This window comes from Myxine glutinosa, chromosome 3 (genome assembly GCF_964187855.1).
Source record: "Myxine glutinosa chromosome 3, kmMyxGlut1.1, whole genome shotgun sequence".
Taxonomy (NCBI): Eukaryota; Metazoa; Chordata; class Myxini; order Myxiniformes; family Myxinidae; genus Myxine; species Myxine glutinosa.
Genome location: NC_136263.1, coordinates 53660566 through 53804744, shown reverse-complemented (window position 1 = coordinate 53804744; position 144179 = coordinate 53660566).

Below are 144179 nucleotides of genomic sequence, written 5' to 3'. Positions count from 1 at the left end.
TCCAAAATCCCCAACAGACCACCCCCAACCCTCCCCCCAAATCCCCAACAGACCACTCCCAACCCTCCTCCCAAATCCCCAACAGACCACTTCCAACCCCCTCCCCCAAATCCCCAACAGATCACTCCCAACCCTCCCCCCAAATGCCCAACAGACCACTCCCAACCCTCCTCCCAAATCCCCAACAGACCACTCCCAACCCTCCTCCCAAATCCCCAACAGACCACCCCCAACCCTCCCCCCAAATCCCCTAGAGACCACTCCCAACCCTCCCCCCAAATCCCCAACAGACCACCCCCAACCCTCCTCCCAAATCCCCAACAGACCACTCCCAACCCTCCCCCAAAATCCCCAACAGACCACTCCCAACCCTCCCCCCAAATCCCCAACAGACTACCCCCAACCCTCCCCCAAATCCCCAACAGACCACCCCCAACCCTCCCCCCAAATCCCCAACAGACTACCCCCAACCCTCCCCCAAATCCCCAACAGACCACCCCCAACCCTCCCCCCAAATCCCCAACAGACCACTCCCAACCCTATCCCCAAATCCCCACCAGACCACTCCCAACCCTCCCCCCAAATCCCCACCAGGCCACTCCCAACCCTCCCCCCAAATCCCCAACAGACCACTCCCAACCCTCCCCCCCAAATCCCCACCAGGCCATCCTCAACCCTCCCCCCAAATCCCCAACAGACCACTCCCAACCCTCCCCCAAATCCCCAACAGACCACTCCCAACCCTCCCCCCAAATCCCCAACAGACCACTCCCAACCCTCCCCCCCAAATCCCCACCAGACCACTCCCAACCCTCCCCCCAAATCCCCACCAGACCACTCCCAACCCTCCCCCCAAATCCCCAACAGACCACTCCCAACCCTCCCCCCAAATCCCCACCAGGCCATCCTCAACCCTCCCCCCAAATCCCCAACAGACCACTCCCAAACCTCCCCCAAATCCCCAACAGACCACTCCCAACCCTCCCCCCAAATCCCCAACAGACCACCCCCAACCCTCCCCCAAATCCCCAACAGACCACTCCCAACCCTCCCCCCAAATCCCCAACAGACCACCCCCAACCTTCCCCCAAATCCCCAACAGACCACTCCCAACCCTCCCCCAAATCCCCAACAGACCACTCCCAACCCTCCTCCCAAATCCCCAACAGACCACCCCCAACCCTCCCCCAAATCCCCAACAGACCACTCCCAACCCTCCTCCCAAATCCCCAACAGACCACCCCCAAATCCCCAACAGACCACCCCCAAATCCCCAACAGACCACCCCCAACCCTCCCCCAGATCCCCAACAGACCACTCCCAACCCTCCCCCCAAATCCCCAACAGACCACTCCCAACCCTCCCCCCAAATCCCCAACAGACCACTCCCAACCCTCCCCCAGATCCCCAACAGACCACTCTCAACCCTCCCCCAGATGCCCAACAGACCACTCCCAACCCTCCCCCCAAATCCCCAACAGACCACTCCCAACCCTCCCCCCAAATCCCCACCAGGCGACTCCCAACCCTCCCCCCAAATCCCCACCAGGCCACTCCCAACCCTCCCCCCAAATCCCCAACAGACCACTCCCAACCCTCCCCCCAAATCCCCACCAGGCCATCCTCAACCCTCCCCCCAAATCCCCAACAGACCACTCCCAACCCTCCCCCAAATCCCCAACAGACCACTCCCAACCCTCCCCCCAAATCCCCAACAGACCACTCCCAACCCTCCCCCCCAAATCCCCACCAGACCACTCCCAACCCTCCCCCCAAATCCCCACCAGACCACTCCCAACCCTCCCCCCAAATCCCCAACAGACCACTCCCAACCCTCCCCCCAAATCCCCACCAGGCCATCCTCAACCCTCCCCCCAAATCCCCAACAGACCACTCCCAAACCTCCCCCAAATCCCCAACAGACCACTCCCAACCCTCCCCCCAAATCCCCAACAGACCACCCCCAACCCTCCCCCAAATCCCCAACAGACCACTCCCAACCCTCCCCCCAAATCCCCAACAGACCACCCCCAACCTTCCCCCAAATCCCCAACAGACCACTCCCAACCCTCCCCCAAATCCCCAACAGACCACCCCCAACCCTCCCCCAAATCCCCAACAGACCACTCCCAACCCTCCTCCCAAATCCCCAACAGACCACCCCCAAATCCCCAACAGACCACCCCCAACCCTCCCCCAAATCCCCAACAGACCACTCCCAACCCTCCTCCCAAATCCCCAACAGACCACCCCCAACCCTCCCCCAAATCCCCAACAGACCACTCCCAACCCTCCCCCCAAATCCCCAACAGACCACCCCCAACCCTCCCCCCAAATCCCCAACAGACCACTCCAACCCTCCTCCCAAATCCCCAACAGACCACCCCCAACCCTCCCCCCAAATCTCCACCAGGCCATCCTCAACCCTCCCCCCAAATCCCCAACAGACCACTCCCAACCCTCCCCCCAAATCCCCAACAGACCACTCCCAACCCTCCCCCCAAATCCCCAACAGACCACCCCCAACCCTCCCCCCAAATCTCCACCAGGCCATCCTCAACCCTCCTCCCAAATCCCCAACAGACCACTCCCAACCCTCCTCCCAAATCCCCAACAGACCACCCCCAACCCTCCCCCCAAATCCCCAACAGACCACTCCCAACCCTCCCCCCAAATCCCCAACAGACCACTCCCAACCCTCCTCCCAAATCCCCAACAGACCACTCCCAACCCTCCTCCCAAATCCCCAACAGACCACCCCCAACCCTCCCCCCAAATCCCCAACAGACCACTCCCAACCCTCCCCCCAAATCCCCAACAGACCACTCCCAACCCTCCTCCCAAATCCCCAACAGACCACTCCCAACCCTCCTCCCAAATCCCCAACAGACCACCCCCAACCCTCCCCCCAAATCCCCAACAGACCTCTCCCATCCTCCCCCCAAATCCCCAACAGACCACTCCCAAATCCCCAACAGACCACTCCCAACCCTCCCCCCAAATTCCCAACAGACCACTCCCAACCCTCCTCCCAAATCCCCAACAGACCACTCCCAACCCTCCCCCCAAATCCCCAACAGACCACCCCCAACCCTCCCCCCAAATCCCCAACAGACCACCCCCAACCCTCCCCCCAAATCCCCAACAGACCACTCCCAACCCTCCCCCCAAATCCCCACCAGGCCATCCTCAACCTTCCCCCCCAAATCCCCACCAGGCCATCCTCAACCCTCCTCCCAAATCCTCAACAGACCACTCCCAACCCTCCTCCCAAATCCCAAACAGACCACCCCCAACCCTCCCCCCAAATCCCCAACAGACCACTCCCAACCCTTCCCCCAAATCCCCAACAGACCACTCCCAACCCTCCTACCAAATCCCCAACAGACCACTCCCAACCCTCCTCCCAAATCCCCAACAGACCACCCCCAACCCTCCTCCCAAATCCCCAACAGACCACTCCCAACCCTCCCCCCAAATCCCCAACAGACCACTCCCAACCCTCCTCCCAAATCCCCAACAGACCACTCCCAACCCTCCTCCCAAATCCCCAACAGACCACCCCCAACCCTCCCCCCAAATCCCCTAGAGACCACTCCCAACCCTCCCCCCAAATCCCCAACAGACCACCCCCAACCCTCCTCCCAAATCCCCAACAGACCACTCCTAACCCTCCCTCCAAATCCCCAACAGACCACCCCCAACCCTCCCCCAAATCCCCAACAGACCACCCCCAACCCTCCCCCCAAATCCCCAACAGACCACTCCCAACCCTCCCCCAAATCCCCAACAGACCACTCCCAACCCTCCCCCCAAATCCCCAACAGACCACCCCCAACCCTTCCCCAAATCCCCAACAGACCACTCCCAACCATCCCCCCAAATCCCCAACAGACCACCCCCAACCCTCCTCCCAAATCACCAACAGACCACCCCCAACCCTCCTCCCAAATCCCCAACAGACCACCCCCAACCCTCCCCCCAAATCCCCAACAGACCACTCCCAACCCTCCCCCCAAATCCCCAACAGACCACTCCCAACCCTCCTCCCAAATCCCCAACAGACCACTCCCAACCCTCCCCCAAATCCCCAACAGACCACTCCCAACCCTCCCCCAGATCCCCAACAGACCACTCCCAACCCTCCCCCCAAATCCCCAACAGACCACTCCCAACCCTCCCCCCAAATCCCCAACAGACCACTCCCAACCCTCCCCCAGATCCCCAACAGACCACTCTCAACCCTCCCCCAGATGCCCAACAGACCACTCCCAACCCTCCCCCCAAATCCCCAACAGACCACCCCCAACCCTCCCCCAAATCCCCAACAGACCACTCCCAACCCTCCCCCCAAATCCCCAACAGACCACTCCCAACCCTCCCCCCAAATCCCCAACAGACCACCCCCAACCCTCCCCCCAAATCCCCAACAGACCACTCCCAACCCTCCCCCCAAATCCCCAACAGACCACCCCCAACCCTCCCCCCAAATCCCCAACAGACCACCCCCAACCCTCCCCCAAAATCCCCAACAGACCACTCCCAACCATCCCCCCAAATCCCCAACAGACCACCCCCAACCCTCCCCCAAATCCCCAACAGACCACCCCCAACCCTCCCCCCAAATCCCCAACAGACCACTCCCAACCCTCCCCCCAAATCCCCAACAGACCACCCCCAACCCTCCCCCAAAATCCCCAACAGACCACTCCCATCCCTCCCCCCAAATCCCCAACAGACTACCCCCAACCCTCCCCCAAATCCCCAACAGACCACCCCCAACCCTCCCCCCAAATCCCCAACAGACCACTCCCAACCCTCCCCCCAAATCCCCAACAGACCACCCCCAACCCTCCCCCCAAATCTCCAACAGACTACCCCCAACCCTCCCCCAAATCCCCAACAGACCACCCCCAACCCTCCCCCCAAATCCCCAACAGACCACTCCCAACCCTCCCCCCAAATCCCCACCAGACCACCCTCAACCCTCCCCCAAATCCCCACCAGCCCACCCTGAACCCTCCCCCAAAGTCCCCACCAGACCATCCTCAATCCTCCCCCAAAGTCCCCCACCAGACCATCCTCAATCCTCCCCCAAAGTCCCCACCAGACCACCCTCAACCCTCCCCCAAAGTCCCCACCAGACCACCCTCAACCCTCCCCCAAATCTCCACCAGACCACTCCCAACCCTCCCCCAAATCCCCAACAGACTACTCCCAACCCTCCCCCCAAATCCCCAACAGACCACTCCCAACCCTCCCCCCCAAATCCCCACCAGACCACTCCCAACCCTCCCCCCAAATCCCCAACAGACCACTCCCAACCCTTCCCCCAAATCCCCACCAGGCCATCCTCAACCCTCCCCCCAAATCCCCAACAGACCACTCCCAAACCTCCCCCAAATCCCCAACAGACCACTCCCAACCCTCCCCCCAAATCCCCAACAGACCACCCCCAACCCTCCCCCAAATCCCCAACAGACCACTCCCAACCCTCCCCCCAAATCCCCAACAGACCACCCCCATCCTTCCCCCAAATCCCCAACAGACCACTCCCAACCCTTCACCAAATCCCCAACAGACCACCCCCAACCCTCCCCCAAATCCCCAACAGACCACTCCCAACCCTCCTCCCAAATCCCCAACAGACCACCCCCAAATCCCCAACAGACCACCCCCAACCCTCCCCCAAATCCCCAACAGACCACTCCCAACCCTCCTCCCAAATCCCCAACAGACCACCCCCAACCCTCCCCCAAATCCCCAACAGACCACTCCCAACCCTCCCCCCAAATCCCCAACAGACCACCCCCAACCCTCCCCCCAAATCCCCAACAGACCACTCCAACCCTCCTCCCAAATCCCCAACAGACCACCCCCAACCCTCCCCCCAAATCTCCACCAGGCCATCCTCAACCCTCCCCCCAAATCCCCAACAGACCACTCCCAACCCTCCCCCCAAATCCCCAACAGACCACTCCCAACCCTCCCCCCAAATCCCCAACAGACCACCCCCAACCCTCCCCCCAAATCTCCACCAGACCATCCTCAATCCTCCCCCAAAGTCCCCACCAGACCACCTTCAACCCTCCCCCAAATCCCCACCAGACCACCCTCAACCCTTCCCCAAATCTCCACCAGACCACCCTCAATCCTCCCCCAAAGTCCCCACCAGACCACCCTCAATCCTCCCCCAAAGTCCCCACCAGACCATCCTCAATCCTCCCCCAAATGCCCCACCAGACCATCCTCAACCCTCCCCCAAAGTCCCCACCAGACCACCCTCAACCCTCCCCCAAATCTCCACCAGACCACCCTCAATTCTCCCCCAAAGTCCCCACCAGACCACCCTCAACCCTCCCCCAAATCCCCACCAGACCACCCTCAACCCTCCCCCAAATCCCCACCAGACCACCCTCAACCCTCCCCCAAATCTCCACCAGACCACACTCCATCCTCCCCCAAAGTCCCCACCAGACCACCCTCAACCCTCCCCCAAATCCACACCAGACCACCCTCAACCCTCACCCAAAGTCCCCACCAGACCATCCTCAATCCTCCACCAAATCCCCACCAGACCACCCCCAACCCGCCCCCCAAATCCCCACAAGACCACTCCCAACCCTCCCCCCAAATCCCCTAAAGACCATCCTCAACCCTCCCCCCAAATCCCCACCAGACCACCCCCAACCCTCCCCCCACCCACCAGACCACCCCCAACCCTCCCCCCACCCACCAGACCACCCCCAACCCTCCCCCCAAATCCCCACCAAACCAACCCCAATCCTCCCCCCAAATCCCCAACAGACCACCCTCAACCCTCCCCCCAAATCCCTCACAGACCACCCCCAAATCGCCACCAGGCCACCCCCAAAACCCCACCAGACCACCCCCCAAATCCCCAACAGACCATCGTCAACCCTCCCCCCAAATCCCCACCAGGCCACTCCCAACCCTCCCCCCAAATCCCCAACAGACCACCCCTAACCCTCCCCCCAAATCCCCAACAGACCACTCCCAACCCTCCCCCCAAATCCCCAACAGACCACTCCCAACCCTCCCCCCAAATCCCCAACAGACCACCCCCAACCCTCCCCCCAAATCCCCAACAGACCACCCCCAACTCTCCCCCCAAATCCCCAACAGACCACTCCCAACCCTCCCCCCAAAGTCCCCACCAGACCACCCCCAACCCTCCCCCCAAATCCCCACCAGACCACCCCCAACCCTCCCCCCAAATCCCCACCAGACCACTCCCAACCCTCCCCCCAAATCCCCAACAGACCATCCTCAACCCTCCCCCCAAATCCCCACCAGACCACCCCCAACCCTCCCGCCACCCACCAGACCACCCCCAACCCTCCCCCCAAATCCCCACCAGACCAACCCCAATCCTCCCCCCAAATCCCCAACAGACCACCCTCAACCCTCCCCCCAAATCCCTCGCAGACCACCCCCAAATCGCCACCAGGCCACCCCCAAAACCCCACCAGACCACCCCCCAAATCCCCAACAGACCATCATCAACCCTCCCCCCAAATCCCCACCAGGCCACTCCCAACCCTCCCCCCAAATCCCCAACAGACCACCCCCAACCCTCCCCCCAAATCCCCAACAGACCACTCCCAACCCTCCCCCCAAATCCCCAACAGACCACTCCCAACCCTCCCCCCAAATCCCCAACAGTCCACCCCCAACCCTCCCCCCCAAATCCCCAACAGACCACCCCCAACCCTCCCCCCAAATCCCCAACAGACCACTCCCAACCCTCCCCCCAAAGTCCCCACCAGACCACCCCTAACCCTCCCCCCAAATCCCCACCAGGCCATCCTCAACCCTCCCCCCCAAATCCCCAACAGACCACTCCCAACCCTCCCCCCAAATCCCCACCAGACCACTCCCAACCCTCCCCCCAAATCCCCAACAGACCACTCCCAACCCTCCCCCCAAATCCCCAACAGACCACTCCCAACCCTCCCCCCAAATCCCCAACAGACCACACCCAACCCTCCCCCCAACTCCCCACCAGGCCATCCTCAACCCTCCCCCCAAATCCCCAACAGACCACTCCCAACCCTCCCCCCAAATCCCCAACAGACCACTCCCAACCCTCCTCCCAAATCCCCAACAGACCACTCCCAACCCTCCTCCCAAATCCCCAACAGACCACCCCCAACCCTCCCCCCAAATCCCCAACAGACCACTCCCAACCCTCCCCCCAAATCCCCAACAGACCACTCCCAACCCTCCTCCCAAATCCCCAACAGACCACTTCCAACCCCCTCCCCCAAATCCCCAACAGATCACTCCCAACCCTCCCCCCAAATCCCCAACAGACCACTCCCAACCCTCCTCCCAAATCCCCAACAGACCACTCCCAACCCTCCTCCCAAATCCCCAACAGACCACCCCCAACCCTCCCCCCAAATCCCCAACAGACCACCCCCAAATCCCCAACAGACCACCCCCAACCCTCCCCCAAATCCCCAACAGACCACTCCCAACCCTCCTCCCAAATCCCCAACAGACCACCCCCAACCCTCCCCCAAATCCCCAACAGACCACTCCCAACCCTCCCCCCAAATCCCCAACAGACCACCCCAACCCTCCCCCAAATCCCCAACAGACCACTCCAACCCTCCTCCCAAATCCCCAACAGACCACCCACAACCCTCCCCCCAAATCTCCACCAGGCCATCCTCAACCCTCCCCCCAAATCCCCAACAGACCACTCCCAACCCTCCCCCCAAATCCCCAACAGACCACTCCCAACCCTCCCCCCAAATCCCCAACAGACCACCCCCAACCCTCCCCCCAAATCTCCACCAGGCCATCCTCAACCCTCCTCCCAAATCCCCAACAGACCCCTCCCAACCCTCCTCCCAAATCCCCAACAGACCACCCCAACCATCCCCCCAAATCCCCAACAGACCACTCCCACCCTCCCCCCAAATCCCCAACAGACCACTCCCAACCCTCCTCCCAAATCCCCAACAGACCGCTCCCAACCCTCCTCCAAAATCCCCAACAGACCACCCCCAACCCTCCCCCCAAATCCCCAACAGACCACTCCCATCCTCCCCCCAAATCCCCAACAGACCACTCCCAACCCTCCTCCCAAATCCCCAACAGACCCACTCCCAACCCTCCCCCCAAATTCCCAACAGACCACTCCCAACCCTCCTCCCAAATCCCCAACAGACCACTCCCAACCCTCCCCCAAATCCCCAACAGACCACTCCCAACCCTCCTCCCAAATCCCCCAACAGACCACCCCCAACCCTCCCCCCAAATCCCCAACAGACCATTCCCAACCCTCCCCCCAAATCCCCAACAGACCACTCCCAACCCTCCTCCCAAATCCCCAACAGACCGCTCCAACCCTCCTCCCAAATCCCCAACAGACCACCCCCAACCCTCCCCCCAAATCCCCAACAGACCACTCCCATCCTCCCCCCAAATCCCCAACAGACCACTCCCAACCCTCCTCCCAAATCCCCAACAGACCACTCCCAACCCTCCCCCCCAAATTCCCAACAGACCACTCCCAACCCTCCTCCCAAATCCCCAACAGACCACTCCCAACCCTCCCCCCCAAATCCCCAACAGACCACCCCCAACCCTCCCCCCAAATCCCCAACAGACCACCCCCAACCCTCCCCCCAAATCCCCAACAGACCACTCCCAACCCTCCCCCCAAATCCCCACCAGGCCATCCTCAACCCTCCCCCCCCAAATCCCCACCAGGCCATCCTCAATCCTCCTCCCAAATCCTCAACAGACCACTCCCAACCCTCCTCCCAAATCCCAAACAGACCACCCCCAACCCTCCCCCCAAATCCCAACAGACCACTCCCAACCCTTCCCCCAAATCCCCAACAGACCACTCCCAACCCTCCTCCCAAATCCCCAACAGACCACTCCCAACCCTCCTCCAAAATCCCCAACAGACCACCCCCAACCCTCCCCCCAAATCCCCAACAGACCACTCCAACCCTCCTCCCAAATCCCCAACAGACCACTTCCAACCCCCTCCCCCAAATCCCCAACAGATCACTCCCAACCCTCCCCCCAAATGCCCAACAGACCACTCCCAACCCTCCTCCCAAATCCCCAACAGACCACTCCCAACCCTCCTCCCAAATCCCCAACAGACCACCCCCAACCCTCCCCCCAAATCCCCTAGAGACCACTCCCAACCCTCCCCCCAAATCCCCAACAGACCACCCCCAACCCTCCTCCCAAATCCCCAACAGACCACTCCCAACCCTCCCCCAAAATCCCCAACAGACCACTCCCAACCCTCCCCCCAAATCCCCAACAGACTACCCCCAACCCTCCCCCAAATCCCCAACAGACCACCCCCAACCCTCCCCCCAAATCCCCAACAGACTACCCCCCAACCCTCCCCCAAATCCCCAACAGACCACCCCCAACCCTCCCCCCAAATCCCCAACAGACCACTCCCAACCCTATCCCCAAATCCCCACCAGACCACTCCCAACCCTCCCCCCAAATCCCCACCAGGCCACTCCCAACCCTCCCCCCAAATCCCCAACAGACCACTCCCAACCCTCCCCCCCAAATCCCCACCAGGCCATCCTCAACCCTCCCCCCAAATCCCCAACAGACCACTCCAACCCTCCCCCAAATCCCCAACAGACCACTCCCAACCCTCCCCCCAAATCCCCAACAGACCACTCCCAACCCTCCCCCCCAAATCCCCACCAGACCACTCCCAACCCTCCCCCCAAATCCCCACCAGACCACTCCCAACCCTCCCCCCAAATCCCCAACAGACCACTCCCAACCCTCCCCCCAAATCCCCACCAGGCCATCCTCAACCCTCCCCCCCAAATCCCCAACAGACCACTCCCAAACCTCCCCCAAATCCCCAACAGACCACTCCCAACCCTCCCCCCCAAATCCCCAACAGACCACCCCCAACCCTCCCCATCCCCAACAGACCACTCCCAACCCTCCCCCCAAATCCCCAACAGACCACCCCCAACCTTCCCCCAAATCCCCAACAGACCACTCCCAACCCTCCCCCAAATCCCCAACAGACCACTCCCAACCCTCCTCCCAAATCCCCAACAGACCACCCCCAACCCTCCCCCAAATCCCCAACAGACCACTCCCAACCCTCCTCCCAAATCCCCAACAGACCACCCCCAAATCCCCAACAGACCACCCCCAAATCCCCAACAGACCACCCCCAACCCTCCCCCAAATCCCCAACAGACCACTCCCAACCCTCCCCCAAATCCCCAACAGACCACCCCCAACCCTCCCCCAAATCCCCAACAGACCACTCCCAACCCTCCCCCCAAATCCCCAACAGACCACCCCCAACCCTCCCCCCAAATCCCCAACAGACCACTCCAACCCTCCTCCCAAATCCCCAACAGACCACCCCCAACCCTCCCCCCAAATCTCCACCAGGCCATCCTCAACCCTCCCCCCAAATCCCCAACAGACCACTCCCAACCCTCCCCCCAAATCCCCAACAGACCACTCCCAACCCTCCCCCCAAATCCCCAACAGACCACCCCCAACCCTCCCCCCAAATCTCCACCAGGCCATCCTCAACCCTCCTCCCAAATCCCCAACAGACCACTCCCAACCCTCCTCCCAAATCCCCAACAGACCACCCCCAACCCTCCCCCCAAATCCCCAACAGACCACTCCCAACCCTCCCCCCAAATCCCCAACAGACCACTCCCAACCCTCCTCCCAAATCCCCAACAGACCGCTCCCAACCCTCCTCCCAAATCCCCAACAGACCACCCCCAACCCTCCCCCCAAATCCCCAACAGACCACTCCCATCCTCCCCCCAAATCCCCAACAGACCACTCCCAACCCTCCTCCCAAATCCCCAACAGACCACTCCCAACTCTCCCCCCAAATTCCCAACAGACCACTCCCAACCCTCCTCCCAAATCCCCAACAGACCACTCCCAACCCTCCCCCCAAATCCCCAACAGACCACTCCCAACCCTCCTCCCAAATCCCCAACAGACCACCCCCAACCCTCCCCCCAAATCCCCAACAGACCACTCCCAACCCTCCCCCCAAATCCCCAACAGACCACTCCCAACCCTCCTCCCAAATCCCCAACAGACCGCTCCCAACCCTCCTCCCAAATCCCCAACAGACCGCCCCCAACCCTCCCCCCAAATCCCCAACAGACCACTCCCATCCTCCCCCCAAATCCCCAACAGACCACTCCCAACCCTCCTCCCAAATCCCCAACAGACCACTCCCAACCCTCCCCCCAAATTCCCAACAGACCACTCCCAACCCTCCTCCCAAATCCCCAACAGACCACTCCCAACCCTCCCCCCAAATCCCCAACAGACCACTCCCAACCCTCCTCCCAAATCCCCAACAGACCACTCCCAACCCTCCCCCCAAATTCCCAACAGACCACTCCCAACCCTCCTCCCAAATCCCCAACAGACCACTCCCAACCCTCCCCCCAAATCCCCAACAGACCACTCCCAACCCTCCTCCCAAATCCCCAACAGACCACCCCCAACCCTCCTCCCAAATCCCCAACAGACCACTCCCAACCCTCCTCCCAAATCCCCAACAGACCACCCCCAACCCTCCCCCCAAATCCCCAACAGACCACTCCCAACCCTCCCCCCAAATCCCCAACAGACCACTCCCAACCCTCCTCCCAAATCCCCAACAGACCGCTCCCAACCCTCCTCCCAAATCCCCAACAGACCACCCCCAACCCTCCCCCCAAATCCCCAACAGACCACTCCCATCCTCCCCCCAAATCCCCAACAGACCACTCCCAACCCTCCTCCCAAATCCCCAACAGACCACTCCCAACTCTCCCCCCAAATTCCCAACAGACCACTCCCAACCCTCCTCCCAAATCCCCAACAGACCACTCCCAACCCTCCCCCCAAATCCCCAACAGACCACTCCCAACCCTCCTCCCAAATCCCCAACAGACCACCCCCAACCCTCCCCCCAAATCCCCAACAGACCACTCCCAACCCTCCCCCCAAATCCCCAACAGACCACTCCCAACCCTCCTCCCAAATCCCCAACAGACCGCTCCCAACCCTCCTCCCAAATCCCCAACAGACCGCCCCCAACCCTCCCCCCAAATCCCCAACAGACCACTCCCATCCTCCCCCCAAATCCCCAACAGACCACTCCCAACCCTCCTCCCAAATCCCCAACAGACCACTCCCAACCCTCCCCCCAAATTCCCAACAGACCACTCCCAACCCTCCTCCCAAATCCCCAACAGACCACTCCCAACCCTCCCCCCAAATCCCCAACAGACCACCCCCAACCCTCCCCCCAAATCCCCAACAGACCACCCCCAACCCTCCCCCCAAATCCCCATCAGACCACTCCCAACCCTCCCCCCAAATCCCCACCAGGCCATCCTCAACCCTCCCCCCCAAATCCCCAACAGACCACCCCCAACCCTCCCCCCAAATCCCCAACAGACCACTCCCAACCCTCCCCCCAAATCCCCAACAGACCACTCCCAACCCTCCTCCCAAATCCCCAACAGACCGCTCCCAACCCTCCTCCCAAATCCCCAACAGACCACCCCCAACCCTCCCCCCAAATCCCCAACAGACCACTCCCATCCTCCCCCCAAATCCCCAACAGACCACTCCCAACCCTCCTCCCAAATCCCCAACAGACCACTCCCAACCCTCCCCCCAAATTCCCAACAGACCACTCCCAACCCTCCTCCCAAATCCCCAACAGACCACTCCCAACCCTCCCCCCAAATCCCCAACAGACCACTCCCAACCCTCCTCCCAAATCCCCAACAGACCACCCCCAACCCTCCCCCCAAATCCCCAACAGACCACTCCCAACCCTCCCCCCAAATCCCCAACAGACCACTCCCAACCCTCCTCCCAAATCCCCAACAGACCGCTCCCAACCCTCCTCCCAAATCCCCAACAGACCGCCCCCAACCCTCCCCCCAAATCCCCAACAGACCACTCCCATCCTCCCCCCAAATCCCCAACAGACCACTCCCAACCCTCCTCCCAAATCCCCAACAGACCACTCCCAACCCTCCCCCCAAATTCCCAACAGACCACTCCCAACCCTCCTCCCAAATCCCCAACAGACCACTCCCAACCCTCCCCCCAAATCCCCAACAGACCACCCCCAACCCTCCCCCCAAATCCCCAACAGACCACCCCCAACCCTCCCCCCAAATCCCCATCAGACCACTCCCAACCCTCCCCCCAAATCCCCACCAGGCCATCCTCAACCCTCCCCCCCAAATCCCCACCAGGCCATCCTCAACCCTCCTCCCAAATCCTCAACAGACCACTCCCAACCCTCCTCCCAAATCCCAAACAGACCACCCCCAACCCTCCCCCCAAATCCCCAACAGACCACTCCCAACCCTCCTCCCAAATCCCCAACAGACCACTCCCAACCCTCCTCCAAAATCCCCAACAGACCACCCCCAACCCTCCCCCCAAATCCCCAACAGACCACTCCCAACCCTCCCCCCAAATCCCCAACAGACCACTCCCAACCCTCCTCCCAAATCCCCAACAGACCACTTCCAACCCCCTCCCCCAAATCCCCAACAGATCACTCCCAACCCTCCCCCCAAATCCCCAACAGACCACTCCCAACCCTCCTCCCAAATCCCCAACAGACCACTCCCAACCCTCCTCCCAAATCCCCAACAGACCACCCCCAACCCTCCCCCCAAATCCCCTAGAGACCACTCCCAACCCTCCCCCCAAATCCCCAACAGACCACCCCCAACCCTCCCCCCAAATCCCCAACAGACCACCCCCAACCCTCCCCCCAAATCCCCATCAGACCACCCCCAACCCTCCTCCCAAATCCCCAACAGACCACTCCCAACCCTCCCTCCAAATCCCCAACAGACCACCCCCAACCCTCCCCCAAATCCCCAACAGACCACCCCCAACCCTCCCCCCAAATCCCCAACAGACCACTCCCAACCCTCCCCCAAATCCCCAACAGACCACTCCCAACCCTCCCCCAAATCCCCAACAGACCACCCCCAACCCTTCCCCAAATCCCCAACAGACCACTCCCAACCATCCCCCCAAATCCCCAACAGACCACCCCCAACCCTCCTCCCAAATCACCAACAGACCACTCCCAACCCTCCTCCCAAATCCCCAACAGACCACCCCCAACCCTCCCCCCAAATCCCCAACAGACCACTCCCAACCCTCCCCCCAAATCCCCAACAGACCACTCCCAACCCTCCTCCCAAATCCCCAACAGACCACTCCCAACCCTCCTCCCAAATCCCCAACAGACCACTCCCAACCCTCCCCCAGATCCCCAACAGACCACTCCCAACCCTCCCCCCAAATCCCCAACAGACCACTCCCAACCCTCCCCCCAAATCCCCAACAGACCACTCCCAACCCTCCCCCCAAATCCCCAACAGACCACTCCCAACCCTCCCCCAGATCCCCAACAGACCACTCTCAACCCTCCACCCAAATCCCCAACAGACCACCCCCAACCCTCCCCCAAATCCCCAACAGACCACTCCCAACCCTCCCCCCAAATCCCCAACAGACCACCCCCAACCCTCCCCCCAAATCCCCAACAGACCACTCCCAACCCTCCCCCCAAATCCCCAACAGACCACCCCCAACCCTCCCCCCAAATCCCCAACAGACCACCCCCAACCCTCCCCCCAAATCCCCAACAGACCACTCCCAACCCTCCCCCCAAATCCCCAACAGACCACTCCCAACCCTCCCCCCAAATCCCCAACAGACCACTCCCAACCCTCCTCCCAAATCCCCAACAGACCGCTCCCAACCCTCCTCCCAAATCCCCAACAGACCACCCCCAACCCTCCCCCCAAATCCCCAACAGACCACTCCCATCCTCCCCCCAAATCCCCAACAGGCCACTCCCAACCCTCCTCCCAAATCCCCAACAGACCACTCCCAACCCTCCCCCCAAATTCCCAACAGACCACTCCCAACCCTCCTCCCAAATCCCCAACAGACCACTCCCAACCCTCCCCCCAAATCCCCAACAGACCACTCCCAACCCTCCTCCCAAATCCCCAACAGACCATCCCCAACCCTCCCCCCAAATCCCCAACAGACCACTCCCAACCCTCCCCCCAAATCCCCAACAGACCACTCCCAACCCTCCTCCCAAATCCCCAACAGACCACTCCCAACCCTCCTCCCAAATCCCCAACAGACCACTCCCAACCCTCCCCCCAAATCCCCAACAGACCACCCCCAACCCTCCCCCAAATCCCCAACAGACCACTCCCAACCCTCCCCCCAAATCCCCAACAGACCACCCCCAACCCTCCCCCCAAATCCCCAACAGACCACTCCCAACCCTCCCCCCAAATCCCCAACAGACCACCCCCAACCCTCCCCCCAAATCCCCAACAGACCACCCCCAACCCTCCCCCCAAATCCCCAACAGACCACTCCCAACCCTCCCCCCAAATCCCCAACAGACCACTCCCAACCCTCCTCCCAAATCCCCAACAGACCGCTCCCAACCCTCCTCCCAAATCCCCAACAGACCACCCCCAACCCTCCCCCCAAATCCCCAACAGACCACTCCCATCCTCCCCCCAAATCCCCAACAGACCACTCCCAACCCTCCTCCCAAATCCCCAACAGACCACTCCCAACCCTCCCCCCAAATTCCCAACAGACCACTCCCAACCCTCCTCCCAAATCCCCAACAGACCACTCCCAACCCTCCCCCCAAATCCCCAACAGACCACTCCCAACCCTCCTCCCAAATCCCCAACAGACCACCCCCAACCCTCCCCCCAAATCCCCAACAGACCACTCCCAACCCTCCCCCCAAATCCCCAACAGACCACTCCCAACCCTCCTCCCAAATCCCCAACAGACCGCTCCCAACCCTCCTCCCAAATCCCCAACAGACCACCCCCAACCCTCCCCCCAAATCCCCAACAGACCACTCCCATCCTCCCCCCAAATCCCCAACAGACCACTCCCAACCCTCCTCCCAAATCCCCAACAGACCACTCCCAACCCTCCCCCCAAATTCCCAACAGACCACTCCCAACCCTCCTCCCAAATCCCCAACAGACCACTCCCAACCCTCCCCCCAAATCCCCAACAGACCACCCCCAACCCTCCCCCCAAATTCCCAACAGACCACCCCCAACCCTCCCCCCAAATCCCCAACAGACCACTCCCAACCCTCCCCCCAAATCCCCACCAGGCCATCCTCAACCCTCCCCCCCAAATCCCCACAAGGCCATCCTCAACCCTCCTCCCAAATCCTCAACAGACCACTCCCAACCCTCCTCCCAAATCCCAAACAGACCACCCCCAACCCTCCCCCCAAATCCCCAACAGACCACTCCCAACCCTTCCCCCAAATCCCCAACAGACCACTCCCAACCCTCCTCCCAAATCCCCAACAGACCACTTCCAACCCCCTCCCCCAAATCCCCAACAGATCACTCCCAACCCTCCCCCCAAATCCCCAACAGACCACTCCCAACCCTCCTCCCAAATCCCCAACAGACCACTCCCAACCCTCCTCCCAAATCCCCAACAGACCACCCCCAACCCTCCCCCCAAATCCCCTAGAGACCACTCCCAACCCTCCCCCCAAATCCCCAACAGACCACCCCCAACCCTCCTCCCAAATCCCCAACAGACCACTCCCAACCCTCCCTCCAAATCCCCAACAGACCACCCCCAACCCTCCCCCAAATCCCCAACAGACCACCCCCAACCCTCCCCCCAAATCCCCAACAGACCACTCCCAACCCTCCCCCAAATCCCCAACAGACCACTCCCAACCCTCCCCCCAAATCCCCAACAGACCACCCCCAACCCTTCCCCAAATCCCCAACAGACCACCCCCAACCCTCCCCCCAAATCCCCAACAGACCACTCCCAACCCTCCCCCCAAATCCCCAACAGACCACTCCCAACCCTCCTCCCAAATCCCCAACAGACCGCTCCCAACCCTCCTCCCAAATCCCCAACAGACCACCCCCAACCCTCCCCCCAAATCCCCAACAGACCACTCCCATCCTCCCCCCAAATCCCCAACAGACCACTCCCAACCCTCCTCCCAAATCCCCAACAGACCACTCCCAACCCTCCCCCCAAATTCCCAACAGACCACTCCCAACCCTCCTCCCAAATCCCCAACAGACCACTCCCAACCCTCCCCCCAAATCCCCAACAGACCACTCCCAACCCTCCTCCCAAATCCCCAACAGACCACCCCCAGCCCTCCCCCCAAATCCCCAACAGACCACTCCCAACCCTCCCCCCAAATCCCCAACAGACCACTCCCAACCCTCCTCCCAAATCCCCAACAGACCGCTCCCAACCCTCCTCCCAAATCCCCAACAGACCACCCCCAACCCTCCCCCCAAATCCCCAACAGACCACTCCCATCCTCCCCCCAAATCCCCAACAGACCACTCCCAACCCTCCTCCCAAATCCCCAACAGACCACTCCCAACCCTCCCCCCAAATTCCCAACAGACCACTCCCAACCCTCCTCCCAAATCCCCAACAGACCACTCCCAACCCTCCCCCCAAATCCCCAACAGACCACCCCCAACCCTCCCCCCAAATCCCCAACAGACCACCCCCAACCCTCCCCCCAAATCCCCAACAGACCACTCCCAACCCTCCCCCCAAATCCCCACCAGGCCATCCTCAACCCTCCCCCCCAAATCCCCACCAGGCCATCCTCAACCCTCCTCCCAAATCCTCAACAGACCACTCCCAACCCTCCTCCCAAATCCCAAACAGACCACCCCCAACCCTCCCCCCAAATCCCCAACAGACCACTCCCAACCCTTCCCCCAAATCCCCAACAGACCACTCCCAACCCTCCTCCCAAATCCCCAACAGACCACTCCCAACCCTCCTCCAAAATCCCCAACAGACCACCCCCAACCCTCCCCCCAAATCCCCAACAGACCACCCCCAACCCTCCCCCCAAATCCCCAACAGACCACTCCCAACCCTCCTCCCAAATCCCCAACAGACCACTTCCAACCCCCTCCCCCAAATCCCCAACAGATCACTCCCAACCCTCCCCCCAAATTCCCAACAGACCACTCCCAACCCTCCTCCCAAATCCCCAACAGACCACTCCCAACCCTCCCCCCAAATCCCCAACAGACCACCCCCAACCCTCCCCCCAAATCCCCAACAGACCACCCCCAACCCTCCCCCCAAATCCCCAACAGACCACTCCCAACCCTCCCCCCAAATCCCCACCAGGCCATCCTCAACCCTCCCCCCCAAATCCCCACCAGGCCATCCTCAACCCTCCTCCCAAATCCTCAACAGACCACTCCCAACCCTCCTCCCAAATCCCAAACAGACCACCCCCAACCCTCCCCCCAAATCCCCAACAGACCACTCCCAACCCTTCCCCCAAATCCCCAACAGACCACTCCCAACCCTCCTCCCAAATCCCCAACAGACCACTCCCAACCCTCCTCCAAAATCCCCAACAGACCACCCCCAACCCTCCCCCCAAATCCCCAACAGACCACCCCCAACCCTCCCCCCAAATCCCCAACAGACCACTCCCAACCCTCCTCCCAAATCCCCAACAGACCACTTCCAACCCCCTCCCCCAAATCCCCAACAGATCACTCCCAACCCTCCCCCCAAATCCCCTAGAGACCACTCCCAACCCTCCCCCCAAATCCCCAACAGACCACCCCCAACCCTCCTCCCAAATCCCCAACAGACCACTCCCAACCCTCCCTCCAAATCCCCAACAGACCACCCCCAACCCTCCCCCAAATCCCCAACAGACCACCCCCAACCCTCCCCCCAAATCCCCAACAGACCACTCCCAACCCTCCCCCAAATCCCCAACAGACCACTCCCAAACCTCCCCCCAAATCCCCAACAGACCACCCCCAACCCTCCCCCCAAATCCCCAACAGACCACTCCCAACCCTCCCCCCAAATCCCCAACAGACCACTCCCAACCCTCCTCCCAAATCCCCAACAGACCACTTCCAACCCCCTCCCCCAAATCCCCAACAGATCACTCCCAACCCTCCCCCCAAATCCCCAACAGACCATTCCCAACCCTCCTCCCAAATCCCCAACAGACCACTCCCAACCCTCCTCCCAAATCCCCAACAGACCACCCCCAACCCTCCCCCCAAATCCCCTAGAGACCACTCCCAACCCTCCCCCCAAATCCCCAACAGACCACCCCCAACCCTCCTCCCAAATCCCCAACAGACCACTCCCAACCCTCCCTCCAAATCCCCAACAGACCACCCCCAACCCTCCCCCAAATCCCCAACAGACCACCCCCAACCCTCCCCCCAAATCCCCAACAGACCACTCCCAACCCTCCCCCAAATCCCCAACAGACCACTCCCAACCCTCCCCCCAAATCCCCAACAGACCACCCCCAACCCTTCCCCAAATCCCCAACAGACCACTCCCAACCATCCCCCCAAATCCCCAACAGACCACCCCCAACCCTCCTCCCAAATCACCAACAGACCACTCCCAACCCTCCTCCCAAATCCCCAACAGACCACCCCCAACCCTCCCCCCAAATCCCCAACAGACCACTCCCAACCCTCCCCCCAAATCCCCAACAGACCACTCCCAACCCTCCTCCCAAATCCCCAACAGACCACTCCCAACCCTCCCCCAAATCCCCAACAGACCACTCCCAACCCTCCCCCAGATCCCCAACAGACCACTCCCAACCCTCCCCCCAAATCCCCAACAGACCACTCCCAACCCTCCCCCCAAATCCCCAACAGACCACTCCCAACCCTCCCCCAGATCCCCAACAGACCACTCTCAACCCTCCCCCAGATGCCCAACAGACCACCCCCAACCCTCCCCCCAAATCCCCAACAGACCACCCCCATCCCTCCCCCAAATCCCCAACAGACCACTCCCAACCCTCCCCCCAAATCCCCAACAGACCACCCCCAACCCTCCCCCCAAATCCCCAACAGACCACTCCCAACCCTCCCCCCAAATCCCCAACAGACCACCCCCAACCCTCCCCCCAAATCCCCAACAGACCACCCCCAACCCTCCCCCCAAATCCCCAACAGACCACTCCCAACCCTCCCCCCAAATCCCCAACAGACCACTCCCAACCCTCCTCCCAAATCCCCAACAGACCGCTCCCAACCCTCCTCCCAAATCCCCAACAGACCACCCCCAACCCTCCCCCCAAATCCCCAACAGACCACTCCCATCCTCCCCCCAAATCCCCAACAGACCACTCCCAACCCTCCTCCCAAATCCCCAACAGACCACTCCCAACCCTCCCCCCAAATTCCCAACAGACCACTCCCAACCCTCCTCCCAAATCCCCAACAGACCACTCCCAACCCTCCCCCCAAATCCCCAACAGACCACTCCCAACCCTCCTCCCAAATCCCCAACAGACCACCCCCAACCCTCCCCCCAAATCCCCAACAGACCACTCCCAACCCTCCCCCCAAATCCCCAACAGACCACTCCCAACCCTCCTCCCAAATCCCCAACAGACCACTCCCAACCCTCCTCCCAAATCCCCAACAGACCACTCCCAACCCTCCCCCCAAATCCCCAACAGACCACCCCCAACCCTCCCCCAAATCCCCAACAGACCACTCCCAACCCTCCCCCCAAATCCCCAACAGACCACCCCCAACCCTCCCCCCAAATCCCCAACAGACCCCTCCCAACCCTCCCCCCAAATCCCCAACAGACCACCCCCAACCCTCCCCCCAAATCCCCAACAGACCACCCCCAACCCTCCCCCCAAATCCCCAACAGACCACTCCCAACCCTCCCCCCAAATCCCCAACAGACCACTCCCAACCCTCCTCCCAAATCCCCAACAGACCGCTCCCAACCCTCCTCCCAAATCCCCAACAGACCACCCCCAACCCTCCCCCCAAATCCCCAACAGACCACTCCCATCCTCCCCCCAAATCCCCAACAGACCACTCCCAACCCTCCTCCCAAATCCCCAACAGACCACTCCTAACCCTCCCCCAAAATTCCCAACAGACCACTCCCAACCCTCCTCCCAAATCCCCAACAGACCACTCCCAACCCTCCCCCCAAATCCCCAACAGACCACTCCCAACCCTCCTCCCAAATCCCCAACAGACCACCCCCAACCCTCCCCCCAAATCCCCAACAGACCACTCCCAACCCTCCCCCCAAATCCCCAACAGACCACTCCCAACCCTCCTCCCAAATCCCCAACAGACCGCTCCCAACCCTCCTCCCAAATCCCCAACAGACCACCCCCAACCCTCCCCCCAAATCCCCAACAGACCACTCCCATCCACCCCCCAAATCCCCAACAGACCACTCCCAACCCTCCTCCCAAATCCCCAACAGACCACTCCCAACCCTCCCCCCAAATTCCCAACAGACCACTCCCAACCCTCCTCCCAAATCCCCAACAGACCACTCCCAACCCTCCCCCCAAATCCCCAACAGACCACCCCCAACCCTCCCCCCAAATCCCCAACAGACCACCCCCAACCCTCCCCCAAATCCCCAACAGACCACTCCCAACCCTCCCCCCAAATCCCCACCAGGCCATCCTCAACCCTCCCCCCCAAATCCCCACCAGGCCATCCTCAACCCTCCTCCCAAATCCTCAACAGACCACTCCCAACCGAGTTGGCATCACCTCAACTCACCACTTTAAATAAACAAAAACCGGCATCACTCCAACTCACCATTTTAAATAAACACAAACCGGCATCACCTCAACTCACCATTTTAAATAAACACAAACCAGCATCACGTCAACTCACCATTTTTAATAAACACAAACCGGCATCACCTCAACTCACCATTTTAAATAAACACAAACCGGCATCACCTCAACTCACCACTTTAAATAAACAAAAACCGGCATCACTCCAACTCACCATTTTAAATAAACACAAACCGGCATCACCTCAACTCACCATTTTAAGTAAACACAAACCGGCATCACCTCAACTCACCATTTTAAATTAACACAAACTGGCATCACCTCAACTCACCACTTTAAATAAACACAAACCGGCATCACTCCAACTCACCATTTTAAATAAACACAAACCGGCATCACCTCAACTCACCATTTTAAATAAACACAAACCGGCATCACCTCAACTCACCATTTTAAATAAACACAAACCGGCATCACGTCAACTCACCATTTTTAATAAACACAAACCGGCATCACCTCAACTCACCATTTTAAATAAACACAAACCGGCATCACCTCAACTCACCACTTTAAATAAACAAAAACCGGCATCACTCCAACTCACCATTTTAAATAAACACAAACCGGCATCACCTCAACTCACCATTTTAAATAAACACAAACCGGCATCACCTCAACTCACCATTTTAAATAAACACAAACCGGCATCACGTCAACTCACCATTTTTAATAAACACAAACCGGCATCACCTCAACTCACCATTTTAAATAAACACAAACCGGCATCACCTCAACTCACCATTTTAAATAAACACAAACCGGCATCACCTCAACTCACCATTTTAAATTAACACAAACTGGCATCACCTCAACTCACCACTTTAAATAAACACAAACCGGCATCAACTAAACTCACCATTTTAAATAAACACAAACCGGCATCACCACAACTCACCATTTTAAATAAACACAAACCGGCATCACGTCAACTCACCATTTTAAGTAAACACAAACCGGCATCACCTCAACTCACCATTTTAAATTAACACAAACTGGCATCACCTCAACTCACCACTTTAAATAAACAAAAACCGGCATCACTCCAACTCACCATTTTAAATAAACACAAACCGGCATCACCTCAACTCACCATTTTAAGTAAACACAAACCGGCATCACCTCAACTCACCATTTTAAATTAACACAAACTGGCATCACCTCAACTCACCACTTTAAATAAACACAAACCGGCATCACCTCAACTCACCATTTTAAATTAACACAAACAGGCATCAACTAAACTCACCATTTTAAATTAACACAAACCGGCATCACCACAACTCACCATTTTAAATAAACACAAACCGGCATCAACTAAACTCACCATTTTAAATAAACACAAACCGGCATCACCACAACTCACCATTTTAAATAAACACAAACCGGCATCACCTCAACTCACCATTTTAAATTAACACAAACTGGCATCACCTCAACTCACCACTTTAAATAAACACAAACCGGCATCAACTAAACTCACCATTTTAAATAAACACAAACCGGCATCACGTCAACTCACCATTTTAAGTAAACACAAACCGGCATCACCTCAACTCACCATTTTAAATTAACACAAACTGGCATCACCTCAACTCACCACTTTAAATAAACAAAAACCGGCATCACTCCAACTCACCATTTTAAATAAACACAAACCGGCATCACCTCAACTCACCATTTTAAGTAAACACAAACCGGCATCACCTCAACTCACCATTTTAAATTAACACAAACTGGCATCACCTCAACTCACCACTTTAAATAAACACAAACCGGCATCACTCCAACTCACCATTTTAAATAAACACAAACAGGCATCAACTAAACTCACCATTTTAAATTAACACAAACCGGCATCACCACAACTCACCATTTTAAATAAACACAAACCGGCATCAACTAAACTCACCATTTTAAATAAACACAAACCGGCATCACCACAACTCACCATTTTAAATAAACACAAACCGGCATCACGTCAACTCACCATTTTTAATAAACACAAACCGGCATCACCTCAACTCACCATTTTAAATAAACACAAACCGGCATCACCTCAACTCACCACTTTAAATAAACAAAAACCGGCATCACTCCAACTCACCATTTTAAATAAACACAAACCGGCATCACCTCAACTCACCATTTTAAGTAAACACAAACCGGCATCACCTCAACTCACCATTTTAAATTAACACAAACTGGCATCACCTCAACTCACCACTTTAAATAAACACAAACCGGCATCACTCCAACTCACCATTTTAAATAAACACAAACCGGCATCACCTCAACTCACCATTTTAAATAAACACAAACCGGCATCACCTCAACTCACCATTTTAAATAAACACAAACCGGCATCACGTCAACTCACCATTTTTAATAAACACAAACCGGCATCACCTCAACTCACCATTTTAAATAAACACAAACCGGCATCACCTCAACTCACCACTTTAAATAAACAAAAACCGGCATCACTCCAACTCACCATTTTAAATAAACACAAACCGGCATCACCTCAACTCACCATTTTAAATAAACACAAACCGGCATCACCTCAACTCACCATTTTAAATAAACACAAACCGGCATCACGTCAACTCACCATTTTTAATAAACACAAACCGGCATCACCTCAACTCACCATTTTAAATAAACACAAACCGGCATCACCTCAACTCACCATTTTAAATAAACACAAACCGGCATCACCTCAACTCACCATTTTAAATTAACACAAACTGGCATCACCTCAACTCACCACTTTAAATAAACACAAACCGGCATCAACTAAACTCACCATTTTAAATAAACACAAACCGGCATCACCACAACTCACCATTTTAAATAAACACAAACCGGCATCACGTCAACTCACCATTTTAAGTAAACACAAACCGGCATCACCTCAACTCACCATTTTAAATTAACACAAACTGGCATCACCTCAACTCACCACTTTAAATAAACACAAACCGGCATCACTCCAACTCACCATTTTAAATAAACACAAACCGGCATCACCTCAACTCACCATTTTAAATAAACACAAACCGGCATCACCTCAACTCACCATTTTAAATAAACACAAACCGGCATCACGTCAACTCACCATTTTTAATAAACACAAACCGGCATCACCTCAACTCACCATTTTAAATAAACACAAACCGGCATCACCTCAACTCACCATTTTAAATAAACACAAACCGGCATCACCTCAACTCACCATTTTAAATTAACACAAACTGGCATCACCTCAACTCACCACTTTAAATAAACACAAACCGGCATCAACTAAACTCACCATTTTAAATAAACACAAACCGGCATCACCACAACTCACCATTTTAAACAAACACAAACCGGCATCACCTCAACTCACCATTTTAAATAAACACAAACCGGCATCACCTCAACTCACCATTTTAAATAAACACAAACCGGCATCACCTCAACTCACCATTTTAAATAAACACAAACCGGCATCACCTCAACTCACCATTTTAAATTAACACAAACTGGCATCACTCCAACTCACCATTTTAAATAAACACAAACCGGCGTCACCTCAAGACACCACTTTAAATAAACACAAACCGGCATCACTCCAACTCACCATTTTAAATAAACACAAACCGGCATCACCTCAACTCACCATTTTCAATTAACACAAACTGGCATCACTCCAACTCACCATTTTAAATAAACACAAACCGGCATCACCTCAACTCACCACTTTAAATAAACACAAACCGGCATCACTCCAACTCACCATTTTAAATAAACACAAAGCGGCATCACCTCAACTCACCATTTTAAATTAACACAAACTGGCATCACCTCAACTCACCACTTTAAATAAACACAAACCGGCATCACTCCAACTCACCATTTTAAATAAACACAAACCAGCATCACCTCAACTCACCATTTTAAATAAACACAAACCGGCATCACCTCAACTCACCACTTTAAATAAACAAAAACCGGCATCACCTCAACTCACCATTTTAAATAAACACAAACCGGCATCACCTCAACTCACCACTTTAAATAAACAAAAACCGGCATCACCTCAACTCACCATTTTAAATAAACACAAACCGGCATCACCTCAACTCACCACTTTAAATAAACAAAAACCGGCATCACTCCAACTCACCATTTTAAATAAACACAAACCGGCATCACCTCATCTCACCATTTTAAATTAACACAAACTGGCATCACCTCAACTCACCACTTTAAATAAACACAAACCGGCATCACTCCAACTCACCATTTTAAATAAACACAAACCGGCATCACCTCAACTCACCATTTTAAATAAACACAAAGCGGCATCACGTCAACTCACCACTTTAAATAAACAAAAACCGGCATCACCTAAACTCACCACTTTAAATAAACACAAACCGGCATCACCTCAACTCACCATTTTAAATGAACACAAACCGGCATCACCTCAACTCACCACTTTAAATAAACACAAACCGGCATCATCTCAACTCACCATTTTAAATAAACACAAACTGGCATCACCTCAACTCACCACTTTAAATAAACAAAAACCGGCATCACCTAAACTCACCATTTTAAATAAACACAAACCGGCATCACCTCAACTCACCATTTTAAATAAACACAAACCGGCATCACCTCAACTCACCACTTTAAATAAACAAAAACCGGCATCACATCAACTCACCACTTTAAATAAACAAAAACCGGCATCATCAAAACTCACCATTTTAAATAAACAAAAACCGGCATCACTCCAACTCACCATTTTAAATAAACACAAACCGGCATCACCTCAACTCACCATTTTAAATAAACACAAACCGGCTTCACCTCAACTCACCATTTTAAATAAACACAAACCGGCATCAACTAAACTCACCATTTTAAATTAACACAAACCGGCATCACCACAACTCACCATTTTAAATAAACACAAACTGGCATCACCTCAACTCACCATTTTAAATAAACACAAACCGGCATCACCCCAACTCACCATTTTAAATAAACACAAACCGGCATCACCACAACTCACCATTTTAAATAAACACAAACCGGCATCACATCAACTCACCATTTTAAATAAACACAAACCGGCATCACCCAAACTCACCATTTTAAATAAACACAAACCGGCATCACGTCAACTCACCATTTTAAATAAACACAAACCGGCATCACCTCAACTCACCATTTTAAATAAACACAAACCGGCATCACCTCAACTCACCATTTTAAATAAACACAAACCGGCATCACGTCAACTCACCATTTTAAATAAACACAAACCGGCATCACCTAAACTCACCATTTTAAATAAACACAAACCGGCATCACTCCAACTCACCATTTTAAATAAACACAAACCGGCATCACTCCAACTCACCATTTTAAATAAACACAAACCGGCATCACCTCAACTCACCATTTTAAATAAACACAAACCGGCATCACTCCAACTCACCATTTTAAATAAACACAAACCGGCATCACCTCAACTCATCATTTTAAACAAACACAAAGCGGCATCACGTCAACTCACCATTTTAAATAAACACAAACCGGCATCACCTCAACTCACCATTTTAAATAAACACAAACCGGCATCACCTCAACTCACCACTTTAAATAAACAAAAACCGGCATCACCTCAACTCACCACTTTAAATAAACAAAAACCGGCATCACCAAAACTCACCATTTTAAATAAACAAAAACCGGCATCACTCCAACTCACCATTTTAAATAAACACAAACCGGCATCACCTCAACTCACCATTTTAAATACACACAAACCGGCTTCACCTCAACTCACCATTTTAAATAAACACAAACCGGCATCACTCCAACTCACCATTTTAAATAAACACAAACCGGCATCAACTAAACTCACCATTTTAAATTAACACAAACCGGCATCACCACAACTCACCATTTTAAATAAACACAAACCGGCATCACCTCAACTCACCATTTTAAATAAACACAAACCGGCATCACCCCAACTCACCATTTTAAATAAACACAAACCGGCATCACCACAACTCACCATTTTAAATAAACACAAACCGGCATCACCTCAACTCACCATTTTAAATAAACACAAACCGGCATCACCTAAACTCACCATTTTAAATAAACACAAACCGGCATCACGTCAACTCACCATTTTAAATAAACACAAACCGGCATCACCTCAACTCACCATTTTAAATAAACACAAACCGGCATCACGTCAACTCACCATTTTAAATAAACACAAACCGGCATCACCTAAACTCACCATTTAAAATAAACACAAACCGGCATCACTCCAACTCACCATTTTAAATAAACACAAACCGGCATCTCTCCAACTCACCATTTTAAATAAACACAAACCGGCATCACCTCAACTCACCATTTTAAATAAACACAAACCGGCATCACTCCAACTCACCATTTTAAATAAACACAAACCGGCATCACCTCAACTCATCATTTTACACAAACACAAAGCGGCATCACGTCAACTCACCATTTTAAATAAACACAAAGCGGCATCACGTCAACTCACCATTTTAAATAAACACAAACCGGCATCACTCCAACTCACCATTTTAAATAAACACAAACCGGCATCACCTCAACTCACCATTTTAAATAAACACAAACCGGCATCACTCCAACTCACCATTTTAAATTAACACAAACCGGCATCACCTCAACTCACCATTTTAAATAAACACAAACCGGCATCATCTAAACTCACCATTTGAAATAAACACAAACCGGCATCACCCCAACTCACCATTTTAAATTAACACAAACTGGCATCACTCCAACTCACCATTTTAAATAAACACAAACCGGCATCACCTCAATACACCACTTTAAATAAACACAAACCGGCATCACTCCAACTCACCATTTTAAATAAACACAAACCGGCATCACCTCAACTCACCATTTTAAATTAACACAAACTGGCCTCACTCCAACTCACCATTTTAAATAAACACAAACCGGCATCACCTCAACTCACCACTTTAAATAAACACAAACCGGCATCACTCCAACTCACCATTTTAAATAAACACAAACCGGCATCACCTCAACTCACCATTTTAAATAAACACAAACCGGCATCACTCCAACTCACCATTTTAAATAAACACAAACCGGCATCACCTCAACTCACCATTTTAAATAAACACAAAGCGGCATCACGTCAACTCACCATTTTAAATAAACACAAACCGGCATCACTCCAACTCACCATTTTAAATAAACACAAACCGGCATCACTCCAACTCACCATTTTAAATAAACACAAACCGGCATCACCTCAACTCACCATTTTAAATAAACACAAACCGGCATCACTCCAACTCACCATTTTAAATTAACACAAACCGGCATCACCTCAACTCACCATTTTAAATAAACACAAAGCGGCATCACCTCAACTCACCATTTTAAATAAACACAAACCGGCATCACCTCAACTCATTTTAAATAAACACAAACCGGCATCACCTCAACTCACCCTTTTTAAATAAACACAAACCGGCATCACTCCAACTCACCATTTTAAATAAACACAAACCGGCATCACCTAAACTCACCATTTTAAATAAACACAAACCGGCATCACCTCAACTCACCATTTTAAATAAACACAAAGCGACATCACCTCAACTCACCATTTTAAATAAACACAAACCGGCATCACGTCAACTCACCATTTTAAATAAACACAAACCGGCATCACTCCAACTCACCATTTTAAATAAACACAAACTGGCATCACCTCAACTCACCATTTTAAATAAACACAAAGCGGCATCACCTCAACTCACCATTTTAAATAAACACAAACCGGCATCATGTCAACTCATCATTTTAAATAAACACAAACCGGCATCACTCCAACTCACCATTTTAAATAAACACAAACCGGCATCACCTCAACTCACCACTTTAAATAAACACAAACCGGCATCACTCCAACTCACCATTTTAAATAAACACAAACCGGCATCACCTCAACTCACCACTTTAAATAAACACAAAGCGGCATCACTCCAACTCACCATTTTAAATAAACACAAACCGGCATCACTCCAACTCATCATTTTAAATAAACACAAACCGGCATCACCTCAACTCACCACTTTAAATAAACACAAAGCGGCATCACTCCAACTCACCATTTTAAATAAACACAAACCGGCATCACGTCAACTCACCATTTTAAATAAACACAAACCGGCATCACTCCAACTCATCATTTTAAATAAACACAAACCGGCATCACTCCAACTCACCATTTTAAATAAACACAAACCAGCATCACCTCAACTCACCATTTTAAATAAACACAAACCGGCATCACCTCAACTCATCATTTTAAATAAACACAAACCAGCATCACCTCAACTCACTATTTTAAATAAACACAAACCGGCATCACCTCAACTCACCACTTTAAATAAACACAAACCGGCATCACCTCAACTCACCATTTTAAATTAACACAAACCGGCATCACCTCAACTCACCATTTTAAATTAACACAACCGGCATCACCTCAACTCACCATTTTAAATTAACACAAACCGGCATCACCTCAACTCACCATTTTAAATTAACACAAACCGGCATCACCTCAACTCACTATTTTAAATTAACACAACCGGCATCACCTCAACTCACCATTTTAAATAAACACAAACCGGCATCACCTCAACTCACCATTTTAAATTAACACAAACCGGCATCACCTCAACTCACTATTTTAAATTAACACAAACCGGCATCACCTCAACTCACCATTTTAAATAAACACAAAGCGGCATCACCTCAACTCACCATTTTAAATAAACACAAACCGGCATCACCTCAACTCACTATTTTAAATTAACACAAACCGGCATCACCTCAACTCACCATTTTAAATAAACACAAAGCGGCATCACCTCAACTCACCATTTTAAATTAACACAAACCGGCATCACCTCAACTCACTATTTTAAATTAACACAAACCGGCATCACCTCAACTCACCACTTTAAATAAACGCAAAGCGGCATCACTCCAACTCACCATTTTAAATAAACACAAACCGGCATCACCTCAACTCACCACTTTAAATAAACACAAAGCGGCATCACTCCAACTCACCATTTTAAATAAACACAAACCGGCATCACTCCAACTCATCATTTTAAATAAACACAAACCGGCATCACCTCAACTCACCATTTTAAATTAACACAACCGGCATCACCTCAACTCACCATTTTAAATTAACACAAACCGGCATCACCTCAACTCACCATTTTAAATTAACACAAACCGGCATCACCTCAACTCACTATTTTAAATTAACACAACCGGCATCACCTCAACTCACCATTTTAAATAAACACAAACCGGCATCACCTCAACTCACCATTTTAAATTAACACAAACCGGCATCACCTCAACTCACTATTTTAAATTAACACAAACCGGCATCACCTCAACTCACCATTTTAAATAAACACAAAGCGGCATCACCTCAACTCACCATTTTAAATAAACACAAACCGGCATCACCTCAACTCACTATTTTAAATTAACACAAACCGGCATCACCTCAACTCACCATTTTAAATAAACACAAAGCGGCATCACCTCAACTCACCATTTTAAATTAACACAAACCGGCATCACCTCAACTCACTATTTTAAATTAACACAAACCGGCATCACCTCAACTCACCACTTTAAATAAACGCAAAGCGGCATCACTCCAACTCACCATTTTAAATAAACACAAACCGGCATCACCTCAACTCACCACTTTAAATAAACACAAAGCGGCATCACTCCAACTCACCATTTTAAATAAACACAAACCGGCATCACTCCAACTCATCATTTTAAATTAACACAAACCGGCATCACCTCAACTCACCATTTTAAATAAACACAAACCGGCATCACGTCAACTCATCATTTTAAATAAACACAAACCGGCATCACTCCAACTCACCATTTTAAATTAACACAAACCGGCATCACCTCAACTCACCATTTTAAATTAACACAAACTGGCATCACCTCAACTCACCACTTTAAATAAACACAAACCGGCATCACTCCAACTCACCATTTTAAATAAACACAAACCAGCATCACCTCAACTCACTATTTTAAATAAACACAAACCGGCATCACCTCAACTCACCATTTTAAATAAACACAAACCGGCATCACTCCAACTCACCACTTTAAATAAACACAAACCAGCATCACCTCAACTCACTATTTTAAATAAACACAAACCGGCATCACCTCAACTCACCACTTTAAATAAACACAAACCGGCATCACCTCAACTCACCATTTTAAATTAACACAAACTGGCATCACCTCAACTCACCACTTTAAATAAACACAAACCGGCATCACTCCAACTCACCATTTTAAATAAACACAAACCGGCATCACCTCAACTCACCATTTTAAATTAACACAAACCGGCATCACCTCAACTCACCATTTTAAATTAACACAAACCGGCATCACCTCAACTCACCATTTTAAATTAACACAAACCGGCATCACCTCAACTCACCATTTTAAATTAACACAAACCGGCATCACCTCAACTCACCATTTTAAATTAACACAAACCGGCATCACCTCAACTCACCATTTTAAATTAACACAAACCGGCATCACCTCAACTCACTATTTTAAATTAACACAAACCGGCATCACCTCAACTCATCATTTTAAATAAACACAAACCGGCATCACCTCAACTCACCATTTTAAATAAACACAAACCGGCATCACTCCAACTCACCATTTAAATAAACACAAACCGGCAGCACCGAAACTCACCATTTAAATAAACACAAACCGGCATCACCTAAACTCACCATTTTAAATAAACACAAACCGGCATCACCTAAACTTACCATTTTAAATAAACACAAACCGGCATCACCTCAACTCACCATTTTAAATAAACACAAACCGGCATCACGTCAACTCACCATTTTAAATAAACACAAACCGGCATCACCTAAACTTACCATTTTAAATAAACACAAACCGGCATCACTCCAACTCACCATTTTAAATAAACACAAACCGGCATCACTCCAACTCACCATTTTAAATAAACACAAACCGGCATCACCTCAACTCACCATTTTAAATAAACACAAAGCGGCATCACTCCAACTCGCCATTTTAAATAAACACAAACCGGCATCACCTCAACTCACCATTTTAAATAAACACAAAGCGGCATCACGTCAACTCACCATTTTAAATAAACACAAACCGGCATCACGTCAACTCACCATTTTTAATAAACACAAACCGGCATCACCTCAACTCACCATTTTAAATAAACACAAACCGGCATCACCTCAACTCACCACTTTAAATAAACAAAAACCGGCATCACTCCAACTCACCATTTTAAATAAACACAAACCGGCATCACCTCAACTCACCATTTTAAATAAACACAAACCGGCATCACCTCAACTCACCATTTTAAATAAACACAAACCGGCATCACGTCAACTCACCATTTTTAATAAACACAAACCGGCATCACCTCAACTCACCATTTTAAATAAACACAAACCGGCATCACCTCAACTCACCATTTTAAATAAACACAAACCGGCATCACCTCAACTCACCATTTTAAATTAACACAAACTGGCATCACCTCAACTCACCACTTTAAATAAACACAAACCGGCATCAACTAAACTCACCATTTTAAATAAACACAAACCGGCATCACCACAACTCACCATTTTAAATAAACACAAACCGGCATCACGTCAACTCACCATTTTAAGTAAACACAAACCGGCATCACCTCAACTCACCATTTTAAATTAACACAAACTGGCATCACCTCAACTCACCACTTTAAATAAACACAAACCGGCATCACTCCAACTCACCATTTTAAATAAACACAAACCGGCATCACCTCAACTCACCATTTTAAATAAACACAAACCGGCATCACCTCAACTCACCATTTTAAATAAACACAAACCGGCATCACGTCAACTCACCATTTTTAATAAACACAAACCGGCGTCACCTCAACTCACCATTTTAAATAAACACAAACCGGCATCACCTCAACTCACCATTTTAAATAAACACAAACCGGCATCACCTCAACTCACCATTTTAAATTAACACAAACTGGCATCACCTCAACTCACCACTTTAAATAAACACAAACCGGCATCAACTAAACTCACCATTTTAAATAAACACAAACCGGCATCACCACAACTCACCATTTTAAACAAACACAAACCGGCATCACCTCAACTCACCATTTTAAATAAACACAAACCGGCATCACCTCAACTCACCATTTTAAATAAACACAAACCGGCATCACCTCAACTCACCATTTTAAATAAACACAAACCGGCATCACCTCAACTCACCATTTTAAATTAACACAAACTGGCATCACGCCAACTCACCATTTTAAATAAACACAAACCGGCGTCACCTCAAGACACCACTTTAAATAAACACAAACCGGCATCACTCCAACTCACCATTTTAAATAAACACAAACCGGCATCACCTCAACTCACCATTTTCAATTAACACAAACTGGCATCACTCCAACTCACCATTTTAAATAAACACAAACCGGCATCACCTCAACTCACCACTTTAAATAAACACAAACCGGCATCACTCCAACTCACCATTTTAAATAAACACAAAGCGGCATCACCTCAACTCACCATTTTAAATTAACACAAACTGGCATCACCTCAACTCACCACTTTAAATAAACACAAACCGGCATCACTCCAACTCACCATTTTAAATAAACACAAACCAGCATCACCTCAACTCACCATTTTAAATAAACACAAACCGGCATCACCTCAACTCACCACTTTAAATAAACAAAAACCGGCATCACCTCAACTCACCATTTTAAATAAACACAAACCGGCATCACCTCAACTCACCACTTTAAATAAACAAAAACCAGCATCACCTCAACTCACCATTTTAAATTAACACAAACCGGCATCACCACAACTCACCATTTTAAATAAACACAAACCGGCATCACCTCAACTCACCATTTTAAATAAACACAAACCGGCATCACCCCAACTCACCATTTTAAATAAACACAAACTGGCATCACCACAACTCACCATTTTAAATAAACACAAACCGGCATCACCTCAACTCACCATTTTAAATAAACACAAACCGGCATCACCCAAACTCACCATTTTAAATAAACACAAACCGGCATCACGTCAACTCACCATTTTAAATAAACACAAACCGGCATCACCTCAACTCACCATTTTAAATAAACACAAACCGGCATCACCCCAACTCACCATTTTAAATAAACACAAACCGGCATCACCACAACTCACCATTTTAAATTAACACAAACTGGCATCACCTCAACTCACCACTTTAAATAAACACAAACCGGCATCACTCCAACTCACCATTTTAAATAAACACAAACCGGCATCACCTCAACTCACCATTTTAAATAAACACAAACCGGCATCACCTCAACTCACCATTTTAAATAAACACAAACCAGCATCACGTCAACTCACCATTTTTAATAAACACAAACCGGCATCACCTCAACTCACCATTTTAAATAAACACAAACCGGCATCACCTCAACTCACCACTTTAAATAAACAAAAACCGGCATCACTCCAACTCACCATTTTAAATAAACACAAACCGGCATCACCTCAACTCACCATTTTAAGTAAACACAAACCGGCATCACCTCAACTCACCATTTTAAATTAACACAAACTGGCATCACCTCAACTCACCACTTTAAATAAACACAAACCGGCATCACTCCAACTCACCATTTTAAATAAACACAAACCGGCATCACCTCAACTCACCATTTTAAATAAACACAAACCGGCATCACCTCAACTCACCATTTTAAATAAACACAAACCGGCATCACGTCAACTCACCATTTTTAATAAACACAAACCGGCATCAACTAAACTCACCATTTTAAATAAACACAAACCGGCATCACCACAACTCACCATTTTAAACAAACACAAACCGGCATCACCTCAACTCACCATTTTAAATAAACACAAACCGGCATCACCTCAACTCACCATTTTAAATAAACACAAACCGGCATCACCTCAACTCACCATTTTAAATAAACACAAACCGGCATCACCTCAACTCACCATTTTAAATTAACACAAACTGGCATCACTCCAACTCACCATTTTAAATAAACACAAACCGGCATCACCTCAATACACCACTTTAAATAAACACAAACCGGCATCACTCCAACTCACCATTTTAAATAAACACAAACCGGCATCACCTCAACTCACCATTTTAAATAAACACAAACCGGCATCACCTCAACTCACCATTTTAAATTAACACAAACTGGCATCACCTCAACTCACCATTTTAAATAAACACAAACCGGCATCACTCCAACTCACCATTTTAAATAAACACAAACCGGCATCACCTCAACTCACCATTTTAAATAAACACAAACCGGCATCACCTCAACTCACCATTTTAAATTAACACAAACTGGCATCACTCCAACTCACCATTTTAAATAAACACAAACCGGCATCACCTCAACTCACCACTTTAAATAAACACAAACCGGCATCACTCCAACTCACCATTTTAAATAAACACAAAGCGGCATCACTCCAACTCACCACTTTAAATAAACACAAACTGGCATCACCTCAACTCACCACTTTAAATAAACACAAACCGGCATCACATCAACTCACCATTTTAAATAAACACAAACCGGCATCACCCAAACTCACCATTTTAAATAAACACAAACCGGCATCACGTCAACTCACCATTTTAAATAAACACAAACCGGCATCACCTCAACTCACCATTTTAAATAAACACAAACCGGCATCACCTCAACTCACCATTTTAAATAAACACAAACCGGCATCACGTCAACTCACCATTTTAAATAAACACAAACCGGCATCACCTAAACTCACCATTTTAAATAAACACAAACCGGCATCACTCCAACTCACCATTTTAAATAAACACAAACCGGCATCACTCCAACTCACCATTTTAAATAAACACAAACCGGCATCACCTCAACTCACCATTTTAAATAAACACAAACCGGCATCACTCCAACTCACCATTTTAAATAAACACAAACCGGCATCACCTCAACTCATCATTTTAAACAAACACAAAGCGGCATCACGTCAACTCACCATTTTAAATAAACACAAACCGGCATCACCTCAACTCACCATTTTAAATAAACACAAACCGGCATCACCTCAACTCACCACTTTAAATAAACAAAAACCGGCATCACCTCAACTCACCACTTTAAATAAACAAAAACCGGCATCACCAAAACTCACCATTTTAAATAAACAAAAACCGGCATCACTCCAACTCACCATTTTAAATAAACACAAACCGGCATCACCTCAACTCACCATTTTAAATACACACAAACCGGCTTCACCTCAACTCACCATTTTAAATAAACACAAACCGGCATCACTCCAACTCACCATTTTAAATAAACACAAACCGGCATCAACTAAACTCACCATTTTAAATTAACACAAACCGGCATCACCACAACTCACCATTTTAAATAAACACAAACCGGCATCACCTCAACTCACCATTTTAAATAAACACAAACCGGCATCACCCCAACTCACCATTTTAAATAAACACAAACCGGCATCACCACAACTCACCATTTTAAATAAACACAAACCGGCATCACCTCAACTCACCATTTTAAATAAACACAAACCGGCATCACCTAAACTCACCATTTTAAATAAACACAAACCGGCATCATGTCAACTCACCATTTTAAATAAACACAAACCGGCATCACCTCAACTCACCATTTTAAATAAACACAAACCGGCATCACGTCAACTCACCATTTTAAATAAACACAAACCGGCATCACCTAAACTCACCATTTAAAATAAACACAAACCGGCATCACTCCAACTCACCATTTTAAATAAACACAAACCGGCATCTCTCCAACTCACCATTTTAAATAAACACAAACCGGCATCACCTCAACTCACCATTTTAAATAAACACAAACCGGCATCACTCCAACTCACCATTTTAAATAAACACAAACCGGCATCACCTCAACTCATCATTTTACACAAACACAAAGCGGCATCACGTCAACTCACCATTTTAAATAAACACAAAGCGGCATCACGTCAACTCACCATTTTAAATAAACACAAACCGGCATCACTCCAACTCACCATTTTAAATAAACACAAACCGGCATCACCTCAACTCACCATTTTAAATAAACACAAACCGGCATCACTCCAACTCACCATTTTAAATTAACACAAACCGGCATCACCTCAACTCACCATTTTAAATAAACACAAACCGGCATCATCTAAACTCACCATTTGAAATAAACACAAACCGGCATCACCCCAACTCACCATTTTAAATTAACACAAACTGGCATCACTCCAACTCACCATTTTAAATAAACACAAACCGGCATCACCTCAATACACCACTTTAAATAAACACAAACCGGCATCACTCCAACTCACCATTTTAAATAAACACAAACCGGCATCACCTCAACTCACCATTTTAAATTAACACAAACTGGCCTCACTCCAACTCACCATTTTAAATAAACACAAACCGGCATCACCTCAACTCACCACTTTAAATAAACACAAACCGGCATCACTCCAACTCACCATTTTAAATAAACACAAACCGGCATCACCTCAACTCACCATTTTAAATAAACACAAACCGGCATCACTCCAACTCACCATTTTAAATAAACACAAACCGGCATCACCTCAACTCACCATTTTAAATAAACACAAAGCGGCATCACGTCAACTCACCATTTTAAATAAACACAAACCGGCATCACTCCAACTCACCATTTTAAATAAACACAAACCGGCATCACTCCAACTCACCATTTTAAATAAACACAAACCGGCATCACCTCAACTCACCATTTTAAATAAACACAAACCGGCATCACTCCAACTCACCATTTTAAATTAACACAAACCGGCATCACCTCAACTCACCATTTTAAATAAACACAAAGCGGCATCACCTCAACTCACCATTTTAAATAAACACAAACCGGCATCACCTCAACTCATTTTAAATAAACACAAACCGGCATCACCTCAACTCACCCTTTTTAAATAAACACAAACCGGCATCACTCCAACTCACCATTTTAAATAAACACAAACCGGCATCACCTAAACTCACCATTTTAAATAAACACAAACCGGCATCACCTCAACTCACCATTTTAAATAAACACAAAGCGACATCACCTCAACTCACCATTTTAAATAAACACAAACCGGCATCACGTCAACTCACCATTTTAAATAAACACAAACCGGCATCACTCCAACTCACCATTTTAAATAAACACAAACTGGCATCACCTCAACTCACCATTTTAAATAAACACAAAGCGGCATCACCTCAACTCACCATTTTAAATAAACACAAACCGGCATCATGTCAACTCATCATTTTAAATAAACACAAACCGGCATCACTCCAACTCACCATTTTAAATAAACACAAACCGGCATCACCTCAACTCACCACTTTAAATAAACACAAACCGGCATCACTCCAACTCACCATTTTAAATAAACACAAACCGGCATCACCTCAACTCACCACTTTAAATAAACACAAAGCGGCATCACTCCAACTCACCATTTTAAATAAACACAAACCGGCATCACTCCAACTCATCATTTTAAATAAACACAAACCGGCATCACCTCAACTCACCACTTTAAATAAACACAAAGCGGCATCACTCCAACTCACCATTTTAAATAAACACAAACCGGCATCACGTCAACTCACCATTTTAAATAAACACAAACCGGCATCACTCCAACTCATCATTTTAAATAAACACAAACCGGCATCACTCCAACTCACCATTTTAAATAAACACAAACCAGCATCACCTCAACTCACCATTTTAAATAAACACAAACCGGCATCACCTCAACTCATCATTTTAAATAAACACAAACCAGCATCACCTCAACTCACTATTTTAAATAAACACAAACCGGCATCACCTCAACTCACCACTTTAAATAAACACAAACCGGCATCACCTCAACTCACCATTTTAAATTAACACAAACCGGCATCACCTCAACTCACCATTTTAAATTAACACAACCGGCATCACCTCAACTCACCATTTTAAATTAACACAAACCGGCATCACCTCAACTCACCATTTTAAATTAACACAAACCGGCATCACCTCAACTCACTATTTTAAATTAACACAACCGGCATCACCTCAACTCACCATTTTAAATAAACACAAACCGGCATCACCTCAACTCACCATTTTAAATTAACACAAACCGGCATCACCTCAACTCACTATTTTAAATTAACACAAACCGGCATCACCTCAACTCACCATTTTAAATAAACACAAAGCGGCATCACCTCAACTCACCATTTTAAATAAACACAAACCGGCATCACCTCAACTCACTATTTTAAATTAACACAAACCGGCATCACCTCAACTCACCATTTTAAATAAACACAAAGCGGCATCACCTCAACTCACCATTTTAAATTAACACAAACCGGCATCACCTCAACTCACTATTTTAAATTAACACAAACCGGCATCACCTCAACTCACCACTTTAAATAAACGCAAAGCGGCATCACTCCAACTCACCATTTTAAATAAACACAAACCGGCATCACCTCAACTCACCACTTTAAATAAACACAAAGCGGCATCACTCCAACTCACCATTTTAAATAAACACAAACCGGCATTACTCCAACTCATCATTTTAAATAAACACAAACCGGCATCACCTCAACTCACCATTTTAAATTAACACAACCGGCATCACCTCAACTCACCATTTTAAATTAACACAAACCGGCATCACCTCAACTCACCATTTTAAATTAACACAAACCGGCATCACCTCAACTCACTATTTTAAATTAACACAACCGGCATCACCTCAACTCACCATTTTAAATAAACACAAACCGGCATCACCTCAACTCACCATTTTAAATTAACACAAACCGGCATCACCTCAACTCACTATTTTAAATTAACACAAACCGGCATCACCTCAACTCACCATTTTAAATAAACACAAAGCGGCATCACCTCAACTCACCATTTTAAATAAACACAAACCGGCATCACCTCAACTCACTATTTTAAATTAACACAAACCGGCATCACCTCAACTCACCATTTTAAATAAACACAAAGCGGCATCACCTCAACTCACCATTTTAAATTAACACAAACCGGCATCACCTCAACTCACTATTTTAAATTAACACAAACCGGCATCACCTCAACTCACCACTTTAAATAAACGCAAAGCGGCATCACTCCAACTCACCATTTTAAATAAACACAAACCGGCATCACCTCAACTCACCACTTTAAATAAACACAAAGCGGCATCACTCCAACTCACCATTTTAAATAAACACAAACCGGCATCACTCCAACTCATCATTTTAAATTAACACAAACCGGCATCACCTCAACTCACCATTTTAAATAAACACAAACCGGCATCACGTCAACTCATCATTTTAAATAAACACAAACCGGCATCACTCCAACTCACCATTTTAAATTAACACAAACCGGCATCACCTCAACTCACCATTTTAAATTAACACAAACTGGCATCACCTCAACTCACCACTTTAAATAAACACAAACCGGCATCACTCCAACTCACCATTTTAAATAAACACAAACCAGCATCACCTCAACTCACTATTTTAAATAAACACAAACCGGCATCACCTCAACTCACCATTTTAAATAAACACAAACCGGCATCACTCCAACTCACCACTTTAAATAAACACAAACCAGCATCACCTCAACTCACTATTTTAAATAAACACAAACCGGCATCACCTCAACTCACCACTTTAAATAAACACAAACCGGCATCACCTCAACTCACCATTTTAAATTAACACAAACTGGCATCACCTCAACTCACCACTTTAAATAAACACAAACCGGCATCACTCCAACTCACCATTTTAAATAAACACAAACCGGCATCACCTCAACTCACCATTTTAAATTAACACAAACCGGCATCACCTCAACTCACCATTTTAAATTAACACAAACCGGCATCACCTCAACTCACCATTTTAAATTAACACAAACCGGCATCACCTCAACTCACCATTTTAAATTAACACAAACCGGCATCACCTCAACTCACCATTTTAAATTAACACAAACCGGCATCACCTCAACTCACCATTTTAAATTAACACAAACCGGCATCACCTCAACTCACTATTTTAAATTAACACAAACCGGCATCACCTCAACTCACTATTTTAAATTAACACAAACCGGCATCACCTCAACTCATCATTTTAAATAAACACAAACCGGCATCACCTCAACTCACCATTTTAAATAAACACAAACCGGCATCACTCCAACTCACCATTTAAATAAACACAAACCGGCAGCACCGAAACTCACCATTTAAATAAACACAAACCGGCATCACCTAAACTCACCATTTTAAATAAACACAAACCGGCATCACCTAAACTTACCATTTTAAATAAACACAAACCGGCATCACCTCAACTCACCATTTTAAATAAACACAAACCGGCATCACGTCAACTCACCATTTTAAATAAACACAAACCGGCATCACCTAAACTTACCATTTTAAATAAACACAAACCGGCATCACTCCAACTCACCATTTTAAATAAACACAAACCGGCATCACTCCAACTCACCATTTTAAATAAACACAAACCGGCATCACCTCAACTCACCATTTTAAATAAACACAAAGCGGCATCACTCCAACTCGCCATTTTAAATAAACACAAACCGGCATCACCTCAACTCACCATTTTAAATAAACACAAAGCGGCATCACGTCAACTCACCATTTTAAATAAACACAAACCGGCATCACGTCAACTCACCATTTTTAATAAACACAAACCGGCATCACCTCAACTCACCATTTTAAATAAACACAAACCGGCATCACCTCAACTCACCACTTTAAATAAACAAAAACCGGCATCACTCCAACTCACCATTTTAAATAAACACAAACCGGCATCACCTCAACTCACCATTTTAAATAAACACAAACCGGCATCACCTCAACTCACCATTTTAAATAAACACAAACCGGCATCACGTCAACTCACCATTTTTAATAAACACAAACCGGCATCACCTCAACTCACCATTTTAAATAAACACAAACCGGCATCACCTCAACTCACCATTTTAAATAAACACAAACCGGCATCACCTCAACTCACCATTTTAAATTAACACAAACTGGCATCACCTCAACTCACCACTTTAAATAAACACAAACCGGCATCAACTAAACTCACCATTTTAAATAAACACAAACCGGCATCACCACAACTCACCATTTTAAATAAACACAAACCGGCATCACGTCAACTCACCATTTTAAGTAAACACAAACCGGCATCACCTCAACTCACCATTTTAAATTAACACAAACTGGCATCACCTCAACTCACCACTTTAAATAAACACAAACCGGCATCACTCCAACTCACCATTTTAAATAAACACAAACCGGCATCACCTCAACTCACCATTTTAAATAAACACAAACCGGCATCACCTCAACTCACCATTTTAAATAAACACAAACCGGCATCACGTCAACTCACCATTTTTAATAAACACAAACCGGCGTCACCTCAACTCACCATTTTAAATAAACACAAACCGGCATCACCTCAACTCACCATTTTAAATAAACACAAACCGGCATCACCTCAACTCACCATTTTAAATTAACACAAACTGGCATCACCTCAACTCACCACTTTAAATAAACACAAACCGGCATCAACTAAACTCACCATTTTAAATAAACACAAACCGGCATCACCACAACTCACCATTTTAAACAAACACAAACCGGCATCACCTCAACTCACCATTTTAAATAAACACAAACCGGCATCACCTCAACTCACCATTTTAAATAAACACAAACCGGCATCACCTCAACTCACCATTTTAAATAAACACAAACCGGCATCACCTCAACTCACCATTTTAAATTAACACAAACTGGCATCACGCCAACTCACCATTTTAAATAAACACAAACCGGCGTCACCTCAAGACACCACTTTAAATAAACACAAACCGGCATCACTCCAACTCACCATTTTAAATAAACACAAACCGGCATCACCTCAACTCACCATTTTCAATTAACACAAACTGGCATCACTCCAACTCACCATTTTAAATAAACACAAACCGGCATCACCTCAACTCACCACTTTAAATAAACACAAACCGGCATCACTCCAACTCACCATTTTAAATAAACACAAAGCGGCATCACCTCAACTCACCATTTTAAATTAACACAAACTGGCATCACCTCAACTCACCACTTTAAATAAACACAAACCGGCATCACTCCAACTCACCATTTTAAATAAACACAAACCAGCATCACCTCAACTCACCATTTTAAATAAACACAAACCGGCATCACCTCAACTCACCACTTTAAATAAACAAAAACCGGCATCACCTCAACTCACCATTTTAAATAAACACAAACCGGCATCACCTCAACTCACCACTTTAAATAAACAAAAACCAGCATCACCTCAACTCACCATTTTAAATTAACACAAACCGGCATCACCACAACTCACCATTTTAAATAAACACAAACCGGCATCACCTCAACTCACCATTTTAAATAAACACAAACCGGCATCACCCCAACTCACCATTTTAAATAAACACAAACTGGCATCACCACAACTCACCATTTTAAATAAACACAAACCGGCATCACCTCAACTCACCATTTTAAATAAACACAAACCGGCATCACCCAAACTCACCATTTTAAATAAACACAAACCGGCATCACGTCAACTCACCATTTTAAATAAACACAAACCGGCATCACCTCAACTCACCATTTTAAATAAACACAAACCGGCATCACCCCAACTCACCATTTTAAATAAACACAAACCGGCATCACCACAACTCACCATTTTAAATTAACACAAACTGGCATCACCTCAACTCACCACTTTAAATAAACACAAACCGGCATCACTCCAACTCACCATTTTAAATAAACACAAACCGGCATCACCTCAACTCACCATTTTAAATAAACACAAACCGGCATCACCTCAACTCACCATTTTAAATAAACACAAACCAGCATCACGTCAACTCACCATTTTTAATAAACACAAACCGGCATCACCTCAACTCACCATTTTAAATAAACACAAACCGGCATCACCTCAACTCACCACTTTAAATAAACAAAAACCGGCATCACTCCAACTCACCATTTTAAATAAACACAAACCGGCATCACCTCAACTCACCATTTTAAGTAAACACAAACCGGCATCACCTCAACTCACCATTTTAAATTAACACAAACTGGCATCACCTCAACTCACCACTTTAAATAAACACAAACCGGCATCACTCCAACTCACCATTTTAAATAAACACAAACCGGCATCACCTCAACTCACCATTTTAAATAAACACAAACCGGCATCACCTCAACTCACCATTTTAAATAAACACAAACCGGCATCACGTCAACTCACCATTTTTAATAAACACAAACCGGCATCAACTAAACTCACCATTTTAAATAAACACAAACCGGCATCACCACAACTCACCATTTTAAACAAACACAAACCGGCATCACCTCAACTCACCATTTTAAATAAACACAAACCGGCATCACCTCAACTCACCATTTTAAATAAACACAAACCGGCATCACCTCAACTCACCATTTTAAATAAACACAAACCGGCATCACCTCAACTCACCATTTTAAATTAACACAAACTGGCATCACTCCAACTCACCATTTTAAATAAACACAAACCGGCATCACCTCAATACACCACTTTAAATAAACACAAACCGGCATCACTCCAACTCACCATTTTAAATAAACACAAACCGGCATCACCTCAACTCACCATTTTAAATAAACACAAACCGGCATCACCTCAACTCACCATTTTAAATTAACACAAACTGGCATCACCTCAACTCACCATTTTAAATAAACACAAACCGGCATCACTCCAACTCACCATTTTAAATAAACACAAACCGGCATCACCTCAACTCACCATTTTAAATAAACACAAACCGGCATCACCTCAACTCACCATTTTAAATTAACACAAACTGGCATCACTCCAACTCACCATTTTAAATAAACACAAACCGGCATCACCTCAACTCACCACTTTAAATAAACACAAACCGGCATCACTCCAACTCACCATTTTAAATAAACACAAAGCGGCATCACTCCAACTCACCACTTTAAATAAACACAAACTGGCATCACCTCAACTCACCACTTTAAATAAACACAAACCGGCATCACTCCAACTCACCATTTTAAATAAACACAAACCAGCATCACCTCAACTCACCATTTTAAATAAACACAAACCGGCATCACCTCAACTCACCACTTTAAAGAAACAAAAACCGGCATCACCTCAACTCACCATTTTAAATAAACACAAACCGGCATCGCCACAACTCACCACTTTAAATAAACAAAAATCGGCATCACTCCAACTCACCATTTTAAATAAACACAAACCGGCATCACCTCATCTCACCATTTTAAATTAACACAAACTGGCATCACCTCAACTCACCACTTTAAATAAACACAAACCGGCATCACTCCAACTCACCATTTTAAAAAACACAAACCGGCATCACCTCAACTCACCATTTTAAATAAACACAAAGCGGCATCACGTCAACTCACCACTTTAAATAAACAAAAACCGGCATCACCTAAACTCACCACTTTAAATAAACACAAACCGGCATCACCTCAACTCACCATTTTAAATGAACACAAACCGGCATCACCTCAACTCACCACTTTAAATAAACACAAACCGGCATCATCTAAACTCACCATTTTAAATAAACACAAACCGGCATCACCTCAACTCACCACTTTAAATAAACACAAACCGGCATCACTCCAACTCACCATTTTAAATAAACACAAACCGGCATCACCTCAACTCACCATTTTAAATAAACACAAACCGGCATCACCTCAACTCACCATTTTAAATAAACACAAACCAGCATCACGTCAACTCACCATTTTTAATAAACACAAACCGGCATCACCTCAACTCACCATTTTAAATAAACACAAACCGGCATCACCTCAACTCACCACTTTAAATAAACAAAAACAGGCATCACTCCAACTCACCATTTTAAATAAACACAAACCGGCATCACCTCAACTCACCATTTTAAGTAAACACAAACCGGCATCACCTCAACTCACCATTTTAAATTAACACAAACTGGCATCACCTCAACTCACCACTTTAAATAAACACAAACCGGCATCACTCCAACTCACCATTTTAAATAAACACAAACCGGCATCACTTCAACTCACCATTTTAAATAAACACAAACCGGCATCACCTCAACTCACCATTTTAAATAAACACAAACCGGCATCACGTCAACTCACCATTTTTAATAAACACAAACCGGCATCACCTCAACTCACCATTTTAAATAAACACAAACCGGCATCACCTCAACTCACCACTTTAAATAAACAAAAACCGGCATCACTCCAACTCACCATTTTAAATAAACACAAACCGGCATCACCTCAACTCACCATTTTAAATAAACACAAACCGGCATCACCTCAACTCACCATTTTAAATTAACACAAACTGGCATCACCTCAACTCACCACTTTAAATAAACACAAACCGGCATCAACTAAACTCACCATTTTAAATAAACACAAACCGGCATCACCACAACTCACCATTTTAAACAAACACAAACCGGCATCACCTCAACTCACCATTTTAAATAAACACAAACCGGCATTACCTCAACTCACCATTTTAAATAAACACAAACCGGCATCACCTCAACTCACCATTTTAAATAAACACAAACCGGCATCACCTCAACTCACCATTTTAAATTAACACAAACTGGCATCACTCCAACTCACCATTTTAAATAAACACAAACCGGCGTCACCTCAAGACACCACTTTAAATAAACACAAACCGGCATCACTCCAACTCACCATTTTAAATAAACACAAACCGGCATCACCTCAACTCACCATTTTAAATTAACACAAACCGGCATCACTCCAACTCACCATTTTAAATAAACACAAACCGGCATCACCTCAACTCACCATTTTAAATTAACACAAACTGGCATCACTCCAACTCACCATTTTAAATTAACACAAACCGGCATCACCACAACTCACCATTTTAAATAAACACAAACCGGCATCACCTCAACTCACCATTTTAAATAAACACAAACCGGCATCACCCCAACTCACCATTTTAAATAAACACAAACCGGCATCACCACAACTCACCATTTTAAATAAACACAAACCGGCATCACATCAACTCACCATTTTAAATAAACACAAACCGGCATCACCCAAAGTCACCATTTTAAATAAACACAAACCGGCATCACGTCAACTCACCATTTTAAATAAACACAAACCGGCATCACCTCAACTCACCATTTTAAATAAACACAAACCGGCATCACCTCAACTCACCATTTTAAATAAACACAAACCGGCATCACGTCAACTCACCATTTTAAATAAACACAAACCGGCATCACCTAAACTCACCATTTTAAATAAACACAAACCGGCATCACTCCAACTCACCATTTTAAATAAACACAAACCGGCATCACTCCAACTCACCATTTTAAATAAACACAAACCGGCATCACCTCAACTCACCATTTTAAATAAACACAAACCGGCATCACTCCAACTCACCATTTTAAATAAACACAAACCGGCATCACCTCAACTCACCACTTTAAATAAACACAAACCGGCATCACTCCAACTCACCATTTAAATAAACACAAACCGGCAGCACCGAAACTCACCATTTAAATAAACACAAACCGGCATCACCTAAACTCACCATTTTAAATAAACACAAACCGGCATCACCTAAACTTACCATTTTAAATAAACACAAACCGGCATCACCTCAACTCACCATTTTAAATAAACACAAACCGGCATCACGTCAACTCACCATTTTAAATAAACACAAACCGGCATCACCTAAACTTACCATTTTAAATAAACACAAACCGGCATCACTCCAACTCACCATTTTAAATAAACACAAACCGGCATCACTCCAACTCACCATTTTAAATAAACACAAACCGGCATCACCTCAACTCACCATTTTAAATAAACACAAAGCGGCATCACTCCAACTCGCCATTTTAAATAAACACAAACCGGCATCACCTCAACTCACCATTTTAAATAAACACAAAGCGGCATCACGTCAACTCACCATTTTAAATAAACACAAACCGGCATCACGTCAACTCACCATTTTTAATAAACACAAACCGGCATCACCTCAACTCACCATTTTAAATAAACACAAACCGGCATCACCTCAACTCACCACTTTAAATAAACAAAAACCGGCATCACTCCAACTCACCATTTTAAATAAACACAAACCGGCATCACCTCAACTCACCATTTTAAATAAACACAAACCGGCATCACCTCAACTCACCATTTTAAATAAACACAAACCGGCATCACGTCAACTCACCATTTTTAATAAACACAAACCGGCATCACCTCAACTCACCATTTTAAATAAACACAAACCGGCATCACCTCAACTCACCATTTTAAATAAACACAAACCGGCATCACCTCAACTCACCATTTTAAATTAACACAAACTGGCATCACCTCAACTCACCACTTTAAATAAACACAAACCGGCATCAACTAAACTCACCATTTTAAATAAACACAAACCGGCATCACCACAACTCACCATTTTAAATAAACACAAACCGGCATCACGTCAACTCACCATTTTAAGTAAACACAAACCGGCATCACCTCAACTCACCATTTTAAATTAACACAAACTGGCATCACCTCAACTCACCACTTTAAATAAACACAAACCGGCATCACTCCAACTCACCATTTTAAATAAACACAAACCGGCATCACCTCAACTCACCATTTTAAATAAACACAAACCGGCATCACCTCAACTCACCATTTTAAATAAACACAAACCGGCATCACGTCAACTCACCATTTTTAATAAACACAAACCGGCGTCACCTCAACTCACCATTTTAAATAAACACAAACCGGCATCACCTCAACTCACCATTTTAAATAAACACAAACCGGCATCACCTCAACTCACCATTTTAAATTAACACAAACTGGCATCACCTCAACTCACCACTTTAAATAAACACAAACCGGCATCAACTAAACTCACCATTTTAAATAAACACAAACCGGCATCACCACAACTCACCATTTTAAACAAACACAAACCGGCATCACCTCAACTCACCATTTTAAATAAACACAAACCGGCATCACCTCAACTCACCATTTTAAATAAACACAAACCGGCATCACCTCAACTCACCATTTTAAATAAACACAAACCGGCATCACCTCAACTCACCATTTTAAATTAACACAAACTGGCATCACGCCAACTCACCATTTTAAATAAACACAAACCGGCGTCACCTCAAGACACCACTTTAAATAAACACAAACCGGCATCACTCCAACTCACCATTTTAAATAAACACAAACCGGCATCACCTCAACTCACCATTTTCAATTAACACAAACTGGCATCACTCCAACTCACCATTTTAAATAAACACAAACCGGCATCACCTCAACTCACCACTTTAAATAAACACAAACCGGCATCACTCCAACTCACCATTTTAAATAAACACAAAGCGGCATCACCTCAACTCACCATTTTAAATTAACACAAACTGGCATCACCTCAACTCACCACTTTAAATAAACACAAACCGGCATCACTCCAACTCACCATTTTAAATAAACACAAACCAGCATCACCTCAACTCACCATTTTAAATAAACACAAACCGGCATCACCTCAACTCACCACTTTAAATAAACAAAAACCGGCATCACCTCAACTCACCATTTTAAATAAACACAAACCGGCATCACCTCAACTCACCACTTTAAATAAACAAAAACCAGCATCACCTCAACTCACCATTTTAAATTAACACAAACCGGCATCACCACAACTCACCATTTTAAATAAACACAAACCGGCATCACCTCAACTCACCATTTTAAATAAACACAAACCGGCATCACCCCAACTCACCATTTTAAATAAACACAAACTGGCATCACCACAACTCACCATTTTAAATAAACACAAACCGGCATCACCTCAACTCACCATTTTAAATAAACACAAACCGGCATCACCCAAACTCACCATTTTAAATAAACACAAACCGGCATCACGTCAACTCACCATTTTAAATAAACACAAACCGGCATCACCTCAACTCACCATTTTAAATAAACACAAACCGGCATCACCCCAACTCACCATTTTAAATAAACACAAACCGGCATCACCACAACTCACCATTTTAAATTAACACAAACTGGCATCACCTCAACTCACCACTTTAAATAAACACAAACCGGCATCACTCCAACTCACCATTTTAAATAAACACAAACCGGCATCACCTCAACTCACCATTTTAAATAAACACAAACCGGCATCACCTCAACTCACCATTTTAAATAAACACAAACCAGCATCACGTCAACTCACCATTTTTAATAAACACAAACCGGCATCACCTCAACTCACCATTTTAAATAAACACAAACCGGCATCACCTCAACTCACCACTTTAAATAAACAAAAACCGGCATCACTCCAACTCACCATTTTAAATAAACACAAACCGGCATCACCTCAACTCACCATTTTAAGTAAACACAAACCGGCATCACCTCAACTCACCATTTTAAATTAACACAAACTGGCATCACCTCAACTCACCACTTTAAATAAACACAAACCGGCATCACTCCAACTCACCATTTTAAATAAACACAAACCGGCATCACCTCAACTCACCATTTTAAATAAACACAAACCGGCATCACCTCAACTCACCATTTTAAATAAACACAAACCGGCATCACGTCAACTCACCATTTTTAATAAACACAAACCGGCATCAACTAAACTCACCATTTTAAATAAACACAAACCGGCATCACCACAACTCACCATTTTAAACAAACACAAACCGGCATCACCTCAACTCACCATTTTAAATAAACACAAACCGGCATCACCTCAACTCACCATTTTAAATAAACACAAACCGGCATCACCTCAACTCACCATTTTAAATAAACACAAACCGGCATCACCTCAACTCACCATTTTAAATTAACACAAACTGGCATCACTCCAACTCACCATTTTAAATAAACACAAACCGGCATCACCTCAATACACCACTTTAAATAAACACAAACCGGCATCACTCCAACTCACCATTTTAAATAAACACAAACCGGCATCACCTCAACTCACCATTTTAAATAAACACAAACCGGCATCACCTCAACTCACCATTTTAAATTAACACAAACTGGCATCACCTCAACTCACCATTTTAAATAAACACAAACCGGCATCACTCCAACTCACCATTTTAAATAAACACAAACCGGCATCACCTCAACTCACCATTTTAAATAAACACAAACCGGCATCACCTCAACTCACCATTTTAAATTAACACAAACTGGCATCACTCCAACTCACCATTTTAAATAAACACAAACCGGCATCACCTCAACTCACCACTTTAAATAAACACAAACCGGCATCACTCCAACTCACCATTTTAAATAAACACAAAGCGGCATCACTCCAACTCACCACTTTAAATAAACACAAACTGGCATCACCTCAACTCACCACTTTAAATAAACACAAACCGGCATCACTCCAACTCACCATTTTAAATAAACACAAACCAGCATCACCTCAACTCACCATTTTAAATAAACACAAACCGGCATCACCTCAACTCACCACTTTAAAGAAACAAAAACCGGCATCACCTCAACTCACCATTTTAAATAAACACAAACCGGCATCGCCACAACTCACCACTTTAAATAAACAAAAATCGGCATCACTCCAACTCACCATTTTAAATAAACACAAACCGGCATCACCTCATCTCACCATTTTAAATTAACACAAACTGGCATCACCTCAACTCACCACTTTAAATAAACACAAACCGGCATCACTCCAACTCACCATTTTAAAAAACACAAACCGGCATCACCTCAACTCACCATTTTAAATAAACACAAAGCGGCATCACGTCAACTCACCACTTTAAATAAACAAAAACCGGCATCACCTCAACTCACCACTTTAAATAAACACAAACCGGCATCACCTCAACTCACCATTTTAAATGAACACAAACCGGCATCACCTCAACTCACCACTTTAAATAAACACAAACCGGCATCATCTAAACTCACCATTTTAAATAAACACAAACCGGCATCACCTCAACTCACCACTTTAAATAAACACAAACCGGCATCACTCCAACTCACCATTTTAAATAAACACAAACCGGCATCACCTCAACTCACCATTTTAAATAAACACAAACCGGCATCACCTCAACTCACCATTTTAAATAAACACAAACCAGCATCACGTCAACTCACCATTTTTAATAAACACAAACCGGCATCACCTCAACTCACCATTTTAAATAAACACAAACCGGCATCACCTCAACTCACCACTTTAAATAAACAAAAACCGGCATCACTCCAACTCACCATTTTAAATAAACACAAACCGGCATCACCTCAACTCACCATTTTAAGTAAACACAAACCGGCATCACCTCAACTCACCATTTTAAATTAACACAAACTGGCATCACCTCAACTCACCACTTTAAATAAACACAAACCGGCATCACTCCAACTCACCATTTTAAATAAACACAAACCGGCATCACTTCAACTCACCATTTTAAATAAACACAAACCGGCATCACCTCAACTCACCATTTTAAATAAACACAAACCGGCATCACGTCAACTCACCATTTTTAATAAACACAAACCGGCATCACCTCAACTCACCATTTTAAATAAACACAAACCGGCATCACCTCAACTCACCACTTTAAATAAACAAAAACCGGCATCACTCCAACTCACCATTTTAAATAAACACAAACCGGCATCACCTCAACTCACCATTTTAAATAAACACAAACCGGCATCACCTCAACTCACCATTTTAAATTAACACAAACTGGCATCACCTCAACTCACCACTTTAAATAAACACAAACCGGCATCAACTAAACTCACCATTTTAAATAAACACAAACCGGCATCACCACAACTCACCATTTTAAACAAACACAAACCGGCATCACCTCAACTCACCATTTTAAATAAACACAAACCGGCATTACCTCAACTCACCATTTTAAATAAACACAAACCGGCATCACCTCAACTCACCATTTTAAATAAACACAAACCGGCATCACCTCAACTCACCATTTTAAATTAACACAAACTGGCATCACTCCAACTCACCATTTTAAATAAACACAAACCGGCGTCACCTCAAGACACCACTTTAAATAAACACAAACCGGCATCACTCCAACTCACCATTTTAAATAAACACAAACCGGCATCACCTCAACTCACCATTTTAAATTAACACAAACCGGCATCACTCCAACTCACCATTTTAAATAAACACAAACCGGCATCACCTCAACTCACCATTTTAAATTAACACAAACTGGCATCACTCCAACTCACCATTTTAAATTAACACAAACCGGCATCACCACAACTCACCATTTTAAATAAACACAAACCGGCATCACCTCAACTCACCATTTTAAATAAACACAAACCGGCATCACCCCAACTCACCATTTTAAATAAACACAAACCGGCATCACCACAACTCACCATTTTAAATAAACACAAACCGGCATCACATCAACTCACCATTTTAAATAAACACAAACCGGCATCACCCAAAGTCACCATTTTAAATAAACACAAACCGGCATCACGTCAACTCACCATTTTAAATAAACACAAACCGGCATCACCTCAACTCACCATTTTAAATAAACACAAACCGGCATCACCTCAACTCACCATTTTAAATAAACACAAACCGGCATCACGTCAACTCACCATTTTAAATAAACACAAACCGGCATCACCTAAACTCACCATTTTAAATAAACACAAACCGGCATCACTCCAACTCACCATTTTAAATAAACACAAACCGGCATCACTCCAACTCACCATTTTAAATAAACACAAACCGGCATCACCTCAACTCACCATTTTAAATAAACACAAACCGGCATCACTCCAACTCACCATTTTAAATAAACACAAACCGGCATCACCTCAACTCACCATTTTAAATAAACACAAAGCGGCATCACGTCAACTCACCACTTTAAATAAACAAAAACCGGCATCACCTAAACTCACCACTTTAAATAAACACAAACCGGCATCACCTCAACTCACCATTTTAAATGAACACAAACCGGCATCACCTCAACTCACCACTTTAAATAAACACAAACCGGCATCATCTCAACTCACCATTTTAAATAAACACAAACCGGCATCACCTCAACTCACCACTTTAAATAAACACAAACCGGCATCACTCCAACTCACCATTTTAAATAAACACAAACCGGCATCACCTCAACTCACCATTTTAAATAAACACAAACCGGCATCACCTCAACTCACCATTTTAAATAAACACAAACCAGCATCACGTCAACTCACCATTTTTAATAAACACAAACCGGCATCACCTCAACTCACCATTTTTAATAAACACAAACCGGCATCACCTCAACTCACCATTTTTAATAAACACAAACCGGCATCACCTCAACTCATCATTTTAAACAAACACAAAGCGGCATCACGTCAACTCACCATTTTAAATAAACACAAACCGGCATCACCTCAACTCACCATTTTAAATAAACACTAACCGGCATCACCTCAACTCACCACTTTAAATAAACAAAAACCGGCATCACCTCAACTCACCACTTTAAATAAACAAAAACCGGCATCACCAAAACTCACCATTTTAAATAAACAAAAACCGGCATCACTCCAACTCACCATTTTAAATAAACACAAACCGGCATCACCTCAACTCACCATTTTAAATACACACAAACCGGCTTCACCTCAACTCACCATTTTACATAAACACAAACCGGCATCACTCCAACTCACCATTTTAAATAAACACAAACCGGCATCAACTAAACTCACCATTTTAAATTAACGCAAACCGGCATCACCACAACTCACCATTTGAAATAAACACAAACCGGCATCACCTCAACTCACCATTTTAAATAAACACAAACCGGCATCACCCCAACTCACCATTTTAAATAAACACAAACCGGCATCACCACAACTCACCATTTTAAATAAACACAAACCGGCATCACCTCAACTCACCATTTTAAATAAACACAAACCGGCATCACCTCAACTCACCATTTTAAATAAACACAAACCGGCATCACCTCAACTCACCATTTTAAATAAACACAAACCGGCATCACCTCAACTCACCATTTTAAATAAACACAAACCGGCATCACGTCAACTCACCATATTAAATAAACACAAACCGGCATCACCTAAACTCACCATTTTAAATAAACACAAACCGGCATCACTCCAACTCACCATTTTAAATAAACACAAACCGGCATCTCTCCAACTCACCATTTTAAATAAACACAAACCGGCATCACCTCAACTCACCATTTTAAATAAACACAAACCGGCATCACTCCAACTCACTATTTTAAATAAACACAAACCGGCATCACCTCAACTCATCATTTTACACAAACACAAAGCGGCATCACGTCAACTCACCATTTTAAATAAACACAAAGCGGCATCACGTCAACTCACCATTTTAAATAAACACAAACCGGCATCACTCCAACTCACCATTTTAAATAAACACAAACCGGCATCACTCCAACTCACCATTTTAAATTAACACAAACCGGCATCACCTCAACTCACCATTTTAAATAAACACAAACCGGCATCATCTAAACTCACCATTTTAAATAAACACAAACCGGCATCACCAGAACTCACCATTTTAAATTAACACAAACTGGCATCACTCCAACTCACCATTTTAAATAAACACAAACCGGCATCACCTCAATACACCACTTTAAATAAACACAAACCGGCATCACTCCAACTCACCATTTTAAATAAACACAAACCGGCATCACCTCAACTCACCATTTTAAATTAACACAAACTGGCATCACTCCAACTCACCATTTTAAATAAACACAAACCGGCATCACCTCAACTCACCACTTTAAATAAACACAAACCGGCATCACTCCAACTCACCATTTTAAATAAACACAAACCGGCATCACCTCAACTCACCATTTTAAATAAACACAAACCGGCATCACTCCAACTCACCATTTTAAATAAACACAAACCGGCATCACCTCAACTCACCATTTTAAATAAACACAAAGCGGCATCACGTCAACTCACCATTTTAAATAAACACAAACCGGCATCGCTCCAACTCACCATTTTAAATAAACACAAACCGGCATCACTCCAACTCACCATTTTAAATAAACACAAACCGGCATCACCTCAACTCACCATTTTAAATAAACACAAACCGGCATCACTCCAACTCACCATTTTAAATTAACACAAACCGGCATCACCTCAACTCACCATTTTAAATAAACACAAAGCGGCATCACCTCAACTCACCATTTTAAATAAACACAAACCGGCATCACCTCAACTCACTATTTTAAATTAACACAAACCGGCATCACCTCAACTCACCATTTTAAATAAACACAAAGCGGCATCACCTCAACTCACCATTTTAAATAAACACAAACCGGCATCACCTCAACTCACCATTTTAAATAAACACAAACCGGCATCACGTCAACTCACCATTTTAAATAAACACAAACCGGCATCACCTAAACTTACCATTTTAAATAAACACAAACCGGCATCACTCCAACTCACCATTTTAAATAAACACAAACCGGCATCACTCCAACTCACCATTTTAAATAAACACAAACCGGCATCACCTCAACTCACCATTTTAAATAAACACAAAGCGGCATCACTCCAACTCACCATTTTAAATAAACACAAAGCGGCATCACGTCAACTCACCATTTTAAATAAACACAAACCGGCATCACTCCAACTCACCATTTTAAATAAACACAAACCGGCATCACGTCAACTCACCATTTTAAATAAACACAAACCGGCATCGCTCCAACTCACCATTTTAAATAAACACAAACCGGCATCACTCCAACTCACCATTTTAAATAAACACAAACCGGCATCACCTCAACTCACCATTTTAAATAAACACAAACCGGCATCACTCCAACTCACCATTTTAAATTAACACAAACCGGCATCACGTCAACTCACCATTTTAAATAAACACAAAGCGGCATCACCTCAACTCACCATTTTAAATAAACACAAACCGGCATCACCTCAACTCATTTTAAATAAACACAAACCGGCATCACCTCAACTCACCCTTTTTAAATAAACACAAACCGGCATCACTCCAACTCACCATTTTAAATAAACACAAACCGGCATCACCTAAACTCACCATTTATATAAACACAAACCGGCATCACCTCAACTCACCATTTTAAATAAACACAAAGCGACATCACCTCAACTCACCATTTTAAATAAACACAAACCGGCATCACGTCAACTCACCATTTTAAATAAACACAAACCGGCATCACTCCAACTCACCATTTTAAATAAACACAAACCGGCATCACCTCAACTCACCATTTTAAATAAACACAAAGCGGCATCACCTCAACTCACCATTTTAAATAAACACAAACCGGCATCATGTCAACTCACCATTTTAAATAAACACAAACCGGCATCACTCCAACTCACCATTTTAAATAAACACAAACCGGCATCACCTCAACTCACCACTTTAAATAAACACAAAGCGGCATCACTCCAACTCACCATTTTAAATAAACACAAACCGGCATCACTCCAACTCACCATTTTAAATAAACACAAACCGGCATCACCTCAACTCACCACTTTAAATAAACACAAAGCGGCATCACTCCAACTCACCATTTTAAATAAACACAAACCGGCATCACCTCAACTCACCACTTTAAATAAACACAAAGCGGCATCACTCCAACTCACCATTTTAAATAAACACAAACCGGCATCACTCCAACTCATCATTTTAAATAAACACAAACCGGCATCACCTCAACTCACCACTTTAAATAAACACAAAGCGGCATCACTCCAACTCACCATTTTAAATAAACACAAACCGGCATCACGTCAACTCACCATTTTAAATAAACACAAGCCGGCATCACTCCAACTCATCATTTTAAATAAACACAAACCGGCATCACTCCAACTCACCATTTTAAATAAACACAAACCAGCATCACCTCAAATCACCATTTTAAATAAACACAAACCGGCATCACCTCAAATCATCATTTTAAATAAACACAAACCAGCATCACCTCAACTCACTATTTTAAATAAACACAAACCGGCATCACCTCAACTCACCACTTTAAATAAACACAAACCGGCATCACCTCAACTCACCATTTTAAATTAACACAAACTGGCATCACCTCAACTCATCATTTTAAATAAACACAAACCAGCATCACCTCAACTCACTATTTTAAATAAACACAAACCGGCATCACCTCAACTCACCACTTTAAATAAACACAAACCGGCATCACCTCAACTCACCATTTTAAATAAACACAAACCGGCATCACCTCAACTCATCATTTTAAATTAACACAAACCGGCATCACCTCAACTCACCATTTTAAATTAACACAAACCGGCATCACCTCAACTCACCACTTTAAATAAACAAAAACCGGCATCACCTCAACTCACCATTTTAAATAAACACAAACCGGCATCGCCACAACTCACCACTTTAAATAAACAAAAACCGGCATCACTCCAACTCACCATTTTAAATAAACACAAACCGGCATCACCTCATCTCACCATTTTAAATTAACACAAACTGGCATCACCTCAACTCACCACTTTAAATAAACACAAACCGGCATCACTCCAACTCACCATTTTAAATAAACACAAACCGGCATCACCTCAACCCACCATTTTAAATAAACACAAAGCGGCATCACGTCAACTCACCACTTTAAATAAACAAAAACCGGCATCACCTAAACTCACCACTTTAAATAAACACAAACCGGCATCACCTCAACTCACCATTTTAAATGAACACAAACCGGCATCACCTCAACTCACCACTTTAAATAAACACAAACCGGCATCATCTCAACTCACCATTTTAAATAAACACAAACTGGCATCACCTCAACTCACCACTTTAAATAAACAAAAACCGGCATCACCTAAACTCACCATTTTAAATAAACACAAACCGGCATCACCTCAACTCACCATTTTAAATAAACACAAACCGGCATCACCTCAACTCACCACTTTAAATAAACAAAAACCGGCATCACCTCAACTCACCACTTTAAATAAACAAAAACCGGCATCATCAAAACTCACCATTTTAAATAAACAAAAACCGGCATCACTCCAACTCACCATTTTAAATAAACACAAACCGGCATCACCTCAACTCACCATTTTAAATAAACACAAACCGGCTTCACCTCAACTCACCATTTTAAATAAACACAAACCGGCATCACTCCAACTCACCATTTTAAATAAACACAAACCGGCATCAACTAAACTCACCATTTTAAATTAACACAAACCGGCATCACCACAACTCACCATTTTAAATAAACACAAACTGGCATCACCTCAACTCACCATTTTAAATAAACACAAACCGGCATCACCCCAACTCACCATTTTAAATAAACACAAACCGGCATCACCACAACTCACCATTTTAAATAAACACAAACCGGCATCACATCAACTCACCATTTTAAATAAACACAAACCGGCATCACCCAAACTCACCATTTTAAATAAACACAAACCGGCATCACGTCAACTCACCATTTTAAATAAACACAAACCGGCATCACCTCAACTCACCATTTTAAATAAACACAAACCGGCATCACCTCAACTCACCATTTTAAATAAACACAAACCGGCATCACGTCAACTCACCATTTTAAATAAACACAAACCGGCATCACCTAAACTCACCATTTTAAATAAACACAAACCGGCATCACTCCAACTCACCATTTTAAATAAACACAAACCGGCATCACTCCAACTCACCATTTTAAATAAACACAAACCGGCATCACCTCAACTCACCATTTTAAATAAACACAAACCGGCATCACTCCAACTCACCATTTTAAATAAACACAAACCGGCATCACCTCAACTCATCATTTTAAACAAACACAAAGCGGCATCACGTCAACTCACCATTTTAAATAAACACAAACCGGCATCACCTCAACTCACCATTTTAAATAAACACAAACCGGCATCACCTCAACTCACCACTTTAAATAAACAAAAACCGGCATCACCTCAACTCACCACTTTAAATAAACAAAAACCGGCATCACCAAAACTCACCATTTTAAATAAACAAAAACCGGCATCACTCCAACTCACCATTTTAAATAAACACAAACCGGCATCACCTCAACTCACCATTTTAAATAAACACAAACCGGCATCACTCCAACTCACCATTTTAAATAAACACAAACCGGCATCAACTAAACTCACCATTTTAAATTAACACAAACCGGCATCACCACAACTCACCATTTTAAATAAACACAAACCGGCATCACCTCAACTCACCATTTTAAATAAACACAAACCGGCATCACCCCAACTCACCATTTTAAATAAACACAAACCGGCATCACCACAACTCACCATTTTAAATAAACACAAACCGGCATCACCTCAACTCACCATTTTAAATAAACACAAACCGGCATCACCTAAACTCACCATTTTAAATAAACACAAACCGGCATCACGTCAACTCACCATTTTAAATAAACACAAACCGGCATCACCTCAACTCACCATTTTAAATAAACACAAACCGGCATCACGTCAACTCACCATTTTAAATAAACACAAACCGGCATCACCTAAACTCACCATTTTAAATAAACACAAACCGGCATCACTCCAATTCACCATTTTAAATAAACACAAACCGGCATCTCTCCAACTCACCATTTTAAATAAACACAAACCGGCATCACCTCAACTCACCATTTTAAATAAACACAAACCGGCATCACTCCAACTCACCATTTTAAATAAACACAAACCGGCATCACCTCAACTCATCATTTTACACAAACACAAAGCGGCATCACGTCAACTCACCATTTTAAATAAACACAAAGCGGCATCACGTCAACTCACCATTTTAAATAAACACAAACCGGCATCACCTCAACTCACCATTTTAAATAAACACAAACCGGCATCACCTCAACTCACCATTTTAAATTAACACAAACTGGCATCACCTCAACTCACCACTTTAAATAAACACAAACCGGCATCACCTCAACTCATCATTTTAAATAAACACAAACCAGCATCACCTCAACTCACTATTTTAAATAAACACAAACCGGCATCACCTCAACTCACCACTTTAAATAAACACAAACCGGCATCACCTCAACTCACCATTTTAAATAAACACAAACCGGCATCACCTCAACTCATCATTTTAAATTAACACAAACCGGCATCACCTCAACTCACCATTTTAAATTAACACAAACCGGCATCACCTCAACTCACCACTTTAAATAAACAAAAACCGGCATCACCTCAACTCACCATTTTAAATAAACACAAACCGGCATCGCCACAACTCACCACTTTAAATAAACAAAAACCGGCATCACTCCAACTCACCATTTTAAATAAACACAAACCGGCATCACCTCATCTCACCATTTTAAATTAACACAAACTGGCATCACCTCAACTCACCACTTTAAATAAACACAAACCGGCATCACTCCAACTCACCATTTTAAATAAACACAAACCGGCATCACCTCAACTCACCATTTTAAATAAACACAAAGCGGCATCACGTCAACTCACCACTTTAAAAAAACAAAAACCGGCATCACCTAAACTCACCACTTTAAATAAACACAAACCGGCATCACCTCAACTCACCATTTTAAATGAACACAAACCGGCATCACCTCAACTCACCACTTTAAATAAACACAAACCGGCATCATCTCAACTCACCATTTTAAATAAACACAAACTGGCATCACCTCAACTCACCACTTTAAATAAACAAAAACCGGCATCACCTAAACTCACCATTTTAAATAAACACAAACCGGCATCACCTCAACTCACCATTTTAAATAAACACAAACCGGCATCACCTCAACTCACCACTTTAAATAAACAAAAACCGGCATCACCTCAACTCACCACTTTAAATAAACAAAAACCGGCATCATCAAAACTCACCATTTTAAATAAACAAAAACCGGCATCACTCCAACTCACCATTTTAAATAAACACAAACCGGCATCACCTCAACTCACCATTTTAAATAAACACAAACCGGCTTCACCTCAACTCACCATTTTAAATAAACATAAACCGGCATCACTCCAACTCACCATTTTAAATAAACACAAACCGGCATCAACTAAACTCACCATTTTAAATTAACACAAACCGGCATCACCACAACTCACCATTTTAAATAAACACAAACTGGCATCACCTCAACTCACCATTTTAAATAAACACAAACCGGCATCACCCCAACTCACCATTTTAAATAAACACAAACCGGCATCACCACAACTCACCATTTTAAATAAACACAAACCGGCATCACATCAACTCACCATTTTAAATAAACACAAACCGGCATTACCCAAACTCACCATTTTAAATAAACACAAACCGGCATCACGTCAACTCACCATTTTAAATAAACACAAACCGGCATCACCTCAACTCACCATTTTAAATAAACACAAACCGGCATCACCTCAACTCACCATTTTAAATAAACACAAACCGGCATCACGTCAACTCACCATTTTAAATAAACACAAACCGGCATCACCTAAACTCACCATTTTAAATAAACACAAACCGGCATCACTCCAACTCACCATTTTAAATAAACACAAACCGGCATCACTCCAACTCACCATTTTAAATAAACACAAACCGGCATCACCTCAACTCACCATTTTAAATAAACACAAACCGGCATCACTCCAACTCACCATTTTAAATAAACACAAACCGGCATCACCTCAACTCATCATTTTAAACAAACACAAAGCGGCATCACGTCAACTCACCATTTTAAATAAACACAAACCGGCATCACCTCAACTCACCATTTTAAATAAACACAAACCGGCATCACCTCAACTCACCACTTTAAATAAACAAAAACCGGCATCACCTCAACTCACCACTTTAAATAAACAAAAACCGGCATCACCAAAACTCACCATTTTAAATAAACAAAAACCGGCATCACTCCAACTCACCATTTTAAATAAACACAAACCGGCATCACCTCAACTCACCATTTTAAATACACACAAACCGGCTTCACCTCAACTCACCATTTTAAATAAACACAAACCGGCATCACTCCAACTCACCATTTTAAATAAACACAAACCGGCATCAACTAAACTCACCATTTTAAATTAACACAAACCGGCATCACCACAACTCACCATTTTAAATAAACACAAACCGGCATCACCTCAACTCACCATTTTAAATAAACACAAACCGGCATCACCCCAACTCACCATTTTAAATAAACACAAACCGGCATCACCACAACTCACCATTTTAAATAAACACAAACCGGCATCACCTCAACTCACCATTTTAAATAAACACAAACCGGCATCACCTAAACTCACCATTTTAAATAAACACAAACCGGCATCACGTCAACTCACCATTTTAAATAAACACAAACCGGCATCACCTCAACTCACCATTTTAAATAAACACAAACCGGCATCACGTCAACTCACCATTTTAAATAAACACAAACCGGCATCACCTAAACTCACCATTTTAAATAAACACAAACCGGCATCACTCCAACTCACCATTTTAAATAAACACAAACCGGCATCTCTCCAACTCACCATTTTAAATAAACACAAACCGGCATCACCTCAACTCACCATTTTAAATAAACACAAACCGGCATCACTCCAACTCACCATTTTAAATAAACACAAACCGGCATCACCTCAACTCATCATTTTACACAAACACAAAGTGGCATCACGTCAACTCACCATTTTAAATAAACACAAAGCGGCATCACGTCAACTCACCATTTTAAATAAACACAAACCGGCATCACTCCAACTCACCATTTTAAATAAACACAAACCGGCATCACCTCAACTCACCATTTTAAATAAACACAAACCGGCATCACTCCAACTCACCATTTTAAATTAACACAAACCGGCATCACCTCAACTCACCATTTTAAATAAACACAAACCGGCATCATCTAAACTCACCATTTTAAATAAACACAAACCGGCATCACCCCAACTCACCATTTTAAATTAACACAAACTGGCATCACTCCAACTCACCATTTTAAATAAACACAAACCGGCATCACCTCAATACACCACTTTAAATAAACACAAACCGGCATCACTCCAACTCACCATTTTAAATAAACACAAACCGGCATCACCTCAACTCACCATTTTAAATTAACACAAACTGGCATCACTCCAACTCACCATTTTAAATAAACACAAACCGGCATCACCTCAACTCACCACTTTAAATAAACACAAACCGGCATCACTCCAACTCACCATTTTAAATAAACACAAACCGGCATCACCTCAACTCACCATTTTAAATAAACACAAACCGGCATCACTCCAACTCACCATTTTAAATAAACACAAACCGGCATCACCTCAACTCACCATTTTAAATAAACACAAAGCGGCATCACGTCAACTCACCATTTTAAATAAACACAAACCGGCATCACTCCAACTCACCATTTTAAATAAACACAAACCGGCATCACTCCAACTCACCATTTCAAATAAACACAAACCGGCATCACCTCAACTCACCATTTTAAATAAACACAAACCGGCATCACTCCAACTCACCATTTTAAATTAACACAAACCGGCATCACCTCAACTCACCATTTTAAATAAACACAAAGCGGCATCACCTCAACTCACCATTTTAAATAAACACAAACCGGCATCACCTCAACTCATTTTAAATAAACACAAACCGGCATCACCTCAACTCACCCTTTTTAAATAAACACAAACCGGCATCACTCCAACTCACCATTTTAAATAAACACAAACCGGCATCACCTAAACTCACCATTTTAAATAAACACAAACCGGCATCACCTCAACTCACCATTTTAAATAAACACAAAGCGACATCACCTCAACTCACCATTTTAAACAAACACAAACCGGCATCACGTCAACTCACCATTTTAAATAAACACAAACCGGCATCACTCCAACTCACCATTTTAAATAAACACAAACTGGCATCACCTCAACTCACCATTTTAAATAAACACAAAGCGGCATCACCTCAACTCACCATTTTAAATAAACACAAACCGGCATCATGTCAACTCATCATTTTAAATAAACACAAACCGGCATCACTCCAACTCACCATTTTAAATAAACACAAACCGGCATCACCTCAACTCACCACTTTAAATAAACACAAAGCGGCATCACTCCAACTCACCATTTTAAATAAACACAAACCGGCATCACTCCAACTCACCATTTTAAATAAACACAAACCGGCATCACCTCAACTCACCACTTTAAATAAACACAAAGCGGCATCACTCCAACTCACCATTTTAAATAAACACAAACCGGCATCACCTCAACTCACCACTTTAAATAAACACAAAGCGGCATCACTCCAACTCACCATTTTAAATAAACACAAACCGGCATCACTCCAACTCATCATTTTAAATAAACACAAACCGGCATCACCTCAACTCACCACTTTAAATAAACACAAAGCGGCATCACTCCAACTCACCATTTTAAATAAACACAAACCGGCATCACGTCAACTCACCATTTTAAATAAACACAAACCGGCATCACTCCAACTCACCATTTTAAATAAACACAAACCAGCATCACCTCAACTCACCATTTTAAATAAACACAAACCGGCATCACCTCAACTCATCATTTTAAATAAACACAAACCAGCATCACCTCAACTCACTATTTTAAATAAACACAAACCGGCATCACCTCAACTCACCACTTTAAATAAACACAAACCGGCATCACCTCAACTCACCATTTTAAATTAACACAAACCGGCATCACCTCAACACACTATTTTAAATTAACACAACCGGCATCACCTCAACTCACCATTTTAAATAAACACAAACCGGCATCACCTCAACTCACCATTTTAAATTAACACAAACCGGCATCACCTCAACTCACTATTTTAAATTAACACAAACCGGCATCACCTCAACTCACCATTTTAAATAAACACAAAGCGGCATCACCTCAACTCACCATTTTAAATAAACACAAACCGGCATCACCTCAACTCACCATTTTAAATAAACACAAAGCGGCATCACCTCAACTCACCATTTTAAATAAACACAAACCGGCATCACCTCAACTCACTATTTTAAATTAACACAAACCGGCATCACCTCAACTCACCATTTTAAATAAACACAAAGCGGCATCACCTCAACTCACCATTTTAAATTAACACAAACCGGCATCACCTCAACTCACTATTTTAAATTAACACAAACCGGCATCACCTCAACTCACCACTTTAAATAAACGCAAAGCGGCATCACTCCAACTCACCATTTTAAATAAACACAAACCGGCATCACCTCAACTCACCACTTTAAATAAACACAAAGCGGCATCACTCCAACTCACCATTTTAAATAAACACAAACCGGCATCACTCCAACTCATCATTTTAAATAAACACAAAGCGGCATCACCTCAACTCACCACTTTAAATAAACACAAAGCGGCATCACTCCAACTCACCATTTTAAATAAACACAAACCGGCATCACTCCAACTCACCACTTTAAATAAACACAAAGCGGCATCACTCCAAATCACCATTTTAAATAAACACAAACCGGCATCACTCCAACTCACCATTTTAAATAAACACAAACCGGCATCACCTCAACTCACCATTTTAAATAAACACAAACCGGCATCACTCCAACTCACCATTTTAAATTAACACAAACCGGCATCACCTCAACTCACCATTTTAAATAAAGACAAACCGGCATCACGTCAACTCATCATTTTAAATAAACACAAACCGGCATCACCTCAACTCATCATTTTAAATTAACACAAACCGGCATCACCTCAACTCACCATTTTAAATAAACACAAACCGGCATCACCACAACTCATCATTTTAAATTAACAGAAACCGGCATCACCTCAACTCACCATTTTAAATAAACACAAACCGGCATCACTCCAACTCACCATTTTAAATTAACACAAACCGGCATCACCTCAACTCACCATTTTAAATTAACACAAACTGGCATCACCTCAACTCACCACTTTAAATAAACACAAACCGGCATCACTCCAACTCACCATTTTAAATAAACACAAACCAGCATCACCTCAACTCACTATTTTAAATAAACACAAACCGGCATCACCTCAACTCACCATTTTAAATAAACACAAACCGGCATCACTCCAACTCACCACTTTAAATAAACACAAACCAGCATCACCTCAACTCACTATTTTAAATAAACACAAACCGGCATCACCTCAACTCACCACTTTAAATAAACACAAACCGGCATCACCTCAACTCACCATTTTAAATTAACACAAACTGGCATCACCTCAACTCACCACTTTAAATAAACACAAACCGGCATCACTCCAACTCACCATTTTAAATAAACACAAACCGGCATCACCTCAACTCACCATTTTAAATTAACACAAACCGGCATCACCTCAACTCACCATTTTAAATTAACACAAACCGGCATCACCTCAACTCACCATTTTAAATTAACACAAACCGGCATCACCTCAACTCACCATTTTAAATTAACACAAACCGGCATCACCTCAACTCACCATTTTAAATTAACACAAACCGGCATCACCTCAACTCACCATTTTAAATTAACACAAACCGGCATCACCTCAACTCACTATTTTAAATTAACACAAACCGGCATCACCTCAACTCACCATTTTAAATAAACACAAACCGGCATCACCTCAACTCACCACTTTAAATAAACAAAAACCGGCATCACCTCAACTCACCATTTTAAATAAACACAAACCGGCATCACCTCAACTCACCACTTTAAATAAACAAAAACCAGCATCACCTCAACTCACCACTTTAAATAAACAAAAACCGGCATCACCAAAACTCACCATTTTAAATAAACAAAAACCGGCATCACTCCAACTCACCATTTTAAATAAACACAAACCGGCATCACCTCAACTCACCATTTTAAATTAACACAAACCGGCATCACCACAACTCACCATTTTAAATAAACACAAACCGGCATCACCTCAACTCACCATTTTAAATAAACACAAACCGGCATCACCCCAACTCACCATTTTAAATAAACACAAACTGGCATCACCACAACTCACCATTTTAAATAAACACAAACCGGCATCACCTCAACTCACCATTTTAAATAAACACAAACCGGCATCACCCAAACTCACCATTTTAAATAAACACAAACCGGCATCACGTCAACTCACCATTTTAAATAAACACAAACCGGCATCACCTCAACTCACCATTTTAAATAAACACAAACCGGCATCACCCCAACTCACCATTTTAAATAAACACAAACCGGCATCACCACAACTCACCATTTTAAATTAACACAAACTGGCATCACCTCAACTCACCACTTTAAATAAACACAAACCGGCATCACTCCAACTCACCATTTTAAATAAACACAAACCGGCATCACCTCAACTCACCATTTTAAATAAACACAAACCGGCATCACCTCAACTCACCATTTTAAATAAACACAAACCAGCATCACGTCAACTCACCATTTTTAATAAACACAAACCGGCATCACCTCAACTCACCATTTTAAATAAACACAAACCGGCATCACCTCAACTCACCACTTTAAATAAACAAAAACCGGCATCACTCCAACTCACCATTTTAAATAAACACAAACCGGCATCACCTCAACTCACCATTTTAAGTAAACACAAACCAGCATCACCTCAACTCACCATTTTAAATTAACACAAACTGGCATCACCTCAACTCACCACTTTAAATAAACACAAACCGGCATCACTCCAACTCACCATTTTAAATAAACACAAACCGGCATCACCTCAACTCACCATTTTAAATAAACACAAACCGGCATCACCTCAACTCACCATTTTAAATAAACACAAACCGGCATCACGTCAACTCACCATTTTTAATAAACACAAACCGGCATCAACTAAACTCACCATTTTAAATAAACACAAACCGGCATCACCACAACTCACCATTTTAAACAAACACAAACCGGCATCACCTCAACTCACCATTTTAAATAAACACAAACCGGCATCACCTCAACTCACCATTTTAAATAAACACAAACCGGCATCACCTCAACTCACCATTTTAAATAAACACAAACCGGCATCACCTCAACTCACCATTTTAAATTAACACAAACTGGCATCACTCCAACTCACCATTTTAAATAAACACAAACCGGCATCACCTCAATACACCACTTTAAATAAACACAAACCGGCATCACTCCAACTCACCATTTTAAATAAACACAAACCGGCATCACCTCAACTCACCATTTTAAATAAACACAAACCGGCATCACCTAAACTCACCATTTTAAATTAACACAAACTGGCATCACTCCAACTCACCATTTTAAATAAACACAAACCGGCATCACCTCAACTCACCACTTTAAATAAACACAAACCGGCATCACTCCAACTCACCATTTTAAATAAACACAAAGCGGCATCACCTCAACTCACCATTTTAAATTAACACAAACTGGCATCACCTCAACTCACCACTTTAAATAAACACAAACCGGCATCACTCCAACTCACCATTTTAAATAAACACAAACCAGCATCACCTCAACTCACCATTTTAAATAAACACAAACCGGCATCACCTCAACTCACCACTTTAAAGAAACAAAAACCGGCATCACCTCAACTCACCATTTTAAATAAACACAAACCGGCATCGCCACAACTCACCACTTTAAATAAACAAAAACCGGCATCACTCCAACTCACCATTTTAAATAAACACAAACCGGCATCACCTCATCTCACCATTTTAAATTAACACAAACTGGCATCACCTCAACTCACCACTTTAAATAAACACAAACCGGCATCACTCCAACTCACCATTTTAAAAAACACAAACCGGCATCACCTCAACTCACCATTTTAAATAAACACAAAGCGGCATCACGTCAACTCACCACTTTAAATAAACAAAAACCGGCATCACCTAAACTCACCACTTTAAATAAACACAAACCGGCATCACCTCAACTCACCATTTTAAATGAACACAAACCGGCATCACCTCAACTCACCACTTTAAATAAACACAAACCGGCATCATCTCAACTCACCATTTTAAATAAACACAAACCGGCATCACCTCAACTCACCACTTTAAATAAACAAAAACCGGCATCATCTAAACTCACCATTTTAAATAAACACAAACCGGCATCACCTCAACTCACCATTTTAAATAAACACAAACCGGCATCACCTCAACTCACCACTTTAAATAAACAAAAACCAGCATCACCTCAACTCACCACTTTAAATAAACAAAAACCGGCATCACCAATACTCACCATTTTAAATAAACAAAAACCGGCATCACTCCAACTCACCATTTTAAATAAACACAAACCGGCATCACCTCAACTCACCATTTTAAATTAACACAAACCGGCATCACCACAACTCACCATTTTAAATAAACACAAACCGGCATCACCTCAACTCACCATTTTAAATAAATACAAACCGGCATCACCCCAACTCACCATTTTAAATAAACACAAACTGGCATCACCACAACTCACCATTTTAAATAAACACAAACCGGCATCACCTCAACTCACCATTTTAAATAAACACAAACCGGCATCACCCAAACTCACCATTTTAAATAAACACAAACCGGCATCACGTCAACTCACCATTTTAAATAAACACAAACCGGCATCACCTCAACTCACCATTTTAAATAAACACAAACCGGCATCACCCCAACTCACCATTTTAAATAAACACAAACCGGCATCACCACAACTCACCATTTTAAATTAACACAAACTGGCATCACCTCAACTCACCACTTTAAATAAACACAAACCGGCATCACTCCAACTCACCATTTTAAATAAACACAAACCGGCATCACCTCAACTCACCATTTTAAATAAACACAAACCGGCATCACCTCAACTCACCATTTTAAATAAACACAAACCAGCATCACGTCAACTCACCATTTTTAATAAACACAAACCGACATCACCTCAACTCACCATTTTAAATAAACACAAACCGGCATCACCTCAACTCACCACTTTAAATAAACAAAAACCGGCATCACTCCAACTCACCATTTTAAATAAACACAAACCGGCATCACCTCAACTCACCATTTTAAGTAAACACAAACCGGCATCACCTCAACTCACCATTTTAAATTAACACAAACTGGCATCACCTCAACTCACCACTTTAAATAAACACAAACCGGCATCACTCCAACTCACCATTTTAAATAAACACAAACCGGCATCACCTCAACTCACCATTTTAAATAAACACAAACCGGCATCACCTCAACTCACCATTTTAAATAAACACAAACCGGCATCACGTCAACTCACCATTTTTAATAAACACAAACCGGCATCACCTCAACTCACCATTTTAAATAAACACAAACCGGCATCACCTCAACTCACCACTTTAAATAAACAAAAACCGGCATCACTCCAACTCACCATTTTAAATAAACACAAACCGGCATCACCTCAACTCACCATTTTAAATAAACACAAACCGGCATCACCTCAACTCACCATTTTAAATTAACACAAACTGTCATCACCTCAACTCACCACTTTAAATAAACACAAACCGGCATCAACTAAACTCACCATTTTAAATAAACACAAACCGGCATCACCACAACTCACCATTTTAAACAAACACAAACCGGCATCACCTCAACTCACCATTTTAAATAAACACAAACCGGCATTACCTCAACTCACCATTTTAAATAAACACAAACCGGCATCACCTCAACTCACCATTTTAAATAAACACAAACCGGCATCACCTCAACTCACCATTTTAAATTAACACAAACTGGCATCACTCCAACTCACCATTTTAAATAAACACAAACCGGCGTCACCTCAAGACACCACTTTAAATAAACACAAACCGGCATCACTCCAACTCACCATTTTAAATAAACACAAACCGGCATCACCTCAACTCACCATTTTAAATTAACACAAACCGGCATCACTCCAACTCACCATTTTAAATAAACACAAACCGGCATCACCTCAACTCACCATTTTAAATTAACACAAACTGGCATCACTCCAACTCACCATTTTAAATTAACACAAACCGGCATCACCACAACTCACCATTTTAAATAAACACAAACCGGCATCACCTCAACTCACCATTTTAAATAAACACAAAGCGGCATCACCTCAACTCACCATTTTAAATAAACACAAACCGGCATCACCCCAACTCACCATTTTAAATAAACACAAACCGGCATCACCACAACTCACCATTTTAAATAAACACAAACCGGAATCACATCAACTCACCATTTTAAATAAACACAAACCGGCATCACCCAAAGTCACCATTTTAAATAAACACAAACCGGCATCACGTCAACTCACCATTTTAAATAAACACAAACCGGCATCACCTCAACTCGCCATTTTAAATAAACACAAACCGGCATCACCTCAACTCACCATTTTAAATAAACACAAACCGGCATCACGTCAACTCACCATTTTAAATAAACACAAACCGGCATCACCTCAACTCACCATTTTAAATAAACACAAACCGGCATCACTCCAACTCACCATTTTAAATAAACACAAACCGGCATCACCTCAACTCATCATTTTAAACAAACACAAAGCGGCATCACGTCAACTCACCATTTTAAATAAACACAAACCGGCATCACCTCAACTCACCATTTTAAATAAACACAAACCGGCATCACCTCAACTCACCACTTTAAATAAACAAAAACCGGCATCACCTCAACTCACCACTTTAAATAAACAAAAACCGGCATCACCAAAACTCACCATTTTAAATAAACAAAAACCGGCATCACTCCAACTCACCATTTTAAATAAACACAAACCGGCATCACCTCAACTCACCATTTTAAATAAACACAAACCGGCATCACCCCAACTCACCATTTTAAATAAACACAAACCGGCATCACCACAACTCACCATTTTAAATTAACACAAACTGGCATCACCTCAACTCACCACTTTAAATAAACACAAACCGGCATCACTCCAACTCACCATTTTAAATAAACACAAACCGGCATCACCTCAACTCACCATTTTAAATAAACACAAACCGGCATCACCTCAACTCACCATTTTAAATAAACACAAACCAGCATCACGTCAACTCACCATTTTTAATAAACACAAACCGGCATCACCTCAACTCACCATTTTAAATAAACACAAACCGGCATCACCTCAACTCACCACTTTAAATAAACAAAAACCGGCATCACTCCAACTCACCATTTTAAATAAACACAAACCGGCATCACCTCAACTCACCATTTTAAGTAAACACAAACCGGCATCACCTCAACTCACCATTTTAAATTAACACAAACTGGCATCACCTCAACTCACCACTTTAAATAAACACAAACCGGCATCACTCCAACTCACCATTTTAAATAAACACAAACCGGCATCACCTCAACTCACCATTTTAAATAAACACAAACCGGCATCACCTCAACTCACCATTTTAAATAAACACAAACCGGCATCACGTCAACTCACCATTTTTAATAAACACAAACCGGCATCACCTCAACTCACCATTTTAAATAAACACAAACCGGCATCACCTCAACTCACCACTTTAAATAAACAAAAACCGGCATCACTCCAACTCACCATTTTAAATAAACACAAACCGGCATCACCTCAACTCACCATTTTAAATAAACACAAACCGGCATCACCTCAACTCACCATTTTAAATTAACACAAACTGGCATCACCTCAACTCACCACTTTAAATAAACACAAACCGGCATCAACTAAACTCACCATTTTAAATAAACACAAACCGGCATCACCACAACTCACCATTTTAAACAAACACAAACCGGCATCACCTCAACTCACCATTTTAAATAAACACAAACCGGCATTACCTCAACTCACCATTTTAAATAAACACAAACCGGCATCACCTCAACTCACCATTTTAAATTAACACAAACTGGCATCACTCCAACTCACCATTTTAAATAAACACAAACCGGCGTCACCTCAAGACACCACTTTAAATAAACACAAACCGGCATCACTCCAACTCACCATTTTAAATAAACACAAACCGGCATAACCTCAACTCACCATTTTAAATTAACACAAACCGGCATCACTCCAACTCACCATTTTAAATAAACACAAACCGGCATCACCTCAACTCACCATTTTAAATTAACACAAACTGGCATCACTCCAACTCACCATTTTAAATTAACACAAACCGGCATCACCACAACTCACCATTTTAAATAAACACAAACCGGCATCACCTCAACTCACCATTTTAAATAAACACAAACCGGCATCACCCAAAGTCACCATTTTAAATAAACACAAACCGGCATCACGTCAACTCACCATTTTAAATAAACACAAACCGGCATCACCTCAACTCGCCATTTTAAATAAACACAAACCGGCATCACCTCAACTCACCATTTTAAATAAACACAAACCGGCATCACGTCAACTCACCATTTTAAATAAACACAAACCGGCATCACCTCAACTCACCATTTTAAATAAACACAAACCGGCATCACTCCAACTCACCATTTTAAATAAACACAAACCGGCATCACCTCAACTCATCATTTTAAACAAACACAAAGCGGCATCACGTCAACTCACCATTTTAAATAAACACAAACCGGCATCACCTCAACTCACCATTTTAAATAAACACAAACCGGCATCACCTCAACTCACCACTTTAAATAAACAAAAACCGGCATCACCTCAACTCACCACTTTAAATAAACAAAAACCGGCATCACCAAAACTCACCATTTTAAATAAACAAAAACCGGCATCACTCCAACTCACCATTTTAAATAAACACAAACCGGCATCACCTCAACTCACCATTTTAAATACACACAAACCGGCTTCACCTCAACTCACCATTTTAAATAAACACAAACCGGCATCACTCCAACTCACCATTTTAAATAAACACAAACCGGCATCAACTAAACTCACCATTTTAAATTAACGCAAACCGGCATCACCACAACTCACCATTTGAAATAAACACAAACCGGCATCACCTCAACTCACCATTTTAAATAAACACAAACCGGCATCACCCCAACTCACCATTTTAGATAAACACAAACCGGCATCACCACAACTCACCATTTTAAATAAACACAAACCGGCATCACCTCAACTCACCATTTTAAATAAACACAAACCGGCATCACCTCAACTCACCATTTTAAATAAACACAAACCGGCATCACCTCAACTCACCATTTTAAATAAACACAAACCGGCATCACCTCAACTCACCATTTTAAATAAACACAAACCGGCATCACGTCAACTCACCATATTAAATAAACACAAACCGGCATCACCTAAACTCACCATTTTAAATAAACACAAACCGGCATCGCTCCAACTCACCATTTTAAATAAACACAAAGCGGCATCACTCCAACTCACCATTTTAAATAAACACAAACCGGCATCGCTCCAACTCACCATTTTAAATAAACACAAACCGGCATCAACTAAACTCACCATTTTAAATAAACACAAACCGGCATCACCACAACTCACCATTTTAAACAAACACAAACCGGCATCACCTCAACTCACCATTTTAAATAAACACAAACCGGCATCACCTCAACTCACCATTTTAAATAAACACAAACCGGCATCACCTCAACTCACCATTTTAAATAAACACAAACCGGCATCACCTCAACTCACCATTTTAAATTAACACAAACTGGCATCACTCCAACTCACCATTTTAAATAAACACAAACCGGCGTCACCTCAAGACACCACTTTAAATAAACACAAACCGGCATCACTCCAACTCACCATTTTAAATAAACACAAACCGGCATCACCTCAACTCACCATTTTCAATTAACACAAACTGGTATCACTCCAACTCACCATTTTAAATAAACACAAACCGGCATCACCTCAACTCACCACTTTAAATAAACACAAACCGGCATCACTCCAACTCACCATTTTAAATAAACACAAAGCGGCATCACCTCAACTCACCATTTTAAATTAACACAAACTGGCATCACCTCAACTCACCACTTTAAATAAACACAAACCGGCATCACTCCAACTCACCATTTTAAATAAACACAAACCAGCATCACCTCAACTCACCATTTTAAATAAACACAAACCGGCATCACCTCAACTCACCACTTTAAATAAACAAAAACCGGCATCACCTCAACTCACCATTTTAAATAAACACAAACCGGCATCACCTCAACTCACCACTTTAAATAAACAAAAACCAGCATCACCTCAACTCACCACTTTAAATAAACAAAAACCGGCATCACCAAAACTCACCATTTTAAATAAACAAAAACCGGCATCACTCCAACTCACCATTTTAAATAAACACAAACCGGCATCACCTCAACTCACCATTTTAAATTAACACAAACCGGCATCACTCCAACTCACCATTTTAAATAAACACAAACCGGCATCACCTCAACTCACCATTTTAAATAAACACAAACCGGCATCACCTCAACTCACCATTTTAAATAAACACAAACCGGCATCACGTCAACTCACCATTTTTAATAAACACAAACCGGCATCACCTCAACTCACCATTTTAAATAAACACAAACCGGCATCACCTCAACTCACCACTTTAAATAAACAAAAACCGGCATCACTCCAACTCACCATTTTAAATAAACACAAACCGGCATCACCTCAACTCACCATTTTAAATAAACACAAACCGGCATCACCTCAACTCACCATTTTAAATTAACACAAACTGTCATCACCTCAACTCACCACTTTAAATAAACACAAACCGGCATCAACTAAACTCACCATTTTAAATAAACACAAACCGGCATCACCACAACTCACCATTTTAAACAAACACAAACCGGCATCACCTCAACTCACCATTTTAAATAAACACAAACCGGCATTACCTCAACTCACCATTTTAAATAAACACAAACCGGCATCACCTCAACTCACCATTTTAAATAAACACAAACCGGCATCACCTCAACTCACCATTTTAAATTAACACAAACTGGCATCACTCCAACTCACCATTTTAAATAAACACAAACCGGCGTCACCTCAAGACACCACTTTAAATAAACACAAACCGGCATCACTCCAACTCACCATTTTAAATAAACACAAACCGGCATCACCTCAACTCACCATTTTAAATTAACACAAACCGGCATCACTCCAACTCACCATTTTAAATAAACACAAACCGGCATCACCTCAACTCACCATTTTAAATTAACACAAACTGGCATCACTCCAACTCACCATTTTAAATTAACACAAACCGGCATCACCACAACTCACCATTTTAAATAAACACAAACCGGCATCACCTCAACTCACCATTTTAAATAAACACAAAGCGGCATCACCTCAACTCACCATTTTAAATAAACACAAACCGGCATCACCCCAACTCACCATTTTAAATAAACACAAACCGGCATCACCACAACTCACCATTTTAAATAAACACAAACCGGAATCACATCAACTCACCATTTTAAATAAACACAAACCGGCATCACCCAAAGTCACCATTTTAAATAAACACAAACCGGCATCACGTCAACTCACCATTTTAAATAAACACAAACCGGCATCACCTCAACTCGCCATTTTAAATAAACACAAACCGGCATCACCTCAACTCACCATTTTAAATAAACACAAACCGGCATCACGTCAACTCACCATTTTAAATAAACACAAACCGGCATCACCTCAACTCACCATTTTAAATAAACACAAACCGGCATCACTCCAACTCACCATTTTAAATAAACACAAACCGGCATCACCTCAACTCATCATTTTAAACAAACACAAAGCGGCATCACGTCAACTCACCATTTTAAATAAACACAAACCGGCATCACCTCAACTCACCATTTTAAATAAACACAAACCGGCATCACCTCAACTCACCACTTTAAATAAACAAAAACCGGCATCACCTCAACTCACCACTTTAAATAAACAAAAACCGGCATCACCAAAACTCACCATTTTAAATAAACAAAAACCGGCATCACTCCAACTCACCATTTTAAATAAACACAAACCGGCATCACCTCAACTCACCATTTTAAATAAACACAAACCGGCATCACCCCAACTCACCATTTTAAATAAACACAAACCGGCATCACCACAACTCACCATTTTAAATTAACACAAACTGGCATCACCTCAACTCACCACTTTAAATAAACACAAACCGGCATCACTCCAACTCACCATTTTAAATAAACACAAACCGGCATCACCTCAACTCACCATTTTAAATAAACACAAACCAGCATCACGTCAACTCACCATTTTTAATAAACACAAACCGGCATCACCTCAACTCACCATTTTAAATAAACACAAACCGGCATCACCTCAACTCACCACTTTAAATAAACAAAAACCGGCATCACTCCAATTCACCATTTTAAATAAACACAAACCGGCATCACTTCAACTCACCATTTTAAGTAAACACAAACCGGCATCACCTCAACTCACCATTTTAAATTAACACAAACTGGCATCACCTCAACTCACCACTTTAAATAAACACAAACCGGCATCACTCCAACTCACCATTTTAAATAAACACAAACCGGCATCACCTCAACTCACCATTTTAAATAAACACAAACCGGCATCACCTCAACTCACCATTTTAAATAAACACAAACCGGCATCACGTCAACTCACCATTTTTAATAAACACAAACCGGCATCACCTCAACTCACCATTTTAAATAAACACAAACCGGCATCACCTCAACTCACCACTTTAAATAAACAAAAACCGGCATCACTCCAACTCACCATTTTAAATAAACACAAACCGGCATCACCTCAACTCACCATTTTAAATAAACACAAACCGGCATCACCTCAACTCACCATTTTAAATTAACACAAACTGGCATCACCTCAACTCACCATTTTAAATTAACACAAACTGGCATCACTCCAACTCACCATTTTAAATAAACACAAACCGGCATCACTCCAACTCACCATTTTAAATTAACACAAACTGGCATCACTCCAACTCACCATTTTAAATTAACACAAACTGGCATCACCTCAACTCACCATTTTAAATTAACACAAACTGGCATCACTCCAACTCACCATTTTAAATTAACACAAACCGGCATCACCTCAACTCACCACTTTAAATAAACACAAACCGGCATCAACTAAACTCACCATTTTAAATAAACACAAACCGGCATCACCACAACTCACCATTTTAAACAAACACAAACCGGCATCACCTCAACTCACCATTTTAAATAAACACAAACCGGCATTACCTCAACTCACCATTTTAAATAAACACAAACCGGCATCACCTCAACTCACCATTTTAAATTAACACAAACTGGCATCACTCCAACTCACCATTTTAAATAAACACAAACCGGCGTCACCTCAAGACACCACTTTAAATAAACACAAACCGGCATCACTCCAACTCACCATTTTAAATAAACACAAACCGGCATAACCTCAACTCACCATTTTAAATTAACACAAACCGGCATCACTCCAACTCACCATTTTAAATAAACACAAACCGGCATCACCTCAACTCACCATTTTAAATTAACACAAACTGGCATCACTCCAACTCACCATTTTAAATTAACACAAACCGGCATCACCACAACTCACCATTTTAAATAAACACAAACCGGCATCACCTCAACTCACCATTTTAAATAAACACAAACCGGCATCACCCAAAGTCACCATTTTAAATAAACACAAACCGGCATCACGTCAACTCACCATTTTAAATAAACACAAACCGGCATCACCTCAACTCGCCATTTTAAATAAACACAAACCGGCATCACCTCAACTCACCATTTTAAATAAACACAAACCGGCATCACGTCAACTCACCATTTTAAATAAACACAAACCGGCATCACCTCAACTCACCATTTTAAATAAACACAAACCGGCATCACTCCAACTCACCATTTTAAATAAACACAAACCGGCATCACCTCAACTCATCATTTTAAACAAACACAAAGCGGCATCACGTCAACTCACCATTTTAAATAAACACAAACCGGCATCACCTCAACTCACCATTTTAAATAAACACAAACCGGCATCACCTCAACTCACCACTTTAAATAAACAAAAACCGGCATCACCTCAACTCACCACTTTAAATAAACAAAAACCGGCATCACCAAAACTCACCATTTTAAATAAACAAAAACCGGCATCACTCCAACTCACCATTTTAAATAAACACAAACCGGCATCACCTCAACTCACCATTTTAAATACACACAAACCGGCTTCACCTCAACTCACCATTTTAAATAAACACAAACCGGCATCACTCCAACTCACCATTTTAAATAAACACAAACCGGCATCAACTAAACTCACCATTTTAAATTAACGCAAACCGGCATCACCACAACTCACCATTTGAAATAAACACAAACCGGCATCACCTCAACTCACCATTTTAAATAAACACAAACCGGCATCACCCCAACTCACCATTTTAGATAAACACAAACCGGCATCACCACAACTCACCATTTTAAATAAACACAAACCGGCATCACCTCAACTCACCATTTTAAATAAACACAAACCGGCATCACCTCAACTCACCATTTTAAATAAACACAAACCGGCATCACCTCAACTCACCATTTTAAATAAACACAAACCGGCATCACCTCAACTCACCATTTTAAATAAACACAAACCGGCATCACGTCAACTCACCATATTAAATAAACACAAACCGGCATCACCTAAACTCACCATTTTAAATAAACACAAACCGGCATCGCTCCAACTCACCATTTTAAATAAACACAAAGCGGCATCACTCCAACTCACCATTTTAAATAAACACAAACCGGCATCGCTCCAACTCACCATTTTAAATAAACACAAACCGGCATCAACTAAACTCACCATTTTAAATAAACACAAACCGGCATCACCACAACTCACCATTTTAAACAAACACAAACCGGCATCACCTCAACTCACCATTTTAAATAAACACAAACCGGCATCACCTCAACTCACCATTTTAAATAAACACAAACCGGCATCACCTCAACTCACCATTTTAAATAAACACAAACCGGCATCACCTCAACTCACCATTTTAAATTAACACAAACTGGCATCACTCCAACTCACCATTTTAAATAAACACAAACCGGCGTCACCTCAAGACACCACTTTAAATAAACACAAACCGGCATCACTCCAACTCACCATTTTAAATAAACACAAACCGGCATCACCTCAACTCACCATTTTCAATTAACACAAACTGGTATCACTCCAACTCACCATTTTAAATAAACACAAACCGGCATCACCTCAACTCACCACTTTAAATAAACACAAACCGGCATCACTCCAACTCACCATTTTAAATAAACACAAAGCGGCATCACCTCAACTCACCATTTTAAATTAACACAAACTGGCATCACCTCAACTCACCACTTTAAATAAACACAAACCGGCATCACTCCAACTCACCATTTTAAATAAACACAAACCAGCATCACCTCAACTCACCATTTTAAATAAACACAAACCGGCATCACCTCAACTCACCACTTTAAATAAACAAAAACCGGCATCACCTCAACTCACCATTTTAAATAAACACAAACCGGCATCACCTCAACTCACCACTTTAAATAAACAAAAACCAGCATCACCTCAACTCACCACTTTAAATAAACAAAAACCGGCATCACCAAAACTCACCATTTTAAATAAACAAAAACCGGCATCACTCCAACTCACCATTTTAAATAAACACAAACCGGCATCACCTCAACTCACCATTTTAAATTAACACAAACCGGCATCACCACAACTCACCATTTTAAATAAACACAAACCGGCATCACCTCAACTCACCATTTTAAATAAACACAAACCGGCATCACCCCAACTCACCATTTTAAATAAACACAAACTGGCATCACCACAACTCACCATTTTAAATAAACACAAACCGGCATCACCTCAACTCACCATTTTAAATAAACACAAACTGGCATCACCCAAACTCACCATTTTAAATAAACACAAACCGGCATCACGTCAACTCACCATTTTAAATAAACACAAACCGGCATCACCTCAACTCACCATTTTAAATAAACACAAACCGGCATCACCCCAACTCACCATTTTAAATAAACACAAACCGGCAGCACCTAAACTCACCATTTAAATAAACACAAACCGGCATCACGTCAACTCACCATTTTAAATAAACACAATCCGGCATCACTCCAACTCACCATTTTAAATAAACACAAACCGGCATCACTCCAACTCACCATTTTAAAACAACACAAACCGGCATCACTCCAACTCACCATTTTAAATAAACACAAACCGGCATCACCTCAACTCACCATTTTAAATAAACACAAACCGGCATCACGCCAACTCACCATTTTAAATAAACACAAACCGGCATCACTCCAACTCACCATTTTAAATAAACACAAACTGGCATCACTCCAACTCACCATTTTAAATAAACACAAACCGGCAACACTCCAACTCACCATTTTAAATAAACACAAACCGGCATCACTCCAACTCACCATTTTAAATAAACACAAACCAGCATCACCTCAACTCACCACTTTAAATAAACAAAAACCGGCATCACTCCAACTCATCATTTTAAATAAACACAAACCGGCATCACCTCAACTCACCACTTTAAATAAACACAAACCGGCATCACTCCAACTCACCATTTTAAATAAACACAAACCGGCATCACCTCAACTCACCATTTTAAATAAACACAAACCGGCAACACTCCAACTCACCATTTTAAATAAACACAAACCGGCATCACTCCAACTCACCATTTTAAATAAACACAAACCGGCATCACTCCAACTCACCATTTTAAATAAACACAAACCGGCATCACCTAAACTCACCATTTAAATAAACACAAACCGGCATCACTCCAACTCACCATTTTAAATAAAGACAAACCGGCATCACCTCAACTCACCACTTTAAATAAACGCAAAGCGGCATCACTCCAACTCACCATTTTAAATAAACACAAACCGGCATCACCTCAACTCACCACTTTAAATAAACACAAAGCGGCATCACTCCAACTCACCATTTTAAATAAACACAAACCGGCATCACTCCAACTCATCATTTTAAATAAACACAAACCGGCATCACCTCAACTCACCACTTTAAATAAACACAAAGCGGCATCACTCCAACTCACCATTTTAAATAAACACAAACCGGCATCACTCCAACTCACCACTTTAAATAAACACAAAGCGGCATCACTCCAACTCACCATTTTAAATAAACACAAACCGGCATCACTCCAACTCACCATTTTAAATAAACACAAACCGGCATCACCTCAACTCACCATTTTAAATAAACACAAACCGGCATCACTCCAACTCACCATTTTAAATTAACACAAACCGGCATCACCTCAACTCACCATTTTAAATAAACACAAACCGGCATCACGTCAACTCATCATTTTAAATAAACACAAACCGGCATCACCTCAATTCATCATTTTAAATTAACACAAACCGGCATCACCTCAACTCACCATTTTAAATAAACACAAACCGGCATCACCACAACTCATCATTTTAAATTAACAGAAACCGGCATCACTCCAACTCACCATTTTAAATTAACACAAACCGGCATCACCTCAACTCACCATTTTAAATTAACACAAACTGGCATCACCTCAACTCACCACTTTAAATAAACACAAACCGGCATCACTCCAACTCACCATTTTAAATAAACACAAACCAGCATCACCTCAACTCACTATTTTAAATAAACACAAACCGGCATCACCTCAACTCACCATTTTAAATAAACACAAACCGGCATCACTCCAACTCACCACTTTAAATAAACACAAACCAGCATCACCTCAACTCACTATTTTAAATAAACACAAACCGGCATCACCTCAACTCACCACTTTAAATAAACACAAACCGGCATCGCTCCAACTCACCATTTTAAATAAACACAAACCGGCATCACCTCAACTCACCATTTTAAATTAACACAAACCGGCATCACCTCAACTCACCATTTTAAATTAACACAAACCGGCATCACCTCAACTCACCATTTTAAATAAACACAAAGCGGCATCACCTCAACTCACCATTTTAAATAAACACAAACCGGCATCACGTCAACTCACCATTTTAAATAAACACAAACCGGCATCACTCCAACTCACCATTTTAAATAAACACAAACTGGCATCACCTCAACTCACCACTTTAAATAAACACTAAGCGGCATCACTCCAACTCACCATTTTAAATAAACACAAACCGGCATCACTCCAACTCACCATTTTAAATAAAGACAAACCGGCATCACCTCAACTCACCACTTTAAATAAACGCAAAGCGGCATCACTCCAACTCACCATTTTAAATAAACACAAACCGGCATCACCTCAACTCACCACTTTAAATAAACACAAAGCGGCATCACTCCAACTCACCATTTTAAATAAACACAAACCGGCATCACTCCAACTCATCATTTTAAATAAACACAAACCGGCATCACCTCAACTCACCACTTTAAATAAACACAAAGCGGCATCACTCCAACTCACCATTTTAAATAAACACAAACCGGCATCACTCCAACTCACCACTTTAAATAAACACAAAGCGGCATCACTCCAACTCACCATTTTAAATAAACACAAACCGGCATCACTCCAACTCACCATTTTAAATAAACACAAACCGGCATCACCTCAACTCACCATTTTAAATAAACACAAACCGGCATCACTCCAACTCACCATTTTAAATTAACACAAACCGGCATCACCTCAACTCACCATTTTAAATAAACACAAACCGGCATCACGTCAACTCATCATTTTAAATAAACACAAACCGGCATCACCTCAATTCATCATTTTAAATTAACACAAACCGGCATCACCACAACTCATCATTTTAAATTAACAGAAACCGGCATCACCTCAACTCACCATTTTAAATAAACACAAACCGGCATCACTCCAACTCACCATTTTAAATTAACACAAACCGGCATCACCTCGACTCACCATTTTAAATAAACACAAACCGGCATCACGTCAACTCATCATTTTAAATTAACACAAACCGGCATCACCTCGACTCACCATTTTAAATAAACACAAACCGGCATCACGTCAACTCATCATTTTAAATAAACACAAACCGGCATCACCTCAACTCACCATTTTAAATAAACACAAACCGGCATCACCACAACTCATCATTTTAAATTAACAGAAACCGGCATCACCTCAACTCACCATTTTAAATAAACACAAACCGGCATCACTCCAACTCACCATTTTAAATTAACACAAACCGGCATCACCTCGACTCACCATTTTAAATTAACACAAACTGGCATCACCTCAACTCACCACTTTAAATTAACACAAACCGGCTTCACCTCAACTCACCATTTTAAATAAACACAAACCGGCATCACTCCAACTCACCATTTTAAATAAACACAAACCGGCATCAACTAAACTCACCATTTTAAATTAACGCAAACCGGCATCACCACAACTCACCATTTGAAATAAACACAAACCGGCATCACCTCAACTCACCATTTTAAATAAACACAAACCGGCATCACCCCAACTCACCATTTTAGATAAACACAAACCGGCATCACCACAACTCACCATTTTAAATAAACACAAACCGGCATCACCTCAACTCACCATTTTAAATAAACACAAACCGGCATCACCTCAACTCACCATTTTAAATAAACACAAACCGGCATCACCTCAACTCATAGTCTAGTAGGAAGACTAGGTCCCCCTGCACCCCCCGGAGATATACTTCTAATCAGTGTTTCTAGATTGGAAACAATGTGTAGAAAATGACTAGCTATGGCCCCAAGCTGAAACAATGTCCCACATACCATTTTTATGCAAATTACTGCTGCCATTATCAAAAAAAGACTAGGTCCCCCTGCACCCCCCCGGAGATATACTTCTAACCAGTGTTTCTAGATTGGAAAAAATGTGTAGAAAATGACTAGCTATGGCCCCAAGCTGAAACAATGTCCCACATACCATTTTTATGCAAATTACTGCTGCCATTATCAAAAAAACGATTTTTGACATATCTCAGCCAATATTGCAGATAATTGAAAAATGAAGGTGTCTAGACCCATGTTTTGAAGGGCATAGATCATGATAGAACTATTCATAACATGATTACATGTGTCTATGGTATACTAGTATGCTAATTAGTGCTTTATTTACAAAATAATCACAGTTTTACGAAATAATAGACTCATATTAAGGTCCGTCTACACAGACGTTAACACAAAGTTTTATTTTTCTAAATACCCTGTGAAATTCACCGAATGCCCTGTGAAACCTGGGATTCTTCTCCAGCTTTTTCAAGGGCCCGACTTTTCCCTTCCCTTTGAAGGCACTGGTGCAGTCTTCTCCGCTGAACACATAGTACCCCAGGAGAGTGGCACAGTAGTCCTCTCCCAGGGATTCTGCCAGCTCAGAGACGTTGACAAGTTGGCGATGCTTCCCTGACCCTGTATCCAGGTACACCGTCAGCTTGATGTTGTGGGCATGGTGGAGCAGGATCAGGAGGATGTCTGTGTCCGGTGTTCTGACTACAGCGTTCTTGTATCCGATGGTAGCAGCATGATGGAGGTACAGAACCACCCTGGTATCAGTCTCTTCCTGGTTGCTGTAGATCGTGGGGAGTTCACGTACCTCGACCTGAAACACAAAAAGGCACCGCATTTCAATCACCAGTCACTGCCAGTTTCAGTATATCTCCGGGGGGTGCAGGGGGACCTAGTCTTTTTTTGATAATGGCAGCAGTAATTTGCATAAAAATGGTATGTGGGACATTTTTTCAGCTTGGGGCCATAGCTAGTCATTTTCTACACATTTTTTCCAATCTATAAACACTGATTAGAAGTATATCTCCGGGGGGTGCAGGGGGACCTAGTCTTTTTTTGATAATGGCAGCAGTAATTTGCATAAAAATGGTATGTGGGACATTTTATCAGCTTGGGGCCATAGCTAGTCATTTTCTACACATTTTTTCCAATCTAGAAACACTGATTAGAAGTATATCTCCGGGGGGTGCAGGGGGACCTAGTCTTTTTTTGATAATGGCAGCAGTAATTTGCATAAAAATGGTATGTGGGACATTATTTCAGCTTGGGGCCATAGCTAGTCATTTTCTACACATTTTTTCCAATCTAGAAACACTGATTAGAAGTATATCTCCGGGGGGTGCAGGGGGACCTAGTCTTCCTACTAGACTATCACCATTTTAAATAAACACAAACCGGCATCACCTCAACTCACCATTTTAAATAAACACAAACCGGCATCACGTCAACTCACCATATTAAATAAACACAAACCGGCATCACCTAAACTCACCATTTTAAATAAACACAAACCGGCATCGCTCCAACTCACCATTTTAAATAAACACAAAGCGGCATCACTCCAACTCACCATTTTAAATAAACACAAACCGGCATCGCTCCAACTCACCATTTTAAATAAACACAAACCGGCATCAACTAAACTCACCATTTTAAATAAACACAAACCGGCATCACCACAACTCACCATTTTAAACAAACACAAACCGGCATCACCTCAACTCACCATTTTAAATAAACACAAACCGGCATCACCTCAACTCACCATTTTAAATAAACACAAACCGGCATCACCTCAACTCACCATTTTAAATAAACACAAACCGGCATCACCTCAACTCACCATTTTAAATTAACACAAACTGGCATCACTCCAACTCACCATTTTAAATAAACACAAACCGGCGTCACCTCAAGACACCACTTTAAATAAACACAAACCGGCATCACTCCAACTCACCATTTTAAATAAACACAAACCGGCATCACCTCAACTCACCATTTTCAATTAACACAAACTGGTATCACTCCAACTCACCATTTTAAATAAACACAAACCGGCATCACCTCAACTCACCACTTTAAATAAACACAAACCGGCATCACTCCAACTCACCATTTTAAATAAACACAAAGCGGCATCACCTCAACTCACCATTTTAAATTAACACAAACTGGCATCACCTCAACTCACCACTTTAAATAAACACAAACCGGCATCACTCCAACTCACCATTTTAAATAAACACAAACCAGCATCACCTCAACTCACCATTTTAAATAAACACAAACCGGCATCACCTCAACTCACCACTTTAAATAAACAAAAACCGGCATCACCTCAACTCACCATTTTAAATAAACACAAACCGGCATCACCTCAACTCACCACTTTAAATAAACAAAAACCAGCATCACCTCAACTCACCACTTTAAATAAACAAAAACCGGCATCACCAAAACTCACCATTTTAAATAAACAAAAACCGGCATCACTCCAACTCACCATTTTAAATAAACACAAACCGGCATCACCTCAACTCACCATTTTAAATTAACACAAACCGGCATCACCACAACTCACCATTTTAAATAAACACAAACCGGCATCACCTCAACTCACCATTTTAAATAAACACAAACCGGCATCACCCCAACTCACCATTTTAAATAAACACAAACTGGCATCACCACAACTCACCATTTTAAATAAACACAAACCGGCATCACCTCAACTCACCATTTTAAATAAACACAAACTGGCATCACCCAAACTCACCATTTTAAATAAACACAAACCGGCATCACGTCAACTCACCATTTTAAATAAACACAAACCGGCATCACCTCAACTCACCATTTTAAATAAACACAAACCGGCATCACCCCAACTCACCATTTTAAATAAACACAAACCGGCAGCACCTAAACTCACCATTTAAATAAACACAAACCGGCATCACGTCAACTCACCATTTTAAATAAACACAATCCGGCATCACTCCAACTCACCATTTTAAATAAACACAAACCGGCATCACTCCAACTCACCATTTTAAAACAACACAAACCGGCATCACTCCAACTCACCATTTTAAATAAACACAAACCGGCATCACCTCAACTCACCATTTTAAATAAACACAAACCGGCATCACGCCAACTCACCATTTTAAATAAACACAAACCGGCATCACTCCAACTCACCATTTTAAATAAACACAAACTGGCATCACTCCAACTCACCATTTTAAATAAACACAAACCGGCAACACTCCAACTCACCATTTTAAATAAACACAAACCGGCATCACTCCAACTCACCATTTTAAATAAACACAAACCAGCATCACCTCAACTCACCACTTTAAATAAACAAAAACCGGCATCACTCCAACTCATCATTTTAAATAAACACAAACCGGCATCACCTCAACTCACCACTTTAAATAAACACAAACCGGCATCACTCCAACTCACCATTTTAAATAAACACAAACCGGCATCACCTCAACTCACCATTTTAAATAAACACAAACCGGCAACACTCCAACTCACCATTTTAAATAAACACAAACCGGCATCACTCCAACTCACCATTTTAAATAAACACAAACCGGCATCACTCCAACTCACCATTTTAAATAAACACAAACCGGCATCACCTAAACTCACCATTTAAATAAACACAAACCGGCATCACTCCAACTCACCATTTTAAATAAAGACAAACCGGCATCACCTCAACTCACCACTTTAAATAAACGCAAAGCGGCATCACTCCAACTCACCATTTTAAATAAACACAAACCGGCATCACCTCAACTCACCACTTTAAATAAACACAAAGCGGCATCACTCCAACTCACCATTTTAAATAAACACAAACCGGCATCACTCCAACTCATCATTTTAAATAAACACAAACCGGCATCACCTCAACTCACCACTTTAAATAAACACAAAGCGGCATCACTCCAACTCACCATTTTAAATAAACACAAACCGGCATCACTCCAACTCACCACTTTAAATAAACACAAAGCGGCATCACTCCAACTCACCATTTTAAATAAACACAAACCGGCATCACTCCAACTCACCATTTTAAATAAACACAAACCGGCATCACCTCAACTCACCATTTTAAATAAACACAAACCGGCATCACTCCAACTCACCATTTTAAATTAACACAAACCGGCATCACCTCAACTCACCATTTTAAATAAACACAAACCGGCATCACGTCAACTCATCATTTTAAATAAACACAAACCGGCATCACCTCAATTCATCATTTTAAATTAACACAAACCGGCATCACCTCAACTCACCATTTTAAATAAACACAAACCGGCATCACCACAACTCATCATTTTAAATTAACAGAAACCGGCATCACTCCAACTCACCATTTTAAATTAACACAAACCGGCATCACCTCAACTCACCATTTTAAATTAACACAAACTGGCATCACCTCAACTCACCACTTTAAATAAACACAAACCGGCATCACTCCAACTCACCATTTTAAATAAACACAAACCAGCATCACCTCAACTCACTATTTTAAATAAACACAAACCGGCATCACCTCAACTCACCATTTTAAATAAACACAAACCGGCATCACTCCAACTCACCACTTTAAATAAACACAAACCAGCATCACCTCAACTCACTATTTTAAATAAACACAAACCGGCATCACCTCAACTCACCACTTTAAATAAACACAAACCGGCATCGCTCCAACTCACCATTTTAAATAAACACAAACCGGCATCACCTCAACTCACCATTTTAAATTAACACAAACCGGCATCACCTCAACTCGCCATTTTAAATTAACACAAACCGGCATCACCTCAACTCACCATTTTAAATAAACACAAAGCGGCATCACCTCAACTCACCATTTTAAATAAACACAAACCGGCATCACGTCAACTCACCATTTTAAATAAACACAAACCGGCATCACTCCAACTCACCATTTTAAATAAACACAAACTGGCATCACCTCAACTCACCACTTTAAATAAACACTAAGCGGCATCACTCCAACTCACCATTTTAAATAAACACAAACCGGCATCACTCCAACTCACCATTTTAAATAAAGACAAACCGGCATCACCTCAACTCACCACTTTAAATAAACGCAAAGCGGCATCACTCCAACTCACCATTTTAAATAAACACAAACCGGCATCACCTCAACTCACCACTTTAAATAAACACAAAGCGGCATCACTCCAACTCACCATTTTAAATAAACACAAACCGGCATCACTCCAACTCATCATTTTAAATAAACACAAACCGGCATCACCTCAACTCACCACTTTAAATAAACACAAAGCGGCATCACTCCAACTCACCATTTTAAATAAACACAAACCGGCATCACTCCAACTCACCACTTTAAATAAACACAAAGCGGCATCACTCCAACTCACCATTTTAAATAAACACAAACCGGCATCACTCCAACTCACCATTTTAAATAAACACAAACCGGCATCACCTCAACTCACCATTTTAAATAAACACAAACCGGCATCACTCCAACTCACCATTTTAAATTAACACAAACCGGCATCACCTCAACTCACCATTTTAAATAAACACAAACCGGCATCACGTCAACTCATCATTTTAAATAAACACAAACCGGCATCACCTCAATTCATCATTTTAAATTAACACAAACCGGCATCACCACAACTCATCATTTTAAATTAACAGAAACCGGCATCACCTCAACTCACCATTTTAAATAAACACAAACCGGCATCACTCCAACTCACCATTTTAAATTAACACAAACCGGCATCACCTCGACTCACCATTTTAAATAAACACAAACCGGCATCACGTCAACTCATCATTTTAAATTAACACAAACCGGCATCGCCTCGACTCACCATTTTAAATAAACACAAACCGGCATCACGTCAACTCATCATTTTAAATAAACACAAACCGGCATCACCTCAACTCACCATTTTAAATAAACACAAACCGGCATCACCACAACTCATCATTTTAAATTAACAGAAACCGGCATCACCTCAACTCACCATTTTAAATAAACACAAACCGGCATCACTCCAACTCACCATTTTAAATTAACACAAACCGGCATCACCTCGACTCACCATTTTAAATTAACACAAACTGGCATCACCTCAACTCACCACTTTAAATAAACACAAACCGGCATCACTTCAACTCACCATTTTAAATAAACACAAACCAGCATCACCTCAACTCACTATTTTAAATAAACACAAACCGGCATCACCTCAACTCACCATTTTAAATAAACACAAACCGGCATCACTCCAACTCACCACTTTAAATAAACACAAACCAGCATCACCTCAACTCACTATTTTAAATAAACACAAACCGGCATCACCTCAACTCACCACTTTAAATAAACACAAACCGGCATCACCTCAACTCACCATTTTAAATTAACACAAACTGGCATCACCTCAACTCACCACTTGAAATAAACACAAACCGGCATCACTCCAACTCACCATTTTAAATAAACACAAACCGGCATCACCTCAACTCACCATTTTAAATTAACACAAACCGGCATCACCTCAACTCACCATTTTAAATTAACACAAACCGGCATCACCTCAACTCACCATTTTAAATTAACACAAACCGGCATCACCTCAACTCACCATTTTAAATTAACACAAACCGGCATCACCTCAACTCACCATTTTAAATTAACACAAACCGGCATCACCTCAACTCACCATTTTAAATTAACACAAACCGGCATCACCTCAACTCACTATTTTAAATTAACACAAACCGGCATCACCTCAACTCATCATTTTAAATAAACACAAACCGGCATCACCTCAACTCACCATTTTAAATAAACACAAACCGGCATCACTCCAACTCACCATTTTAAATAAACACAAACCGGCAGCACCGAAACTCACCATTTAAATAAACACAAACCGGCATCACGTCAACTCACCATTTTAAATAAACACAAACCGGCATCACCTAAACTTACCATTTTAAATAAACACAAACCGGCATCACCTAAACTTACCATTTTAAATAAACACAAACCGGCATCACCTCAACTCACCATTTTAAATAAACACAAACCGGCATCACGTCAACTCACCATTTTAAATAAACACAAACCGGCATCACCTAAACTTACCATTTTAAATAAACACAAACCGGCATCACTCCAACTCACCATTTTAAATAAACACAAACCGGCATCACTCCAACTCACCATTTTAAATAAACACAAACCGGCATCACCTCAACTCACCATTTTAAATAAACACAAAGCGGCATCACTCCAACTCGCCATTTTAAATAAACACAAACCGGCATCACCTCAACTCACCATTTTAAATAAACACAAAGCGGCATCACGTCAACTCACCATTTTAAATAAACACAAACCGGCATCACTCCAACTCACCATTTTAAATAAACACAAACCGGCATCACCTCAACTCACCATTTTAAATAAACACAAAGCGGCATCACTCCAACTCACCATTTTAAATAAACACAAACCGGCATCACCTCAACTCACCATTTTAAATAAACACAAACCGGCATCACTCCAACTCACCATTTTAAATAAACACAAACCGGCATCACTCCAACTCACCATTTTAAATAAACACAAACCGGCATCACCTCAACTCACCATTTTAAATAAACACAAACCGGCATCACTCCTACTCACCATTTTAAATAAACACAAACCGGCATCACTCCTACTCACCATTTTAAATAAACACAAACCGGCATCACTCCAACTCACCATTTTAAATAAACACAAACCGGCATCACCTCAACTCACCATTTTAAATAAACACAAACCGGCATCACTCCAACTCACCATTTTAAATAAACACAAACCGGCATCACCTCAACTCACCACTTTAAATAAACAAAAACCGGCATCACTCCAACTCACCATTTTAAATAAACACAAACCGGCATCACTCCAACTCACCATTTTAAATAAACACAAACCGGCATCACCTCAACTCACCATTTTAAATAAACACAAACCGGCATCACCTCAACTCACCATTTTAAATAAACACAAAGCGGCATCACGTCAACTCACCATTTTAAATAAACACAAACCGTCATCACTCCAACTCACCATTTTAAATAAACACAAACCGGCATCACTCCAACTCACCATTTTAAATAAACACAAACCGGCATCACGTCAACTCACCATTTTAAATAAACACAAACCGGCATCACTCCAACTCACCATTTTAAATAAACACAAACCGGCATCACGTCAACTCACCATTTTAAATAAACACAAACCGGCATCACCTCAACTCACCATTTTAAATTAACACAAACCGGCATCACCTCAACTCATCATTTTAAATAAACACAAACCGGCATCACTCCTACTCACCATTTTAAATAAACACAAACCGGCATCACTCCTACTCACCATTTTAAATAAACACAAACCGGCATCACTCCAACTCACCATTTTAAATAAACACAAACCGGCATCACCTCAACTCACCATTTTAAATAAACACAAACCGGCATCACTCCAACTCACCATTTTAAATAAACACAAACCGGCATCACCTCAACTCACCACTTTAAATAAACAAAAACCGGCATCACTCCAACTCACCATTTTAAATAAACACAAACCGGCATCACCTCAACTCACCACTTTAAATAAACAAAAACCGGCATCACTCCAACTCACCATTTTAAATAAACACAAATCGGCATCACCTCAACTCACCATTTTAAATAAACACAAACCGGCATCACTCCAACTCACCATTTTAAATAAACACAAACCGGCATCACCTCAACTCACCACTTTAAATAAACAAAAACCGGCATCACTCCAACTCATCATTTTAAATAAACACAAACCGGCATCACCTCAACTCACCACTTTAAATAAACACAAACCGGCATCACTCCAACTCACCATTTTAAATAAACACAAACCGGCATCACCTCAACTCACCATTTTAAATAAACACAAACCGGCAACACTCCAACTCACCATTTTAAATAAACACAAACCGGCATCACTCCAACTCACCATTTTAAATAAACACAAACCGGCATCACTCCAACTCACCATTTTAAATAAACACAAACCGGCATCACCTAAACTCACCATTTAAATAAACACAAACCGGCATCACTCCAACTCACCATTTTAAATAAACACAAACCGGCATCACCTAAACTCACCATTTAAATAAACACAAACCGGCATCACGTCAACTCACCATTTTAAATAAACACAAACCGGCATCACCTAAACTCACCATTTAAATAAACACAAACCGGCATCACTCCAACTCACCATTTTAAATAAACACAAACCGGCATCACCTAAACTCACCATTTTAAATAAACACAAACCGGCATCACTCCAACTCACCATTTTAAATAAACACAAACCGGCATCACCTAAACTCACCATTTAAATAAACACAAACCGGCATCACCTCAACTCACCATTTTAAATAAACAAACCGGCATCACCTCAACTCACCATTTTAAATAAACACAAAGCGGCATCACGTCAACTCACCATTTTAAATAAACACAAAGCGGCATCACTACAACTCACCATTTTAAATAAACACAAAGCGGCATCACTCCAACTCACCATTTTAAATAAACACAAACCGGCATCACCTAAACTCACCATTTAAATAAACACAAACCGGCATCACGTCAACTCACCATTTTAAATAAACACAAACCGGCATCACTCCAACTCACCATTTTAAATAAACACAAACCGGCATCACCTCAACTCACCATTTTAAATAAACACAAACCGGCATCACTCCAACTCACCATTTTAAATAAACACAAACCGGCAGCACCTAAACTCACCATTTAAATAAACACAAACCGGCATCACGTCAACTCACCATTTTAAATAAACACAATCCGGCATCACTCCAACTCACCATTTTAAATAAACACAAACCGGCATCACTCCAACTCACCATTTTAAAACAACACAAACCGGCATCACTCCAACTCACCATTTTAAATAAACACAAACCGGCATCACCTCAACTCACCATTTTAAATAAACACAAACCGGCATCACGCCAACTCACCATTTTATATAAACACAAACCGGCATCACTCCAACTCACCATTTTAAATAAACACAAACTGGCATCACTCCAACTCACCATTTTAAATAAACACAAACCGGCAACACTCCAACTCACCATTTTAAATAAACACAAACCGGCATCACTCCAACTCACCATTTTAAATAAACACAAACCGGCATCACCTCAACTCACCACTTTAAATAAACAAAAACCGGCATCACTCCAACTCATCATTTTAAATAAACACAAACCGGCATCACCTCAACTCACCACTTTAAATAAACACAAACCGGCATCACTCCAACTCACCATTTTAAATAAACACAAACCGGCATCACCTCAACTCACCATTTTAAATAAACACAAACCGGCAACACTCCAACTCACCATTTTAAATAAACACAAACCGGCATCACTCCAACTCACCATTTTAAATAAACACAAACCGGCATCACTCCAACTCACCATTTTAAATAAACACAAACCGGCATCACCTAAACTCACCATTTAAATAAACACAAACCGGCATCACTCCAACTCACCATTTTAAATAAACACAAACCGGCATCACCTAAACTCACCATTTAAATAAACACAAACCGGCATCACGTCAACTCACCATTTTAAATAAACACAAAGCGGCATCACCTCAACTCACCATTTTAAATAAACAAACCGGCATCACCTCAACTCACCATTTTAAATAAACACAAAGCGGCATCACGTCAACTCACCATTTTAAATAAACACAAAGCGGCATCACTACAACTCACCATTTTAAATAAACACAAAGCGGCATCACTCCAACTCACCATTTTAAATAAACACAAACCGGCATCACCTAAACTCACCATTTAAATAAACACAAACCGGCATCACGTCAACTCACCATTTTAAATAAACACAAACCGGCATCACTCCAACTCACCATTTTAAATAAACACAAACCGGCATCACCTCAACTCACCATTTTAAATAAACACAAACCGGCATCACTCCAACTCACCATTTTAAATAAACACAAACCGGCAGCACCTAAACTCACCATTTAAATAAACACAAACCGGCATCACGTCAACTCACCATTTTAAATAAACACAATCCGGCATCACTCCAACTCACCATTTTAAATAAACACAAACCGGCATCACTCCAACTCACCATTTTAAAACAACACAAACCGGCATCACTCCAACTCACCATTTTAAATAAACACAAACCGGCATCACCTCAACTCACCATTTTAAATAAACACAAACCGGCATCACGCCAACTCACCATTTTAAATAAACACAAACCGGCATCACTCCAACTCACCATTTTAAATAAACACAAACTGGCATCACTCCAACTCACCATTTTAAATAAACACAAACCGGCAACACTCCAACTCACCATTTTAAATAAACACAAACCGGCATCACTCCAACTCACCATTTTAAATAAACACAAACCGGCATCACTCCAACTCACCATTTTAAATAAACACAAACCGGCATCACCTCAACTCACCACTTTAAATAAACACAAACCGGCATCACTCCAACTCACCACTTTAAATAAACACAAACCGGCATCACTCCAACTCACCACTTTAAATAAACACAAAGCGGCATCACTCCAACTCACCATTTTAAATAAACACAAACCGGCATCACCTCAACTCACCATTTTAAATAAACACAAACCGACATCTCTCCAACTCACCATTTTAAATAAACACAAACCGGCATCACTCCAACTCACCATTTTAAATAAACACAAACCGGCATCACCTCAACTCACCATTTTAAATAAACACAAACCGGCATCACCTCAACTCACCATTTTAAATAAACACAAACCGGCATCACCTCAACTCACCATTTTAAATAAACACAAACCGGCATCACCTCAACTCACCATTTTAAATAAACACAAACCGGCATCACCTCAACTCATCATTTTAAATAAACACAAACCGGCATCACCTCAACTCACCATTTTAAATAAACACAAACCGGCATCACTCCAACTCACCATTTTAAATAAACACAAACCGGCATCACCTCAACTCACCATTTTAAATAAACACAAAGCGGCATCCCCTCAACTCACCATTTTAAATAAACACAAACCGGCATCACGTCAACTCACCATTTTAAATAAACACAAAGCGGCATCACCTCAACTCACCATTTTAAATAAACACAAACCGGCATCACTCCAACTCACCATTTTAAATAAACACAAACCGGCATCACTTCAACTCACCATTTTAAATAAACACAAACCGGCATCACCTCAACTCACCATTTTAAATTAACACAAACTGGCATCACCTCAACTCACCACTTTAAATAAACACAAACCGGCATCAACTAAACTCACCATTTTAAATAAACACAAACCGGCATCACCACAACTCACCATTTTAAACAAACACAAACCGGCATCACCTCAACTCACCATTTTAAATAAACACAAACCGGCATCACCTCAACTCACCATTTTAAATAAACACAAACCGGCATCACCTCAACTCACCATTTTAAATAAACACAAACCGGCATCACCTCAACTCACCATTTTAAATTAACACAAACTGGCATCACTCCAACTCACCATTTTAAATAAACACAAACCGGCATCACCTCAATACACCACTTTAAATAAACACAAACCGGCATCACTCCAACTCACCATTTTAAATAAACACAAACCGGCATCACCTCAACTCACCATTTTAAATAAACACAAACCGGCATCACCTCAACTCACCATTTTAAATTAACACAAACTGGCATCACTCCAACTCACCATTTTAAATAAACACAAACCGGCATCACCTCAACTCACCACTTTAAATAAACACAAACCGGCATCACTCCAACTCACCATTTTAAATAAACACAAAGCGGCATCACCTCAACTCACCATTTTAAATTAACACAAACTGGCATCACCTCAACTCACCACTTTAAATAAACACAAACCGGCATCACTCCAACTCACCATTTTAAATAAACACAAACCAGCATCACCTCAACTCACCATTTTAAATAAACACAAACCGGCATCACCTCAACTCACCACTTTAAAGAAACAAAAACCGGCATCACCTCAACTCACCATTTTAAATAAACACAAACCGGCATCGCCACAACTCACCACTTTAAATAAACAAAAACCGGCATCACTCCAAATCACCATTTTAAATAAACACAAACCGGCATCACCTCATCTCACCATTTTAAATTAACACAAACTGGCATCACCTCAACTCACCACTTTAAATAAACACAAACCGGCATCACTCCAACTCACCATTTTAAAAAACACAAACCGGCATCACCTCAACTCACCATTTTAAATAAACACAAAGCGGCATCACGTCAACTCACCACTTTAAATAAACAAAAACCGGCATCACCTAAACTCACCACTTTAAATAAACACAAACCGGCATCACCTCAACTCACCATTTTAAATGAACACAAACCGGCATCACCTCAACTCACCACTTTAAATAAACACAAACCGGCATCATCTCAACTCACCATTTTAAATAAACACAAACCGGCATCACCTCAACTCACCACTTTAAATAAACAAAAACCGGCATCATCTAAACTCACCATTTTAAATAAACACAAACCGGCATCACCTCAACTCACCATTTTAAATAAACACAAACCGGCATCACCTCAACTCACCACTTTAAATAAGCAAAAACCAGCATCACCTCAACTCACCACTTTAAATAAACAAAAACCGGCATCACCAAAACTCACCATTTTAAATAAACAAAAACCGGCATCACTCCAACTCACCATTTTAAATAAACACAAACCGGCATCACCTCAACTCACCATTTTAAATAAACACAAACCGGCTTCACCTCAACTCACCATTTTAAATAAACACAAACCGGCATCACTCCAGCTCACCATTTTAAATAAACACAAACAGGCATCAACTAAACTCACCATTTTAAATTAACACAAACCGGCATCACCACAACTCACCATTTTAAATAAACACAAACCGGCATCACCTCAACTCACCATTTTAAATAAACACAAAGCGGCATCACGTCAACTCACCATTTTAAATAAACACAAACCGGCATCACTCCAACTCACCATTTTAAATAAACACAAACCGGCATCACCTCAACTCACCATTTTAAATAAACACAAAGCGGCATCACTCCAACTCACCATTTTAAATAAACACAAACCGGCATCACCTCAACTCACCATTTTAAATAAACACAAACCGGCATCACTCCAACTCACCATTTTAAATAAACACAAACCGGCATCACTCCAACTCACCATTTTAAATAAACACAAACCGGCATCACCTCAACTCACCATTTTAAATAAACACAAACCGGCATCACTCCAACTCACCATTTTAAATAAACACAAACCGGCATCACTCCAACTCACCATTTTAAATAAACACAAACCGGCATCACCTCAACTCACCATTTTAAATAAACACAAACCGGCATCACCTCAACTCACCATTTTAAATAAACACAAAGCGGCATCACGTCAACTCACCATTTTAAATAAACACAAACCGGCATCACTCCAACTCACCATTTTAAATAAACACAAACCGGCATCACGTCAACTCACCATTTTAAATAAACACAAACCGGCATCACCTCAACTCACCATTTTAAATTAACACAAACCGGCATCACCTCAACTCATCATTTTAAATAAACACAAACCGGCATCACTCCTACTCACCATTTTAAATAAACACAAACCGGCATCACTCCTACTCACCATTTTAAATAAACACAAACCGGCATCACTCCAACTCACCATTTTAAATAAACACAAACCGGCATCACCTCAACTCACCATTTTAAATAAACACAAACCGGCATCACTCCAACTCACCATTTTAAATAAACACAAACCGGCATCACCTCAACTCACCACTTTAAATAAACAAAAACTGGCATCACTCCAACTCACCATTTTAAATAAACACAAACCGGCATCACCTCAACTCACCACTTTAAATAAACAAAAACCGGCATCACTCCAACTCACCATTTTAAATAAACACAAATCGGCATCACCTCAACTCACCATTTTAAATAAACACAAACCGGCATCACTCCAACTCACCATTTTAAATAAACACAAACCGGCATCACCTCAACTCACCACTTTAAATAAACAAAAACCGGCATCACTCCAACTCATCATTTTAAATAAACACAAACCGGCATCACCTCAACTCACCACTTTAAATAAACACAAACCGGCATCACTCCAACTCACCATTTTAAATAAACACAAACCGGCATCACTCCAACTCACCATTTTAAATAAACACAAACCGGCATCACTCCAACTCACCATTTTAAATAAACACAAACCGGCATCACGTCAACTCACCATTTTAAATAAACACAAACCGGCATCACCTCAACTCACCATTTTAAATTAACACAAACCGGCATCACCTCAACTCATCATTTTAAATAAACACAAACCGGCATCACTCCTACTCACCATTTTAAATAAACACAAACCGGCATCACTCCTACTCACCATTTTAAATAAACACAAACCGGCATCACTCCAACTCACCATTTTAAATAAACACAAACCGGCATCACCTCAACTCACCATTTTAAATAAACACAAACCGGCATGACTCCAACTCACCATTTTAAATAAACACAAACCGGCATCACCTCAACTCACCACTTTAAATAAACAAAAACCGGCATCACTCCAACTCACCATTTTAAATAAACACAAACCGGCATCACCTCAACTCACCACTTTAAATAAACAAAAACCGGCATCACTCCAACTCACCATTTTAAATAAACACAAATCGGCATCACCTCAACTCACCATTTTAAATAAACACAAACCGGCATCACTCCAACTCACCATTTTAAATAAACACAAACCGGCATCACCTCAACTCACCACTTTAAATAAACAAAAACCGGCATCACTCCAACTCATCATTTTAAATAAACACAAACCGGCATCACCTCAACTCACCACTTTAAATAAACACAAACCGGCATCACTCCAACTCACCATTTTAAATAAACACAAACCGGCATCACTCCAACTCACCATTTTAAATAAACACAAACCGGCATCACTCCAACTCACCATTTTAAATAAACACAAACCGGCATCACCTAAACTCACCATTTAAATAAACACAAACCGGCATCACTCCAACTCACCATTTTAAATAAACACAAACCGGCATCACCTAAACTCACCATTTTAAATAAACACAAACCGGCATCACGTCAACTCACCATTTTAAATAAACACAAACCGGCATCACCTCAACTCACCATTTTAAATAAACACAAACCGGCATCACTCAACTCACCATTTTAAATAAACACAAACCGGCATCACGTCAACTCACCATTTTAAATAAACACAAACCGGCATCACCTAAACTCACCATTTTAAATAAACACAAACCGGCATCACTCCAACTCACCATTTTAAATAAACACAAACCGGCATCACTCCAACTCACCATTTTAAATAAACACAAACCGGCATCACCTCAACTCACCATTTTAAATAAACACAAACCGGCATCACTCCAACTCACCATTTTAAATAAACACAAACCGGCATCACCTCAACTCATCATTTTAAACAAACACAAAGCGGCATCACGTCAACTCACCATTTTAAATAAACACAAACCGGCATCACCTCAACTCACCATTTTAAATAAACACAAACCGGCATCACCTCAACTCACCACTTTAAATAAACAAAAACCGGCATCACCTCAACTCACCACTTTAAATAAACAAAAACCGGCATCACCAAAACTCACCATTTTAAATAAACAAAAACCGGCATCACTCCAACTCACCATTTTCAATAAACACAAACCGGCATCACCTCAACTCACCATTTTAAATACACACAAACCGGCTTCACCTCAACTCACCATTTTAAATAAACACAAACCGGCATCACTCCAACTCACCATTTTAAATAAACACAAACCGGCATCAACTAAACTCACCATTTTAAATTAACACAAACCGGCATCACCACAACTCACCATTTTAAATAAACACAAACCGGCATCACCTCAACTCACCATTTTAAATAAACACAAACCGGCATCACCCCAACTCACCATTTTAAATAAACACAAACCGGCATCACCACAACTCACCATTTTAAATAAACACAAACCGGCATCACCTCAACTCACCATTTTAAATAAACACAAACCGGCATCACCTAAACTCACCATTTTAAATAAACACAAACCGGCATCACGTCAACTCACCATTTTAAATAAACACAAACCGGCATCACCTCAACTCACCATTTTAAATAAACACAAACCGGCATCACGTCAACTCACCATTTTAAATAAACACAAACCGGCATCACCTAAACTCACCATTTTAAATAAACACAAACCGGCATCACTCCAACTCACCATTTTAAATAAACACAAACCGGCATCTCTCCAACTCACCATTTTAAATAAACACAAACCGGCATCACCTCAACTCACCATTTTAAATAAACACAAACCGGCATCACTCCAACTCACCATTTTAAATAAACACAAACCGGCATCACCTCAACTCATCATTTTACACAAACACAAAGCGGCATCACGTCAACTCACCATTTTAAATAAACACAAAGCGGCATCACGTCAACTCACCATTTTAAATAAACACAAACCGGCATCACTCCAACTCACCATTTTAAATAAACACAAACCGGCATCACCTCAACTCACCATTTTAAATAAACACAAACCGGCATCACTCCAACTCACCATTTTAAATTAACACAAACCGGCATCACCTCAACTCACCATTTTAAATAAACACAAACCGGCATCATCTAAACTCACCATTTTAAATAAACACAAACCGGCATCACCCCAACTCACCATTTTAAATTAACACAAACTGGCATCACTCCAACTCACCATTTTAAATAAACACAAACCGGCATCACCTCAATACACCACTTTAAATAAACACAAACCGGCATCACTCCAACTCACCATTTTAAATAAACACAAACCGGCATCACCTCAACTCACCATTTTAAATTAACACAAACTGGCATCACTCCAACTCACCATTTTAAATAAACACAAACCGGCATCACCTCAACTCACCACTTTAAATAAACACAAACCGGCATCACTCCAACTCACCATTTTAAATAAACACAAACCGGCATCACCTCAACTCACCATTTTAAATAAACACAAACCGGCATCACTCCAACTCACCATTTTAAATAAACACAAACCGGCATCACCTCAACTCACCATTTTAAATAAACACAAAGCGGCATCACGTCAACTCACCATTTTAAATAAACACAAACCGGCATCACTCCAACTCACCATTTTAAATAAACACAAACCGGCATCACTCCAACTCACCATTTCAAATAAACACAAACCGGCATCACCTCAACTCACCATTTTAAATAAACACAAACCGGCATCACTCCAACTCACCATTTTAAATTAACACAAACCGGCATCACCTCAACTCACCATTTTAAATAAACACAAAGCGGCATCACCTCAACTCACCATTTTAAATAAACACAAACCGGCATCACCTCAACTCATTTTAAATAAACACAAACCGGCATCACCTCAACTCACCCTTTTTAAATAAACACAAACCGGCATCACTCCAACTCACCATTTTAAATAAACACAAACCGGCATCACCTAAACTCACCATTTTAAATAAACACAAACCGGCATCACCTCAACTCACCATTTTAAATAAACACAAAGCGACATCACCTCAACTCACCATTTTAAATAAACACAAACCGGCATCACGTCAACTCACCATTTTAAATAAACACAAACCGGCATCACTCCAACTCACCATTTTAAATAAACACAAACTGGCATCACCTCAACTCACCATTTTAAATAAACACAAAGCGGCATCACCTCAACTCACCATTTTAAATAAACACAAACCGGCATCATGTCAACTCATCATTTTAAATAAACACAAACCGGCATCACTCCAACTCACCATTTTAAATAAACACAAACCGGCATCACCTCAACTCACCACTTTAAATAAACACAAAGCGGCATCACTCCAACTCACCATTTTAAATAAACACAAACCGGCATCACTCCAACTCACCATTTTAAATAAACACAAACCGGCATCACCTCAACTCACCACTTTAAATAAACACAAAGCGGCATCACTCCAACTCACCATTTTAAATAAACACAAACCGGCATCACCTCAACTCACCACTTTAAATAAACACAAAGCGGCATCACTCCAACTCACCATTTTAAATAAACACAAACCGGCATCACTCCAACTCATCATTTTAAATAAACACAAACCGGCATCACCTCAACTCACCACTTTAAATAAACACAAAGCGGCATCACTCCAACTCACCATTTTAAATAAACACAAACCGGCATCACGTCAACTCACCATTTTAAATAAACACAAACCGGCATCACTCCAACTCATCATTTTAAATAAACACAAACCGGCATCACTCCAACTCACCATTTTAAATAAACACAAACCAGCATCACCTCAACTCACCATTTTAAATAAACACAAACCGGCATCACCTCAATTCATCATTTTAAATAAACACAAACCAGCATCACCTCAACTCACTATTTTAATTAAACACAAACCGGCATCACCTCAACTCACCACTTTAAATAAACACAAACCGGCATCACCTCAACTCACCATTTTAAATTAACACAAACCGGCATCACCTCAACTCACCATTTTAAATTAACACAACCGGCATCACCTCAACTCACCATTTTAAATTAACACAAACCGGCATCACCTCAACTCACCATTTTAAATTAACACAAACCGGCATCACCTCAACACACTATTTTAAATTAACACAACCGGCATCACCTCAACTCACCATTTTAAATAAACACAAACCGGCATCACCTCAACTCACCATTTTAAATTAACACAAACCGGCATCACCTCAACTCACTATTTTAAATTAACACAAACCGGCATCACCTCAACTCACCATTTTAAATAAACACAAAGCGGCATCACCTCAACTCACCATTTTAAATAAACACAAACCGGCATCACCTCAACTCACTATTTTAAATTAACACAAACCGGCATCACCTCAACTCACCATTTTAAATAAACACAAAGCGGCATCACCTCAACTCACCATTTTAAATTAACACAAACCGGCATCACCTCAACTCACTATTTTAAATAAACACAAACCGGCATCACTCCAACTCACCATTTTAAATAAACACAAACCGGCATCAACTAAACTCACCATTTTAAATTAACACAAACCGGCATCACCACAACTCACCATTTTAAATAAACACAAACCGGCATCACCTCAACTCACCATTTTAAATAAACACAAACCGGCATCACCCCAACTCACCATTTTAAATAAACACAAACCGGCATCACCACAACTCACCATTTTAAATAAACACAAACCGGCATCACCTCAACTCACCATTTTAAATAAACACAAACCGGCATCACCTAAACTCACCATTTTAAATAAACACAAACCGGCATCACGTCAACTCACCATTTTAAATAAACACAAACCGGCATCACCTCAACTCACCATTTTAAATAAACACAAACCGGCATCACGTCAACTCACCATTTTAAATAAACACAAACCGGCATCACCTAAACTCACCATTTTAAATAAACACAAACCGGCATCACTCCAACTCACCATTTTAAATAAACACAAACCGGCATCTCTCCAACTCACCATTTTAAATAAACACAAACCGGCATCACCTCAACTCACCATTTTAAATAAACACAAACCGGCATCACTCCAACTCACCATTTTAAATAAACACAAACCGGCATCACCTCAACTCATCATTTTACACAAACACAAAGCGGCATCACGTCAACTCACCATTTTAAATAAACACAAACCGGCATCACGTCAACTCACCATTTTAAATAAACACAAACCGGCATCACTCCAACTCATCATTTTAAATAAACACAAACCGGCATCACTCCAACTCACCATTTTAAATAAACACAAACCAGCATCACCTCAACTCACCATTTTAAATAAACACAAACCGGCATCACCTCAATTCATCATTTTAAATAAACACAAACCAGCATCACCTCAACTCACTATTTTAATTAAACACAAACCGGCATCACCTCAACTCACCACTTTAAATAAACACAAACCGGCATCACCTCAACTCACCATTTTAAATTAACACAAACCGGCATCACCTCAACTCACCATTTTAAATTAACACAACCGGCATCACCTCAACTCACCATTTTAAATTAACACAAACCGGCATCACCTCAACTCACCATTTTAAATTAACACAAACCGGCATCACCTCAACACACTATTTTAAATTAACACAACCGGCATCACCTCAACTCACCATTTTAAATAAACACAAACCGGCATCACCTCAACTCACCATTTTAAATTAACACAAACCGGCATCACCTCAACTCACTATTTTAAATTAACACAAACCGGCATCACCTCAACTCACCATTTTAAATAAACACAAAGCGGCATCACCTCAACTCACCATTTTAAATAAACACAAACCGGCATCACCTCAACTCACTATTTTAAATTAACACAAACCGGCATCACCTCAACTCACCATTTTAAATAAACACAAAGCGGCATCACCTCAACTCACCATTTTAAATTAACACAAACCGGCATCACCTCAACTCACTATTTTAAATAAACACAAACCGGCATCACTCCAACTCACCATTTTAAATAAACACAAACCGGCATCAACTAAACTCACCATTTTAAATTAACACAAACCGGCATCACCACAACTCACCATTTTAAATTAACACAAACCGGCATCACCTCAACTCACTATTTTAAATAAACACAAACCGGCATCACTCCAACTCACCATTTTAAATAAACACAAACCGGCATCAACTAAACTCACCATTTTAAATTAACACAAACCGGCATCACCACAACTCACCATTTTAAATAAACACAAACCGGCATCACCTCAACTCACCATTTTAAATAAACACAAACCGGCATCACCCCAACTCACCATTTTAAATAAACACAAACCGGCATCACCACAACTCACCATTTTAAATAAACACAAACCGGCATCACCTCAACTCACCATTTTAAATAAACACAAAGCGGCATCACCTCAACTCACCATTTTAAATAAACACAAACCGGCATCACCTCAACTCACTATTTTAAATTAACACAAACCGGCATCACCTCAACTCACCATTTTAAATAAACACAAAGCGGCATCACCTCAACTCACCATTTTAAATTAACACAAACCGGCATCACCTCAACTCACTATTTTAAATAAACACAAACCGGCATCACTCCAACTCACCATTTTAAATAAACACAAACCGGCATCAACTAAACTCACCATTTTAAATTAACACAAACCGGCATCACCACAACTCACCATTTTAAATAAACACAAACCGGCATCACCTCAACTCACCATTTTAAATAAACACAAACCGGCATCACTCCAACTCACCATTTTAAATAAACACAAACCGGCATCACCTCAACTCACCATTTTAAATAAACACAAAGCGGCATCACGTCAACTCACCATTTTAAATAAACACAAACCGGCATCACTCCAACTCACCATTTTAAATAAACACAAACCGGCATCACTCCAACTCACCATTTCAAATAAACACAAACCGGCATCACCTCAACTCACCATTTTAAATAAACACAAACCGGCATCACTCCAACTCACCATTTTAAATTAACACAAACCGGCATCACCTCAACTCACCATTTTAAATAAACACAAAGCGGCATCACCTCAACTCACCATTTTAAATAAACACAAACCGGCATCACCTCAACTCATTTTAAATAAACACAAACCGGCATCACCTCAACTCACCCTTTTTAAATAAACACAAACCGGCATCACTCCAACTCACCATTTTAAATAAACACAAACCGGCATCACCTAAACTCACCATTTTAAATAAACACAAACCGGCATCACCTCAACTCACCATTTTAAATAAACACAAAGCGACATCACCTCAACTCACCATTTTAAATAAACACAAACCGGCATCACGTCAACTCACCATTTTAAATAAACACAAACCGGCATCACTCCAACTCACCATTTTAAATAAACACAAACTGGCATCACCTCAACTCACCATTTTAAATAAACACAAAGCGGCATCACCTCAACTCACCATTTTAAATAAACACAAACCGGCATCATGTCAACTCATCATTTTAAATAAACACAAACCGGCATCACTCCAACTCACCATTTTAAATAAACACAAACCGGCATCACCTCAACTCACCACTTTAAATAAACACAAAGCGGCATCACTCCAACTCACCATTTTAAATAAACACAAACCGGCATCACTCCAACTCACCATTTTAAATAAACACAAACCGGCATCACCTCAACTCACCACTTTAAATAAACACAAAGCGGCATCACTCCAACTCACCATTTTAAATAAACACAAACCGGCATCACCTCAACTCACCACTTTAAATAAACACAAAGCGGCATCACTCCAACTCACCATTTTAAATAAACACAAACCGGCATCACTCCAACTCATCATTTTAAATAAACACAAACCGGCATCACCTCAACTCACCACTTTAAATAAACACAAAGCGGCATCACTCCAACTCACCATTTTAAATAAACACAAACCGGCATCACGTCAACTCACCATTTTAAATAAACACAAACCGGCATCACTCCAACTCATCATTTTAAATAAACACAAACCGGCATCACTCCAACTCACCATTTTAAATAAACACAAACCAGCATCACCTCAACTCACCATTTTAAATAAACACAAACCGGCATCACCTCAATTCATCATTTTAAATAAACACAAACCAGCATCACCTCAACTCACTATTTTAATTAAACACAAACCGGCATCACCTCAACTCACCACTTTAAATAAACACAAACCGGCATCACCTCAACTCACCATTTTAAATTAACACAAACCGGCATCACCTCAACTCACCATTTTAAATTAACACAACCGGCATCACCTCAACTCACCATTTTAAATTAACACAAACCGGCATCACCTCAACTCACCATTTTAAATTAACACAAACCGGCATCACCTCAACACACTATTTTAAATTAACACAACCGGCATCACCTCAACTCACCATTTTAAATAAACACAAACCGGCATCACCTCAACTCACCATTTTAAATTAACACAAACCGGCATCACCTCAACTCACTATTTTAAATTAACACAAACCGGCATCACCTCAACTCACCATTTTAAATAAACACAAAGCGGCATCACCTCAACTCACCATTTTAAATAAACACAAACCGGCATCACCTCAACTCACTATTTTAAATTAACACAAACCGGCATCACCTCAACTCACCATTTTAAATAAACACAAAGCGGCATCACCTCAACTCACCATTTTAAATTAACACAAACCGGCATCACCTCAACTCACTATTTTAAATTAACACAAACCGGCATCACCTCAACTCACCACTTTAAATAAACGCAAAGCGGCATCACTCCAACTCACCATTTTAAATAAACACAAACCGGCATCACCTCAACTCACCACTTTAAATAAACACAAAGCGGCATCACTCCAACTCACCATTTTAAATAAACACAAACCGGCATCACTCCAACTCACCATTTTAAATAAACACAAACCGGCATCACCTAAACTCACCATTTTAAATAAACACAAACCGGCATCACCTCAACTCACCATTTTAAATAAACACAAAGCGACATCACCTCAACTCACCATTTTAAATAAACACAAACCGGCATCACGTCAACTCACCATTTTAAATAAACACAAACCGGCATCACTCCAACTCACCATTTTAAATAAACACAAACTGGCATCACCTCAACTCACCATTTTAAATAAACACAAAGCGGCATCACCTCAACTCACCATTTTAAATAAACACAAACCGGCATCATGTCAACTCATCATTTTAAATAAACACAAACCGGCATCACTCCAACTCACCATTTTAAATAAACACAAACCGGCATCACCTCAACTCACCACTTTAAATAAACACAAAGCGGCATCACTCCAACTCACCATTTTAAATAAACACAAACCGGCATCACTCCAACTCACCATTTTAAATAAACACAAACCGGCATCACCTCAACTCACCACTTTAAATAAACACAAAGCGGCATCACTCCAACTCACCATTTTAAATAAACACAAACCGGCATCACCTCAACTCACCACTTTAAATAAACACAAAGCGGCATCACTCCAACTCACCATTTTAAATAAACACAAACCGGCATCACTCCAACTCATCATTTTAAATAAACACAAACCGGCATCACCTCAACTCACCACTTTAAATAAACACAAAGCGGCATCACTCCAACTCACCATTTTAAATAAACACAAACCGGCATCACGTCAACTCACCATTTTAAATAAACACAAACCGGCATCACTCCAACTCATCATTTTAAATAAACACAAACCGGCATCACTCCAACTCACCATTTTAAATAAACACAAACCAGCATCACCTCAACTCACCATTTTAAATAAACACAAACCGGCATCACCTCAATTCATCATTTTAAATAAACACAAACCAGCATCACCTCAACTCACTATTTTAATTAAACACAAACCGGCATCACCTCAACTCACCACTTTAAATAAAGACAAACCGGCATCACCTCAACTCACCATTTTAAATTAACACAAACCGGCATCACCTCAACTCACCATTTTAAATTAACACAACCGGCATCACCTCAACTCACCATTTTAAATTAACACAAACCGGCATCACCTCAACTCACCATTTTAAATTAACACAAACCGGCATCACCTCAACACACTATTTTAAATTAACACAACCGGCATCACCTCAACTCACCATTTTAAATAAACACAAACCGGCATCACCTCAAGTCACCATTTTAAATTAACACAAACCGGCATCACCTCAACTCACCATTTTAAATAAACACAAAGCGGCATCACCTCAACTCACCATTTTAAATAAACACAAACCGGCATCACCTCAACTCACTATTTTAAATTAACACAAACCGGCATCACCTCAACTCACCATTTTAAATAAACACAAAGCGGCATCACCTCAACTCACCATTTTAAATTAACACAAACCGGCATCACCTCAACTCACTATTTTAAATAAACACAAACCGGCATCACTCCAACTCACCATTTTAAATAAACACAAACCGGCATCAACTAAACTCACCATTTTAAATTAACACAAACCGGCATCACCACAACTCACCATTTTAAATAAACACAAACCGGCATCACCTCAACTCACCATTTTAAATAAACACAAACCGGCATCACCCCAACTCACCATTTTAAATAAACACAAACCGGCATCACCACAACTCACCATTTTAAATAAACACAAACCGGCATCACCTCAACTCACCATTTTAAATAAACACAAACCGGCATCACCTAAACTCACCATTTTAAATAAACACAAACCGGCATCACGTCAACTCACCATTTTAAATAAACACAAACCGGCATCACCTCAACTCACCATTTTAAATAAACACAAACCGGCATCACGTCAACTCACCATTTTAAATAAACACAAACCGGCATCACCTAAACTCACCATTTTAAATAAACACAAACCGGCATCACTCCAACTCACCATTTTAAATAAACACAAACCGGCATCTCTCCAACTCACCATTTTAAATAAACACAAACCGGCATCACCTCAACTCACCATTTTAAATAAACACAAACCGGCATCACTCCAACTCACCATTTTAAATAAACACAAACCGGCATCACCTCAACTCATCATTTTACACAAACACAAAGCGGCATCACGTCAACTCACCATTTTAAATAAACACAAACCGGCATCACGTCAACTCACCATTTTAAATAAACACAAACCGGCATCACTCCAACTCATCATTTTAAATAAACACAAACCGGCATCACTCCAACTCACCATTTTAAATAAACACAAACCAGCATCACCTCAACTCACCATTTTAAATAAACACAAACCGGCATCACCTCAATTCATCATTTTAAATAAACACAAACCAGCATCACCTCAACTCACTATTTTAATTAAACACAAACCGGCATCACCTCAACTCACCACTTTAAATAAACACAAACCGGCATCACCTCAACTCACCATTTTAAATTAACACAAACCGGCATCACCTCAACTCACCATTTTAAATTAACACAACCGGCATCACCTCAACTCACCATTTTAAATTAACACAAACCGGCATCACCTCAACTCACCATTTTAAATTAACACAAACCGGCATCACCTCAACACACTATTTTAAATTAACACAACCGGCATCACCTCAACTCACCATTTTAAATAAACACAAACCGGCATCACCTCAACTCACCATTTTAAATTAACACAAACCGGCATCACCTCAACTCACTATTTTAAATTAACACAAACCGGCATCACCTCAACTCACCATTTTAAATAAACACAAAGCGGCATCACCTCAACTCACCATTTTAAATAAACACAAACCGGCATCACCTCAACTCACTATTTTAAATTAACACAAACCGGCATCACCTCAACTCACCATTTTAAATAAACACAAAGCGGCATCACCTCAACTCACCATTTTAAATTAACACAAACCGGCATCACCTCAACTCACTATTTTAAATAAACACAAACCGGCATCACTCCAACTCACCATTTTAAATAAACACAAACCGGCATCAACTAAACTCACCATTTTAAATTAACACAAACCGGCATCACCACAACTCACCATTTTAAATTAACACAAACCGGCATCACCTCAACACACTATTTTAAATAAACACAAACCGGCATCACTCCAACTCACCATTTTAAATAAACACAAACCGGCATCAACTAAACTCACCATTTTAAATTAACACAAACCGGCATCACCACAACTCACCATTTTAAATAAACACAAACCGGCATCACCTCAACTCACCATTTTAAATAAACACAAACCGGCATCACCCCAACTCACCATTTTAAATAAACACAAACCGGCATCACCACAACTCACCATTTTAAATAAACACAAACCGGCATCACCTCAACTCACCATTTTAAATAAACACAAAGCGGCATCACCTCAACTCACCATTTTAAATAAACACAAACCGGCATCACCTCAACTCACTATTTTAAATTAACACAAACCGGCATCACCTCAACTCACCATTTTAAATAAACACAAAGCGGCATCACCTCAACTCACCATTTTAAATTAACACAAACCGGCATCACCTCAACTCACTATTTTAAATAAACACAAACCGGCATCACTCCAACTCACCATTTTAAATAAACACAAACCGGCATCAACTAAACTCACCATTTTAAATTAACACAAACCGGCATCACCACAACTCACCATTTTAAATAAACACAAACCGGCATCACCTCAACTCACCATTTTAAATAAACACAAACCGGCATCACTCCAACTCACCATTTTAAATAAACACAAACCGGCATCACCTCAACTCACCATTTTAAATAAACACAAAGCGGCATCACGTCAACTCACCATTTTAAATAAACACAAACCGGCATCACTCCAACTCACCATTTTAAATAAACACAAACCGGCATCACTCCAACTCACCATTTCAAATAAACACAAACCGGCATCACCTCAACTCACCATTTTAAATAAACACAAACCGGCATCACTCCAACTCACCATTTTAAATTAACACAAACCGGCATCACCTCAACTCACCATTTTAAATAAACACAAAGCGGCATCACCTCAACTCACCATTTTAAATAAACACAAACCGGCATCACCTCAACTCATTTTAAATAAACACAAACCGGCATCACCTCAACTCACCCTTTTTAAATAAACACAAACCGGCATCACTCCAACTCACCATTTTAAATAAACACAAACCGGCATCACCTAAACTCACCATTTTAAATAAACACAAACCGGCATCACCTCAACTCACCATTTTAAATAAACACAAAGCGACATCACCTCAACTCACCATTTTAAATAAACACAAACCGGCATCACGTCAACTCACCATTTTAAATAAACACAAACCGGCATCACTCCAACTCACCATTTTAAATAAACACAAACTGGCATCACCTCAACTCACCATTTTAAATAAACACAAAGCGGCATCACCTCAACTCACCATTTTAAATAAACACAAACCGGCATCATGTCAACTCATCATTTTAAATAAACACAAACCGGCATCACTCCAACTCACCATTTTAAATAAACACAAACCGGCATCACCTCAACTCACCACTTTAAATAAACACAAAGCGGCATCACTCCAACTCACCATTTTAAATAAACACAAACCGGCATCACTCCAACTCACCATTTTAAATAAACACAAACCGGCATCACCTCAACTCACCACTTTAAATAAACACAAAGCGGCATCACTCCAACTCACCATTTTAAATAAACACAAACCGGCATCACCTCAACTCACCACTTTAAATAAACACAAAGCGGCATCACTCCAACTCACCATTTTAAATAAACACAAACCGGCATCACTCCAACTCATCATTTTAAATAAACACAAACCGGCATCACCTCAACTCACCACTTTAAATAAACACAAAGCGGCATCACTCCAACTCACCATTTTAAATAAACACAAACCGGCATCACGTCAACTCACCATTTTAAATAAACACAAACCGGCATCACTCCAACTCATCATTTTAAATAAACACAAACCGGCATCACTCCAACTCACCATTTTAAATAAACACAAACCAGCATCACCTCAACTCACCATTTTAAATAAACACAAACCGGCATCACCTCAATTCATCATTTTAAATAAACACAAACCAGCATCACCTCAACTCACTATTTTAATTAAACACAAACCGGCATCACCTCAACTCACCACTTTAAATAAACACAAACCAGCATCACCTCAACTCACCATTTTAAATTAACACAAACCGGCATCACCTCAACTCACCATTTTAAATTAACACAACCGGCATCACCTCAACTCACCATTTTAAATTAACACAAACCGGCATCACCTCAACTCACCATTTTAAATTAACACAAACCGGCATCACCTCAACACACTATTTTAAATTAACACAACCGGCATCACCTCAACTCACCATTTTAAATAAACACAAACCGGCATCACCTCAACTCACCATTTTAAATTAACACAAACCGGCATCACCTCAACTCACTATTTTAAATTAACACAAACCGGCATCACCTCAACTCACCATTTTAAATAAACACAAAGCGGCATCACCTCAACTCACCATTTTAAATAAACACAAACCGGCATCACCTCAACTCACTATTTTAAATTAACACAAACCGGCATCACCTCAACTCACCATTTTAAATAAACACAAAGCGGCATCACCTCAACTCACCATTTTAAATTAACACAAACCGGCATCACCTCAACTCACTATTTTAAATTAACACAAACCGGCATCACCTCAACTCACCACTTTAAATAAACGCAAAGCGGCATCACTCCAACTCACCATTTTAAATAAACACAAACCGGCATCACCTCAACTCACCACTTTAAATAAACACAAAGCGGCATCACTCCAACTCACCATTTTAAATAAACACAAACCGGCATCACTCCAACTCATCATTTTAAATAAACACAAAGCGGCATCACCTCAACTCACCACTTTAAATAAACACAAAGCGGCATCACTCCAACTCACCATTTTAAATAAACACAAACCGGCATCACTCCAACTCACCACTTTAAATAAACACAAAGCGGCATCACTCCAAATCACCATTTTAAATAAACACAAACCGGCATCACTCCAACTCACCATTTTAAATAAACACAAACCGGCATCACCTCAACTCACCATTTTAAATAAACACAAACCGGCATCACTCCAACTCACCATTTTAAATTAACACAAACCGGCATCACCTCAACTCACCATTTTAAATAAACACAAACCGGCATCACGTCAACTCATCATTTTAAATAAACACAAACCGGCATCACCTCAACTCACCATTTTAAATTAACACAAACCGGCATCACCACAACTCATCATTTTAAATTAACAGAAACCGGCATCACCTCAACTCACCATTTTAAATAAACACAAACCGGCATCACTCCAACTCACCATTTTAAATTAACACAAACCGGCATCACCTCAACTCACCATTTTAAATTAACACAAACTGGCATCACCTCAACTCACCACTTTAAATAAACACAAACCGGCATCACTCCAACTCACCATTTTAAATAAACACAAACCAGCATCACCTCAACTCACTATTTTAAATAAACACAAACCGGCATCACCTCAACTCACCATTTTAAATAAACACAAACCGGCATCACTCCAACTCACCACTTTAAATAAACACAAACCAGCATCACCTCAACTCACTATTTTAAATAAACACAAACCGGCATCACCTCAACTCACCACTTTAAATAAACACAAACCGGCATCACCTCAACTCACCATTTTAAATTAACACAAACCGGCATCACCTCAACTCACCATTTTAAATTAACACAAACCGGCATCACCTCAACTCACCACTTTAAATAAACACAAACCGGCATCACTCCAACTCACCATTTTAAATTAACACAAACCGGCATCACCTCAACTCACCATTTTAAATTAACACAAACCGGCATCACCTCAACTCACCATTTTAAATTAACACAAACCGGCATCACCTCAACTCACCATTTTAAATTAACACAAACCGGCATCACCTCAACTCACCATTTTAAATTAACACAAACCGGCATCACCTCAACTCACCATTTTAAATTAACACAAACCGGCATCACCTCAACTCACTATTTTAAATTAACACAAACCGGCATCACCTCAACTCACTATTTTAAATTAACACAAACCGGCATCACCTCAACTCATCATTTTAAATAAACACAAACCGGCATCACCTCAACTCACCATTTTAAATAAACACAAACCGGCATCACTCCAACTCACCATTTAAATAAACACAAACCGGCAGCACCGAAACTCACCATTTTAAATAAACACAAACCGGCATCACCTAAACTTACCATTTTAAATAAACACAAACCGGCATCACCTCAACTCACCATTTTAAATAAACACAAACCGGCATCACCTCAACTCACCATTTTAAATAAACACAAACCGGCATCACCTAAACTCACCATTTTAAATAAACACAAACCGGCATCACCTAAACTCACCATTTTAAATAAACACAAACCGGCATCACCTAAACTTACCATTTTAAATAAACACAAACCGGCATCACCTCAACTCACCATTTTAAATAAACACAAACCGGCATCACCTCAACTCACCATTTTAAATAAACACAAACCGGCATCACGTCAACTCACCATTTTAAATAAACACAAACCGGCATCACCTAAACTTACCATTTTAAATAAACACAAACCGGCATCACTCCAACTCACCATTTTAAATAAACACAAACCGGCATCACCTCAACTCACCATTTTAAATAAACACAAAGCGGCATCACTCCAACTCGCCATTTTAAATAAACACAAACCGGCATCACCTCAACTCACCATTTTAAATAAACACAAAGCGGCATCACGTCAACTCACCATTTTAAATAAACACAAACCGGCATCACGTCAACTCACCATTTTTAATAAACACAAACCGGCATCACCTCAACTCACCATTTTAAATAAACACAAACCGGCATCACCTCAACTCACCACTTTAAATAAACAAAAACCGGCATCACTCCAACTCACCATTTTAAATAAACACAAACCGGCATCACCTCAACTCACCATTTTAAATAAACACAAACCGGCATCACCTCAACTCACCATTTTAAATAAACACAAACCGGCATCACCTCAACTCACCATTTTAAATAAACACAAACCGGCATCACCTCAACTCACCATTTTAAATTAACACAAACTGGCATCACCTCAACTCACCACTTTAAATAAACACAAACCGGCATCAACTAAACTCACCATTTTAAATAAACACAAACCGGCATCACCACAACTCACCATTTTAAATAAACACAAACCGGCATCACGTCAACTCACCATTTTAAGTAAACACAAACCGGCATCACCTCAACTCACCATTTTAAATTAACACAAACTGGCATCACCTCAACTCACCACTTTAAATAAACACAAACCGGCATCACTCCAACTCACCATTTTAAATAAACACAAACCGGCATCACCTCAACTCACCATTTTAAATAAACACAAACCGGCATCACCTCAACTCACCATTTTAAATAAACACAAACCGGCATCACGTCAACTCACCATTTTTAATAAACACAAACCGGCATCACCTCAACTCACCATTTTAAATAAACACAAACCGGCATCACCTCAACTCACCATTTTAAATTAACACAAACTGGCATCACCTCAACTCACCACTTTAAATAAACACAAACCGGCATCAACTAAACTCACCATTTTAAATAAACACAAACCGGCATCACCACAACTCACCATTTTAAACAAACACAAACCGGCATCACCTCAACTCACCATTTTAAATAAACACAAACCGGCATCACCACAACTCACCATTTTAAACAAACACAAACCGGCATCACCTCAACTCACCATTTTAAATAAACACAAACCGGCATCACGTCAACTCACCATTTTTAATAAACACAAACCGGCATCACCTCAACTCACCATTTTAAATAAACACAAACCGGCATCACCTCAACTCACCACTTTAAATAAACAAAAACCGGCATCACTCCAACTCACCATTTTAAATAAACACAAACCGGCATCACCTCAACTCACCATTTTTAATAAACACAAACCGGCATCACCTCAACTCACCATTTTAAATAAACACAAACCGGCATCACCTCAACTCACCATTTTAAATAAACACAAACCGGCATCACCTCAACTCACCATTTTAAATTAACACAAACTGGCATCACCTCAACTCACCACTTTAAATAAACACAAACCGGCATCAACTAAACTCACCATTTTAAATAAACACAAACCGGCATCACCACAACTCACCATTTTAAATAAACACAAACCGGCATCACGTCAACTCACCATTTTAAGTAAACACAAACCGGCATCACCTCAACTCACCATTTTAAATTAACACAAACTGGCATCACCTCAACTCACCACTTTAAATAAACACAAACCGGCATCACTCCAACTCACCATTTTAAATAAACACAAACCGGCATCACCTCAACTCACCATTTTAAATAAACACAAACCGGCATCACCTCAACTCACCATTTTAAATAAACACAAACCGGCATCACGTCAACTCACCATTTTTAATAAACACAAACCGGCATCACCTCAACTCACCATTTTAAATAAACACAAACCGGCATCACCTCAACTCACCATTTTAAATTAACACAAACTGGCATCACCTCAACTCACCACTTTAAATAAACACAAACCGGCATCAACTAAACTCACCATTTTAAATAAACACAAACCGGCATCACCACAACTCACCATTTTAAACAAACACAAACCGGCATCACCTCAACTCACCATTTTAAATAAACACAAACCGGCATCACCTCAACTCACCATTTTAAATAAACACAAACCGGCATCACCTCAACTCACCATTTTAAATAAACACAAACCGGCATCACCTCAACTCACCATTTTAAATTAACACAAACTGGCATCACTCCAACTCACCATTTTAAATAAACACAAACCGGCGTCACCTCAAGACACCACTTTAAATAAACACAAACCGGCATCACTCCAACTCACCATTTTAAATAAACACAAACCGGCATCACCTCAACTCACCATTTTCAATTAACACAAACTGGCATCACTCCAACTCACCATTTTAAATAAACACAAACCGGCATCACCTCAACTCACCACTTTAAATAAACACAAACCGGCATCACTCCAACTCACCATTTTAAATAAACACAAAGCGGCATCACCTCAACTCACCATTTTAAATTAACACAAACTGGCATCACCTCAACTCACCACTTTAAATAAACACAAACCGGCATCACTCCAACTCACCATTTTAAATAAACACAAACCAGCATCACCTCAACTCACCATTTTAAATAAACACAAACCGGCATCACCTCAACTCACCACTTTAAATAAACAAAAACCGGCATCACCTCAACTCACCATTTTAAATAAACACAAACCGGCATCACCTCAACTCACCACTTTAAATAAACAAAAACCAGCATCACCTCAACTCACCACTTTAAATAAACAAAAACCGGCATCACCAAAACTCACCATTTTAAATAAACAAAAACCGGCATCACTCCAACTCACCATTTTAAATAAACACAAACCGGCATCACCTCAACTCACCATTTTAAATTAACACAAACCGGCATCACCACAACTCACCATTTTAAATAAACACAAACCGGCATCACCTCAACTCACCATTTTAAATAAACACAAACCGGCATCACCCCATCTCACCATTTTAAATAAACACAAACTGGCATCACCACAACTCACCATTTTAAATAAACACAAACCGGCATCACCTCAACTCACCATTTTAAATAAACACAAACCGGCATCACCCAAACTCACCATTTTAAATAAACACAAACCGGCATCACGTCAACTCACCATTTTAAATAAACACAAACCGGCATCACCTCAACTCACCATTTTAAATAAACACAAACCGGCATCACCCCAACTCACCATTTTAAATAAACACAAACCGGCATCACCACAACTCACCATTTTAAATTAACACAAACTGGCATCACCTCAACTCACCACTTTAAATAAACACAAACCGGCATCACTCCAACTCACCATTTTAAATAAACACAAACCGGCATCACCTCAACTCACCATTTTAAATAAACACAAACCGGCATCACCTCAACTCACCATTTTAAATAAACACAAACCAGCATCACGTCAACTCACCATTTTTAATAAACACAAACCGGCATCACCTCAACTCACCATTTTAAATAAACACAAACCGGCATCACCTCAACTCACCACTTTAAATAAACAAAAACCGGCATCACTCCAACTCACCATTTTAAATAAACACAAACCGGCATCACCTCAACTCACCATTTTAAGTAAACACAAACTGGCATCACCTCAACTCACCACTTTAAATAAACACAAACCGGCATCACTCCAACTCACCATTTTAAATAAACACAAACCGGCATCACCTCAACTCACCATTTTAAATAAACACAAACCGGCATCACCTCAACTCACCATTTTAAATAAACACAAACCGGCATCACGTCAACTCACCATTTTTAATAAACACAAACCGGCATCAACTAAACTCACCATTTTAAATAAACACAAACCGGCATCACCACAACTCACCATTTTAAACAAACACAAACCGGCATCACCTCAACTCACCATTTTAAATAAACACAAACCGGCATCACCTCAACTCACCATTTTAAATAAACACAAACCGGCATCACCTCAACTCACCATTTTAAATAAACACAAACCGGCATCACCTCAACTCACCATTTTAAATTAACACAAACTGGCATCACTCCAACTCACCATTTTAAATAAACACAAACCGGCATCACCTCAATACACCACTTTAAATAAACACAAACCGGCATCACTCCAACTCACCATTTTAAATAAACACAAACCGGCATCACCTCAACTCACCATTTTAAATAAACACAAACCGGCATCACCTAAACTCACCATTTTAAATTAACACAAACTGGCATCACTCCAACTCACCATTTTAAATAAACACAAACCGGCATCACCTCAACTCACCACTTTAAATAAACACAAACCGGCATCACTCCAACTCACCATTTTAAATAAACACAAAGCGGCATCACCTCAACTCACCATTTTAAATTAACACAAACTGGCATCACCTCAACTCACCACTTTAAATAAACACAAACCGGCATCACTCCAACTCACCATTTTAAATAAACACAAACCAGCATCACCTCAACTCACCATTTTAAATAAACACAAACCGGCATCACCTCAACTCACCACTTTAAAGAAACAAAAACCGGCATCACCTCAACTCACCATTTTAAATAAACACAAACCGGCATCGCCACAACTCACCACTTTAAATAAACAAAAACCGGCATCACTCCAACTCACCATTTTAAATAAACACAAACCGGCATCACCTCATCTCACCATTTTAAATTAACACAAACTGGCATCACCTCAACTCACCACTTTAAATAAACACAAACCGGCATCACTCCAACTCACCATTTTAAAAAACACAAACCGGCATCACCTCAACTCACCATTTTAAATAAACACAAAGCGGCATCACGTCAACTCACCACTTTAAATAAACAAAAACCGGCATCACCTAAACTCACCACTTTAAATAAACACAAACCGGCATCACCTCAACTCACCATTTTAAATGAACACAAACCGGCATCACCTCAACTCACCACTTTAAATAAACACAAACCGGCATCATCTCAACTCACCATTTTAAATAAACACAAACCGGCATCACCTCAACTCACCACTTTAAATAAACAAAAACCGGCATCATCTAAACTCACCATTTTAAATAAACACAAACCGGCATCACCTCAACTCACCATTTTAAATAAACACAAACCGGCATCACCTCAACTCACCACTTTAAATAAACAAAAACCAGCATCACCTCAACTCACCACTTTAAATAAACAAAAACCGGCATCACCAATACTCACCATTTTAAATAAACAAAAACCGGCATCACTCCAACTCACCATTTTAAATAAACACAAACCGGCATCACCTCAACTCACCATTTTAAATTAACACAAACCGGCATCACCACAACTCACCATTTTAAATAAACACAAACCGGCATCACCTCAACTCACCATTTTAAATAAACACAAACCGGCATCACCCCAACTCACCATTTTAAATAAACACAAACTGGCATCACCACAACTCACCATTTTAAATAAACACAAACCGGCATCACCTCAACTCACCATTTTAAATAAACACAAACCGGCATCACCCAAACTCACCATTTTAAATAAACACAAACCGGCATCACGTCAACTCACCATTTTAAATAAACACAAACCGGCATCACCTCAACTCACCATTTTAAATAAACACAAACCGGCATCACCCCAACTCACCATTTTAAATAAACACAAACCGGCATCACCACAACTCACCATTTTAAATTAACACAAACAGGCATCACCTCAACTCACCACTTTAAATAAACACAAACCGGCATCACCTCAACTCACCATTTTAAATAAACACAAACCGGCATCACCTCAACTCACCATTTTAAATAAACACAAACCGGCATCACCTCAACTCACCATTTTAAATAAACACAAACCAGCATCACGTCAACTCACCATTTTTAATAAACACAAACCGGCATCACCTCAACTCACCATTTTAAATAAACACAAACCGGCATCACCTCAACTCACCACTTTAAATAAACAAAAACCGGCATCACTCCAACTCACCATTTTAAATAAACACAAACCGGCATCACCTCAACTCACCATTTTAAGTAAACACAAACCGGCATCACCTCAACTCACCATTTTAAATTAACACAAACTGGCATCACCTCAACTCACCACTTTAAATAAACACAAACCGGCATCACTCCAACTCACCATTTTAAATAAACACAAACCGGCATCACCTCAACTCACCATTTTAAATAAACACAAACCGGCATCACCTCAACTCACCATTTTAAATAAACACAAACCGGCATCACGTCAACTCACCATTTTTAATAAACACAAACCGGCATCACCTCAACTCACCATTTTAAATAAACACAAACCGGCATCATGTCAACTCACCATTTTAAATAAACACAAACCGGCATCACCTCAACTCACCATTTTAAATAAACACAAACCGGCATCACGTCAACTCACCATTTTAAATAAACACAAACCGGCATCACCTCAACTCACCATTTTAAATAAACACAAACCGGCATCACTCCAACTCACCATTTTAAATAAACACAAACCGGCATCACCTCAACTCACCATTTTAAATTAACACAAACCGGCATCACCACAACTCACCATTTTAAATAAACACAAACCGGCATCACCTCAACTCACCATTTTAAATAAACACAAACCGGCATCACCCCATCTCACCATTTTAAATAAACACAAACTGGCATCACCACAACTCACCATTTTAAATAAACACAAACCGGCATCACCTCAACTCACCATTTTAAATAAACACAAACCGGCATCACCCAAACTCACCATTTTAAATAAACACAAACCGGCATCACGTCAACTCACCATTTTAAATAAACACAAACCGGCATCACCTCAACTCACCATTTTAAATAAACACAAACCGGCATCACCCCAACTCACCATTTTAAATAAACACAAACCGGCATCACCACAACTCACCATTTTAAATTAACACAAACTGGCATCACCTCAACTCACCACTTTAAATAAACACAAACCGGCATCACTCCAACTCACCATTTTAAATAAACACAAACCGGCATCACCTCAACTCACCATTTTAAATAAACACAAACCGGCATCACCTCAACTCACCATTTTAAATAAACACAAACCAGCATCACGTCAACTCACCATTTTTAATAAACACAAACCGGCATCACCTCAACTCACCATTTTAAATAAACACAAACCGGCATCACCTCAACTCACCACTTTAAATAAACAAAAACCGGCATCACTCCAACTCACCATTTTAAATAAACACAAACCGGCATCACCTCAACTCACCATTTTAAGTAAACACAAACTGGCATCACCTCAACTCACCACTTTAAATAAACACAAACCGGCATCACTCCAACTCACCATTTTAAATAAACACAAACCGGCATCACCTCAACTCACCATTTTAAATAAACACAAACCGGCATCACCTCAACTCACCATTTTAAATAAACACAAACCGGCATCACGTCAACTCACCATTTTTAATAAACACAAACCGGCATCAACTAAACTCACCATTTTAAATAAACACAAACCGGCATCACCACAACTCACCATTTTAAACAAACACAAACCGGCATCACCTCAACTCACCATTTTAAATAAACACAAACCGGCATCACCTCAACTCACCATTTTAAATAAACACAAACCGGCATCACCTCAACTCACCATTTTAAATAAACACAAACCGGCATCACCTCAACTCACCATTTTAAATTAACACAAACTGGCATCACTCCAACTCACCATTTTAAATAAACACAAACCGGCATCACCTCAATACACCACTTTAAATAAACACAAACCGGCATCACTCCAACTCACCATTTTAAATAAACACAAACCGGCATCACCTCAACTCACCATTTTAAATAAACACAAACCGGCATCACCTAAACTCACCATTTTAAATTAACACAAACTGGCATCACTCCAACTCACCATTTTAAATAAACACAAACCGGCATCACCTCAACTCACCACTTTAAATAAACACAAACCGGCATCACTCCAACTCACCATTTTAAATAAACACAAAGCGGCATCACCTCAACTCACCATTTTAAATTAACACAAACTGGCATCACCTCAACTCACCACTTTAAATAAACACAAACCGGCATCACTCCAACTCACCATTTTAAATAAACACAAACCAGCATCACCTCAACTCACCATTTTAAATAAACACAAACCGGCATCACCTCAACTCACCACTTTAAAGAAACAAAAACCGGCATCACCTCAACTCACCATTTTAAATAAACACAAACCGGCATCGCCACAACTCACCACTTTAAATAAACAAAAACCGGCATCACTCCAACTCACCATTTTAAATAAACACAAACCGGCATCACCTCATCTCACCATTTTAAATTAACACAAACTGGCATCACCTCAACTCACCACTTTAAATAAACACAAACCGGCATCACTCCAACTCACCATTTTAAAAAACACAAACCGGCATCACCTCAACTCACCATTTTAAATAAACACAAAGCGGCATCACGTCAACTCACCACTTTAAATAAACAAAAACCGGCATCACCTAAACTCACCACTTTAAATAAACACAAACCGGCATCACCTCAACTCACCATTTTAAATGAACACAAACCGGCATCACCTCAACTCACCACTTTAAATAAACACAAACCGGCATCATCTCAACTCACCATTTTAAATAAACACAAACCGGCATCACCTCAACTCACCACTTTAAATAAACAAAAACCGGCATCATCTAAACTCACCATTTTAAATAAACACAAACCGGCATCACCTCAACTCACCATTTTAAATAAACACAAACCGGCATCACCTCAACTCACCACTTTAAATAAACAAAAACCAGCATCACCTCAACTCACCACTTTAAATAAACAAAAACCGGCATCACCAATACTCACCATTTTAAATAAACAAAAACCGGCATCACTCCAACTCACCATTTTAAATAAACACAAACCGGCATCACCTCAACTCACCATTTTAAATTAACACAAACCGGCATCACCACAACTCACCATTTTAAATAAACACAAACCGGCATCACCTCAACTCACCATTTTAAATAAACACAAACCGGCATCACCCCAACTCACCATTTTAAATAAACACAAACTGGCATCACCACAACTCACCATTTTAAATAAACACAAACCGGCATCACCTCAACTCACCATTTTAAATAAACACAAACCGGCATCACCCAAACTCACCATTTTAAATAAACACAAACCGGCATCACGTCAACTCACCATTTTAAATAAACACAAACCGGCATCACCTCAACTCACCATTTTAAATAAACACAAACCGGCATCACCCCAACTCACCATTTTAAATAAACACAAACCGGCATCACCACAACTCACCATTTTAAATTAACACAAACAGGCATCACCTCAACTCACCACTTTAAATAAACACAAACCGGCATCACCTCAACTCACCATTTTAAATAAACACAAACCGGCATCACCTCAACTCACCATTTTAAATAAACACAAACCGGCATCACCTCAACTCACCATTTTAAATAAACACAAACCAGCATCACGTCAACTCACCATTTTTAATAAACACAAACCGGCATCACCTCAACTCACCATTTTAAATAAACACAAACCGGCATCACCTCAACTCACCACTTTAAATAAACAAAAACCGGCATCACTCCAACTCACCATTTTAAATAAACACAAACCGGCATCACCTCAACTCACCATTTTAAGTAAACACAAACCGGCATCACCTCAACTCACCATTTTAAATTAACACAAACTGGCATCACCTCAACTCACCACTTTAAATAAACACAAACCGGCATCACTCCAACTCACCATTTTAAATAAACACAAACCGGCATCACCTCAACTCACCATTTTAAATAAACACAAACCGGCATCACCTCAACTCACCATTTTAAATAAACACAAACCGGCATCACGTCAACTCACCATTTTTAATAAACACAAACCGGCATCACCTCAACTCACCATTTTAAATAAACACAAACCGGCATCATGTCAACTCACCATTTTAAATAAACACAAACCGGCATCACCTCAACTCACCATTTTAAATAAACACAAACCGGCATCACGTCAACTCACCATTTTAAATAAACACAAACCGGCATCACCTCAACTCACCATTTTAAATAAACACAAACCGGCATCACGTCAACTCACCATTTTAAATAAACACAAACCGGCATCACCTCAACTCACCATTTTAAATAAACACAAACCGGCATCACGTCAACTCACCATTTTTAATAAACACAAACCGGCATCACCTCAACTCACCACTTTAAATAAACAAAAACCGGCATCACTCCAACTCACCATTTTAAATAAACACAAACCGGCATCACCTCAACTCACCATTTTAAATAAACACAAACCGGCATCACCTCAACTCACCATTTTAAATTAACACAAACTGTCATCACCTCAACTCACCACTTTAAATAAACACAAACCGGCATCAACTAAACTCACCATTTTAAATAAACACAAACCGGCATCACCACAACTCACCATTTTAAACAAACACAAACCGGCATCACCTCAACTCACCATTTTAAATCAACACAAACCGGCATTACCTCAACTCACCATTTTAAATAAACACAAACCGGCATCACCTCAACTCACCATTTTAAATAAACACAAACCGGCATCACCTCAACTCACCATTTTAAATTAACACAAACTGGCATCACTCCAACTCACCATTTTAAATAAACACAAACCGGCGTCACCTCAAGACACCACTTTAAATAAACACAAACCGGCATCACTCCAACTCACCATTTTAAATAAACACAAACCGGCATCACCTCAACTCACCATTTTAAATTAACACAAACCGGCATCACTCCAACTCACCATTTTAAATAAACACAAACCGGCATCACCTCAACTCACCATTTTAAATTAACACAAACTGGCATCACTCCAACTCACCATTTTAAATTAACACAAACCGGCATCACCACAACTCACCATTTTAAATAAACACAAACCGGCATCACCTCAACTCACCATTTTAAATAAACACAAAGCGGCATCACCTCAACTCACCATTTTAAATAAACACAAACCGGCATCACCCCAACTCACCATTTTAAATAAACACAAACCGGCATCACCACAACTCACCATTTTAAATAAACACAAACCGGCATCACATCAACTCACCATTTTAAATAAACACAAACCGGCATCACCCAAAGTCACCATTTTAAATAAACACAAACCGGCATCACGTCAACTCACCATTTTAAATAAACACAAACCGGCATCACCTCAACTCGCCATTTTAAATAAACACAAACCGGCATCACCTCAACTCACCATTTTAAATAAACACAAACCGGCATCACGTCAACTCACCATTTTAAATAAACACAAACCGGCATCACCTCAACTCACCATTTTAAATAAACACAAACCGGCATCACCTCAACTCATCATTTTAAACAAACACAAAGCGGCATCACGTCAACTCACCATTTTAAATAAACACAAACCGGCATCACCTCAACTCACCATTTTAAATAAACACAAACCGGCATCACCTCAACTCACCACTTTAAATAAACAAAAACCGGCATCACCTCAACTCACCACTTTAAATAAACAAAAACCGGCATCACCAAAACTCACCATTTTAAATAAACAAAAACCGGCATCACTCCAACTCACCATTTTAAATAAACACAAACCGGCATCACCTCAACTCACCATTTTAAATAAACACAAACCGGCATCACCCCAACTCACCATTTTAAATAAACACAAACCGGCATCACCACAACTCACCATTTTAAATTAACACAAACTGGCATCACCTCAACTCACCACTTTAAATAAACACAAACCGGCATCACTCCAACTCACCATTTTAAATAAACACAAACCGGCATCACCTCAACTCACCATTTTAAATAAACACAAACCGGCATCACCTCAACTCACCATTTTAAATAAACACAAACCAGCATCACGTCAACTCACCATTTTTAATAAACACAAACCGGCATCACCTCAACTCACCATTTTAAATAAACACAAACCGGCATCACCTCAACTCACCACTTTAAATAAACAAAAACCGGCATCACTCCAACTCACCATTTTAAATAAACACAAACCGGCATCACCTCAACTCACCATTTTAAGTAAACACAAACCGGCATCACCTCAACTCACCATTTTAAATTAACACAAACTGGCATCACCTCAACTCACCACTTTAAATAAACACAAACCGGCATCACTCCAACTCACCATTTTAAATAAACACAAACCGGCATCACCTCAACTCACCATTTTAAATAAACACAAACCGGCATCACCTCAACTCACCATTTTAAATAAACACAAACCGGCATCACGTCAACTCACCATTTTTAATAAACACAAACCGGCATCACCTCAACTCACCATTTTAAATAAACACAAACCGGCATCACCTCAACTCACCACTTTAAATAAACAAAAACCGGCATCACTCCAACTCACCATTTTAAATAAACACAAACCGGCATCACCTCAACTCACCATTTTAAATAAACACAAACCGGCATCACCTCAACTCACCATTTTAAATTAACACAAACTGGCATCACCTCAACTCACCACTTTAAATAAACACAAACCGGCATCAACTAAACTCACCATTTTAAATAAACACAAACCGGCATCACCTCAACTCACCATTTTAAACAAACACAAACCGGCATCACCTCAACTCACCATTTTAAATAAACACAAACCGGCATTACCTCAACTCACCATTTTAAATAAACACAAACCGGCATCACCTCAACTCACCATTTTAAATAAACACAAACCGGCATTACCTCAACTCACCATTTTAAATAAACACAAACCGGCATCACCTCAACTCACCATTTTAAATAAACACAAACCGGCATCACCTCAACTCACCATTTTAAATTAACACAAACTGGCATCACTCCAACTCACCATTTTAAATAAACACAAACCGGCGTCACCTCAAGACACCACTTTAAATAAACACAAACCGGCATCACTCCAACTCACCATTTTAAATAAACACAAACCGGCATCACCTCAACTCACCATTTTAAATTAACACAAACCGGCATCACTCCAACTCACCATTTTAAATAAACACAAACCGGCATCACCTCAACTCACCATTTTAAATTAACACAAACCGGCATCACCACAACTCACCATTTTAAATAAACACAAACCGGCATCACCTCAACTCACCATTTTAAATAAACACAAACCGGCATCACCCAAAGTCACCATTTTAAATAAACACAAACCGGCATCACGTCAACTCACCATTTTAAATAAACACAAACCGGCATCACCTCAACTCGCCATTTTAAATAAACACAAACCGGCATCACCTCAACTCACCATTTTAAATAAACACAAACCGGCATCACGTCAACTCACCATTTTAAATAAACACAAACCGGCATCACCTCAACTCACCATTTTAAATAAACACAAACCGGCATCACTCCAACTCACCATTTTAAATAAACACAAACCGGCATCACCTCAACTCATCATTTTAAACAAACACAAAGCGGCATCACGTCAACTCACCATTTTAAATAAACACAAACCGGCATCACCTCAACTCACCATTTTAAATAAACACAAACCGGCATCACCTAAACTCACCATTTTAAATTAACACAAACTGGCATCACTCCAACTCACCATTTTAAATAAACACAAACCGGCATCACCTCAACTCACCACTTTAAATAAACACAAACCGGCATCACTCCAACTCACCATTTTAAATAAACACAAAGCGGCATCACCTCAACTCACCATTTTAAATTAACACAAACTGGCATCACCTCAACTCACCACTTTAAATAAACACAAACCGGCATCACTCCAACTCACCATTTTAAATAAACAAAAACCAGCATCACCTCAACTCACCATTTTAAATAAACACAAACCGGCATCACCTCAACTCACCACTTTAAAGAAACAAAAACCGGCATCACCTCAACTCACCATTTTAAATAAACACAAACCGGCATCGCCACAACTCACCACTTTAAATAAACAAAAAAACCGGCATCACTCCAACTCACCATTTTAAATAAACACAAACCGGCATCACCTCATCTCACCATTTTAAATTAACACAAACTGGCATCACCTCAACTCACCACTTTAAATAAACACAAACCGGCATCACTCCAACTCACCATTTTAAAAAACACAAACCGGCATCACCTCAACTCACCATTTTAAATAAACACAAAGCGGCATCACGTCAACTCACCACTTTAAATAAACAAAAACCGGCATCACCTAAACTCACCACTTTAAATAAACACAAACCGGCATCACCTCAACTCACCATTTTAAATGAACACAAACCGGCATCACCTCAACTCACCACTTTAAATAAACACAAACCGGCATCATCTCAACTCACCATTTTAAATAAACACAAACCGGCATCACCTCAACTCACCACTTTAAATAAACAAAAACCGGCATCATCTAAACTCACCATTTTAAATAAACACAAACCGGCATCACCTCAACTCACCATTTTAAATAAACACAAACCGGCATCACCTCAACTCACCACTTTAAATAAACAAAAACCAGCATCACCTCAACTCACCACTTTAAATAAACAAAAACCGGCATCACCAATACTCACCATTTTAAATAAACAAAAACCGGCATCACTCCAACTCACCATTTTAAATAAACACAAACCGGCATCACCTCAACTCACCATTTTAAATTAACACAAACCGGCATCACCACAACTCACCATTTTAAATAAACACAAACCGGCATCACCTCAACTCACCATTTTAAATAAACACAAACCGGCATCACCCCAACTCACCATTTTAAATAAACACAAACTGGCATCACCACAACTCACCATTTTAAATAAACACAAACCGGCATCACCTCAACTCACCATTTTAAATAAACACAAACCGGCATCACCCAAACTCACCATTTTAAATAAACACAAACCGGCATCACGTCAACTCACCATTTTAAATAAACACAAACCGGCATCACCTCAACTCACCATTTTAAATAAACACAAACCGGCATCACCCCAACTCACCATTTTAAATAAACACAAACCGGCATCACCACAACTCACCATTTTAAATTAACACAAACTGGCATCACCTCAACTCACCACTTTAAATAAACACAAACCGGCATCACTCCATCTCACCATTTTAAATAAACACAAACCGGCATCACCTCAACTCACCATTTTAAATAAACACAAACCGGCATCACCTCAACTCACCATTTTAAATAAACACAAACCAGCATCACGTCAACTCACCATTTTTAATAAACACAAACCGGCATCACCTCAACTCACCATTTTAAATAAACACAAACCGGCATCACCTCAACTCACCACTTTAAATAAACAAAAACCGGCATCACTCCAACTCACCATTTTAAATAAACACAAACCGGCATCACCTCAACTCACCATTTTAAGTAAACACAAACCGGCATCACCTCAACTCACCATTTTAAATTAACACAAACTGGCATCACCTCAACTCACCACTTTAAATAAACACAAACCGGCATCACTCCAACTCACCATTTTAAATAAACACAAACCGGCATCACCTCAACTCACCATTTTAAATAAACACAAACCGGCATCACCTCAACTCACCATTTTAAATAAACACAAACCGGCATCACGTCAACTCACCATTTTTAATAAACACAAACCGGCATCACCTCAACTCACCATTTTAAATAATCACAAACCGGCATCACCTCAACTCACCACTTTAAATAAACAAAAACCGGCATCACTCCAACTCACCATTTTAAATAAACACAAACCGGCATCACCTCAACTCACCATTTTAAATAAACACAAACCGGCATCACCTCAACTCACCATTTTAAATTAACACAAACTGTCATCACCTCAACTCACCACTTTAAATAAACACAAACCGGCATCAACTAAACTCACCATTTTAAATAAACACAAACCGGCATCACCACAACTCACCATTTTAAACAAACACAAACCGGCATCACCTCAACTCACCATTTTAAATAAACACAAACCAGCATTACCTCAACTCACCATTTTAAATAAACACAAACCGGCATCACCTCAACTCACCATTTTAAATAAACACAAACCGGCATCACCTCAACTCACCATTTTAAATTAACACAAACTGGCATCACTCCAATTCACCATTTTAAATAAACACAAACCGGCGTCACCTCAAGACACCACTTTAAATAAACACAAACCGGCATCACTCCAACTCACCATTTTAAATAAACACAAACCGGCATCACCTCAACTCACCATTTTAAATAAACACAAACCGGCATCACCACAACTCACCATTTAAATAAACACAAACCGGCATCACCTCAACTCACCATTTTAAATAAACACAAACCAGCATCACCTCAACTCACCATTTTAAATAAACACAAACCGGCATCACGTCAACTCACCATTTTAAATAAACACAAAGCGGCATCACGTCAAATCACTATTTTAAATAAACACAAACCGGCATCACTCCAACTCACCATTTTAAATAAACACAAACCGGCATCACCTCAACTCACCATTTTAAATTAACACAAACCGGCATCACCTCAACTCATCATTTTAAATAAACACAAACCGGCATCACCTCAACTCACCATTTTAAATAAACACAAACCGGCATCACTCCAACTCACCATTTTAAATAAACACAAACCGGCATCACCTCAACTCACCATTTTAAATAAACACAAACCGGCATCACTCCAACTCCCCATTTTAAATAAACACAAAGCGGCATCACCTCAACTCACCATTTTAAATAAACACAAACCGGCATCACTCCAACTCACCATTTTAAATAAACACAAACCGGCATCACCTCAACTCACCACTTTAAATAAAGAAAAACCGGCATCACTCCAACTCACCATTTCAAATAAACACAAACCGGCATCACCTCAACTCACCACTTTAAATAAACACAAACCGGCATCACTCCAACTCACCATTTTAAATAAACACAAACCGGCATCACTCCAACTCACCATTTTAAATAAACACAAACCGGCATCACTCCAACTTACCATTTTAAATAAACACAAACCGGCATCACTCCAACTCACCATTTTAAATAAACACAAACCGGCATCACTCCAACTCACCATTTTAAATAAACACAAACCGGCATCACCTCAACTCACCATTTTAAATAAACACAAAGCGGCATCACGTCAACTCACCATTTTAAATAAACACAAAGCGGCATCACGTCAACTCACCATTTTAAATAAACACAAACCGGCATCACGTCAACTCACCATTTTAAATAAACACAAACCGGCATCACGTCAACTCACCATTTTAAATAAACACAAACCGGCATCACGTCAACTCACCATTTTAAATAAACACAAAGCGGCATCACTCCAACTCACCATTTTAAATAAACACAAACCGGCATCACCTCAACTCACCATTTTAAATTAACACAAAGCGGCATCACCTCAACTCACCATTTTAAATAAACACAAAGCGGCATCACTCCAACTCACCATTTTAAATAAACACAAACCGGCATCACGTCAACTCACCATTTTAAATAAACACAAAGCGGCATCACTCCAACTCACCATTTTAAATAAACACAAACCGGCATCACGTCAACTCACCATTTAAAATAAACACAAAGCGGCATCACGTCAACTCACCATTTTAAATAAACACAAACCGGCATCACTCCAACTCACCATTTTAAATAAACACAAACCGGCATCACTCCAACTCACCATTTTAAATTAACACAAACCGGCATCACCTCAACTCATCATTTTAAATAAACACAAACCGGCATCACCTCAACTCACCATTTTAAATAAACACAAAGCGGCATCACGTCAAATCACTATTTTAAATAAACACAAACCGGCATCACTCCAACTCACCATTTTAAATAAACACAAACCGGCATCACTCCAACTCACCATTTTAAATAAACACAAACCGGCATCACCTCAACTCACCATTTTAAATAAACACAAACCGGCATCACTCCAACTCCCCATTTTAAATAAACACAAAGCGGCATCACCTCAACTCACCATTTTAAATAAACACAAACCGGCATCACTCCAACTCACCATTTTAAATAAACACAAACCGGCATCACCTCAACTCACCACTTTAAATAAAGAAAAACCGGCATCACTCCAACTCACCATTTCAAATAAACACAAACCGGCATCACCTCAACTCACCACTTTAAATAAACACAAACCGGCATCACTCCAACTCACCATTTTAAATAAACACAAACCGGCATCACTCCAACTCACCATTTTAAATAAACACAAACCGGCATCACTCCAACTTACCATTTTAAATAAACACAAACCGGCATCACTCCAACTCACCATTTTAAATAAACACAAACCGGCATCACTCCAACTCACCATTTTAAATAAACACAAACCGGCATCACCTCAACTCACCATTTTAAATAAACACAAAGCGGCATCACGTCAACTCACCATTTTAAATAAACACAAAGCGGCATCACGTCAACTCACCATTTTAAATAAACACAAACCGGCATCACGTCAACTCACCATTTTAAATAAACACAAACCGGCATCACGTCAACTCACCATTTTAAATAAACACAAACCGGCATCACGTCAACTCACCATTTTAAATAAACACAAAGCGGCATCACTCCAACTCACCATTTTAAATAAACACAAACCGGCATCACCTCAACTCACCATTTTAAATTAACACAAAGCGGCATCACCTCAACTCACCATTTTAAATAAACACAAAGCGGCATCACTCCAACTCACCATTTTAAATAAACACAAACCGGCATCACGTCAACTCACCATTTTAAATAAACACAAAGCGGCATCACTCCAACTCACCATTTTAAATAAACACAAACCGGCATCACGTCAACTCACCATTTTAAATAAACACAAAGCGGCATCACGTCAACTCACCATTTTAAATAAACACAAACCGGCATCACTCCAACTCACCATTTTAAATAAACACAAACCGGCATCACTCCAACTCACCATTTTAAATTAACACAAACCGGCATCACCTCAACTCATCATTTTAAATAAACACAAACCGGCATCACCTCAACTCACCATTTTAAATAAACACAAACCGGCATCACTCCAACTCACCATTTTAAATAAACACAAACCGGCATCACTCCAACTCACCATTTTAAATAAACACAAACCGGCATCACTCCAACTCACCATTTTAAATAAACACAAAGCGGCATCACGTCAACTCACCATTTTAAATAAACACAAAGCGGCATCACGTCAAATCACTATTTTAAATAAACACAAACCGGCATCACTCCAACTCACCATTTAAAATAACCACAAACCGGCATCACGTCAACTCACCATTTTAAATAAACACAAACCGGCATCACCTCAACTCACCATTTTAAATTAACACAAACCGGCATCACCTCAACTCATCATTTTAAATAAACACAAACCGGCATCACCTCAACTCACCATTTTAAATAAACACAAACCGGCATCACTCCAACTCACCATTTTAAATAAACACAAACCGGCATCACCTCAACTCACCATTTTAAATAAACACAAACCGGCATCACTCCAACTCCCCATTTTAAATAAACACAAAGCGGCATCACTCCAACTCACCATTTTAAATAAACACAAACCGGCATCACTCCAACTCACCATTTTAAATAAACACAAACCGGCATCACCTCAACTCACCACTTTAAATAAAGAAAAACCGGCATCACTCCAAATCACCATTTCAAATAAACACAAACCGGCATCACCTCAACTCACCACTTTAAATAAACAAAAACCGGCATCACTCCAACTCACCATTTTAAATAAACACAAACCGGCATCACCTCAACTCACCATTTTAAATAAACACAAACCGGCATCACTCCAACTCACCATTTTAAATAAACACAAACCGGCATCCCCTCAACTCACCACTTTAAATAAACAAAAACCGGCATCACTCCAACTCATCATTTTAAATAAACACAAACCGGCATCACCTCAACTCACCACTTTAAATAAACACAAACCGGCATCACTCCAACTCACCATTTTAAATAAACACAAACCGGCATCACCTCAACTCACCATTTTAAATAAACACAAACCGGCATCACTCCAACTCACCATTTTAAATAAACACAAACCGGCATCACTCCAACTCACCATTTTAAATAAACACAAACCGGCATCACTCCAACTCACCATTTTAAATAAACACAAACCGGCATCACCTCAACTCACCATTTTAAATAAACACAAAGCGGCATCACGTCAACTCACCATTTTAAATAAACACAAACCGGCATCACTCCAACTCACCATTTTAAATAAACACAAACCGGCATCACCTCAACTCACCATTTTAAATAAACACAAACCGGCATCACCTCAACTCACCATTTTAAATAAACACAAAGCGGCATCATGTCAACTCACCATTTTAAATAAACACAAACCGGCATCACTCCAACTCACCATTTTAAATAAACACAAACCGGCATCACTCCAACTCACCATTTTAAATAAACACAAACCGGCATCACTCCAACTCACCATTTTAAATAAACACAAACCGGCATCACCTCAACTCACCATTTTAAATAAACACAAAGCGGCATCACTACAACTCACCATTTTAAATAAACACAAAGCGGCATCACTCCAACTCACCATTTTAAATAAACACAAAGCGGCATCACTCCAACTCACCATTTTAAATAAACACAAACCGGCATCACCTCAACTCACCATTTTAAATAAACACAAACCGGCATCACTCCAACTCACCATTTTAAATAAACACAAACCGGCATCACTCCAACTCACCATTTTAAATAAACACAAACCGGCATCACTCCAACTCACCATTTTAAATAAACACAAACCGGCATCACTCCAACTCACCATTTTAAATAAACGCAAACCGGCATCACTCCAACTCACCATTTTAAATAAACACAAACCGGCATCACGTCAACTCACCATTTTAAATAAACACAAACCGGCATCACCTAAACTCACCATTTTAAATAAACACAAACCGGCATCACTCCAACTCACCACTTTAAATAAAACCCCTGCCCCCCGCCTCGCCAGCTCGCTTGCCTCCCCCCCCCCCCCCCCCCCCCCCCACCAACCACCGCTCCTGCGGTTCTCCTGCTCCCAATCAATTTTAACCCCTGCCGAACCCCTCTCCCCACCGCTCAGCCGGTTCGCATTCCCCCTGGCCTGCCTGCCCCCTTCTCAGCCCCCACATGTTCCTGTCCCCACCCTGTTGGCTCTATGTGCCCCCCCCCCCCACTCCACCAGCTCTCCCTCCCCCCCCTACCCCCGGCGGTTCTCCTGCTCTCCTTGCTCCTGCTTTTCCCCGTTCCGCCGGCTCTCCTGCCTCCCTTCTCAGACCTCCCCCCCGCCCCCCAAGCAACGCCAGATACCCCTGATACTACCTCATGTAAATGAATCGCAAAGGGGTAAAACAATGTGAGACAGAGAGCAGCAGGAGTGTAGTCTGCCCTGGTAGCCTGCGTCTTGGTGCTGGTTCAATACAAAGGTTCGACCTCAGTTTTCTTTGCAGACTCCTGCAACCGTGGGATTTGCTCAATGACCTGGTGTGGATTCACAAGGGTAAGGAAATATACACATGTCAGTCCTCCTTCCTCCCAATCTGGAAACTGTTGCTCTGAGCACTGTGGCCCTTGCAGCAATGATGCTCTTACTACTGCTCCAGCAGTCGTCGTTTCACCCAGTAAGCTCATCTGTAACAGTGTCATGTAGTTCATCATAAACCAACAACAACAAAAACTCATCGGCCAAACAAATCTCTCATTTTTTTTATCCAAAAAGATGCTGTACCCACAGGAAA